Source organism: Amblyraja radiata, chromosome 18, assembly GCF_010909765.2.
Source record: "Amblyraja radiata isolate CabotCenter1 chromosome 18, sAmbRad1.1.pri, whole genome shotgun sequence".
Taxonomy (NCBI): Eukaryota; Metazoa; Chordata; class Chondrichthyes; order Rajiformes; family Rajidae; genus Amblyraja; species Amblyraja radiata.
The window spans coordinates 18,997,168-19,135,005 of record NC_045973.1 but is presented as its reverse complement, the minus strand read 5'-3'; the positions used below and the strand labels follow the sequence as shown (position 1 = coordinate 19,135,005).

The 137,838-nt window shown below is 41.8% G+C and overlaps 2 protein-coding genes and 1 long non-coding RNA gene across 4 annotated transcripts; 2 read left to right on the top strand and 1 right to left on the bottom strand.

Moving 5' to 3' along the window:
• Window positions 1-17,167: 17,167 nt before the first annotated feature.
• On the top strand, window positions 17,168-58,540 carry arl8b (ADP ribosylation factor like GTPase 8B). The gene is made up of 7 exons (XM_033036754.1): window positions 17,168-17,458; window positions 29,161-29,241; window positions 32,892-32,965; window positions 38,735-38,828; window positions 52,502-52,569; window positions 54,999-55,069; window positions 56,368-58,540. The coding sequence occupies exons 1-7, from the start codon at window positions 17,336-17,338 to the stop codon at window positions 56,415-56,417; spliced, it is 561 nt and encodes a 186-aa protein (XP_032892645.1). The 5' UTR covers window positions 17,168-17,335; the 3' UTR covers window positions 56,418-58,540.
• A 2,058-nt stretch (window positions 58,541-60,598) lies between these two features.
• On the top strand, window positions 60,599-94,980 carry edem1 (ER degradation enhancing alpha-mannosidase like protein 1). Of its 2 annotated transcripts, XM_033036753.1 has the most exons (12): window positions 60,599-61,238; window positions 64,945-65,017; window positions 73,996-74,099; window positions 75,675-75,846; window positions 76,573-76,756; window positions 78,184-78,358; window positions 80,248-80,368; window positions 80,462-80,632; window positions 84,786-84,859; window positions 87,817-87,913; window positions 90,300-90,485; window positions 92,048-94,980. In XM_033036753.1, the coding sequence occupies exons 1-12, from the start codon at window positions 60,733-60,735 to the stop codon at window positions 92,135-92,137; spliced, it is 1,953 nt and encodes a 650-aa protein (XP_032892644.1). In that variant the 5' UTR covers window positions 60,599-60,732; the 3' UTR covers window positions 92,138-94,980. The 2 variants fall into 2 exon arrangements, 1 of the variants encoding a protein (XP_032892644.1); XR_004414622.1 differs by lacking the exon at window positions 87,817-87,913 and having other exon boundaries at window positions 60,612-61,238.
• A 10,666-nt stretch (window positions 94,981-105,646) lies between these two features.
• On the bottom strand, window positions 105,647-120,542 carry LOC116983540. Its single transcript, XR_004414729.1, has 3 exons — window positions 120,532-120,542; window positions 116,467-116,470; window positions 105,647-105,683 (listed from the first exon to the last, which is right to left on the bottom strand). It is a non-coding gene; the product is annotated as an uncharacterized LOC116983540 (long non-coding RNA).
• Window positions 120,543-137,838: the final 17,296 nt, after the last annotated feature.

Below are 137,838 nucleotides of genomic sequence, written 5' to 3'. Positions count from 1 at the left end.
GTCCTCTCAATATTGACCCAGGAGGAAATAAATGCTCAACCAGAACTGGATATTGGACAGTGGAGGAGTGAAGGCGACAGTGGAAAGTTGGTGCTGAGGTACAGTTGCTTTCAATTAAATGGTAGAAGTGGCCACCAATAGTTCAGTGCAGATGTCTCCATGGTGGTAACTGGATAGATATAGACAGAACCAGTCAAGGACAATCCCATCCATCTGGATAATGGAGAAGAACCATTGTAGGAGGATAATCGGATCAGTTGGCAATAAACTCTGGCCAGGTTGAGGCGAGAGAGGAGGACAAGAAGGGCTAATTTACCCAATTACATTGAGGTATCAAATGTTGATAAAGCTGCAGTACAAAGGTTACGTGGAGCCCAAACTTGAGGTGTCTAAACAGGAGTTGCAAGAAAGATTCCCATGGATTTGGCTGGGAAAACTAAAAATCCCAGGACTTGAGAGGTGAAAGGGCATTCGCAAAAACAAAGTGATCAAGAAGAAGTAATAAAAAGGAACTGCAGGTGCTGGTTTTTAACCAAAAATAGAGACAAAGTGCTGGAGTAACTCAGCACGTCGGGCAGCATCTCTAGAAATAATGGATAGGTGACTTTTCAGGCCGGGACCCCTCTTCAGATGTCACCTATTCATTTTCTCCAGAGATGCTGCCTGATCCACTGAGTAACTCCAGCATTTTGTGTCTATCTTTGATCAAGGAGAGGGATGTTGACACCAGATTTGAAGAATCGAGGAGAGTATCTGAAGAGAAGGAATTTGAATCATAGAATCATACTGCAGATATACATGCTCTTTGGCTCAAAGTGTCCCTTGCTTAACAAATGGAAGTAGAGATACCTTATGAGGTGGCAAGTCTGAGTGAGTGCTGCTAATAAGGCAACCATGTAGAAAATGGAGGGTGCTGCCTCTAAATCAAACAAAAGGTCCTTTTCTTCCTTTCCTTTTGTTTTAAGACTTTTGGCACTGAATCATGCTAGCCATTAGCTTCTTTAAGAAGACTGAAAAATCTGTGTGTGGAATGGTCAAATCTCCCAGACATTCAGGAATCTGTTCTGGGATCCTTGATCTAGCCACACACCAGTCAAGGCAATGGGGTAAATATCCAAACATCACAAGATGCATATCAGTGAGGACTTAGAAGGCTTGAAACTGACTGAAATCAAAAACAACACTGTGTGATGTAGCTGATTTAAAAAATCACATGAAAGCAATGTGCCAAAGTGAATGTAGGAAGCTAGTATTTATTTTTCACGCGGTATCTCATGTGTCTCTGCTTTCAATATTGCTGGGTGCTCCCATTGTACTGGGTGGTCCAAAGTGCACTCACGCCACCTGGTGACAGCAATGGCAAAACAACCAAGCTCAGAGAAACATTGCGAAAATATTCCTTGGCTATTCTCCTTCAAATCTAAACAAGTTTAGCTCATAGGTTTAAGCCAAGGTCTGTCACATATCATTTTGCTCTTCAGAAAATCGGTCAGCATATCAAGAATTTACAGCTCAGTTGAATTATTGTTGAAAGAACCAACTTGAAGTAAATTTTATGTACGAATGTGCAGATCAAAGATCCTATACGGGGCTCCGCTATAAGATCTTTGGTGCAGATGCTGTTTTGGGCTTCAGGAATGTCAACGGACAGCTTTATCTACACTAAGCTATGCTGGAAAGGATTCAATCACCACCAGTACTGGTAGGATATAAACTGATGAAAGATCAAGGGAGTGTAGGAAGGAACTTTATGACTCCATAACTATGACTTTATGACTCCATAACTATCATATGCATGTATAACAAGAACAATTGCCGCCATAACATGTGTAGGAAGGAACTACAGATGCCGGTGTATACTGAAGATAGACACAAAATGCTGGAGTAACTCAGCAGGTCAGGCAACATCTCTGGAAAAAAAATAATTTGGGTCGAGACTGGAGGTATGAAAAACCTCTAGTTTCCCACTCTCATGACTCTCAGTCTCTGTCTCAACCTAAAGCGTCACCTATTCCTTTCCTTCAGAGATGCTATCTGACCCGTTGAGTTACTCCAGCATTTTGTATCTATCTTCAAGTAAAATATGTTAGATTTGTGAAAATGCTTATGCATTTCCTCAGCTTTGATAATAATCAGCTCCCATAATGGTTTATCATTTTAAACCGTGGCCTTTCATGTCTGATTCATGCCACATCTAAAACCCGATGATTAAAATAATTTGCTAATATTCTTAGCAGAGAATTAAAACAGATTAAGAAGGGGCCCGACACGAAATAGCGGAGTCAGGGGATATGGGGAGAAGCCAGGAACGGGGTACTGATTGGGGATGATCAGCCATGATCACATTGAATGGCGGCGCTGGCTCGAAGGGCCGAATGACCTACTCCTGCACCTATTGTCTATTGAAATGTCCTCTGTCCATTCCCTTCACAGAAGTTGACTCACCTGCTGAGTCACTCTAGTGCTTTGTGTTTTGCTCAAGATTCCAGCATCTGCAGTTTGTAGTGTTGCCATTAAAACAGCATTATGAGAAAATCATTTTTTACACAGAGAGTGGTGAATCTGTGGAATTATCTGCCACAGAAGGTAGTTGAGGCCAGTTCATTGGCTATATTTAAGAGGGAGTTAGATGTGGCCTTTGTGGCTAAAGGGATCAGGGGGTATGGAGAGAAGGCAGGTACAGGATACTGAGTTGGATGATCAACCATGATCATATTGAATGGCGGTGCAGGCTCGAAGGGCCTAATGGCCTACTCCTGCACCTATTTTCTATGTTTCTATTATTGCTAGAAGGTGAAGTGTGCTGCTAGGATGGTACTTTGTTGTACATTTTAATCAGATTTCAAGATTCCCAACACCACCTTCTTCTTGATTTCAAACTGCTCTATATCATTGGTATTCTCCGCACTGATCTCACTGTCCCCCATATCCTTCTCATTTGTGAAACCAGATGCCAAGTGACTCACCTACATCCTCCATCACCAAGCACACATTCCTAATGACTCCCAATCAAAGATGATTGACGTCACTGGATGAGCATGGAATATAAATACTTATCATTTAATTCTAATTATTTTTCCTCAATATCAAGTTCAATTAGCACTATAACTACAACAAATAAAGAATAAGAGACGGTTGAAAATGTGATTGATTTATTCTTATCAACGTGTACCTAGATGCAGTGAAAAACCTACAACCCCATAAGAGCCGTAACAGGTTAGATTGGGAGATTAGTTTAGAAATACAGCATGAAAACAGGCCCTTTGGCCCACTGAGTCCATGTTGACCAACAATCACCCCGTACACTAGTTCTGTCCTACACTCTGGGGACAATTTACAGAAGACAATTAACCTACAAACTTGCATTTCTTTGGAATGTGGGAAGAAATTGGCGCAACTGAAGGAAACCCACGAGGTCACAGTGAGAACGTGCAAACTCCATACAGACAGCACCTGTACTCAGGATCGAACCCAGGTCTTTGGTGCGGTAAGTCAGCAAATCTACAGAGCACCACAGTGCAGCCCTCTATTCTGGAATACATCTTCATCATATGGGAGGTCTGTTCATGATTCTAACAGCAGGGAAGAAGCTTTTGTTGAATCTGGTAGTATGTACTTTCAAGCTTTTGTGTCTTCTGGCCATCAAGTTGATACATATTACCAGGTCAACCTTTTAACCTGGGCTGCATGAATAGTGAACTATTTTATTAATGGGAATGATAAAAATGTTAACATTTTAAATTCAAATTACAATATAAACATACGGAGATCATCGGAGAGTTATATATGAGGAAGAATTAAGCCCTGAGAGAGGTCTTCACATCACCCAGTTCCTCCAGTTCTCAGACACCAAAATTTGTTCTACCCTCTGAGAAGAATATTCTGAAATCATGTTAAACACAGGGGATGCACAAATCTACTTCTTCTTCTATGTGGTGTTTTTTGGCGGTTGGCAAACAACTTTTTTGGTGCATTACCGCCACCAACTGGCATGGAGTGTGGATCAAACAACACCATTACATATACTAATAACCTATATCCTTCCGAACAAATTGGTTACCCTAAGAAAATGCAACAGGATTTGATAGCACTTATATGAACTTCCTTGCAAAATATCTACCAAATCAAATTGTATTCTTTCTTTTCTGAACTGCTCACTCATCCGTTCTCTCTCCTCCTCATACCTCTCACAATGTACAATGACATGCTCTATTGTCTCTTCTTGCCCACAGTATTCACATCTACCTGTATTATGCTTGCCTATTATAAAAAGTGTACTGTTCAGACCAGTGTGTCCAAATCTAATTCTTGAGATTACTGTCTCCTCTTTTCTGTTTTTTCCTGCACATCTCATTTCTCCCACTTTCCTCTGGACTCTGTAGAACCACCGTCCTTTCCGCTCTTCATCCCATTGCTTTTGCCATCTTTCCTTCAGTCTTTGCTTAATAATGTCTTTGATTTCAGTTTTACCTATGTTAATACTTAAATCAATTTTACTTCTTTTTGCTACCTCTTTTGCTACCTTATCTGCCATTTCGTTTCCTCTAATGCCAATGTGTGCTGGTACCCATAAAAATATGACTGTAAGCCCCATCAGGGATGCACAAATAAATGTTGCCTTGCAAAATAAGTGGCCACTAATGAAGGAAATAGGCAATTGAGATTAGATTTGTTTGGCTAGGAAGTGGTTTACATTTACGAGATAGCAATTTACAGGGAGCAGTTAAAGTGAAAAAACATAAATGCAACTCAGAAGGAAGGAGGAAAAGTGTTTCTTCACGTTAATTCCCGGTGAGAACAAGTTTTTATTGCCAACCTCTATTTTCAGAAGTGGAGGCGAACTGTTTTTTTGTGTATGGTGAAGGTACTAACACAGTCCAGTTGAAGGGAAATTTTAGGATCATAACCAATCTGTAACAGTGAATGGAAAATGGCGAACAAGATCTTTCAGGGAACTTCCAGGTGATGGTGTATGCGTGTCTGTGGCCATTGTTCTGATGAATGATTAATGTCATGGGTTTGGTAGGTAGAAGAAGCAGTTGGCTGTGATAGAGGGAGTGACCATTTATGGTGGTGATACAAATGCAAGCAAGCGGCTGTTTCCCTCTGTATGTAGAGTTGGGCTGAATATCTGTTGTTGGAGCAACATTTATCCAGGCCATGGAGAGTATTCTAACTCTCCTGATTTCTACATAGATGCTGGAAAGACCCTTGGCCTTGAGACATTCACCATTAGAAACCCAGCCACTGGCCTGATTTTATATGACTGTTTTGTAAAATGTAAATGTAGTGCTCACAATGAAGACTTCTCTGCATTGCAGATACCAGATATATATTGGGTTTGAACAAAGGTTCAGACCTGAAACGTCACCCATCCACGTTCTCCAAAGATGCTGCCTGACCCACTGAGTTACTCAAGCACTTTGTGTCTTTTTTTGTAAACCAGCATCTGCAGTTCCTTGGACCTTGGATTTCACTTGGACCATCTCTGACACCTCCCTACCCTTTCTTGATCTCACAGTCTCCATCACAGGAGAGAGACCATCGACTGACATCTATTACAAACCCACTGTCTCCCACAACTATCTCGGCTACACTTCTTCCCACCCTGCTTCCTGCAAAGACTCTATTCCTTGCTCCCAATTCCTCTGTCTACCCCGCATCAGTGCCCAAGATGATGTTCCATACCAGGATATCCAATATGTCCTTTTTCTTTAGGAAACAGGAGTTCCCCTCTCCCATAATAGATGAGGCCCTCACATGTGTCTCCTTGGTACCCTACATCATCGCCCTTGCTCCTCCTCCCCCTAATCGCAACAGAGACAGAGTCCCCCTAGTCCTTACCTTTAACCCCATCAGCCATCGCATACAACACATAATCCTCCGACATTTTCGCCACCTCCAACAGGATCTCACTACTGGTCACATCTTCCCAACTATACCCCTTTCTACCTTCCGCAGAGACCGTTCCCTCCGTAACTCCGTTTACCTCATCCCTTTCCACCCAAACTACTCCCTCTCCAGATACCTTCCGCTGCAACCACAGGAGATGCAACACTCTGTCCAGGGACCCTGACAGTCCTTTCAGGTTAGGCATAGGTTTACTTGCACCTCCTCTACTGTATCCGTTGTTCAAGATTTGGACTCTTATACATCAGCAAGACCAAACATAGACTGGGCGATCATTTCGCTGAATACCTTCGCTCAGTCTGCCTAGACATACCCGATCTCCCAGTTGCTAAATACTTTAATCCTCCTTCCCATTCCCACACAGACCTTTCTGTCCTAGGTCTCCTCCATTGTCAGAGTGAGGCTAAACGCAAATTGGAGGAACAGATCTATTTTTCGCTTGGGCAGCTTACAGCCCAGTGGTATTGATTTCTCTAACATCAAGTAACCCCAGCATTCCCTCTCTCTTCATCCCTTCCCCCACCCAAGTCGTTCCAGCTTCTCGTTTTCACCTTACAAACAGCCTGTTTCCTTTATCATCATAACCTTTTTGCATATCTTTCATTCATTATTCTATATCTCTACATCATTGGCTATATCTCTCGTTACCCTTTCCCGTGACTTTCAGTCTGAAGAAAGGTCTCGACCCAAAACATCACCCATTCCTTCTCTCGAGAGATGCTGCCTGTCCGGCTGAGTTACTCCAGCTTTTTGTGTCAATCTGCAGTTCCTTCCTACAGATATTGGTTTTTGTTTATATTCCCCTTGATTCACATTGACATCAATTGAGTGCATGGGGTAAGAAAGAATAGTAGGAATTGCTGATAAGATTGATTAAAATAGGATGGAAGCTTATGTAATCCATATACAAGTGGATCAAGTGTCCCGTTTCTGTGCTGTACATTCTCCATGACAAAGTACACTAGTGTACTGCATGCAATGTGATCAATGCCAGTATTATCATCTATAGTGGATATTACAATCCCATTCACCAAATAACACCTGTATATTTTACAGTTCTATTTAAAATGAGTTTTGGTGAAATGTTTTAGATGTGATTATAAAAATTCTAGAAGAGCTTACAGCATAAAGTCTCTCAAATTGTGGCTACTACTGAGGAAAGGCCAAGAGTTGGACCATAGAAGGAGTTTGTGCATCTTATTACAAAGTAAGGGTCAGATTATTGTTTAGAAATAATTTAATTGCAATCCTTGGAAAGATGCCCAAACCATCTGGCTCAAAACCAACGGTCAGAATTATGTAGACCACAAACTACATTGTGTCAGTATCAACGAGAGAGATGCCATGAATTTCATTCTAATTCAGCAGAAATATGAGTGAATCTACAGTGACGTGTGTTCATAAATTCGAGGAGCAGAATTAGGCCATTTGGCCCATCAAGTCTACCCTGCCATTTCACCATGGCTGATCTAACTTTCCCTCTGAACTCTTCCCCTGCCTTCTCCTCATAACCCCTGACACCCGTACTAATCATGAATGTGTCAATCTCCACTGTAAATATATCCATTGACTTGGCCTCCACAACCTTCTATGGCAATGAATTCCACAGATTCACCACCGACTGACTCAGGAAATTCCTCCTCATCTCCTGTCTAAGGAGATTTTATTCTGAGGCCATGGCCTCTGGTCGAGAGAATATATGTCACATACTTTAATCATCTTTGGACCAACACATTTAGGATAAGTCCTAGCAAACTATGATCAGAGTTTCAATATTTTTATCTAATAATATTTTTATTATTACTTCTTCTTCTTGTGCACTCCTTCAGGATCGAAAATGACTTACTTCCACTCTGGTTTTCTGGACTCTAGGGTGAGGGCAATGTGGGAGACAGACTTCTCCGTAGATGGCACAGGCAGTGGCTGATAGGCTTGGTGTACAGGGAGAGTCACAATAAGTAGGGGGCGCTGTCCTGTGCGCGGGTGCCCTGCCAGCAGTTGTCTGTCTTTTCACCGTTTTATTTTTATTTTTAGTTAGTTAAAGTGTTTTGTTTGAAGGTCTAGACTTTTTTGTGTGGGGAGTGGGGGTGGGGGTGGGGAGGGGGGAAACTGCCTTTCAGGGTCCCTACCTGGTCGGAGAGGCAGCTTTTCTCCGGGCTGCAGCTTCGACCCGTCCTTGCGGCCTACCAGTGGGCCTAGGAGCGGCGTTTCCTGTCGCGGACCGCCCAGAACCTCGGCTTCGGCGGCGGCACAGCGCTGGAGCGCTATCGTGGAGCTCCGGTGAGCTGAGACCACCGGGAACAACATCGCGGAGCTGCGGGACTGTGGAGCGGCCAGCTGCGGGCGGCGGCGCCGAACTTTACACCAGGAGCCTGGGATCTCGCGACGAGATCGCCAGTTGTGGAGCTCCATCCGGCGCGGCCTTGTCGGCTTCGGAAGCCGCGGCCTCCAGTACGGAGGCGGCCGTTCCAGGGTTCCCATGCCGCTGTGAGGACTCTCCCGACACCGGAGCACCACCACCCGGCGAGAACGGCCAGGAACATCGGGCCTCCGTAGAGGCAACTGTGGAGGCCTCAATAGGCCCGACTATGGGTGAACTGGGGTTGGGGACTGGACTTTGTGCCTTCCCTCATGGTGGGAGCCATTGTGGGGGGATGTTCTTTGTGTTTAAGACTCTCATTGGTGTTATGTCTGTATTCTTTCTTTGTGTGCTGCAAAATGGCAAAAAGCATTTCACTTCATTACACCTCGGTGTATGTGAATGTGACTAATAAAAACCTTTGAATACTTTGAATAAGTTTTTGCTTATGCTGGATGTATACTGTTATACAAGGTGTGTTTCTGAGGGACCGCAGTTTTGGGGCATCAGCACAATGACAGCCACGCAAGAATCAGAAGAGTGGAGAACATCACTGGGCGACTAACAATGAGATTCACATGGTACACAAAAATGCTGGAGAAACTCAGCGGGTGCAGCAGCATCTATGGAGCGAAGGAAATAGGTAACGTTTCGGGCCGAAACCCTTCTTCAGACTGCAGTTCCTTCTTGAACATTGAGATTCACATGCCCAGAGTTTAACTGTCTGCTGCACAATACTGCCGCCCAGAGGCAGCAGCAGATTATGCGACGCTACTCTCCTTCTGACACTGAAACAGGGCTCCTGTGTATTCCCAATGCATGGATTTAAGGTCGGTATAAACGAGTTCGGTATTCCGACTGCGCATGCCCAGGTCATAGGGCACAAGCGAAAACACTCTTGGCATAGACACAGACCTGCGCCTCATCCGCAGCCAGGATCGATCCCGGGTCTCCAGCGCCGCAATCGCTGCTGAACTGCCACTGGATCATCCCCCCCCCCATACAGATAATGGAGGCAGCACCCTCTATTTTCTACATGGGTGGCCAGAGACGTCGGGAGTTAGACAGGAGCGGCACCCCCAGGCCCACAGCCAGCACAGAGAAGCAGCGCTAAATCCAGCTCAACTCTGCCTGTCTCGCCAGGTTAACCTACCAGCCCTGCCTGGACATACGGGAACAACCACCCAGACTTACAGCCAGCGCAGAGAAGCAGCACTAACTCCACGGCTCCGGGCTGGTGTCTTGTCAGTCCAAGCAGGGCTGTGGCCAGTTCCTACCCTGGGAACCTGACCACAGGTTGCTTGGCCACAAGTTCATAGCTCACTAAAGGTAGCAGCACAAGTGGATAAGGTGGTAGAGAGGGCGTATAGTATGCTTGCCTTCATTGCTAGGGGCAACAGTTGACCATTTCAGGTGGCACACTGGGTGTGAGGTGTGACATTTCACTGGAGACTCTCTGCCATTCACTCAGTTCTTAGTACTGCTATCTGGTTGGCCTCGTGCAACACTTCCCTGCAAAGCGCAACACTTTATACTTACGGATTCTCACCTCATTTTTAATTCCCTGAGGGATGGAGGTTGAGTGTACTATACAAGGGGCAGAGTGGAGCTGAACATTCATCTCAACCTACCACCTCTTTCTATGCCTCTCTTCAGATATATATATATACACACACACACACACATATATATATGTGTGTGTGTGTGTGTGTGTATATATATACAAGAAAAATATAGTTCAGTATATATATATGTTTAGTATTATATATATATGTTTAGTATTATATATATGTTTGGTATATAAGTTTAGTATATATATATTAACCTTTATATATATATACTCAACTTTCTTTTCTTGTTTATTATGGATTTTACATAATACTATGTTCACCTATCTGTTGTGCAGGTGCAAATAAGAATTTCATTGCTCTCCTCCAGGACATATGGCATTAAAACACTCTTGACTCTTGAAGTATCATCCACAGGGTGGGGTCAAGGAAAGAGCATTCACGTCACGGCCCTGTTTCCACCAATCTTTCCACCACCACCGAGAAGTGTGTTCAGTTCTGGCTGAACAACTTCTAATCTTCAGAGTTTATTCCTCAGCAAAGAACAATGTGATTCGCATCAACTTTTCATTGAGGGCCATGTATAGGCAAGGCCCCATGACTTGTTTTGAAATCACAAAATGTATATTGACTAGTTGCATCACCGCAACCCAGAAATGAAGAAGATGGCAAAAAGTGGTGAGGTCCATCACGGGTACAGATCTCCCAGGCACCCAGCATGATCAGAGACCCACACCACCCTGGCCACACTCTCACTTCACTCCTACCATCGGGAAGAAGGCATACGAGCATGAATACCGTAACATCCAGGTTCAGGAGCAACTTCTTCCCTACAACCATCAGGCTATTAAACACCACAAAGTCCAACTAATCTCCGAACTATATAGACTTGGGGGGATTATTTGTTGTCTTTGCACTACTATTGTTTGTGTATTTGTTTCTTTATACATATATATATTTACATACACACACACACATATATATATATATACACACACATATATATATATATATATGTGTGTGTGTGTGTGTATATATTATTATATATATACAAGAAAAATATAGTTCAGTATATATATATGTTTAGTATTATATATATATGTTTAGTATTATATATATGTTTGGTATATAAGTTTAGTATATATATATTAACCTTTATATATATACTCAACTTTCTTTTCTTGTTTATTATGGATTTTACATCATACTATGTTCACCTATCTGTTGTGCAGGTGCAAATAAGAATTTCATTGCTCTCCTCCAGAACATATGGCATTAAAACACTCTTGACTCTTGAAGTATCATCCACAGGGTGGGGTCAAGGAAAGAGCATTCACGTCGCGGCCCTGTTTCCACCAATCTTTCCACCACCACCGAGAAGTGTGTTCAGTTCTGGCTGAACAACTTCTAATCTTCTGTGTGGACCCGATAAGAAGAAGATCCATAAGGTGAAAACAATTTAATCTCCTTTCAGGCAGTTATCTGGGATTGAGGATGACTTGCTTCCACTCCAGTGCTGAGGGGCCTGAAGTGCCGATCGGCGCTGACTGAATTAGAGCATCATTTTGGGACGTTGGCCCAGAAGTTGTTGGTTCACTTTCCATTCCAACTGTCCGGGCCCTGCCATCTTCACTCTTCTCATAGTTAACCCTCTCTATAACGACCATGATGCTGCTTGTGACACAGAAGCAGGACTGGTGGGGACAGGGTTTGTTGCTGCTTCTTTAGATAAGTCATAGTTTTTCTGTATTCTCAACTGCTCGTTCCTGGCATAGTTCGTTCCTGGAAAGCCCTAGCTGGTCCCGGATGGCATCTCTTTGTATTTTGAGAGCAGGGATCTGCTCACATGGGACATCTCTCTGTTCCACAATATTGTGGGCTGCTTTCTGGGGAGATGTTGCTACTCCCTTGGATGAGTCTGGCAAAAAAAGACTTCAACTACATATGTGCTTCTATAGCTGCTGTCAACTTACCTGATTTAATATCAGATTCTTGCAAGGTATAAAATTCTTAAGGGATTCTTAAGAAATTGGACAGGCTAGGTCTGGAACCAGGGGTTGCTGTTTAAGTATAAGGGGCTGGCCATTTAGGACTGAGATGAGGAAAAACATTTTCACCCAGAGAATTGTGAATCTGTGGAATTCTCTGCCACAATTCTCTATCAAGAGTTAGATATAGCTTGTATGGCTAACGGAATCAAAGGATACGGGGAGAAAGCAGGAACGAGGTACTGATTTTGGATGATCAGCCAAGATCATATTGAATGGCGGTGCTGGCTCGAAGGGTAGAATGGCCTACTCCTGTGCCTATTTTCTATGTTTCTATGTCTTCGGAGAAGAGAATTTGAGATGGACTTTTTGATATTGTCAACTTCTGCAATCAGTTTGAAGGACTGTGCACAAGAACAAAAACAATAGGGGCAGGAGTTAACCATTCGGTTCTTCAGGTCTTGTCCCAAGAGTGTTTTATTGTCATCTGTCCCAGATAGTACAATGTAATTCTTACCTGCAGCAACACATATGTAGAATATGTAAACATAGTACACTGTAAACAGTAAAATAAATGACAAAATAAAGTTCAGTGTGTGTGTGCGCATATACACACACACACACACATACACATAAAAAACAAACAATAATAGTGCCATTCAATATAGTTATGGTCAATCCACCCAGAATTCAATCGCACCACTGCTCCAGATCCACGTCCCTTAATCCCCTGACTTTTTTCAGAAATGTATCTGCCTCTGCTTAAACTAATTTTAATATTCTGCCCTCCACAACTCTCGGGGCTAGAGAATTCCAGGGAGTATCTGCAAAACAACATTTCTTTGAACCTTGTTCTTAAATCAGGCCAATATTCTGGCCTCTGTAAATTGTACCCAGTGTGTAGGGATTGGATGAGAAAGTGGGATGACATACACTTAATGTGATCGGGAGATTGATTGTCAGTGTGGACTCGGTGCGCCAAAGATCCTGTTTCCATCGTGTTTCTCTAAACTAAACTAATCAATCCAGTTAAGTCCCCTTAGTGTATTGAATGCATTCACCTGCATCAAGGAACCATCCCTGTTGCAGCTCTCACCAGAGTCCATTGGGACAGTGTGGATATACGATACGATACAACTAAACAAAATTATGTGGACCTTCCTACCCTCTTACAAGCTGCCGTGAGCCCCCACATCTGGTCAACTGAATTAGAAGCTGGCTGGTACCTGGTGTATCTCTCTGTGACGTGCATCCCTCTGACCTTATCTTCTAGGTATCTTATTTCTTTTTTCCTCCTTGGTATCCCGTTTGAGGTGTGCAATGGTACACTGCTTTGCATGTTGCTTTCTTCACTTCATGCTCTTCCTCCATTCTCTCCAATACGCTCCTTCATGCCTCCACTAACAAATGTATTCCTTCCATTGAATTGATTTTAAAAGATTTTAAATATGTTTGAACATAAGTGGCATTTCGTAGAGTTGCTGCCGAACAGTGCCGGTGACCCGGGTTCGATCCTGATTACGGGTGCTGTCTGTACAGAGTTTGTACATTCTCCCTGTGACCGCATGGGTTTTTCACTGGGTGCTCCAGTTTCCTGCCACACTCCAAAGATGTGTAGGTTTGCAGGTAAATTGCCTCTAGTGTGTAGGATTGTGCTAGTGTACGGGTGACCGCTAGTTGGTGCGGCCTCAGTGGGCCGAAGGGCCTGTTTCCACACTGTATCTCTAAAGTTTAAAAGACTCCCAAAATATTGGGATGGTAGGTTAATTGTTCATCCATAAATTCAACAGATTTATCACGCTCTTTTGTTACAGGGAAGGTGTAATCTGTTGAATTCATTGCCACGGACAGTGGTGGAGGCGAAAACATTGGGTATTTTTAAAGTGGTGATTGACTAGTTTTTGATTAGTCAAAGTCAAATTTATTCATCACATGCACCAAAGAAATGAATTTGCCATGCACCGATACACTTAAAAAAAACCACACAATACACAATAGAGTTCGACACAAACATCCACCACAGCATTCCTCACTGCGGAGGAAGGCAACAAAGTTCAGCCAGTCCTCCTCCCCCGTTCATCCGTGGTCGGGGCCATAAAACCTCCGTATTCACCGCTACGGATGGCCAGATGTCCAGGCCCTCTCGTCGGGATGATCAAAACTCCGACGTCGGGACGGTCGAACACACTCTTGGAGTGCCTGAATCGGCCACTTTCCTACCAGCAAGGGATCCCAGACTCCGGATGGTAAGTCCATGCCACACCCATGGCTAGAAGCTCCGCAGACCACAGCTCCATGATGCCAAAGTTACCAGGCCAGCCATCGGAGCACTCCTTTCTGGCGACCCACGGCAAGGGTTTGCCCCCGCTCCGCGATGGAAAAGTCCACGATACGCCCGCTGCTGAAGCTCTGAGCCCGACCCCCGGAAAGGCCGCTCCAATCCAACATGTTAGGCCAGCGAGGAAGGCGGAGAAGCGACATGGAAAAAAAATCGCCTCTCTGTCGAGGAAGTGAACAGTTTCCCCTCCTCCCCCCCCCCCCCCCCACACAAGACACAAAACATACCGAGAGACACTCGGAATAACGAGTCAAAATTACGACAAAAGTCGAAATAATGAACACGCTGCTGGTAGGGCAGACGACTCGCAGCACCCCCAACAGTAAGTGGGTCAAAGGTTACAGGGAAAAGGCAGGAGAATGGGGTTGAGAGGGAAAAATAGATCAGCCACGACTGAATGTCAGAGGAGACTGTCCCTGAATCTGGAGGTGTGCATTTTCGCACTTCTACACCATTTGCCCGATGAGAGAGGAGAAGGAGGAGTGGCCAGGGTGCGACACGTCCTTGATTATACTGCTGACCTTGCCGAGGCAGCGTGAGGTGCAGATGGAGTCAATGGAAGGGAGGTATAGATATGAAAGTATAGACTAGGAATGTGAAGATGTCATGCACGGTTTTAATTCTAATTTTAAAGTTTATTTTACAAAAAAAAAAGGCAAAGAGGATAAGATTTTAATTTAAGTGTTTTTCTTATTATAAATAAAGTAATTAAAAAAAAAAAAAAATAATGAAGATGAAAAAGCAACAGGTTTCATTTAGAGATGCAATGCAGAAATTGGGCCCTTCGACCCACCGAGTCCTCACCGACCAGCTATCTCCATACACTAACCCTATCCGACACACACCAGGGACTTTACAATTTTACAGCTGCCAATTAGCCTACAAACCTGTATGTCTTTGGAATGTGTGAGGAAACCGGATAAAAACCCACACGATTAAAAGGGAGAATATACAAACTCCGTGCAGACGGCAACCCGTAGTCAGGATCGAATAGTTGTCAGGATCAGGATCGATTTGTTACTAACACCTATGAGAGAGAAGCGAGTGTTACCAAACTTCTGAATTCTCTGGGGTGGAACCGTCTCCAAGACAAGCGTGAAACTCACCGTTTGACCTGTTTTGTTTTTTACAAAATATTAAATGGTCAGTTCGACATAGATTACAAGACCTACACTAAACCCAAACCAATTAGGTGCAGACGAGGGCATTCGATCCAATTTGTGATTCCAGCTACAAAGACAGATGTATACAGCAATTCGTTCTTCCCCAGAAAAATTAAAGCATGGAATACACCCTACTATAGTTACCCAACCAGATGCAACTAAACTGGAGGTGGCTCTTTCTTCCCAATAACCCTTTCTGGCTTAAGTCCTCCCTTCACCACCTCCAGTTTAAATTCCATTTGGAATATTTTGGAGGACCAAGAACCCAGGTCGCTGGCACTGCGCCCCCTGGTCATTGGGGAGCGCTGGCGACCAAAGATACTAGAGGAGCTCCTCTATAATCTTTGCTGGCGACCAAAGCTCCTACATGACGTCACCTGTATGTGCACTACAGGTGGAAACTGGGGAGATGCCGTTGAGACTGCGCCGCAGACAACTAATGGCTAATTACTGGCTAAGCCTTAAGGTTCATGGAGAGAACCACCCAACAAAACAGGTAGTACAGGAGTGCTGGGAGAGAGGGGTGGCTCAGTTTGGAAGCTTCGGCTGGGTTGGAGGAGTTGTGGCAAGGGACATGGGAGTAGAGGACAAAGAGTTCTGCCCTGCAGTATTGTGGCCATCTGTGCCAATATGGTTACTGAACATCCCAAAAGTTGATCTGGAGATATGGGAGGCAAAAAGGAGGAACAAAAATTCAGATCTAAAGACAGAATATCATAGCCATATAGATAATAGATACAGGGAACACCTCTTAATTTTCACAGATGGATCAAAGGATCCAGTAGCTGAAACAACAGGGGCGGCTGTGGTAGTCCAGGGGATGAATGTTGAGCTTTACAAAAGAACAAACAACTATTTGACAGTATATACAGTGGAACTGTACGCTATTTTGATGGCAGTTCGGTGGATGGAACGGGTGCAACCATGTAAAGTAGTAATATGTAGCGACTCATTATCTGCAATCCAGAGTATTGGGTCTGGTGCATCCCATAGGCGGCCTGACTTAGTTTATGAAATCCTGCTACTATTAAGCCAAGTGACAAGGGGGGGCAGTGACGTGACTTTGTTGTGGGTCCCAGCACACATTGGTGTTCTAGGGAATGAAAAGATGGATAAATTGGCAAAGGAGGCTGTAAAAAAAAGAAACATAGAGGTAAACTTACAACTATCCAAATCTGAAGGAAAACACATTGTGTGGAAGAAAATAAATCAGGAATGGCAACAATACTGGGAACAGGAGACAAAGGGGAGACACCTCTATTCGCTACAAAACAGAGTGGGCATTACAGCAAGAAGAGGGGGGAAACATGTAGTATTAACAAGATTGAGGATAGGACACACTCACCTGAACAGCACATTAAAAATATTGGGAAAACACCCTGTGTGAGGAATGCCATCAACCACAAACAGTTCAGCATGCCCTAGTTGCATGTAGGAGATATGAGACAGAAAGAGGATTTATGATCATTGAAATGAGGAAAATTGGATTGACAGAAATATCAGTAAAGAACATTCTAGAGTGTGGAGGGAAAGGAAAAGGAATAAAGTTGTTGTTTGATTTCTTGAGGTCCTCTGGGCTTATAAAAAAGGATCTAATATAAAGACATGAGTACTGTGGAATGAAGCCAGAAGGTGGCAGCAATGCAACATTGCGGATGCCGGCTGCCGTAAAACTCCAAAGAAGAAGAAGAAGAAGAAGTAGAAGTAAAAGTAGAAGAAGAAGAAAGCTCCTACATCAAGGATCTACAGCTATAGGACCTTTGCTGAGCATCCTCCCAGGACTCCGGGTCTGGTCTTCCGCTATCCCGGCGCCCCCCGCTCCCCGTCACCTGACTCGCCAGCACTTCCGGCGTTGCGAGCGGCCGCTTGTGGTGGTTGCCGAGGCCCAGCGTTTTCTCTCTCTCTCTCTCGGTCACTCGCTCCCTCCCTCCCTGCCTCCCTCCCTCGCTCCCTGCCTGCCTCTCGGCCCCGTCTCTCCCTCCTCTCCGACCCTCCCCGTCTCACGCACGATGTTCGCGTTTTTCAACCGGCTGCTGGACTGGATCAAGTCGCTGTTCTGGAAGGAGGAGATGGAGCTGACGCTGGTGGGGCTGCAGTATTCGGGCAAGACCACCTTCGTCAACGTTATCGCGGTGAGTGCGGCTGCTCGGGGCTCCGCTTGATCTCCTCTGGCGTCAGCTGTCCCATCCCTGCCCACTTCGTCCCTTGTCCCAGCGCCCTTTTATTACCCCACCCGCAATCCACTCCCCCTCGCCTCCCAATATCTGCTCTGTCTCAATATCTACTTTAGCCACCCTCTTCTGCCCCCAATATCTACTTTGCCTTCTTCTGCCCCTCAATATCGTCCTTACCCCACTCTGCCCCTCAGTATCACCCTTGTGCCCCTCAGTATCACCCTTGTGCCCCTCTGTATCACCCTTGCCCCCCTCTGCCCCATGGTATCTACCTTGCCCCCTTCAAGAAGGCTCCCGACCTTAACAAGGTTGTTAAGGTCTTTTTCCACTTAAAAGCTTATTAATATGCCAAATGTGTCCATATTGTAGGGTTGCTAACACCAATAGAACTGTATTAAAAATAGGATGAAAAGGGTTACCACAGGTATTACAAGAGAATGGACAAGAACATTCTCTATATGGCTGGTTTGTGATCTTGAAAGTTAATTTGCCTTTTTATACGTAACCACCATTAAGTAGAAGTATCTACTCTTGGGTGACATTTTTTCATAATCTACATCTCTGCACATCAAGAGATTGTAAAAATAGGAACAAGAGTCCAACTGACAGGAAGGATCTACAAAGGTTAGCAACACAGTAGTTAGGAGGGAATGGCTTTCTGAGCCCTCATTTGACTGACTCCTTAAAGTCTTGTGAATGCAGGGTACACACTGATAAGAAAACATCTTACTCTTTTGAATTTGCAACCTGATAGCTACATTTTGATAGCAAGCCACGGAGCAAACCCTGTTATACTGAGTACGAAGAATGTTAAGATTAGTGCAGATGGAACTAAAAATTAGAACGGTGAAACTCATGTGCTTGCAACAGAGTAAAAAGTGTCTTGCAAACAATTGCCCTGCGACATTCAGTTCATAGACAAGAAATCTCTGACAGAAAGAGCCATCTCCACGAGTTTCTGCACTCACTGATGCCCAATTGAGTGTAAATCCCCTGCAATCGCAGAAGACGCAACACCTGTCGCTATACCTCCTCCCTCGACTCTGTCCAGGGACCCCGACAATCATTTTAGGTTAGGCAGAGGTTCACTTGCACCTCCTCCGACCTCATCTACTGTATCTGTTGTTCAAGATGTGGACTCTTATACATTGGCGAGACCAAACGCAGACTGGGCAATCGTTTCGTGGAACACCTTTACTCAGTCCGCCTGAATCCACCTGATCTCCCAGTTGCTGGACACTTTAATTCTCCTTCCCATTCCTGCACAGACCTTTCTGTCCTAAGTCTCCTCCATTGTCAGAGTGAGACTAAACGCGAATTGAAGGAACGGCATCTCATATTTCGCTTGGGCAGCTTACAGCTGTGGTATCAATTTTGATTTCTCTCACTTCAGGTAGCCCTGGCATTCCCTCTCTCTCTATCCCTCCCCCACCCAAGTCACACTAGCTTCTCATTTTCACCCTACAAACAGCTAACAATGGCCTGTTTCCTTTATCATTGTTACTTTTTTGAATATCTTTCATTCATTGTTCTTTACCTCTCCGCATCACTATCTATATCTCTCGTTTCCCTTATCCCTAACCAGTCTGAAGAAGGATCTCGACCCAAAACATCATACATTCCTTCTCTCCAGAGATGCTACCTGTCCTGTTGAGTTACTAATTGACTGACTAATTGACTGACAAAAATGCTCTGAAAGGATTATCTTCAGCCAAGCTGCTCAAGGACAGTTGGAGCACCGCTGCCCAACAATGTATAAAAGCAAAGGTACACAAAATTGCTGGGGAAACTCAGCGGGTGCAGCAGCATCTATGGAGCGAAGGAAATAGGCGACGTTTCGGGCCGAAACCCTTCTTCAGACCCAATGTATAAAAGCATCAACTTATGTCCCTGTCCACAAAAAGCAAGGGACATCCAAATAGGCTAACCTGTGCCATATCAGTATGCTATGAATTATAAGGAAAATACCTGATGTTGTCATTGCTTTCAGGAGGCATTTAATTATTGGTAACCTACTCACTACTTAGTTATAGTTTTGCCACAACTATTCTGGACTAGTCAGATTAGAAGTGGGCCAACAAGCTGAGTTTGAGAGGTGACCGTAGAATTGTACCTGTGGAGGGAATTGTTGCTGCCTGACCAACTGAGTTCCTCCAGAAATTTGCTTTATGCTTAAGATTCCAGCATCTGCAGGCTCTTGTCCCTAACAACATACCTCTTTTTCACGAAAAATATGTGGATGTCTGCCACAGGCTCCAGGAAGTGACTATAGGAATTCCAAGGGACAATGTTCTTATCCCAGCCAACTTCAGCTGCTCCATCAATGTTTTGTTTTAATATTGGTGTGAATATTCAATGCGATAGTCAATTTCGTTTATAACACCTTATGATGAAGCAGTCTTTAGGTGCATTCAGGAAGACCTGTAAAATGTTCGGACATGTACCTACAAAAAACATTTGTGGTGCACAGAAATGCTAGGAAATGAATATTTGTCATATGATGGTCTGTAATTATTTAATGGCATAAACATTATCTTGTTACCCACCAAGTGATTTGAGATTGCTATCAGTTTGAAGCTGATCAGAGAAAAGCAGGTACAGGCTATTCTGTGTAGGAAGAAACTGCAGATGCTGCTTTACACTGAAGATAGACACAAAATACTGGAGTAACTCAGTGGGACAGGCAGCATCCCTGACTCTTGCTTCACGACCCGAAACATCACCCATTCCTTCTCTCCAGAGATGCTGCCTGTCCCGCTGAGTTACTCCAGCATTTTGTGTCTATCTACAGGGTATTCTCACTTATTGATTCTCTTGCCTTTATACATCAGGAATGAAGTGGTATTCTTATCTATACTTGTTTAAGTGTAGCACCAAGAACTTCAACAGCAAGTAGTCAGTTTGATGGGTGCTCTATCCACCACATTTAAGGTTATTTTGCTCCTTCATTGGCCAATAATTACCACAGTTTACAAGATACAAGTAAGATTCAGTTTACAAAATGCAATTCGGCAACTTGCCAAGGCTGCTTTGGCAGACCTTCTTAGTCCCGTCACCTATACTGCCCAAAGGGACTAAAGCAGCAGAAGCTTTGGAGCTCCCCCAGCTGCAGTTCTCCATCCATGTCATTATATAGTGCTTTTACATTGTGTTTAAGTGCTAGAAGTTCTGTACTTAATAACACTGTGGGTAAAAGGACTGTAGATGTTCAGACTGTTTGTGGACAGTTAAGTCGGGCCTTGCTAGTCAAGCCCACACCCAGTAAATTAATTTAAGAAAATGATTATAGGTTAATTCAGAAGATCATGGCAGAACATTTGTAAAGTCCATTTATACTACCCAACATGTCATTTGATATCCAAAGCACCAAAACTCTTGGTCTTAAAATACTTGATAACTTGCAGGTAGGAATTGGCTAATTCAAGAGATTCATAATCCTCTGACCTATTTTTTTCACTCCCTGGCTGACTTTTTGTTCCGAGTCTGGCTTTATTCTGGAATTTCTAGTTGGCCTAAAGTGTCTTGGCACCTGTCATATCAAGCTTCTTAGAATTAAGTATTTTTCAGTTATGTGATTTGGTTTAGTTAATGGGAAATCACAATGTACAAGTTCAATTTGTAGAACAACATCTAAATATTCATGGGCTACTGAATTAAGGATGCTGGGTTTTAATTTTCATCCTTGATATTTTCTAAGCATAGCCGTTCTATGTAATGACCAATTCTGTCAATTGAATTTCCTATCTTGGTTTTGTTTCGAGCTTTTTCAGCGACAGCAATTTCAGCTGATATAATGATAGTGCTAGATTATGCCACATGGGAAATAGATATGTTGCAGTTTTAAATAACCTTCCTACTAACTATTACACTGGATGTTTACTGCTGAGTTAAAATTTGGTTTCTATTGTACCAAATGCAGTAATGGGTAGATACACATGCTGTTTCATGTTATGAGTGTCACATAATGCAATACAGATGCTTCAAATGTTTGCTGAGACTCACTGCCCTTCTCGTCCACACCTCTCTCAAATCAGCACTTCCTAACTTCGTGACAAGTGTGCTGAAAGGGTTCTGGGTTTTTGTTGTTGTGATGCTGCAGTGATAACGATTCTGTTAGAATCTTATTGTTGCTAGAGATTTCCTAGTTGGGATAAAGTTAGAATAGAATACTGACATTGTCTTCAAGGTAATATACGTAAATGCATTACCTATAATAATTCCACATGTTTCAGCAACAAGGTATGATTTTAATTTGTAAGAGTGCAAGTTCTATGTATGTTAAACTATTTTGGGTGCTTGGGGAGCCCACAAGCTAGAAATAAGGTCCACTCACAAGATATTAGGTGAGTTTGGAGATGCAGATGAAATGTAATTGTGCTATTCCACTTGGTATGGGGAAAGTGACGTTTTGCAGTTTGTTTTCTTCGTGTCTGACAGTTTTAGGACCCATGTACTTCAAGATTTACCACCACTGTAATGTGCTGCTTCAGAAAGTGTGGGCTGAAAAATGGCTTTGGTGCAATTAACTAGCATTACAATATGGTATTCATTAACTGTGTCATCTGATTAAACAATCGGCTTAATTAATACATTAATGAATTTTGAAAGTGTTTTGTAATTGATTCAGGCCAAGACCATTCTCATAATGACCACAATCCTGTCTCTGTTGACCATTATTGTTGACTCATTAATTTAACGTTTGATTATATGTTCACTCTGCTTCTGATCTGGGAAACTGCCAGTATATATCGAAGGTTTGTGTTCATGCAAGTGTTCTGAATGAAGATGCTATTTCTCAAAGCAATGATTTACAAGCTTTTTCAAATCCCTCATAGGCAATTCATTGCAAATAATGAGATTTTAAGACTAATAGATTAGTTGACAAACTGACCGTCAGGTTTTGCAGAGGAATGTTAGTTGTTAAGTCTGTAACTGCCTATTAACTGACAGCAGTTTTTGAGAGCCTGCATAAAGGTGGAAAGCCTAAAGTTGTTGTCACCTGTTGTATTTTACAAGGATGCAGCAGCAGTGCACATTTACACTGGGAATTCTGTTTGAACAATGTACTCTGAGGAATAACCCCTATTCATTCTGTTAAAAAAAAAAAAAGGCTAAGGGCAAAAGGCTAAATTACATCTTAAAATTTTTTTTAACTTTGAATTATTATTTGATTTTTTAATGTTCTGAATGTTGCATTCAATAACGTGCATCTTGCCAATGACTACAAAATTGGGACTATTAGCTGAAGTCAAATCAAAGACACCAAGGTGGCACAAGTGGGAAACAATTAGCAATGTTACAAAATTTTGAGATTTTAAAAATCAAGTCTGTAATTTATCCCATCAGATAATGCATAAAAATAAGTTTAATTTGACATCTAATTCACTTTCATATCTCAAGTATTTAAAAAGTTATGGCCATTTTCATACTCGGAAATGAGCATCTTGTTCCCTATTGATTTTCTATGGACATAACAAAAAGGTTGTGATCGTGAACAGTCAAAAGCCCATAACTTTCTTAAAAATTAAGAGAACTGAATGAAATTTTCAGTTATCATAGATTGAAGCATTCTGAAACAAATATAAAATAATCTTACTTGGATGAGCTGAAATTAAAGCATATAATTAGTTAGTTACCTAATTGTAGCTAATTTCAGACTTCAATTACTAGATCTAAACATCTATCCATTTCTTAATAAATGATTAACATTTTTAAATAGCCTAAATGTCCAAATAATATTCACAAATAATTCACAATAAAACATGATTTTTAAATCTCATTTACATTAATTTATAGGCCAAATGGAAGGAATTCAGTGTTCAATTGCTGTAAATAAATGCCCATTTAAATCAGCTTTCCAGTGGATCCCTGTGGAACGCGCTGGTTTAGAACGTTCACATTGCGGTAGATTTGTGCCTCAAATGCCGAGAAAAATACTGCGCGATATAATGGGCCCAAATTGAGCTTCTCGCAATATTAAATTTTGTATAAAAGGATCTTTAGAGGCCCTTTTGAATGTAAAAATATACAGCCTACCTTCTGCTATTTTCTTTATGAGACCCTGCGGTTGCTGACGGTCGCGGGTTTAAAGATTGATTTTTAAACTACTATAACTATTATTCAAGGCCTTTAAACCTAATAATAGCTTTTGCGACGGGGTCTTCCAGCGATTTTTCGTTAATAATTAACTAGGCTGAACATTTTCGATTGGAACAGCTTAGAGAAAATCGCGTTTTAAACCCGCCCCCTCTAAACGGCGCCAAAATCGCGCACACCCTCAGCAGCAGATCTTCAACGACGCTTCAGGTAGGCTTTGCAACATACCTAAAACAATCATCTTAAACTGCTCAAAATTATTATCTTGCAAAACTCACGAGGGAATAGTGCCAAATAAGTATAACTGACCAGTATAATACTGTAGCCTCCGGAAATTGATTCGTACCTTCAAACTTTTGTTCTAAGTCTTGCTCCAAGTATCTCCCTGCCTTCTCTTGCTCCTTACTATTCTTGAAAATTCACATTTCTTTCCTGCCTTCCTTACCCAAACTCACACCTCTTGAATTTTCATGTTTTGGAAATCATTTTATGGAAACAGACCCTTCGGCCCAACTTGTTCTGCAGACCAAGATGCCCTATCTAAGCTAGCCCCATTTAACCTTTCCTATTCATGTACATGTTGAAAAGTTTTTTTGAATTCTGTTATAGTACATGCTTCAACTACTTCCTCTTTGAGCGAAAAAGTTGCCCTTCAAGTCCCTTTTTAAATCTTGCCCCTCTTACCTTAAACTCTTACCGTCCTCTGTTTGTTGTCGCCTACCTTGGGTAAATGACTCTGTGCATTTAAGGTCATCTTAAAGTATTGATCATATGTTGAATATCTTGTAAAGCTATTATGGTAATAATGTAGGAAGTAGCAGGAATCAGCCATTCAACTGTTCAGACATTTAATTGTTCAATAAAATCTTGTCTTGTTTCCTAATTGTGCTTCACAATTTCCATCGTATATAGTTTCTGTAAATTGAAAGGCTTTAGATGCTCTCCCCTACTCTCATTCTTAAATAGATGAACTGTATTTCACTTCTGTCCCTTAGAATTCTGTCTCAAAGTGATCACCTGAATTCTAAAATGCAAGAAGTATGACTGATGTATATGATCACTTTGAAGGCCAGTTCACAGAAGTGAAAAAAAAAAAAAACGCAGATACTGAAAATCTAAAATAAAACAGGAAATGCCAGGCACACTCAGCAGGTTAGATTGCATCTGAGGGAGCAGAAGCAATTGATGTTTTACGTCAACGACCCTTCATCCCGGGTCCACAGGATTCTAATCATAGAATCTATAGAAGCTTCATCCTGCAACACAGATACCGCCTCCTATGGATAAGGAAGCCCAAATCTATGCACACTGTTGCAATTGTTTCACCAGGGTCTTGTATAAGTGCAGTAAGGAACTGTTATCCAGTCCCACTGGTAAAGACTAACAATATTTATAATTATTAATTTCAATCAAATATTTTTCTTTCACCTATAAAGTTACCACATATTTCTAGTTGCTGCACATTGATGGTCTTGCAACAGGGGGCTGGTGAGTGACAGGGATAATGACGTTGCTGAGTCCAAAATTCTAAGTCCACGTTATCTGAAATGGTTCCATCAATTATTTTGAAAGAAAACGAATTGCTCTTTTTAGAGGTAACATTTCCAAAGTTGGGAGAGAGCAGGTGTGTGCTATATTGGATGGCAATTCAGCCAAGACAGGTGAATGTCTCTCTATAGTGAGATAGCGTTAGAGTTACGGCCTTGCAATACCAGAGAGTACAGTATCAGTCTGATGAAGGGCCTCAACCTGAAACGTCACCCATTCTTTCTCTTCAGAGATGCTGCCTGTCCTGCTGAGTTACTCCAGCATTTTATGTCTACCTGCAGTACCAGAGACCCAGGTTCGTTCTCCCTATGACCAGATGAATTTTATCCGGGTGCTCTGGTATCTTTCCACACTCCAAAGATGTAAAGATTTGAAGGTCAATTGACTTTGGTAAAATTGTTGCGAGTGTGTAGGATGGTGCTAGTGTATGGGGCGATCGCTGGTCGCCACGGACTCGGTGGGCCGAAGGGCCTGTTTCCGTGCTGTGTCTCTATAGTAAAGCTCTGATTCTATCTTATTTATAAAGATGAAATGCAAGTAGATAATATAAAGATGAAATGCAAGTAGATAATATATTGTAATACTTTGATGTAGATCGTTCAGTTTCTCAAACTTCTCCTGCAAGATGATATGATCTCATTTAAGTTTTGCAACTTCCCTGAAGATTGGTACACGTGTTGCAAGAGGAACTTCCTCTAGCTTTTAGTGTCTACTGACAGTCCATATTCATATTTGGGGGCAATCATCAGGTACTGCAAGTCAAATTCTAATTCTGTCAAATTCTAATTCTACCATGGCCAGGTGAAATACCACTGCAATTATAACATGGAACTTGAAAATTGTGCCAAAACCTGGTGAATCTTGTATACTGTCTCAGTGTACTATTCCTATACACTTGTACTGAATGTAAGATGTGCTTATGTAAAGTAATACTTATACTGAATTGTATGCAAAAAAGAGTTCCACTGTACCTCAGTACATATAAGTACCAATGAAAAGGTAGTTGTCACTGTGCACCCCTGAAACGTGGGCTTCATTGCAAAACTTGACAACAAAACCTCTCTCCAATAGTCTGGAAAATGCATCCGTTTGGTAACACAAGTCCCAAGTATGCTGCACTATTGGAGTTTTACTATATTTATTTCTGGAAGTTCCACCACCATTTTGAGGAAGTACTTTTTGGCTCAAAGGAATTTGCTGCGCTGTTTTGTCATCTACATTAAACCTCCACCTAAAGTCTGTTCCAAAGAGAATACTCTACTCTACCAAGTCTCTTGCTCTAATCCATTCTCTCCCAAGAAACATTAGTCTTTCCATTTATTTGGCTGACCACCCCTGCACTTTGAGCACTGCCTTTTTAAGTTTTTAGTTTATTAACATTGTCACATGTACAGAGATATTATGAAAAACTTATTGTGCATGCTATCCAGTCGAATAATATACATAAGTACAATAGATCCCCTCTTCTTGAGGCATGCAGAGAGGTGCCACATCCCAGTATCATCTTGCACCTTCCAAGTCTCTGAAAAGTCCGATCTTTGGTTAAGGAGATAGGCAAATACTGATATTCTTACTTTAAATCTAGGTGTTCTGGCGGCATTGGATAGATGTCGTTCGGGCTTAGTCCAGCCTTCCCTAATGCTGTTTCTGTGTGCTGAGGCTGCATGGCCCTCTTCCTGAGCCTACCATGGAACATTAGGGCACAACTTTAATCAGAGGGTGGTGAATCTGTGGAATTGCCTCCGAAAGCTGTGGAGGCCAAGTCAGTGGATATTTTTAAGGTGGAGATAGATAGATTCTTGATTAGTACAGGTGTCAGAGGTTATGGGGAGAGGGAGAATGGGGTTAGGAGGGAGAGATAGATCAGCAATGATTGAATAGCGTAGACTTTATGGGCCGAATGGCCTAATTCTACTGCCATCACATATGACCATATGAGCAGGGAAAATCACAGGCTGTTCACAGTCACTGACTTTCTTCTTCACTTTCTACTGCCGCCATCTTGATGTACCTTGGGAACTGTTGTAATGCTACTTGGTGAACATTTTCTTTGCTGTGAAGTCAGGTCTTAACAACATGAATCACTAGATTTCATTAGTATTATAGAGAAGATAGACACAAAATGCTGAGTATTTCAGCGGGACAGGCAGCATTTCTGGAGAGAAGGAATGAGTGACACTTCGGGTCGAGACCCTTCTTCAGACCTGTCTGATACTCGTCTGAAGAAGGGTCTCGACCGGAAACGTCACCCATTCCTTCTATCCAGAGATGCTGCTTGTCCCGCTAAGTTACTCTAGCATTTTGTGTCGATCTGCAGTGTACACCAGCATTTGCAGTTCTTTCTTATACATTCAGAAATAGTATGTTCCATAATGCGTTGTTAAAATTAAATTTGATTGATTCTCAAAAGCTTTACAAATCTTTATTTTGCGTTGTTAAACGTATCTTGATGCTCAAACTGCTCCTGTTCTGTGTAGCCACAGCATTCAAATTGCATATTCATTTCATGTTAACTTGGTCAGATGAGAGTCATGTGTTTGTGAATTTGACCTCATTCCATGACTAACATATTTTCAGCTCAAATTCACTTAGTTAATTATGACTTCTACATTTTTGCAATCTCTGCTTTTTTGGTAATTCTGACCTACAGAGAAATTATGGTCTTAGATTAATTTCCAAAGCTGATGTTACCTTGCTCATTTCATGAAACTGCTTTCACTAAATTGTACATCCTCCCCTCTCTACCGGCCCAGCCCCCCTTAACCCACCCCACTCACACCTATTTAAAAACCTTTAAATGGAATGTCAGTTTATATTAGCTTGTCCTTTTCTGTTCTTTTAATTTGAAATTTTGTGCATTTTCTTCGTCTTTCACTTGCCATCAAACAAATTGTCAGCAGGATTGACACAACGTCCTCCTTTCGGTTGTTACTGTGAAGTGAAAGTCCTCAGCACAACCATTTCAACGGATATCAAGCTGAAATGGGAAAGAAATATTGAGATTTAATCTCTTCTTTAATCAGCCATGCCACCCCACCACCTCTTCCTTTCTGTCGATCATTCCTGAATATCAAATACCCCTGAATGTTTAGCTCCCAGCCTTGGTCACCCTGGAGCCATGTCTCCATAATCCAACTATATCATGTCCCCTAACTACTAACTGCTCATTCAATTCATCCACCTTATTTCGAATGATCCTCGCATTAAGGTACAAAGCTTTCAGGCTAGTTTTTCTTATCTCCCTTCTACCTTTTGCTTCTGTCCTCCTTTTAGGGCCCTCCGTCTCCTTGCATTGGGTCCCATCCTCCTGCCCTGTTAGTTTAAACATGACCTTTCCGACACTCTCCCTTTAGCTGCATGGATATGTGTCCATGTTATTGACTCCACCCCCCCCCCCCCCCCCCACTTACTACTGTACTCACATGGTTGTTTGAAAATGTACTGTGTAAGTTCGACCGTACAGAATTCACAAATCACAACACAAAAATTTGAGGTATACAATAATATTTGCTCTTGCAGAATTTGTGGGCAAAAAAATGAACACCATTTATTTGTTCTTGACGCATGTGTAGAATATGTGGCTTTGCAATATAAAATTGCGATACATGCAGTTTTCTAGGAATGCAACCCCCTTCCATGCCCCCATAACTTGGGTTGCCTGTAGTCAAATTTACTGTTATCTGAAGTATTTTATCATATCAAAGCCAGATATGGTTTTCATAATTCCTGCTCAGACTAACAAAAGATTATCTTGGGCAACTTTATTGACCATTATGTTGACTGCAATCTGACCATCCTAGCTAAACCAATAGCATCCAATTCCATGCCACATCAATTATTTCTGATGCTGAAATAGTTTTGCTTGTGAAATTGTTTAATTAACTTTGCAAGTGGAAACTATAATTGTTAATCACATGGAGAAAATACTGAATTTAGTCACATTCACTATTTTCAGAGGGGTTTGAAAAGATGTCTCTTCAAAATAATAAATTGTAATAATTTATTTTTATTTCTAGTCTGGTCAGTTCAGTGAAGATATGATTCCAACTGTTGGTTTCAACATGAGAAAGGTCACCAAAGGCAACGTAACAATAAAGGTATGTGATGAAAATGGCAGAACCAATGTACAGTCATCCTGTGTTCAGTATGTTTCAGTTGAAACAATCATTTGCAAAAGACTGCCTTTCTTGGGGCGAAGAGGCTAAATCTGTTTAATTTGTTTCTGTTGTTTTTAATGATATTTCTTAAATGTATGTTAGTCATAGAGTGATACAGCATGGAAACAGGCCCTTCGGCCCAACTTGCCCACCCAGATACACTCGTCCCATCTGTGTTAGGTCCATATCCCTCCAAACCTATCCTATCCATGTACCTGAAGAAGGGTTTCGGCCCGAAACGTCACCTATTTCCTTCGCTCCATAGATGCTGCTGCACCCGCTGAGTTTCTCCAGCATTTTTGTGTACCTATCCATGTACCTGTCCAACTGTTTCTTAAACATTAGGATAATCCCTGCCTCAATAATTTTCCTGTGGCAGGCACAAAATGCTGGAGTAACTCAGCGGGACAGGCAGCATCTCTGGAGACTGATCAGCCTGAAGAAGGGTCTCCACCTGAAACGTCACCCATTCCCTCTCTACAGCGATGCTGCACGTCCCGCTGAGTTACTCCAGCATTTTGTGTCGACCTTTGATTTAAACCAGCATCTGCAGTTTTTGCCTATACCTCCTATGGCAGCTTATTCCATACACCCACCACCCTTTGTGTGAAAATGTTACCCCTCAGATTCCTATTAAATTGTCCCTCTTCACCTTAAACCTATTTCCTCAGGTCCTCAATTCACCTGGGCAAGAGAATCTGTGCATCTACCCGATCTATGTCTCTCATGATTTTATACACCTAAAGTATATAACCTAAAGATATAACATAAAGTATGTTACTTTTGTTTTACTCTGGTACACCACACATTTAATTTAAACAAGGATTAAAACTTCTATTGATACTCCATCTCTCTTGGGAATTTAAGTAGTTATGCTTATGGAAATATATATGGAAATAATGCAACTTTCTTGCTTTGGAATGTGATGCAATCATGAGAATGATGCTGGATGGTTGGATCCTTCTGCTCATCTCAATTAGTTTGGTTGAATATTTAAGACATACTATAAGAGTCTGGGAAACCAAAATGTGAATTTTTGATCTGAATATATAATTTATATACTTCTATCTGTTTAACAGAATTTTGCTCTAACTTGTTAAATCATGGCATTTCTATACAGTCATTGCTTAATCTTAGTGAAATATTTGATTATATTGTCAGTTGATGGAAATTGATGGTTATAAAATGTATTCAACCAAAGAGGTGAATGGAATTAAGAAACAGTCAATGGTGCAAGAGACTTTATGGTGAATGGGCTATGCTTTCAATATTCAAAGCAATACAGATGGAAGCAGAAACAACAAGATTTAAGAGGAAAACTGACGTATTTGATTTGTAGGACATGGTAGTGATTCTGTGAATCGGGTAACAGATACTTGTAAATCCCAAGTTTTTCTCTATCATTTCTAGCTTTAATGTGTGGGAACGAACTGCAGATGCTGGTTCAGCTATAACTTTAAAATGTCAATATAATTGATTACTCATATTTTACTTGTACTGTTTGGAAGCCAAGGTAACCACCGTGCATTTAATCGGTTCCTCATAGGTTTGAGTAGGGTTTTCCAGTCTGAATTTATGCAGGTTGGAATTTTCCCTGGGGTGTTTCCAAAAAACATAATTAAATTTACCTATGATTTTATTGTTTAGCTTGGAAATGGTATTAGCTTCCTAAATATGTTGTTCATTTCCCTATTTAAGATAAGAAGCTCTCACTTCATTGAGTGTTACTCAGCAAGTGAGTCATAAAATATGAGCCCCTCACTAATCCCACTTCTGGTAACTGGAATATACCTTGAATTCTGTGGCAAAGGAAATATCATGTTGTTGTTGGAAACTTGCATGATATTGGTGCAGTGATGACAATCAGCATCAATATCTTTCCAGATTAGATTTTTTTTTCATTTTGAGGAAGAATGGAGGTATTTGTATAACTGTGCCATCCATCACACCCTTCTAGGAGTAGAAGATGCTCGTTTTCAAAATCCTTCAACAGTCTGGCAGGTTAATGAATAAATCTTGTTGAAGATGGCATTGTGATCGCTATGGTGGATGATCCCTCTGTTGTGTGCATTTTATCTGTAATCTTGTCTTTATGTGCCTGGAATAAGATTTGGAGGGAGGTTGGGATAAAATGAGGGAGGCAGGCCAAACAGGAAGATACCAGTAGAGAAAGTGATCAATGTAGTAGTCAATCTCTAATGTATGACCTCTAAGTTCTTCAGTGCCATAGGACAGGAAATAAGAAAGATGGAACCTCTTTGTCACTGCAAAAGCATACCTGTGAAGGATGAGGCTTTGAAATGACCATGCATGTCTTGAGAGGAATCTTTGGGGCAGGCTACTTCAGACTCTGCTGTGTTGGTGTCAGAGAGGCAGTGTGTGTTGTTGCTGCTCCTCGTGGTGGCCATCTCGGCCTCGTGGTGGTCGGGCAGGCGGCGCCGCGGTCCAGCGGTAAAGTTCTGGGCCTGCAGGTGGGCAGTGGAGTCTAGTAGAATCGGTGGAGGACCGGCCTGGAGGCGGGCAAGTTTGTGTCCAGGTAGGTGAAGAAGCGTTTGTTGATGGCGTGGATCTGGCATTGAATAAAGTAGAGTTGTTGTCCATTGCAGGTGTGAATGGGTTAGTGGGTGGGTGAGTGAGTGAGCCCAAAGCTGCGGGAGAGTCGGGGCAAGTTGGTGCCGGGCCGGCACCTCTGTAAAAATACATGATTACCGTTGTTTCTTTACTTGCTTGATAATTATATTTCATGATAATTAGTGAGTGCATCCATGCAATATTTTGTCATATTATTAAATTAAGTATTATAATTTTTATTGTACTATGAAATACAAATTGTTTTTAACGAGGCGTGCAAGATGCTTATGAAAATTTACGTATGGGGACACGGATAACAAAACTAGGGAATCGCTGCCCTAAGCCTACCGTACCGAGGTTGGGGCGGGGAGCACAGAGTTACGTACATTTGAAAAATAAAAGCATTCAGGAGTCCGTATGTCATAGACACTGCAATGTTCTTTTTACCTGATTCAAACAGGTAACATGTGTTATTGAAAGGTATAATAAAAAAAGAAAAATTACAGTATAAATTAAGGGTAAACAAACAAGGAAATTGTGTCATTTCAAGGTATAATTATCAAAAAATTATCAACAATTTCCTGTGTAAAGGATACTTCTCTCTAATTAGAGTAAGCAAGCAAGGAACAGATATCATGTTACAAGTAGGTGTAGGTGTAATATAAAATATTTTCAATATGACTTAACTGTAAACAAGCAAGGAGTTGGTGTCATTTTAAGGTATGATTAAATGGTCAAGAAAGCGGTGTTATTTCAAGGTACAATTATCAAAAAGTTTCTGCATAAAATGTTACCCCCGCCAGGGGTGTTGTCCCTTGGAACCCTCCCAGGGGGCAATTACCCCTAAATCACAGTCTCTCTTTCTCTTTTTTCATTTTTTTCCTGTCTCATGCCTGCAGGGTTCAGTAAGTCCCTATGTAAGACAACTGGACATGTCCACATGTAAGCATTAAATTTTAAATGTTCATAGCAATATTCATATTTCAATCTTTAATTTTCATTTATTTTATATTTTGAAGATCTGGGACATTGGTGGACAGCCCAGGTTTCGGAGTATGTGGGAACGTTATTGCAGAGGAGTAAATGCAGTTGTGTAAGTATCTTGCATCTTTGCTCCATCATCTCTGGGTCCAGGTGTATAGTGATAGAGAAATCATTTAGTTCCTGTCAGGAAAATGGTGCAAGTAATTGAACATAAAAGGTTTTATTAAAACCTTGCCACCTTTTCTGCACCATAAGTAAATTAAACCACGATCCTGCCAGTCCCGGATTACCAGTGTTCTTTGAAATGGCTATAGATAAATGTAATGACCCCTTTCAGTACTTGCATGAATGCTTTTTACCAGGCACTCAAACTTTTCTGTAAAATATGCTTAAAGTTTCCAAGGAAACCCGTTTTCATCATGATTCACTATAAGTTAGTGGTGTGAAATGTTTGTTTAGTTTTTGTTGGAAGGTCAATATTTCATTGGATGGTCAATATTTTGTTGACTACAACTTGATGTATCACCAAAAAAAGGTTTTTCCCCCCCATCTTAACTATGACAAAATGCTGTTCAATGGGTACATTAACTTACATGCCTTCTTCCATGTTACCTAAAGTTGAGAAATTATTGAATATCCTTTGCCAGCTACCTGCATCAGATTATGCAAGTGATTCTGCGTTAAGGCCGTTTGGATCAAGGAAATTTGCGCTTGAGTAAAATAATGAAAAATCTGCTCTGACAGAATTTGTATGGGGGGGGGGGAATAAATAGATATTTTTCCGACTCTTGTTTCTCGACACATTCACTGGTGATCTAATTTCACCTGGAAAGTAGCAATATGGAGGGTTTTTCTAGGAATACCACCCACAGGCATGACCTGTGGTGCTTGAATTGCAACATTTAGAAATCCATAATTGGTTGCATCAACAGAATACTGAGGAAATTGTTATTTTACCTCAACCATTTTGTTAATTAGTAACTAGTTTTATCAGGGATACAAATCAGGCGATCATATGAGATCAGTTAAAATTTGAAAAAGATAACCACTGGATGAAATGGATGAAACAGCCAGTCAAACTTTGCTGACAAAAATTCTAGGTTTGAATCATTTACATACACCTTTTTGAAGAATCCAGAAAAAAAGAGGGAGGTGTTACTAATTTGACAATTTGTTAGAAATTAATGTAATGGAGAAGGCATTGTTATACATATTTAAATTGTCTATTTGAACATATCTAAAGCTTCAAAGGGCTTAAGAGTGATTGGATATCTAATAGAATTATTAAAGGAGAAAACTAAGTACATCTAGCAAAATGTATTATGAGGAAGTTCAAAAGGGATTGTAGATTGATTAACCCCATGGAATCCTTAGAAGATGTAATGTAAAATTATGTGCAAGTCAAATTTCCAAACTGCCTCCCATGAAGTATCAAATTAATAGGTCATAGCTTGTGGAGCAGAGGATAAATGGCAGAATGGAAAGCTAATTGGCTTTGAGGCCATAGGATAAGAGGGTAGATAGCTCTGAAGTGTTAGAGGATGAGGATAAGAGTCTCGCATGCATAGGAGCTACTCTTTAGCTAATCTTATTTTATACTTGGGCCTAATTTATTAATGTTCATGTAAACTGATGCTCCTGTCTGTTGTGATGCAATGCTCTCTATTTTCATCATCGCTAAATTTGGAAATTTGGCTTTCTATTCTGTTGTTGAAGTAGTAAATATGTGAATGGGGTTGTGACCCAGCCTGGATGTTTTGAGCAAACTGTTCATTATTATATTCAGTCTCTATTACTCGGCTCATTTTAAGCAGTTTTAAATCTAGGAGCTTCAACCTTAGTTTTATGGTTTCCTGGGACTTAACCAAAAGTATTAATGATATCCTTGGGCAGTACCCAACAGGATTCGCAAAGTGTAACTTGCCCTTTACAAATATGTGGTGGTTCTCTGATCAGATGACAATCATTGCCTGCCTCATTTTTAATAATAGATCTGATTTCCCAACACCCGTTGAGCCTAACCTGTCTACAATTACTTAGCTTCCCTGTCCTACCTTTATAATATTGCTTAATATACACTTTGCCAATGCTCGAATAAAGAAATTACATTTCCTAAATTATTTGCAGTAGTGTCTTGTGAATTTAATTTTAAATCTTTCATTTATTTAAGCATCCGCATGTTGGAGACTTGTAGTCATCTATAGCTCCCGAACATTAGCTGCACTGTAGGGCAAAGTATAAATCGTTAACTAATGGGGGGAAGGTGGTGCACCACAAAGAGGATATTGTATGAATTGTGGGCATTTGCAATCTTCATATGGGTTGGATCAACTACATTGGTAATAATAACTTCCTGTTCAAGCTGATAGATTGAATTCAGGGCAGTTTTATAAATTCATTAGACTAAGTTGGGCCGGTTGGGTCCCAGTCACACGGGAGGCCGGGTCCCCCAACGCAACCCATCCCTCTGAAAAAGTTGCCCTTCCTGTTCCCATTATCTTGTCCCTCTGATCTTAAATCCACAGTTCTAGATTCCCCTATCCACAGTAAAAGATTCTGTCCTTCTAATATCCTCGTGATTTTATACACCTCCATAAAATGACCCCTCAGCCCCCTTAATCTATATAGATTGAGGAAACTGTCAATAAATTTGAAATGGCTTCTCTGAATTCATAAAAATAATTGAGTTGCTCAAGTAAACTTTGGTTCCTAGGACGATGAGATGGAGAATTATCACTGGAATATGTGGAAAAGGCAGAGACTTTGCACAAGTATTTTGTATTTCTCTATGGCAGGAGGCACTAGAAACATCCCTTTTAATTAGAAAACTGAGGGCAAAAGAGGAAGAAACCTGAAACAATCAGTCATAAGAAGAAAGACACTAGGGAAACAAATGTCATTATTAGCATTGTTAGATTATTCTGGTGAAGGGATTATAATTCGATTGGAAAACTGTAATTAGTACATTGGCACAAGGATCAGTGCTGGAGCATTGGCCATTTGTGATCTGTGTTAGCAGACTTGGACGAAGGAACAGTGTTGTGTCCAACGGGTAGGAAAGTAAACTGAGAATAATCCTTATTGAATGCTGAAATTGTCAGCTAGTCACAATTGGGGTAATGGAACCATTTAAATACCTAATTTAAAATAAAGCTCTCATTTGTAAGAGTGCATGATTGCGCTTTGTGTATTCACTATATAAACATTCAGTGAAGATCAATAGTCAAGGATATCATGTACTTGTAATGAAAATTCCATTGCTTACTGTGGTTTGTCTTAACTCTAGTGTAGATGGTTAGTTTTTTTTCAGGGTGGAAATATCAAAAAGATAGACACAAAAATCTGAAGTAACTCAACGGGGCAGGCAGCAAGTCTGGAGAGAGGGAATGGGTGACGTTTCGGGTCGAGACCCTTCAGCCTTAATATCAAATATCAGAGACCATAGATTTATGTTAGGGGGTAAGTTTAAAGGAGATTTGTGCATCACATCATTTTACATAGTGGTAGGTTCTTGGAGGAGAAGCTTGGAGGAGGTGGAAGAAACCAATACGATAGATAGCTATTTTTAAGAGCCATGCAGATATATGAAGAGGCAGAGGATAGAGGGATATGGCCCATGTGCAGGCAGATGGGATTGGTTTAGATTGACATGCTCAGTGCAGATGTGGTGGACCGAAAGGCTTGTTCTTGTGCTGCTCTAGGATCTTGCAATCAGTGTACAACAGGCACGTGCCATGAGTAATAACTCAGGGTAGGCAGTCAGTCGGCTTTTTAAAAATCTTAAAGCGCGCATGCGTAGATTGTTCTCCTCTGTCAGTCGACTTTTATGAAGTAATTTGTATTCAAAAGCCGTATCTCTTAATAAAGTACCGTATTTCCCGGCAATGAAGACGCACCTCCATTTTGAGTTGCTAAATTTTGAAAAAAGGCTGGCGGGACATAGAATTCCTCACGCTCAAAAAATAAAATAAAAATAAAGAAAGTTAACAATTCAATTTGCCCAAGGCTTCCAAATCTCCTGCAATCTGAATTACTGAATGGGTGGGGGTGAGGAGGGTGACGGTAGGTGGAGAGGTGGGAAAAACAGGAGCACACCAGGACAAGTTGAATCAGTTGTGATCTTATTGAATGACAATACTAGTTCAAGGGACCAATTAGGGGGAGAGTTCCTTTCACAGCGTCTGGCCCAGGTCAGCACGGGTAGGAGCGTTCAGAAGGAGGGGGTCGGGGATCATGCCAGCAACTCACTCACTCACCGCTACCGTGGCCAGGGAGGGAAGTAGCTCGGGTGGCTGCGAGTGGCCGCCGGGACCTCAGCACCTTCTGCTGGCCCACTCACCTCTGGCAGTGCTCTCCGTCTGAACAGCTCTCTCCTGCCGCTCGCCGGCCTCACTCATGTCAGTCGCTTCCCGCAAATCCTTAAATGCCAACTGCAGCCGGGAGCAGGACATAGCCTCACTTGCTGCGCTGGGTTGCACTGCATGGCATTCACTGCCCAGTCCGTGTCTTTCAATGCACATCGGACAGTGAGGGGACAAGCTCAAGAGCGGGTCAGCGGGCGATGGATGACAGGAGAGCAGGCGGTGGAGCTCACTCCTGTGTCGGCGCGAGTAACCTAAAATTGGTCCTCTGGTCGCGCTGACACAGGAGTGTGCTCCACCGCCTGCTCTCCTGTTATCCATCGCCCGCTGACCCGCTCCGCTCTATGACCTTTGCTCTTGAGCCGGTCCCCTCACTGAACAGTGAGTGAGTTGCTGGCATGATCCCCGACCCCCTCCTTCGCAACGCTCCTGCCCTCCCTGCAACTTTACCCCCGGCCAGACTCCCCACATGCTGTGAAAGGAACTCCCCTGCCCGTCCCAGCGACGCTGTCCTTTTACAGCCGCTTCCCACTCTACAGCCGCTTCCCATCAGCTGCCAGCAATGAGGGATAGTCAAGTTTACCTTTCTTGGCTAACAACCTAACCTTCGGCCTCCAAGACGCAGGTAAATTTTCATGCCTTATTTTTGGGTAACAAATAGCGTCTTCATTGCTGGGAAATACGGTATTTAAAAACATATAGCTCAAAGAAATTTACTTACCACATTTTATACACGAACTCCATTCTTCTCTCTTTTTTTCTTAAAATATTCTTAAGATAATGACAATCCATGTTTGTAAAACCCGCCAAGAAACTTGTGCCACGCATGCGCAGTAAGCTGCTGCACATGCGCAGTACGCAGTCCATGGTGCAAAGGCAGAATTTCAGCTGCCTTCAGCACCACTTGTCATTGAAGGCTTGAAGCAGCGTCAACGGCACGTGAGCTGCACATACTTTCACGTATTACATGTACTGCGGATGAAAGGCACGGGAGAATTATGCCTACCTAAGTGATCGATCTCTTAGGTCGGCATAATTCTCCCTTACCTTTACTATTTATATTTAATACCATTTCATAATTTTAGTCAGGGTAGGCACTGCCTACCTTGCCTACCCTGACGGCACGTGCCTGGTGTACAAGCTACTGATGCACGAACGTCAGCTGAATATAGTGTATGTATACTATTGCCAATAATCATTTACATTTAAAAATGGGAGAAATTATTTCCATTTAGATTTCCAGCTATCCATAGGAGACTGATAACTAATTTATTAGACAAAACCATGGTAAGTTGCCATCGAGCCTAGCATTACAACTACACAGTTTAAAAATAACCAGCTATCTAAGGTGACTTCCACTGCAGCTCCATAACTTGAATGCTTTGTGCCGATTGATTGCAAAATTGCAGGCTGCAAATATATGAGTTATGGCATTGAATTGTATATGATTTAATCAAAATATGGTTTATTACTTGTGTAGAATAAATACTCAGTGTGTGCTGTCTTTCCTTTTAAAGTTACATGGTAGATGCTGCAGACCGTGATAAAATAGAGGCTTCCAGAAATGAACTTCACAATCTGCTAGATAAACCACAGCTGCAAGGAATCCCTGTGAGTACTTGAATATATGACTACATTAAACTGATTAGCAGTCTTTGTTTACATATTTTTGTTTCATTAGATTTACTTAATGCATTTTTATTAATATAAACATGTATTGTGGCAAGAGCATACATACTTTTAAATCTGGCAAGTGTATTTGACTTGTTAAAGGTGCCTACAATAAACTAGACAGATTTTCATTCAACTCTGCAAATTAGAAATTAAACGAGATTCCTTGGTTCTTAAATTTGAAGAACTTTTTCACTGAGTCAGGTGAACGTGGGAGTTTGTTACATTTTTCTTATGGATTTGGTAGTAAATACACTATGATATTATAAAACTTTATTTTTAAGAAAGAACTGCAGATGCTGGAAAAATCGAAGGTAACAAAAATGCTGGAGAAACTCAGCGGGTGAGGCAGCATCTACAGAGTAAAGGAATAGGTGACGTTTTGGGTCGAGACCCTTCTTCAGACTGATGTGGAGGTGGGGGGGAAGAAAGGAAGAGGCGGAGACAGTAGGTTGTAGGAGAGCTGGGAAGGGGAGGGGAAGGAGGGAGAAAGCAAGGACTACCTGAAATTGGAGTAGTCAATGTTCATACCGCTGGGGTGTAAACTACCCAAGCGAAATATGAGGTGCTGCTCCTCCAATTTGCGGTGGGCCTCACTCGGGCCATGGAGGAGACCCATGACAGTAAGGTCGGATTCGAAATGGGAGGAGGAGTTGAAGTGCTGGGCCACCAGGAGATCAGGTTGGTTAGTGCGAACCGAGCAGAGGTGCTGGGCGAAGCGATCACCAAGCCTACGCTTGGTCTCACCGATGTAGAGCAGCTGACACCCAGAGCAGCGGATGCAATAGATGGGGTTGGAGGAGGTGCAGGTGAACCTCTGCCTCACCTGGAAAGACTGCTTGGGTCCTTGGATGGAATCAAGGGGGGAGGTAAAGTGACAAGTGTAGCATTTCCTGCGGTTGCAAGGGAAAGTACCAGGGAGGGGGTGATTGGGTGGGCCCCACCTCCAAATCAGTCTGAAGAAGGGTCTCGACCCGAAACGTCACCTATTCCTTCGCTCTATAGATGCTGCCTCATCCGCTGAGTTTCCAGCATTTTTGTCTACCTTCGATAGAACTTTATTTATCCCCGGAGGGAAATGAGTCTGCCAACAGTCATAAAACACAACAAGATACATGTAACATGAAATTAAAGTTAAATCTAAATGACGAGTGGAAAGTCCAGGTTTCGGGATGTGCAAAAATTGGGGAGGGGGTAGGGGAGTCAGTCTATGCCACGACAGAAGGGGGAGGAGTTGTAAAGGGGTCAAAACAGCCACCCCAGAGCTGAATAATGTTTTCTGAACGAACAATTGGTGGTTGAGTACAAGAATGGTTAATGATTTGCAACTTCCCTGAGAATGTAATGACAATGTAACCAAGGAGAAAGGAAGGAATGAACCTCTGGCATTGAGTAATCATGGAATAACTAGTTCAGCGTATGATAAGAAACAACAGCTCACTATAAGCAGCAGCCTGAAATTGGAAAATTTGCTTGCTTTGGTCAAAAGTCTCGAATACCTATCTAATTGGGACATGGTCATTAAGTTGCAGTGAGATAAGAAATAATGGGTTTAATCTAAGACACCCCAGCAGCATCCATGGCATTGATGACAGTCTGAAGGCTGGTACTTTGGTAATAGGAGATAACTATAACCATATAACCATATAACAATTACAGCACGGAAACAGGCCATCTCGACCCTTCTAGTCCGTGCCGAACACATAATCTCCCCTAGTCCCATATACCTGCGCTCAGACCATAACCCTCCATTCCTTTCCCATCCATATAACTATCCAATTTATTTTTAAATGATAAAAACGAACCTGCCTCCACCACCTTCACTGGAAGCTCATTCCACACAGCTACCACTCTCTGAGTAAAGAAGTTCCCCCTCATGTTACCCCTAAACTTCAGTCCCTTAATTCTCAAGTCATGTCCCCTTGTTTGAATCTTCCCTACTCTCAGTGGGAAAAGCTTTTCCACGTCAACTCTGTCTATCCCTCTCATCATTTTAAAAACCTCTATCAAGTCCCCCCTTAACCTTCTGCGCTCCAAAGAATAAAGCCCTAACTTGTTCAACCTTTCTCTGTAACTTAGTTGCTGAAACCCAGGCAACATTCTAGTAAATCTCCTCTGTACTCTCTCTATTTTGTTGACATCCTTCCTATAATTAGGCGACCAAAATTGTACACCATACTCCAGAATTGGCCTCACCAATGCCTTGTACAATTTTAACATTACATCCCAACTTCTATACTCAATGCTCTGATTTATAAAGGCCAGCACACCAAAAGCTTTCTTTACCACCCTATCTACATGAGATTCCACTTTCAGGGAACTGTGCACAGTTATTCCCAGATCCCTCTGTTCACCTACATTCTTCAATTCCCTACCATTTACCATGTACGTCCTATTTTGATTTGTCCTGCCAAGATGTAGCACCTCACACTTATCAGCATTAAACTCCATCTGCCATCTTTCAGCCCACTCTTCCAACTGGCATAAATCTCTCTGTAGACTTTGAAACTCTACTTCATTACCCGCAACCCCACCATCCACCATTACTCTCTGGCATCTCCCATTCAGCCACTGTTGAATCCATCTTGCTACTCCACCATTAATACCCAACCATTGAACCTTCTTAACCAACCTTCCATGAGGAACCTTGTCAAAGGCCTTACTGAAGTCCATATACACAACATCCACTGCTTTACCCTCATCAATTTCCCAAGTAACATCTTCAAAAAATTCAAGAAGATTAGTTAAACATGACCTTCCAGGCACAAATCCATGTTGACTGTTCCTAATCAGACCCTGTTTATCCAGATGCTTATATATATTATCTCTAAGTATTCTTTCCATTAATTTGCCCACCACTGACGTCAAACTAACAGGTCTATAATTGCTAGGTTTACTCTTAGACCCCTTTTTAAACAATGGAACAACATGCGCAGTACGCCAATCCTCCGGCACTATTCCCGTTTCTAATGACATTTGAAATATTTCTGCCATAGCCCCTGCTATTTCTACACTAACTTCCCTCAATGTCCTAGGGAATATCCTGTCCGGACCTGGAGACTTATCCACTTTTATATTTCTCAAAAGTGTCAGTACTTCCTCTTCTTTGATCCTCATAGTTTCCATAGCTACTCTACTTGTTTCCCTTACTCACATAATTCAATATCCTTCTCCTTGGTGAATACCGAAGAAAAGAAACTGTTCAATATCTCCGCCATCTCTTTTGGCTCTGCAGATAGTTGGCCACTCTGACTCTCTAATGGACCAATTTTATCCCTCGTTATCCTTTTGCTATTAATATAGCGGTAGAAACCCTTCGGATTTACTTTTACCTTACTTGCCAAAGCAACCTCATATCTTCTTTTAGCTTTTCTAATTTCTTTCTTAAGATTCTTTTTACATTCTTTATACTCCTCAAGCACCTCATTTACTCCATGTTGCCTATAACTATTGTAGATCTCCCTCTTTTTCCGAACCAAGTGTCCAATTTCCCTTGAAAACCATGGCTCTTTACAATTTTTACGATTTCCTTTCAACCGAACAGGGACATAAAGATTCTGTACTCTTAAAATTTCACCTTTAAATGTACTCCATTTCTCTTCCACATCTTTCCCATAAAACAAACTGTCCCAATTTACTCCTTTTAAATCCTTTCGCTTCTCCTCAAAGTTAGCCTTTCTCCAATCAAAAATCTCAACCCTAGGTCCAGTTTTGTCCCTCTCCATAATTATATTGAAACTAATGGTATTGTGATCACTGGACCCGAACTGTTCCCCAACGCATACCTCTGCCACCTGACCCATCTCATTTCCTAACAGGAGGTCCAGTACCGCCCCTTCTCTAGTAGGTACTTCTATGTATTGTTGCAAAAAACTATCCTGCACACATTTTACAAACTCCAACCCATCCAGCCCATTTACAGAATGTGTTTCCCAGTCTATGTGTGGAAAATTGAAATCTACCACAATCACTACCTTGTGCTTACTACTAATATCTGCAATCTCCTTACATATTTGCTCTTCCAATTCTCGCTCCCCATTTGGCGGTCTATAATACACCCCTATAAGTGTTGCTACCCCTTTCCCATTTCTCAGTTCCACCCAAATAGCCTCCCTAGACGAGCCCTCTAATCTATCCTGCCAAAGCACTGCTGTAATATCTTCTCTGATAAGCAATGCAACACCTCCACCTCTTGCCCCTCCAATTCTATCACACCTGAAGCAACGAAATCCTGGAATATTTAGTTTCCAATCACAGCCCTCCTGCAACCATGTTTCACTGATCGCCACAACATCATACTTCCAGGTGTCAATCCAGGCTCCAAGTTCATCCACTTTTCTTACAATGCTCCTAGCATTAAAATATACACATTTAAGAAACCCACCCTCTCTTAATCTGTGATTATTTTCTTTTTCTTCTCTCTCCCCTACATTTTGGGTCAGAGTGCTAACATTCTCTGCCCCCTGCTTCACACTCTGACTGCTAGCTTTCCCAATTTGAGTCCCTCCCCCCAACCATACTAGTTTAAAGTCTCCCCAGTAGCCTTTGCAAATCTCCCCGCCAGGATATTGGTCCCCCTTGAGTTCAAGTGCAACCCGTCCTTTCTGTACAGGTCGCACCTTCCCCAAAAGAGGTCCCAATGATCCAGAAACTTGAATCCATACCCACTGCAGCAGTCCCTCATCCACGCATTTATCCTCCACCTCGCTCCATTCATACTCTCACTGTCGCGTGGCACAGGCAGTAATCCTGAGATTGTTACCTTTCCAGTCCTTCTCCTTAACTCTCTACCTAACTCCCTAAATTCTTCTTTCAGGACCTCTTCTCTTTTTTTACCTATGTCGTTGGTACCTATATGCACCACAACCTCAGGCTCCTCTCCCTCCCATTTCAGGATTTCTTGGACACGTTCAGACACATCCCTGACCCTGGCACCAGGGAGGCAAACTACCATCCGGGACTCCTGTCTGCGTCCACAGAATCGCCTATCCGACCCCCTGACTATAGAGTCCCCTATTACAATTGCCCTCCCCTTCTTTTCCTTACCCTTCTGAGCAACCGGACCGGTCTTTGTGTCAGAGGCCCGGCCGCTGTCGCTGCCCCCAGGTAGGCTGTCTCCCCCACCCTTACTCAAGCATGAGTACTTATTTTCAAGGTGTACAGCCACCGGGGTACTCACCAGTCCCTGCCTCTGCCCGTTGCCCTTCCTAACTGTGACCCAGTTTTCTGTCTCCCGTGGTCTTGGAGTGACCACCTCCCTGTAACTCCTTTCTATGACCTCCTCGCTCTCCCTGAGCAGACAGAGGTCATCGAGTTGCTGTTCCAGGTTCCTGACACGGTCCCTTAGGAGCCCCATCTCGACGCACCTTGCGCAGATGTGGACGTCTGGAGGGCACTCCGACTCCATGACCTCCCACATTGACATCCAGAACAGTAAACTGCCCTGGCCTTCATTCTCCCCCTTATCCAAATACAATAAAGCCTTACAATTACAATACAAATACAATACAAGCCAAGCCAATAAGCTTCAGTTAAGATAACAAAATGCCTATGTGATGAGACTGCTTGATACACAATTGAAGTAGAAAATTGAGATTATATTGGTATTGGATTATTGATATCACATGTACCGAGATGTCAGTTGAGTGTCATGACTCTGCAACTTTATATCTGCTTGTGCATCTGCAGTGCTATATAAAACTTTGTGGGCTATGGTTGGACAGGAGTGATGATGCTGCAATACAATGCTGGATCATCTGACTTTACATCCATCTATCAGTCATCCAGCATCTGTGACTAACTGCACCAGCTGGTGTGTGGCTGTAATTGCATCAGTGGGTTGGGGACATAATTATTTTTTTCCCACATGATTGACATTGGCAATTCTCTGCTGTACTGGGTTTTGAGACTGGGCGTCACTTTTCTCTCTCCACCAGCCCCACCCTCTGTTTGGAAAGGACGTGCCTGAGAAATGTCACTATCTACCAGGGGAGCAGAAACTAACAATTATGGGATCATAATTGTTAGTTTCTAGCACTTATTTTCATTTCCAGTTGGGTGTTGGCAAGTTCACAACTAGCCAGGTTCCAACTACTTGCTCACCAGCAAACACCAGGCCCTGAATACTGTGCAACTGGGCCTATATTATGTGGGGAGCCCTGCCATTTTGGGGATCTCGGCCTGTCCTGCAAAGCCCAACAGCTGTTGTGTTGATTGGCATGGTGAACAAGCAATTTATATGGATATATCTGTTTACCACTGTTTACCAAATTCAGTGATTTTTTTCCCTCCCGTTCAACCCACAGCACATGGCTTCTTCCTATTCAATTGTAGGGCTGTGTGAGGGGAAAAAAATCTCAGGCAAGGTCCCTGAATGGTGGGATAATGCTTAAATTCTATATGCTGGCAGCATGGTTATTGAGGGGCTGGTGAAATTGCATTCAGAGGGTAGTTGGGTCTGTAACCGTGCAAACCACTCTAATCTTGCCGTTTTACAAATGTGTTGGCAAAAAGACCCCAGGTTGTTGGTCAATAGATCAGATTAATGAATTCATATGTAGGCTTGTTTAGGCAAGAACTGCAGATGCTGGTTTAAATCAAAGGTGGACACAAAATGTTGGAGTAACTCAGTGGGACAGGCAGCATCTCTGGAGAGAAGGAATGGGTGACGTTTTGGGTCGAGATTGAAGAAGGGTCTCGACCCAAAACGTCACCCATTCCTTCTCTCCTGAGATGCTGCCTGTCGTTGTTGAGTTACTCCAGCATTTTGTGTCTAGGCTTGTTTAGTTTGAAATGAGTGTTGTATGCCTTATGGAACAGCAGAGGATGCTATGTCTATGCTATGTCTCATGTTCTTTGTAAAGTAAATGATTGCAGTTTCCATTTTGAATATTTAGCACTTAGACATTTTCTATGCTGATATATTACAGTTGCACTATTGAAATGTCCCAATGTATTCCATGGATCTTATAAAATAGCTTGTAGACACAAAATGCTGGAGTAACTCAGCAGTACAGGCAGCATCTCTGGAGGGAAGGAATGGGTGATGTTTCGAGTCGAGACCCTTCTTCAGACTATAAAATAGCTTGTTCCCTTTGAGTACATACTTCTATTTAACATCAGTGTTTTTGCATGTTAGTTTCTTTAATCTTTAGTTGTCACAATTTATGCTCTGGCCATTACATTGTGTTCCATTGAAACAGTAGTTAAAGGTGGCATAATGGCACAGCAGTACAGCTAGAGCCTCACAGCTCTGGAGACCAGGGTTCGATCCTGACCTCGGGTGTAGTCTGTGTGAAGTTGGTACATTTTTCTTGTGACCGCGTGGGTTTTTGCTGGTGCTCCAGTTTCCGTCTTTATTCCAAGGCGTGTAGGTTAATTGGCTTCTGTAAATTGCCTCTAGTGTGCAGGATGCGAAAATGCAATAATTTGGAATAATACGGGTAATTGATGGCTGGTGTGGGCCAAAGTAACTGTTTCCGCACTGTACCTCTAAATGCAAGTAACAAATCCCAAAGGTTACAATTAAGGGCTGGATCTATTGCCAAATGGTCAGTTAAAGTACAGAAAATCCCAAGAGTTCAGTGTATAGTCAATTGCAGAAACATTTTGTAGCTTGAAACAGTTTAAAAATTGGTTGGGGGTTTTAATGTAACATGCTCAACAACCAATGGTAAATAGACCCAAAAATTGGAGTAACAGCGGGTCAGGCAGCATCTCTGGAGAGAAGGAATGCGTGACCAAGATGCCCCATCTGCATTAGTTTCAGGTCGAGACCCTTCTTAACCAATGGTAAATGGTCAGATATTATTGCTGTTTTTGAGTGCAGAGTTGACATTAGTCTGTCGCAGGGTGTGGCTCCGTATAGAAAAAGTGCCCACGGGGGCTTTTTGTATGCAAGAGGGAAAGCTGAATTGAACATTTCATCTGAAAGGTAGCCTCTTTCAGCAGTGCAGCACTCTGTCAGGACTAAACCAGTGTCAACTTAATTTATTTTTGTTCTTAAATCTTGGAGTTCTACTTGATCTTAGAAGTTGACAAGTGAGTACAACCATTTGAGCTATGACTGATCTTCAACTGCATGTAACCTTCCGCTACAGGAAAGATGCACCTAAAGGGCACCTTTGTTTAACTTTGGGACTAATGAAAACATCTCTCAGCTACACGCAAGTTTAAAGCATAAATCACTAGGCAAACATCAGGCTCAACCTGTGTGACCTAATCCAAAGATTTAAAAAGAGTTTATTTAGTTACTCATATGGTGTATGATAATAAGGTACAAAAGCAACCAGTCACAACTGTACATGTGGCAGCACATCTGTTTTACTGAATGATGTCACTGTATTTTATACAGTACTTAAAAGAGGATTGACATCAGAATAGTTATCCCTTGCAAATGAATCCCTATTTCAAAAGAACTCTAGTTAAGCTGATGCATACCTGTACTTATGTTTGAACATGTTACGATACTTTATTGGCTGAGCTGAGACTGTATGAAACTCAGTTGAGGCTCCTTGTAAAAAAATTAGCTGAACTCCTTACTGCACTGAAAGGTGTCCTGCATACACAAACCAATTCCGTCAAATGAAGTCATTTTGCATGGCTTTGTACTTGTCCCCAAGAGATCCTGCACTCTTCAATGTGATCGTGTTGATTAACAAAAGCACTAGAAAAATGACCTTATACATTTATGTGTTGGATTCTGGTCACATTTTGCTAAATTAAATCCTCTTGCCTTCAGGTATTTCTGAAGATAGCTGGAACCATGTGCTCTGCCTTGTAAATGAGATTTATCTATATCTCTGCAGGTTTGTTAGTTTTAATTTCAACCACAAAACTAATAACCAACTAAAACCCCTGCTGGCGGATGACAGCCAGTGGTGTGTCCTTCAGTAATGGATTAATTAGTTTTAATTAATCCAGCCCCGACGGGCTGGATCTCCCAGCAACAACGGAGCTGCAGTTGCCGACTTTGAGGGAAACCCCGTTCGTTACGGAGCTGGAGCTGCCGTCTGTGAGGGAATCCCCGTTCCAGCGCAGGTCCGCAGAAACAGCAGGTACAGCAAGTACAGTACCTGGAAACAAAGGGGAAGCCTCCATTGTGTCCGGAAACGTGGCCGTCGGGCAGGACTTCAGGTCAGAATGAAGCGCAGGGGCCTCCGGCCCCCTCTCCCAACTATCCTACTGGCTAATGTACAGTCCCTTGAAAACAAAGTGGAGGACTTAAGGGCAAGACTGCTTTATCAAAGGGAGCTGAGGGAATGCTCTGTGTTCTGTTTCACAGAGACATGGCTCACCCCCAGCTCCCCAGACTCAGCGGTCCAGCCTGAAGGGTTCTCCATCCACCGCATGGACCGTACCCTGGCATCTGGGAAAGGGAGAGGAGGGGGCGTCTGCCTCATGGTCAACTCTGCGTGGTGTTCCGACGTGGCAGTCCTGTCCAACTCCTGCTCTCCACACCTTGAACATCTGGCGGTGAAGTGCCGTCCCTTCTACCTCCCGAGAGAATTCACCTCCGTTATCCTGACCGCGGTCTACATCCCACCCCAGGCAGACGTCCATCTGGCACTGGAGGAGCTGCAGGCCGTGGTCAACAAACACCAGACGTCTTACCCCGAGGCATTTACCACCATTGCTGGGGACTTCAATAAGGCGAACCTCAAGAAATCACTCCCCAACTTCCACCAACATGTCTCCTGCTGCACCAGAGGACCTAACACCCTCGACCACTGCTACACCACCATCAAGAATGCCTATCGTTCTATCCCTCGCCCTCACTTCGGTAAATCCGACCATACCGCGGTGCTGCTTCTGCCTGCCTACAAGCAGCAATTAAAGAGCGCACCCCCAGAAGTGAGGACAGCACAGAGCTGGTCGGGGGGGGCAGAAGAACAACTCCAGGACTGTTTGGAGTCTGTAGACTGGGCAATGTTCAAGGACTCGGCAACGGACTTGAACGAATATGCCACAGTCGTTACAGACTTCATAAAGAAATGTGTGGAGGACTGCATCCCTACAAAAACCTTCCGAGTGTTTCCCAATCAGAAACCTTGGATGAACTTTGAGATCCGCACTCTCCTGAAGTCCAGACACAGGGCATTCACCTCCGATGATACAGTGGCCTACATGAAGACCAGATACGACCTTGGTAAGGCCATCAAAAAGGCCAAAAGGGACTTCTGCTCCAAACTGGAGGACGAGACAGATGTTCGGCAGCTGTGGCAGGGTCTGAATGCAATCACCTCCTACAAGGCAAAACCAGGAGGCAGCTCGAATGCCGGTGTAACATCACTCCCTGACGAGCTCAATGCGTTTTACGCACGCTTTGACAGGGAAAATACTGATGTGCCTTCCCGATCCCCCATTCGCTGCGATGGCATTTCAGTCTCAGTCACAGAGGCCGATGTCAGGAAATCCTTCAGAGGGGTGAACCCCCGAAAAGCACCTGGTCCTGATGGTATACCCGGTCGTGTTCTAAAAACCTGTGTGGACCAACTGGCGGGAGTTTTTACGGACATTTTCAACCTCTCACTTCTGAGGTCTGAGGTCCCCACCTGCTTTAAAAGGGCATCAATTATACCGGTGCCCAAGAAGAGTAAGGTGACATGCCTCAATGACTATCGACCAGTGGCACTAACGCCGGTGGTGATGAAGTGCTTTGAGAGGTTGATCATGGAGCAAATCAACTCCTACATCGACAAAAACCTGGACCCACTGCAGTTCGCGTACCGCCACAACAGATCAACGGTGGATGCGATTTCGCTGGCCCTCCACTCCGCACTGGACCACTTGGACAACAAAAACTCATATGTCAGGCTGTTATTCATTGATTACAGCTCGGCATTTAACACAATCATCCCCTCCAAACTGGTTACCAAACTCGCAGAACTGGGTCTCTGCGCATCCCTCTGCAACTGGATCCTTGACTTCCTCGTCCACAGACCACAGTCTGTTCGTATTGGTGGAAATGTGTCAGCCTCAATAACAATCAGCACGGGAGCACCTCAAGGCTGCGTGCTCAGCCCCCTGCTGTACTCACTCTATACCCATGACTGCGTAGCGAACCACAGTGCGAACTCCATCATCAAGTTCGCTGACGACACCACTATTGTGGGGCGTATCACTGATGGGGATGAGTCAGAGTACAGAAGAGAGATCGAGCAACTGTCCATATGGTGCCAGCGCAATAACCTGGCCCTCAACACCAGCAAAACCAAGGAACTGATTGTGGACTTTGGAAGGAGTAGGAGGGGGACCCACAGCCCCATTTATATCAACGGGTCGATGGTTGAAAGGGTCAAGAGCTTCAAATTCCTGGGCGTGCACATCTCTGAAGATCTTTCCTGGTCCGAGAACACTAATGCAATCATCAAAAAAGCACATCAGCGCCTCTACATTCCTGAGAAGATTACGGAGAGTCGGATTGTCAAGGAAGACTCTCTCTAACTTCTACAGGTGCACAGTCGAGAGCATGCTGACCGGTTGCATCGTGGCTTGGTTCGGCAATTTGAGCGCCCTGGAAAGGAAAAGACTACAAAAAGTAGTAAACACTGCCCAGTCCATCATCGGCTCTGACCTTCCTTCCATCGAGGGGATTTATCGCAGTCGCTGCCTCAAAAAGGCTGGCAGTATCATCAAAGACCCACACCATCCTGGCCACACACTCATCTCCCTGCTACCTTCAGGTAGAAGGTACAGGAGCCTGAAGACTGCAACAACCAGGTTCAGGAATAGTTACTTCCCCTCAGCCATCAGGCTATTAAACCTGGCTCGGACAAAACTCTGATTATTACCAACCACTTTCTTATTTGCACTATCAGTTTATTTATTCATGTGTGTATATATTTATATCATGGTATATGGACACATTTATCTGTTTTGTAGTAAATGCCTACTATTTTCTGTGTGCTTAAGCAAAGCAAGAATTTCATTGTCCTATACAGGGACACATGACAATAAACTAACTTGAACTTGAACTTGAACGTGTACTTGGCTTATGTGAGAAAAACTTCCTAATTTTTAACTTTATTTTCATGGTCAGGAAGGGAAGTGGTTTCAAGAGTGAAATGTGTTTAATTGTCATACAACAACAACATTCTTATTTACTGCAGCTTAACTGGCCTGTAAATGTAATACATGCAAATAAAACAAAAAAGAGTTCAATAAATTAATAACCCTAATGTGCAGAAATAAACAGTCTGTAGTGCAACCACAGACAGTCCATAGAGGTTCATAGTTGCTGAGGTTACTGCGGAGTAGTGTTCAAGAGCCTGATGGTTGCTGGGAAGAATCTATTCATGAACCTGATTGGAGCCAAATGATTGTGTGGACAGGGTGCTTTGGGCCTGCAATATTGGCTGCCTTTTTGAAGCAGCATCTCCTATAGAATCCTTTGATGATGCGGATGTCAGTACCTATGATTGGGCAGTGTCTACCATTCGCTGTAATCGCTTTTCCTGGGTGTTTGAGATGCTGAAACAGACCTTGATTCAATCAGACTGTGCCCTTTCTGCCATGCATATGTCGAAGTTCAATGTTCATTGATACACCAAAGGTCCTCAGTCTTGTAAGGTAGTAGAGGTGTTGATAAGCTTACTTTGTAATTGCATTAACGTGCTGGGTCCAGGACAGACTTCAGAGATATCCAAGCCCAGGAACGACGTTCTTGACTCTCCACCACCAACCTGTCGATGAAGACAGGTTCATGGATATTTGTGCCAAGAGGTTTCATGCCAATGTCATTCAATGTCATGAGTTATATTGGTTCCTTCCAGTCTCTAATGCACATTGCTAAACTGTTTCAGTGCAAACACTTGTGCACTATTCGGAATCCACAAGCATAATTTGGAAGTTGGTAATGCTGAGGTTATGTTGGGAGTATTTTGAGGTAGCTGAAATCCACTGTATAGAAGGCACTGACAGCAGTTCAGGATATAGATACAAGGTGCATCATTTTCTGTGGTTAACAAAATGTCAACTAGGTCAAAGTAACAAAACATAATTTTCAAACATTTGACATTTTTCATCCTTTGTACTGTATCAAGTGGTGTCTTATGTCAGATGCAACCTAATGCTGGTATTGCATCTAATGTTAATAGTTGAGAGGTGCAATTACTGTTACTGGGGGAAAAACCAACAGTACAGGTGCTGTTTACAATGTAAGCATAATGTTGAGTACTATCTATAGATGCAATGTTTGGAGTTGCTCTTCAGTAAGTTGTTCTTGTAGGCAATTTTAACTTAATTTCACTTGTGTGTCTATAGGAGAAATCATTAAATTATTTAAACTAACTGATAGTCATATAAAATGAGGAAACAAGCCCTTTGGCCAACTTGCCAAAGTGATTTTGAATGATCAACTTGATTAAAAACAGGATAACAAATACAAGAATGATGACCCCCCCCCCCCCCCTAGAACCAGTACAATATCACCAATATGAGTGACAGAAATACCAATGAGTGGAAATGAAAATGAAAATGAGTGGAAAGAAACACCAATACCAGTGGAAAGAAATTGAAGTTATTTTTACCCTGTAGTTAAAGGTAAAATTTGAGATGTTAGTGACGAACATATCTTATAAGCACAATATGAGTTGTTAATTTTACCTTTTCAGGTCCTAGTTCTTGGAAATAAGAGAGATCTACAAAATGCTTTGGATGAAAAACAGCTAATTGAAAAAATGTAAGGCATTGTTTTGAATGGTGGCATGCTTTTTCTTTGGTTTTTTACAGAATTTCAAATTTGTGGTAAGAATAATAATGCTGGGAAATGAAAGCCTAATGTAAATAATTATTATTTATCTGATTAAAATACTTTCAAGGATCCAAGGTTATGCCAGAAATGTTATTACGATCATCAATCATTAGCAGAAATCAGTGAAGTGCCTTTAAAGAAAGGAGTAGGGGAGCAACTTTATAATTGTGGTTAAGAAAGAACTGCAGATGCTGGAAAAATCAAATGTAGACAAAAATGCTGGATAAACTCAGTGGGTGAGGTAGCATCTATGGAGCGAAGGAATAGGTGACGTTTCGGGTCAAAACCCTTTTTATAATTGTGGCTGCTCATTTCTCAAGGGGGCTTCGAAATCTTTCTTATTTTCATATTATTACATGGCCAATTTCATTATTTTGAAGATTCAGGAAAAAAAATCAGAAGGGTTTTAAATATGACAGGTTAATTTATATTCACTTTATTCTGAAGTAGTCTAATCTCTGAGTATCAGATCTCTTGGATTTAGCATTTCCTGCTTTGTATCAAGCCTTAATTGTTACATTAACACACATTTTTGAGTAGTCTCAATTCCTCCGTTTACATTGCATCACATTTTATTTTGCTTCAATGAAAACTCATGCACTGTGCTTTAGTGAGTCCTTCCTCAATGCGTCTTCTCGGAAGCTAATTGGGTATTGAGCTCTTGCCACCTGGATTGTAACACTAAATTTGTCAGCCAGCGCAGTGTTTGAGCCATGTCTTTTTCAGTTGAGCCAGCAATCCTGGTTATTGTATGGAAACTGTTTGTATGGTATGCACCAAGCCACCTTGATAAAATAACTTATTCATCTTATGATCTTTTAGAAAAGTTATACACATGGTTCACATTAGCTGTGTCTGCTGGCAGTATAATCATTATTTGCCCAGACATTACTGTCAAACTCAAGTGATCATTTTGTCATATTACAGAAGCCATTTTAGTGCTGTTCCTAAGAATCTAAGACCAATGTATTATTCGTGCCTTGATTTTGCTTAATAAAAAAAACATTTGATTACAATTTAATGGGCAATAAAAGAGTGACCAAGTAGTGCGGATTTTCCGTGTTTTGTGCGGAAATGCGATTAGAATACGAATGTACTATTTTGTGTTAAATACGGATTTCAAATACGGAGTTCAGTTCAGTCTGAAGAAGGGCCTCGATCAGAAACGTCACCCATTCCTTCTCTCCAGTCGCTGCCTGTCCGGCTCCAGGTTTAAACGGAGCGCTGTCAGTTTAACGCGTGGGAATATAAATGAAGAGCTGTCGGCTACAGCGCTATGGGTTCTAAAAATAGCGCTACCAGCTGGAGCGCTATGGGCTTTAAACATAGCGCTATGGGCTTTAAACATAGCGCTATGGGCTTTACACATAGCGCTATGTCCACAGCGCTATGGGTCCCACACTGTTCAGGAGAATTCTCATATAACAATGAGTCTTTGGAAGTCTCTCAGTGGTAGTTGAGCCTTTGATTATTTTTCAGCTAGTGGTAGAATTCTGGTTAAGCCTAGTGGTGAAAGGTTACCAGTGGGATTGCAGTTACATTGGGATTGGCCTTGATTTTACAAAACGGTGGGTGGGCTCAAGGGGGAGAGGGAGAGGATGGAGACTGGAGAGTAGAGGGAGAAGGAGGGAGGGAGGAAGGGAAGAAGGGAATGAGGGAGGGAGAAAAAAGGAAGATGATAGGGAGGGTGGGAGGGAAAGGGGGAGGGAGAGAGCCAGGGATGGAGAGAGGGAGGGCAAGAGGAAGGGGGTGGGGGGAGAGAGAGGGAGCAAGGGAGGGAGAGGGAGGCTTCTAAAATGACTTCTACATCATAATCTGGTGCTAAAAGCAGGAAGCAGCCATTCAAACAGCAGTATACAAAGAGATGACAGTGAATGCACTGTCAAGAAAGGTGCTTAGAAGACGTCAATTGGTAGCAAAGTTGTGTATTCTTGTACTCTTACATGGGTATGACTGCACATAAACATTTTTTCCAGCAAAATGGCACCGTGTAAAAATACTGATTTCCTCAGCAAAATACTGATTCTCAGGTACTTGAATACAGAAATGCTCTGACAAAACTTGGCAGCTCTGCAATAATGCTAATTGGATATTAACATAGGAAACATTTTTTGACCAATCTGATGGAGAAGCTGGATGTTAGTGATCTATTTTTCAAATTAGTTTTAACTGTGTTGGTAGATTATTCATTTATTTTATCATATGTTTTGGTTCTTGGGAAGCATTGGTAAAGTGAATTGTTACTATCTGGCCACATGTGACTGAAGTATTTTAATGGTCAGTCCCAAAACTTAATTACAAATTCTATAAATTTGTATCAATGTGTTTTGAGAATTAAATTGATTATTTCATTGTAGGAATCTGGCTGCTATTCAGGACCGAGAAATCTGCTGCTATTCAATTTCATGCAAAGAGAAGGATAACATAGGTAAGAAAGTTTGCACTAATTCCCCTCTATCAATTAAGTTTGAGGCTATTTGGAAATATGGGCCAAAGTAAAGTAAAGAGTATTGTGAATTGGAACTTGGGTTCATTCAGTAAGCTTGGGATTTGAATCAAAGAGTTGGCATGGATTTGCAAAGAGTGGGTCATCCATGTCTACTTCTGTAAGATCCAAACTCATGGGATCTTATTTAAATGTGTGGGATTGGGGTAGAGATCCAACTAAAATACCAAATTAAGTTGGGTCAGCTGTAAAAATGTGAGGCTAATTATGCCAAAGTAGTTCATTTACATTCTTGAATTTTACTCTGGGTGTCTTCAGTGAAAATCTGCAGAGGTTTTAATCTTTTTGAAGACTGGTTCTCTTTTGTATTAATGCTTAACATATAAAGGCAACTATGGCAGGGCTTGCATGCCATCACTTCTTACAAACTAAAACCAAGTAACTCAAGTGACAGACTCATCACTCCCTGATGAGCTCAATGCTTTCTATATTTGCTTTGATGTACCTTCATGAGCCACCACAACCACAAAACAGGTCTCAAATGGAGACATAAAATGCTGGAGTAACTCAGTGAGTCAAGCAGCATCTCTGGAGAAAATGGTTAGGTGACGTTTTGGATTGGCACCCTTCTTCAGACTCTGAAACGTCACCTATCAATTTTCTACAGAGATGTTGTTTATTAATTTACTAACTGGGTGCTTGATTAAAGTTTTTTTTTCCTGACTCTTATCACTAAACTAAAGTAAGACTAAGACTGGAACTGTGAATGATATAAAATAATTTTTGTTTTATGCCTGTTGTGAATTGCTTTCTGCTGGCTTGGTAAAATATAATGCCCGTTGATGTCAATTTTGTTGGCCAACTGACGTAATGAACTGGATGATGTAATATTTAATATCAATTTGAATATTAACCTAAAACTAATGCCACATAAACTGTTGTAGATGTGGCATGGCCAACCCAGATTTGAAGTTTTGCAGGTGGTTTGAAATATAAACTAATTGTGGCATTTGCTGTATCTGTGAGGCTATTGAAATCATACATTTCCTGTAAGTAATGTTCAAAATAAATGTGTCAATACAAGTTTGGCTCAATTTCATTTACTTTGCTTGTAACCTGAGGTGTTTTATGCATGTTCCTTTTTAGTGCGTAGATCTAGTTGCTTTATTGACTAAATATTAAAAGTTTCAATTGATCTTGATATTATCTGACATAGAGCTAATTATTACCAAAAAAAACAATTATTCAAGTTAATAATTTGCATTTTTGTTTTGTCTTAGATATCACTCTGCAATGGCTAATTCAGCATTCAAAATCTAGAAGAAGCTGAGATTTAATGGTGAAAATCTGTGTGTGAGCAGCCACTGTCCTTTCTTCACTCACAATTCATTCTTCATGGGATAAAGAGCAGAAATACACTATTCTGAATATATGGAAATATTTCCAATGCCCTGTGACGCATACCGCTGAAAAGTATGTTCTCAATGTGAGACAAACTCGCTTTACAAATGCTGTTAGATACAAATCATGATTGAAACAAATGTTGAAGTCAGTGATATAAAAGCACAAGGAAGAGCCAATGAAAATAATCATGCTTAATTCTCAGCCTCGTGTTTGGAGTCAGCAGTATCACAAGTAATTTTTTTTTATAGCTTTTATTGATCTCACCATTAATGTCCTTACAGATAGGGATATGGAGCATGTTGTATTGCATCCCTTTGTGTTGGTGCTGTAGATATTTCAGTATCACTAAGATTTTTTAAATGTGTACTGTCTCTGTATTTAAGACATTAACTTTTTGCATTTAAGTGGCATATGTATGTTGTAGTTTGGGGCCATCACTTGCATTTACTTAAGCTTTAACTGAAATTTATACGTGGGTGTGCTGGTTGAATACACTGCTTCAACATTTAAAGTCTTGGCACTATTGGGCAACGTGAACTTCCTGCAAACATGCATGCAAAACTTCCAATTATAAGATTGTAAATACTATGTGGAATTAGTTTACTTTTCTATTTAGTTGACTTGTGAATAATTGTGCTCTCCTCTCACTTCTGTTGAAATAAATGGAGTTAACGAGGGCATATTGTCATGTTATATTTGTTGTTGTGCAGGTATTTCAGCTATATGCAAAGAAAATCTGTTCAAGGCAAAACATTTAAAGTGAACACTTCTGTTTCAAAGGTGCCTACTGTATAACAATTCCCTGAATTGAGTTGGGCAAAATTAATTTATTTTTGAGACTTGAATTTGCCCTTCCAGCTCATAGATATTTGTGAATAATCTGGAACAACTTAATGCCCAGTGATGACCACTAACACTGGTGGAAATTGAAGACTGAGCCTTGAGTTTCTGCTAGGAATACAATCGGGAAACTGCACTGGAAATTGCCCTAGTTTTACGGAGATTGTTAGATCAAGTTCATTACTTTAATTTAACACGGTCTGAGTGCAGATCTCCCTCAAACTGATGGAATTGAGCAGTGTTATTGTTCACTTGTCTGATGAGTTATTAGTTTAAGAATGAAACTGAAATCAGTTTGGTTCTTCAGCTACCATCTATGGTTTCACAGGTCTTATTTAGGAAAGGCAGATCAGTTGCCTAAATTTGAACTGATTTCAAATGATTGTAGCATGAGTTTTAAAAATGGAATGCGAAGATTGGATAATCTGTAGGTCAAAAATAAGGGGCTTGCTGGAGGAACTCAACAAGCCAGGCAGCAAATGTGGAGGGATATGTACAGTCGACATTTTGGGTCCAAACCTTTCACGTGGCAGTCCAGTTGAAGGGTCTCAACCCGAAACATTGTTCATTTCCCTCCACAGATGCTGCATGACTTGAACTCCTCCAGCAGCTCTCCTTTTTGCTCCAGATTCCAGCATCGACAGTCCCTTGTGCCTTCATTATCTGTAGGTCACTCTAGCTGAAGGTCATTAACACTGGATTAACATGATCACATGCCAGTACAATGGAAATTATGGACATAATATGACCAACACAACACGAGATAGATGAATGTATCATGTCAACTTGCAGGCCTCTTGATGTTATTTAGAGCGATTGTAAAAGGTAACTAGACTTAGTATACGTTGTTTGGGCATAACAAACATTTTAAATTCTGAAAAGATTTTGCACTATTTAATTTTGCCCTTGATATCTGGGTGAAATTTTCAGACATGATTCCTGTGAAGTTCTTGATATTTTGACACCTTGGAGGATGCTGACGAGATCAATTGTCACCAGAATTTTTTGAATTTACTGTCTAATTTAGCTGTGTGTTTGCAATTATGTGCATTGTATTTTGGGGGGGCACGACTGATTCAAATAAAAAATAAGTGGTTTATTAAGCAATCAGAAACAAAGGTATCATGAGGATTTAGGTCAAGTCAGTGTCAAATTCACGTTAAAAATTTGAACTGTATTAAAAAAATAAAGTGATTTTCTGCTTTCAAACAGGGTTGTCTGAACAAAGTGTTTTAATCTCAAAGTGGGTGAAGTTATTGTCGGTCATTGAGAGATTTAAATAATTATATTGAAGTTGAAACCTGAATTATGAATCTTGGATTCTGAAAAAAACACCTTGAGATTGATTACAAAAAGGTAGTGCACCTGGTCATTGGAAAATATTGAAATCTATTCCTGATCTTTGAATCCCAATTCTGTAAGGAGGCATGTTTTAAATTGGTGCATAGTGTTGAACATCAGACCCAAACATCCCATGAAGCTGGTGCATCTGCTTTATGATATTTTGAACAATGGAGAAGATGGGGAAAGAGTTTTTTTGCAGGCACTAATTATAAATGTTTTTCTATATTCCATAGGTTTAATCATTGGTGTGTATCTCCAGATTAAATAGTCACATGATCAGTTTTTCTTTAAAAATACACAGGAAATCTAAGTCATATCAATTGAGGTCTCAAGACGAGACAGAATAATTCATTTGAAATGCAATCCTTTAAATTTACCAATAGTTCAGACTTCTGTTCAAAGTATTATCTATATCCAAAGTGGTACTTTAGTGTCAGCCTGCATTTCACGCCTAAGTTATTGCTGAGTGCCCCACAGGCTAACTGAGAATATGATTGGAGCTGCAATTGGACTATATTCATTCAACTTTTCTTGTGTATGATACCAATTGGTTCACGTGCTGAAGAGTAAATGTTAAGCTAACAAATTTGTGCATGTGAAGGATGGCTACAATATTCTGCCAAAACTAAATACAGGTTCTCTGAACAAGTTCACTGAAACCAGTTTGGAAATGGAAGTTGGAGATCCTTGGACTTTGAGTTTGAGAATGTGAAAGATATGGCATTGGCCATGTGTATAATCGATTATAGGTTAGTAAGACGTCATAGCTGTACAGGAAGGAAGCAGGCGCCTCGGCACACCTTGTACTTGTTGACCAAATTGTCATTCTGTGATAGTCTAATTTGCCTGAAACTATCCAGATAATGTGGCTGGAGATGAGGCTGGCAAGATCCTTGAAAATTAGAACTTTTAATTCTTATTTTTATCACTGATCAGATGTTTTTGTAAAAAACACCTTTCTGAAAATTCATTCCATACACCAACCACCCTTGTCCCAACGCACGCTGCCCTACCCTTTGTGTAACCTATTCCAAATAACGGGTGGTGGATGTATGGAACAAGCTGCCGGACGAGACAGTTGAGGCCGGTACTATTGGAATGATTAAGAAACATTTAGACAGGTACATGGATAGGACAGGTTTAGAGGGATAGGGGCCAAACATAGGCGGGTAGGACCCGTATAGATAGTGTGTAAGAAGGAACTGCAGATGCTGGTTTAAACTGAAGATAGACACACAAAAAGCTGAAGTAACTCAGTGGGACAGGCTGCAGGGAAGGAATGGGTGACGCTTTGGGTTGAGATGTCTTGACCCAAAACGTCACACATTCCTTCTCTCCAGAGGTGCTGCCTGTCCCGCTGAGTTACTCCAGCTTTTTTAGTGTCGATACTCGTATAGACGTGTTTGCATGCTCTATGATTTATGTTTTACATCACCAAAGGATTATTTGGTCTGCAGGACGTGAGGTGAAAACTAGGGCGAAGAGTTTAATATATTTAAATAAATGCGTTTGAAATATGTTAAGTAACCTTAACTGCCCTCCAACCTTTGTTTTGCTTGATGGACTTTTCCACTTCTTCAAACACACGTTAGCATTGGGAAGTTGCCACGTGCAGTGCAGAGTTCAGAGAACAAGTAAGTGGGTGCACAATGGAGATAGGCGCAACATGCCCGAGCAATTCAGCGGGACAGGCAGTATCTGTGGAGAGAAGGAGCGGGTGACGTTTAAGGATCAGCAGGGGGCGGATGGGCCGAAGGGTGTGGTGGCGAGCGGCAGCTCTGCATGACGACGGGGACGTGTTGACTTCACATTGGTGGGAAGTTGCCGGGAGAGGGGGGTTAGATTGACGGGGTGACGGGCCAATCGGCGGGGGTTTGGCACAATCATTGTGGGGGCGGGACGTGAGGAGGGGGCGGGGCCAGGGGACAGGGCGGGACTGGTCGGCGACGCGGGACGAGCTGGAGCTGGAGCTGGGACTCGGCGTCCGTCCGCCCGCCTCCCCGTCGGCTCGGGTCTAGCCCTCCCAGCGATGCCGTTGTCTACCCGCTGATCCGATAATGCAATGGCGCTCGATAGTGCTGGGCCTCCTGCTCTTGAGGCTGGGCCTCCACCTCACGCTATGGCTCCTCTTCGGCTTTGGACCCAGCATGGGCTTCTACCGGAGCTTCGTGCCCTTTCGTTTCGGCTTCAGTGTGGTCCGGCAGGCCGAGGCTCAGACCCAGCCCCAGGCCCAGGCCGCCAAGCAGCCGTCATGGTTCGACCAGACTTGGGTGCGGGGCCAGGTCGCGGAAGGCCACTCCCTGACCATTGGGGACCCGGTGGTGTGTAAGAGGCGCCCGCCCCCCGCTACCAGGCCCGCTGGCACCGGCTACAATTTCTTGGACAGTTTCGGGGAGTACAGCCGCAAGTACAGCGCCTTCCCCGAACCGCAGCGCCGCCGCATGAAGGAGGCCGCCCTTCGCATGTTCTACTTCGGCTACGAGAACTACATGGAGCACGCTTTCCCTGAGGACGAACTCAATCCCATCGACTGTCGGGGCCGGGGACCTGACCGGGATAACCCGTGAGTGGAGAGGAGAGGGTGGGGTGGGGGGGATGAGGGTCGAGAAAAAGAGGGAGGGAGACTGGGTGGTTGGATAGTGGAGGGAGGGAAGGAAGGAGTTTGGGTAGAGCAGTGAAGGGAGGGAGGATGGGTGGTTGGATTGAGCAGAGTGGAGAGAGTGAGGGAGATTGGTCAGAGGAGTGAGAGAAGGGTGGGTGATTGGATAGAGTGGAGAGGGAGGGAAAGCTGGTGGTTAGGTAGAAAGTGTGTGAGTGGTGGGATAGAGAGTGGTTGGATTGACTGGAGAGAGAGGATGTATGGAGTGAGAGGGAGACAGGAAGAAAGTTGGTTGGGTGGAGCGAGAGGAATAAAGGGTGATTAGGTGGGGTGGGAGAGAGGGAGGGTGGTTGGACAGGGGTGATGTGATTAGCAAGGATGAGGAAGATATGTTGGGTAGGTGGGTTATGTTGGTGGATGATTTAGGTCAGTGTGAAAAAAGGATTGGTTTGGTAAGTGGGCTTCAGTAGGGGGTGGAAAGTTGTGGAGTGAGAAAGAGATCAGTGAGGTGGGCTGAATTCTGGGGATGAGTTGGCTAATAGCCTACAGGGAGTTGAGGATGACGATTGACGTGAATAGCATCTTAGGAGCATGGGTGGAGTGGGCCTATGGCTGGAAAAAGATAGAAGGTAGAGGAATTAAGAGTCTGAGGTGGACTGTGACGAGATTGCGAAGATCTGAAGAGGTGGTGAGGGGCTACCTTGGCATAGGAGGGTGAGAATCGAGTAAGGTGGCTGAAAAATTGGGAGGCGGGTATTTGCAGAAGCAGGGTTGGCTGAATTGCAATTGACTGGGAATGATCAGTAGACTAGGTAGGGATAAGGGTGGGTAAATGGCATGGATCTGGATGTAGTATGCTGAAAAGCTCTACGTAGAGCATCACTCAGCACTGGACAATTTTTACATTTTATCAAGCCAATTATCCTACAAACCTGTCCGTCTTTGGAGTGTGGGAGGAAACCGAAGATCTTGGAGAAAACCTACGCAGATCACGGGGAGAATGTACAAGCACCATACAGACAGCACCTGTAGTTGGGATCGAACCTGGGTCTCTGGCACAGCATTTTGCTGTAAGGCAGCAATACCACAGCGCCACCATGACTGGTCGTACATTAATGGTTGTGATGTGACTAATGAATGCTTCTCAATGATTAAAATACTCCTGAATAGGACAGTAGTGCCCTTTCCTTGGGCAAAGCTGGATTTGATGCTGCGTGTATGGAATTAGGGGTTTTCTCCGGGTACTATGGTTTCTTCCCATATTCCAAAGACGTGCGGGTTTGTAGGTTAATTGACTTCTGTACATTATCCCTCGTGTGTTTGGTAGAACTAGTGTACGGGTGAACTCTGGTCGGCGTGGACTTGTTGGGCTGAAGGACCTGGCCTACTGAGTTACTCCAGCACTTTATGTCTAGCTTTGCTATTTAGTTGACACTGATACTGTTTCTTTTGTGGTTAGTAAAACTCAATGTTCAGTTTAGTTTTCATGGCCACTTCATTGATTACATACAACATCATTTGAAAAATGAAAATGCAAATTTGTTCATATATTCAAATGAAATCCAAAAGCTAAATGTAAATTGACTGTGCTAGGAGCATTGTGAGAACAAATATTTACAGCACAGATTTTGTGCAGTACACGGTGAAATGATTTTTAATATACACACGCAAAAATGGAAAATAATTCACCTGTTGTCGTAAAAATCGGAATTTTATTCAACATCGTGAATGCCGAAATGTCTTCCAATGCAGTTTTTTGCTGTGTTGATCTATTTTAAAGTTGAGCAAGTGGAAATACAAATCATCAAATGTCATTTTGCAGTGTATTATCTGAAATAATATCTGTAATAAATATATTCTAGTACGCTGGAGGCTGTCCGCACGTTATGAAAGTCCGAATAATGGACACCTGCACATAGGAATGAGCTGTCATAAATATTATTCAATCAATACCAATCTTGAAAAATAACGGTTCACGTGTTACCTTCCTACTGTAACCAGACACCACTATCACCTGAGAACCAATGTCTACCAGTTTCACTGACATATCCTACATAAGATAGTTGCTTTGGTCATTTAAAAGCACTTGAAACTTGTGCAACAATATTCTTAAAAATAACATTTCATCGACTGACTCCTGAAACCCATTAATACCAGCTGCTGAATGGGAAATTCTACTTGGTAACTAGGCAGGATGACAAATGTTCATGTTAATTGACCCTTTTTAACCCATTCATTACAATACCGTGGCTGTATGGTTACCATATTTAATGTTTGTGATTTTCTGATTTATGAACAAAAGTGACTTTTGGATGTCTAAAATCAGAACCCATTCATAATCGGCGATGTGGAGGCTGTAGTTTAACTGTGAATGGCATTCTTTCTTATTTTCTCCTCTCCCCACAAAGTTCCAATAGATATGTTTTAAGGTTTAAGTTAACTAAAAGGCCATATGATCAAAATAAATCATAATTATAAGGGATCGTTATGGAATGTCACAGGATAAATGAGAGTACACTGAGTTAGGTGAAGTGATGTAGGAGCATGCTCTTGTTGGGCATAAACGCTGACATTAGTTTATAGTTCAATTCTGTGCTTGGTATTCAGCATAAAATTCAGGGTCGGAGCACCAGGAAAAAAACTCTTTATTTACTGTTAAAATTTTACGTTATTATCCTGAGCTATAAATACATCTCCATTAGAAGGTTTTGCTCAATTATATAATTACTGCAGCAATAAATATATATTGATAGCCAAATTAATATTTGGCGTGCATGGGGTGAATGTAGAATGTTTAACTGTTTAAAGTACGTTCATGAACTATAGAATGCTATTTCTTTCCTTGAGCAGATACTCATTTTTGTTGTGGGGGGAATTACAATCATTACTTCATAAGTTATTGGATGGCAATAATGCTTCATGGACAAGAAAACAATGAGAATGATTTACAAATGCAGCTGCCAGTATGAAGTGTAACAACAGGAGATGATGGAAACATTAAATAAGTTAGTCAGCATCTGTAGAATGATTATGTGAGTTAACGTCTCCTGTGTGGACGATTCACATCTGAATTGATAATTTGCTTGAACTCTAGCATGATTTTATGTTTTTCAATATTTTCTATTTTGGTTCTTGCGTTACTGATTGAATTCTGTAAAGGCCTCAACTGGAATGTTACCACAGAGCAAAAATAATTATTGTGACCTTGTATCACAACTTGAAAACCAAATTTCAGGCTGCCATATATTTCTGTAAAGCAATTGTGTCAGACAGCTACAGTGAAAAGCTCTGCCAATTCTTCAGCAGTTGTGCTGCAGAAAAGAAGGAAGCATTTGAGCTTTTGTTCCGCTCCCTTACCTCACGAACCATGTTCCCAACTCCCCCTCCCACCCCAATCTGTGAAGTATCTGCCAATGCATTTGTGTAGCTAGATGAAAAAAATTGAATTAATGCAATTATTTAAACCTTTCTAATTTATAAATGGTTCTGTAAACAAACGGAATAGAATGGAGACTGCAAGATCTTCATCACAAAAATTCAAGCAGGGAGGTGTGATTATGATTTTGTTATCTCCCTTAATCAACATTTGATATAATATGTAGTTCTCTTCTGATCCCAATTTGAGTTAATTTGGTTTTGGAATTTGTAATTGATTTTGATTTCCTTCTAGTTCAAACATAAACATTAATGATGTCCTTGGGAACTATTCTTTAACACTGATCGATGCACTTGATACATTAGCGGTGAGTGAAAGATGTTTGATTTAATAATTATTTTGCTCTGGGGCTTTCTATTATGTTCACCATTGTGCATGTTTTTCAAAAATATTTCGTACATAATTTTGAAAATGTATTTGTATGGAAATCCCTTTTCATACAATATCAGTAAATAGGGAAAAAAATATAAAAAACATGCTGGAAATCTATAAAAATATATAATAGAAACACTGAGCAGTTCAGGCAGCATTTGTAGAGAGGAAAACAATGTTTCATCTGGTAAAATGTGCTCAGTCTGAAATATTTGTTGTTGCTCTCTCCAAAGGCTCCAAGTACTCAACTTGACCAGTTGAGTACTTGGAGCCTTTTCTGTTTTTGCCTTGTATTGGAAAGTTAATTTGGATGCAGATCTATATGAATCATCATCATCATGTTTTTTTGCATGACAGTTGACTTTGCCAATTCTATGAAGGTGATTGAATTAAAAGGCATTTATTGTTTGAATAAAAAAAATAAAATTGCAGAATCCTGCTTTGTTTCTCTGTGACGAAGTTCCACATATGTAAAATATGTTTTCAGTAGCTTAAATACTCGTAGGCTCGTAATATTTCCAATTGGAGTTAGCAATGGCTAAAATAATGCTGGAAACATAACATAACAGGGGCGCCGGGGGAGATGGCAGCCCTGCCAGCAGTTCATTTTTTCTTTCTTTTTGTTATTTTTAGTTTGTTAAAAGTTTTGTTTTAATGTTCTTTGGTATGTTTTATGTGGGGGGAGGGGATCATGGGAAACCTTTTTTCAAGTTTCTTACCTTCCCGGAGATGTGATCAATTTTCGGATCACATTCTCCGGGCTCTGCGGCCTAATATCGCTGGAGCTGGAAGCCTCCTCGGACTGTTGTGAGCCCCACGCAGGGCGTGGACTTTAACATCGGAGCTGATCCCTTGCCTGGGATCACCGTGGACTTACCAACAAGGGCTTGGAGTCTCGGGAGAGGCTAATTGGAAACTCCAATGCTGCGGAAGGTTCGACCAGCCCCGACGCGAGGTCCGATCGCCCGGCGCAGGGGGGCTGACAATCCCCCCCGAAGCGGGAGCTTGATCGCCTTGACGCGGAGGGCCCGAACACCGCCGGCTACGGGAGTCAAGATCGTCCTGTCAACAGAGGGCTCGAGGCCCCCGACCGAGGAAGAACAAAAGGAAGAGATTTGAACTTTATTTCGCCTTTCATCACAGTGAGGAATGTGTAGGAGTCACTGTGGTGGATGTTCATGTTAAAATGTGTTTTTGAGTGATCTGTTGCTTTTAATTGTATGACTGACCTGGCCAGTGAAATTCCTCGTATGTTGCAAAACGTACTTGGTGAATAAAGTGTGATTCTGATTCTGATAAGTACATGGTGCAAGCCATAATGGTTGGGTGGAGCAAAAACGCACCAGTTTAGGTCTTACAGAAAGGAAAAATCGCAGAGTTGACCTTTATCTGTTCATTTAAATTAATTTAACTTCTTAGAATTTCTAGGTTTGTATCAATATGTGAGTTAATCTCAATACGGCCATTTAGTACTGGTAATTAATGTTAAAAAGACTATAATTTCATATTTTGTTCTGCCACGGTACTGATTATTTGATGCCAAGAAATGGAATGATTGCAAATCTGGTGCATTTTGCAGGAGCTATTGATTATTGTAAGGGTTCTAAATATTTTCTTTACCAGTAGTTATAATGGTAGTAATTTTGCTATGACTGTCATTCATATTCCTGTTGAACTTGTAGATGTTGAATATTTAGGGTTATTACAAAATATTATAAGATTAGGAGCAACTTCAGTAAATTAACCATATGTAAGAATGGATATGCATGGATATTTATCAGTTGGAAATTGACTATGAAACTGGTGTATATGTTTAGCTCTATTTTATGATAGACTCTTTATCCGACTGCAGTAACTAATTTTTGTCATCCTATGTTGTACTTCCGGTGGCGCTGGTGCCAGCTGCCTCCACCTTCAGCCCGGTATCTTTTTGTTTTTTTTGTTATGTTGAAGTGTGTTTTTTATGTTTTTTTAAATGTTTTAATGTGGGGAAGAGGGTACGGTAAGGGGGATACTGTCCTTCAGTCATTCCTGGAGAGGACGCGACTATTATTCGAGTCGCGTCCTGGCCCCCCCCCCCCCCCCCCCCCCAGCGGCCTACCTACTGGATTGGCGCGGCCTTTCCTGCCTGGACCGACCAGAGCTCCAGCAGCGGCGGGACAGCGCTGATACATCGCGGGGCTGGCGATGCCTTACCGGGGATCGCCGTCTGGAGCCCGGAGTGCTGGGCCTGCGGCACCGACATCCTGGAGCTGTGGTTCGCGGAGCTCCCAACGCGGGCGGCGCTGACAAACATCGTGGGGTCCTGCGACTCTGCCCGGCTCGGCCTGCGGACTCGGGAGCTGCGGACTCCGGTGGGAGGCGGCTGATCGGGAGGTCCGGGCCGCTGAGGAGGATTTTCACAGTCGGGGTTCGGCGTCGGAGTTCCATCAGCCCGGCGAGAGGGCCTGAGCATCGGGCCGCCCGGGGTGGCGACTGCGGGTGCTCGGAAGGCCCCGACCACGGGTGAACATCTGGGAAGATCGGAGGGGAGGCTGGCTGGACTATGGTGCCTTCCTCACCAACTTTCTGTGTTTGTGCTTTTTTTTAAATTCTATTTTATTTTTAATATGTTGTATTATTTATTATTTATTTATTTTTATGATACTGACTGTAAAGGGAAAATCATTTCGTTGTCTCTAATTGAGACAATGACAATAAATTTGAATACAATACAATACAATACTATCCTCCCAGTTTCGGCTGCAATGCAAGTGGTTTATATTTCTGACTTCAGCTGCTTTACAGTGCAGATCTGAGAATTGACATCATAGTCTTGAATCAGCACGGTTGTAATGTCTGGTATGAACAACTGAGCAACTTTCAACTGTCTCAGACAGTATGTGGGAAGATGCACCTGGAAATTGACATGGCGACTATTAAAAGCAGTTTTTCTGGATCTGTTTTATTTTCAAATCTTTCACATAGAAATCCCCAATAAAAATATATTTGCCTAGATGGAATTTTTCTCCAGTCAATAACCCAGCTAACCTTTTTTTTAACTTGTAATATTTAGACCTGTCTGCAATGTTATACAATGTTTCCTGAAAACATGGACGATTCCATAATTGTTTGTATTCAATCTATGATCATCTGTTGATACATTAATTGCAAGCATAAAGTGCTTTCTGAAATGTGAACAAATTATGGAACACGTTGGAAGCGTACAAATCAGATAATATCTGTGAAGAGAGAAGCAGAGGTAATGTTTTGGGCTGACGATCTTTCATCACGTTTGATGCTCTTGTTATGTGATACAGGTGCACAACCTTTTATCTGAAAGCCTTGGGACCAGACACTTTTCGTAATTCAGAATTTGTCGGCCTTCGGAATGGAAATTTTTTAGCGTAGATTTTAATGGCTGGCTCAATGGTAGAGTGCTCGGCTCATATCCGCAAGGTCGCGAGTTTGCGCCTTGATCCCGGCAGTTACTCGGTCGCGAGTTTGAGTCTTCATTGTCGTTTTTTCTTGCAGAATAAATGTCTGTATGAAATGCAGTGTGTTGAATGAATTCCTGAATTTGTAAATGTGCCCGCAGGATTGAATTACCTCTCGCACTCATGTCACCCTAGCGGGACTACATGCCCTTAGGCGGTCTAGCTCGGGGATTCTTGAATCCCCGAGCTAGGTCGCGAGTTTGCGCCTCGATCCCGGCAGTTACTCGGTCGCGAGTTTGAGTCTTCAATGTAGTTTTTTCTTGCAGAATAAATGTTTGTATGAAATGCAGTTTAGGAGTGGTGTACTGACTGTAGGCAGAACTTTGGAAGTGATTGCCCACCAGTCTAAAAAGCCGCTGTGTCTCCCTGTCCCTGGGATAGCAGGGGGCGATCAAACAGCACAATACCCCCCTCCCCCTCCAACTCCAGAGGAATCCGCTCCCCGATGGGCCGCTATGGCGACAAGTGGCAGTTTGCCCACAGCCCGAGCTGCGCCCCCTTATCCGCCACCCCAAGAACAAGACGTACCTTGCACACCATCAGCTTCTGCCCCTACGTGTTCCTCTGGAGTTGGAGCAGGGCTGGGCTGGAGTTGCTGCTGGCTGTGGGTCTCTGGGATCTCCGTGCTTGCAGTGGGCCTGGGGGTCGGTGTCCCGTTGGTCCTGACGTCTCCGGCCACCCCCCTGGACTGGAGCTGAGACTGGGAACTGTACCGCCCTTGCCCCCTCCCTCTGCAACTGCAAACAACCCCACTCTCCTGGTACAGTTCCCGGAGGATGGCAGGTGGCCGGAGACGTCAGGACCAACAGGAACCCGCTCCCCGATGGGCCCCTACGACGCCCCGAGCTGCGCCCCGTCATCCGCAACCCAGGTTCCTCTGTAGTTGGAGCGGGGCTGGGCTCGGCTGCTGTTGGCTGTGGGTCTCTGGGATCTTCGTGCTTGCAGTGGGCCTGGGGGTCGGTGTCCCGTTGAGGGGGCGCAGCTCGGGGAACGGCTTCTGGTGGTCCTGACGTCTCCGGCCAGTTGGCAGTTTTCCTCTCGAGTTGGAACGGGGCTGGGCTGCTGCTGGCTGTGGGTCTCTGGGATCTCCGTGCTTGCAGTGGGCCTGGGGGTCGGTGTCCCGTTGGTCGTGACGTCTCCGGTGACTGGCACTGACCTGCTGGTATCGCCGACATGAAGACAGTGCAAAGCCCCCGCGCCGGTGCAATGAGCGGGGAGCTGGAGAGGGGAGGGAAGGGGTCACACACATGGCCGGGAAGCAGAGGGGTGTAGGTGAGGTGAAACTTAAGGGAGCGACAATCTGCTGCTGCCTGCGCGCTGAGTTAAAAAGTTCCCACGCAAGACTCACGATACACTGTATATCGTGAGTCTACCGTGGGAACTTTTTAACTCAGCGGGCAGGCAGCAGAATATTGTCAATTATTAACCCTCCCGCGCAATATACCCTCACCTTCTCTTTTATGAATGGGGATTTGGTTCCCCTTTCTTCGAGGACCGACCGGAGGTTCCGCTGTCACCTCTGCGGGCCGCCCTCGGTGAACGTTTTCAAGGACCTTTCTTCAAGGACCGAAAAAATGTCCGCTATTCGGAGGTTTTCGTTATTTGGATCTTCGGATAAAAGGTTGTGCACCTGTAGCAACACCACCAGGTGTACAATAGTTTAAAAAAAGATCAAAGGTGGGAAAGAGAAGTTAATCCATGACATCTGCCACATTGGCAATTGGAAACTGCCCATTTCAGGTGGCAGTGGGTGATTGATTTTAAACTGCTTTGGAATTGTGCAGATAAACAATTGTGATCTATTAAACTAATTACATAGAGTACACTTTCATTTAAGTATAATCGGATTTTTCTATCACCATGGGTTCTTTATTCTGTATCTCTGTTAGCTGAAACTGCATTGCTTAAGTAATACCCTGATATTTGTTCAATGATTTAATTCTTACACCCATAAAATAAGTTTGTGGCATTCTCAATGTCTAACGACTGAAGTGTTTGCTGAGTCTGTACTCAGTGCCGCACCCGTTGTGATGCGATTGGTTCTTTTTGGGATCAACAATATTCTTTCATTATACTAAACTCCTGCAACTGATCATTAATTATTTTTTTTAATATGTTTTTTTTGTCATTTATCTTATCGGGGATACATAAGAATAAAGAGCCTTTAATTTTTGTCTTTTTTAACTTAAATTTTGATAGCTTTGGTTATGATTTCATGATGAAGTTGAAATGTAAATTTTCATGGAACTACCGTCAATTTTTTCAATAGAAACATCATAGGTGAAACTCATTAATCTACATTTGTATACAAAGAAAAAAATTGCCAGGGCTACCTACCATGCTTCTTCAATGATGTGACACCAATGTCTTGGATTTTTTTTTCCTTTTTGTGTCTTTCTTGGATTGTAGGATTGCTTTCAAATTGGTGCAGTGACCATCAGATTGGAGAGCCAAAGGGGGGAATAACTGACCACGATAGTTATATTGTGATGCCTGGTAATCCAGCTTACTGGAGAGGCAGGGCTCCAACCTGAGCATTAGAAGCAGCCGGTTAGTGAGCAGCAGCGGTTGAGGGTAAGTGTCTACCTGAGGCCTCGGCAAATTACTGGTGATTAGTGTGAAGGGAGATTTACTATATAAAGATTTGTTGGGATTCTAATCTGCAATATGTGTAGAATAAATCGCTTTATTTATTGGATGTAGTTTTTTAGTGGGGTAAATTTACCTAGAACCATTGTCGGGAAACAAATAAAATGTCATCACATTTTATTTCAGCAGTCCTATGCCAGAGTATGTGCAGTGTTATGGAGAAATGCTAGTTCGAAAAGGCCTAAACGGTTTCAACAGATGGTTTGAGCTGCAACAGAACTTGAATTTGGAATATGCAAATAGGCATTGTTTCAACTGTTTTGTGTTTTTCACAACCTAAGAATTAATTATACAGTTGAAGTACAATCACCGTTGAACATGGCCTGTTTGTGCACAGCCAACTACTACAAACGACATTGGACCCATTTATTAATGTAAAGTTGCCCAAGGATTACCTTTACTTATTATAATAAATGGTCTAATGTCGTTTGTAGTAGTTTGCTGTGCACCGGCTGCAGGATATGCAGGATCTCAGTTGGCCTTCCAAAGTGCCATGTGATCTTTTTTTCTCCACCTGAAAGACCAAAGGGGGACTTTTTTGCCATATCTACCAGATTTAGGATCGGCTTCCTCCCTGCTGTTATCAGATTCTTGAATGGACCTCTCAATGCTAATTCTTGGTTTTTGGATCTACCTTGTTATGCCCTTGCCCCCTTTTTCCTATTCGCAATTCCTCTGTAGCTATGACACAAATCTTCCGCACTGTTAATTTTCTCTTTTACACCACCTGTACATATATAGGTGTGATTGCCGGAATAGCTGTCAAAACAAAGTTTTTCACAAAGTATCTCAGTACACATGCTAATAAATCAATACCATCTGATGGTGGTAATCTCGAGTGGACCCTAGATTTAGGTGAAGAGGTTATGACTTAGAAGTGAATCAGCAGCCATCTGATTCAGTGATTCAGAAGTTTGTATGTCACTCTGGTGGTGGAATTTGGCGGGGAGGGGGATATGGTGTGGTCAAGCCTTACATTTTGGTAAGTAAAGGTGCTGATGGCAACTAATCTCCAAACACTTTCTATTTACTTCCTGATCTGTTTCTCAAATGTGAGGCAGTCACCTGAGAGATAGGTTTGTGTCAGGCAAATAACTGCAAAGGAACCAAGATAGAAAATTGCATCTTTTATAACTGAAGATGACAGTTCTGAAATCTGGTTCTACTATTTTAAAATTTAATGTGAAAGAGAAACTTGTGAAAGAGTAATATGTTGTGTCTCAACATAATTGACCAGAAATCCTCCACAGGTAAAATGGTTAACATTTAACTAATGTGTCAAAGTATGTCTTGCTTTTTAAATGTTTATGTTTAGATGTTGATCACACACCTGAGGTTTGCTTTTTAAGTTTATAAAATTTGTACTTGCTTATTACAATCATAACTCTTCCTAAGTGGTGGTTGTCATTAACATAGCTTATTTTCATATCACAGCTGAACATGCAAAGTTTATGGCTTTGGTGATTTTGAGCTATTGAAAATATTCATCCTTAGTTGGGACTCCCCCATAGAGTTGGATTGTTTTGGATTACGTATGACATTGATGTGACAGGGCTGCCTAGGTTAAATTTCTCCACATTTCATCTGATATTAAAGCCACCTGCAAGAAAATATGGCAATTAGATTTTTCATCGTTTTTTTTAATTTATGAATTTCACAATGTGAATTTGTCATCTGCAGAGCTGAGAAGTCTGCGACAGAAAGCAAAATAGACAAGTTAATTTGCGTTAGGTTAATTTGAAACTTCATTTTGGTGCAGCAATGGTGAAAATTGCAGAAGTGGTTAATGTAATGCTCATAGCAATGTCTGTATAATGACTCAAAGTATATTTTTTATTTATTGATAAATTGATATAAAATAACCTTAATCTCTGCACTTAAGGTATCCGTTTACTGTTTATGCAAAGTCCTGTAACTAACTATTTCTGTTTTGTTCCCACCTACCAGTGTGCATTTGAACCATATAAATTCTCTGATATTTATAATATTGAAATTTGAAACTGGATGTCTGCAGTACCACTCTGATAATTGGAAGATGTTTGAGTGGCTTCCCTTTTTTATTTATCTAGTTTTTCTTTGACAGCATGTTTAGGATGGCCATCTCACGGTGGGGATTGAAAACAAAAGCAAACCTATATCTTTCTATCCCAGGATGTGTTAACATTTATGAAGTCCACTGACTCCAAAACAAGCATTTGTGTATTCTTCATTTAATGTTTTTGCTTTCATATCCTCACCTGTGGGCTTAGAGGTTAAAGCTGTATTTATTATACTTTGTGAATTCAGAATTTGATTAGTTTTATACTTTCTCCTGGAAATGCCAAGCACAATGTTAAATTGGATTTAAATCCAAGGAAACGAGTTGATCAATGGAAATTTGTGGCTGCGATAAATTGCTGGCATAATCAGCAGGGAGCTGGCAGCATCCCTGGAGAACATGGATAGGCAACATTTTGGGTCGGAATCCTTCTTCAGACTGAAATGTCCTCCCCAAAACAGTCTATCCATGTTCTCTGGGGTTGCAGCTTGACCCGCTGAGTTACTCCAGCATTGTGTATCCTCTCTCTTTGGTGAACCAGCATCTGCAGTTTTTTGTAACTACTGTTGAAATTTATGGCTATATCTTTTGAATTGTCCTGAAAATTCTTGGTAATAGAAAAGGTTGTTTTGGTGCACATTTTCAATTCCTGGTTGTATAGGGCAAACTCATTGGATACAATTTTTATTTAAGACTTCCTTAGTTAAGAATGCATTTTTTTAACATCAAACTTTTATTTTCACTTTGCAGGTTTTGGGCAATGCTTCAGAGTTCAAAAGAGCAGTGAAGCTTGTAATTACCACAGTCTCCTTTAATAAAGATTCAACCGTGCAAGTCTTTGAAGCAACGATCAGGTGAGCCACAAATCTTTTAATCCCTACATTTTAAATCTTAACATTTCAATTGACCAAACATCTGTTTGGAGAGCAAGTTCCAGTTCAATGTAAATTTAAAAACCTTTTTTATGATTTCATTATAAAGTTTCAATTTATGCCCTCTAATTCTAGTTTCCCCAACATAGGGAGTAGATTTGCTATCTTATGCAGTGAATTAAATTGAGTTATTTTAAAAGATCTATTAGGTTACTGCTGAATCACTGCTTATTGTTGAATGCAAACCAAATTGGTATTCCCTATTTTGAGAATTTGCCATAATGTAATTTCTGATGAATCTTCTCCCAAGTTCAACATCATATCTATTAACTATTAAAACTTTGATCTTGGATGTGTGTTTATCTGTTTGTGTATAATCACCTCTTCTCAAAAAAACGACGCGCCAAACGGTAACATCTTTACATATTCCGGTACAGATTTTTTCCCGTGCAGTCCAAAATCGCCTTATCTGAAAATGTCATGCTTAATTTCTCGAGTTATTAATGAAAATGTTCAAAATTCAGGGGAAAAAATGAAAAATCTGCTGTTTTCTTGTGATGTCATTTCCACCCCCGTACTCGGGCCCTGCCTGGAGTCAGGAGCCACCAGCCGGGAGCGAGGGAGTATTGCGTTCGGGAACCAGTCCTCCCCTGTGACGACGTGCGCCCCCCCCCGACCTGTTAAACTCTACCCCCTCCCTCTCTGCCCCCCCAGCTCCCACTTTGCCCCCCTCCCGCTCCCTCTCTGCCAGAAGCGAGGGAGTATTGCTTTCGGGAATGCATGCAGGTACAGCAGGCAATGAAGAAAGCGAATGGCATGTTGGCCTTTATAACAAGAGGAGTCGAGTATAGGAGCAAAGAGGCCCTTCTGCAGTTGTACAGGGCACTAGTGAGACCACACCTGGAGTATTGTGTGCAGTTTTGGTCCCCTAATTTGTGGAAGAACATTCTTGCTATTGAGGGAGTGCAGCTTAGGTTACAAGGTTAATTCCCGGGATGGCAGGACTGTCATATGCTGAGAGAATGGAGCGGCTGGGCTTGTACACTCTGGAGTTTAGAAGGATGAGAGGGCATCTTATTGAAACATATAAGATTGTTAAGGGTTTGGACACGCTAGAGGCAGGAAACATGTTCCCGATGTTGGGTGAGTCCAGAACCAGGGGCCACAGTTTAAGAATAAGGGGTTAGACATTTAAAACGGAGACGAAGAAACACTTTTTCTCACAGAGAGTGGTGAGTCTGTGGAATTCTCTGCCTCAGAGGGCGGTGGAGGCTGGTTCTCTGGATACATTCAAGAGAGAGCTAGATAGGACTCTTAAAGATAGCGGAGTCAGTGGATATGGGGAGAAGGCAGGAACAGGGTATTGATTGGGGATGATCAGCCAATTGTTGGAAGGGAATTTCCCTCATCAAACATCCTTCTGTAATGATAAATATTCATAATTTTTTGTTTAAATTTTAATCTTGATTACAAGCACAAGGTAACATTGACCTATCTCCCCATTTCCTCATAACTCTTATTTTTGACATTGTTTTAACAATATGGTTGTTAAACTAGGATTTTAGGAAGCCTGCTTTCTGCTCACATGATCATAATGGATCCTGCTCAGCCATTTGGAAACATGGCTCCAGAGGGTTACGATGATGAGTTGCTTCACCTAGCTCGTGATTTGGCTGTGAGATTGTTGCCAGCGTTTGAAAACACCAAAACTGGCATTCCTCATCCAAGGGTATGTGACATGCTTCATTTATAAATGGTGTGTTTGTTAGAACTGTTAAAAGCTGTAAAACTAAAGGGTTTATGGATTTATTGAGTACAAGTATGTTGAGATGCTGTATTGGTTGCACTTGGAATATGAGCTTTTTTTTTCAATATTAGATGCCACCGAGGTCAGATTGACAAAACCACAACTTGACAAGCTTGATTTTTGTTTGTTGGTTGGTGAAAATAGTTGGATGAGAGAACAGAAATGAAGACAAGTTATAGAGAGCTTGTAAATGACTAGAACAACCCTTCAAAGAACTGACGTGGCTTTTGGACATCATTATCGTTTTTTAGATTGACTCAAGAAAGATGCTTAAAGTTACTATTTCACAAAATGAGGCGATCCTGCGTTTAATATAAGTATAATACAGGATGAAGAGAACAAAAATATCTGTAATGTTTAGAACTGTGCTGATTGTGACAGTGAAGTGAAGGCTCTACCTTCAGATATTAAAAAAAGCAGGTTGATGGTCGAAGTTTGGAGCGAGAGAGAGAAAAAAAACAGACAGTAAAATTAAAACATTATCTACTGCGGATAATAACTAACTAACATTTTCAGTCTTTGTTTTCATTTCCAATTTTACCCAGATGCAGATTAAAACGTTTTTTTTCATTTTGTTGATTTAATTTATGTTTCATCTTGGTAAAGAGTAATTTAGTGTTTTTTTTCCTTTAAAAAAAAATGATTTAGGTGAATCTAAAGAAGGGAGTGCCTTCTACTTGTCTTAATGAAACATGCACTGCTGGAGCTGGTTCTCTGCTTGTGGAGTTTGGAATCCTCAGTCGCCTCATTGGGGATTCTACATTTGAGTGGGTAGCTCGCCAAGCAGTGAGAGCTCTCTGGAAGCTGAGAAGTGATGAGACGGGACTCCTAGGTATGTAATGCATTACCTGCAAAACTGCAATATCTTCATTATTATATAAATCAAAATAAATGCTAATCTAATACAACATTTTTGTCAATCTTTCTAAATCTGGAACTGTTTTAGAATCAAATTGCTGTTTGTGCAGGGGATTAAAGGACTGTTGCCTGGCATCTTTTCATTGTTTGAATACCAGAAGTGACTGAAGCAATTTTTAAGGATAACCTTTTTTAATGTGTCAGTTGCATTGTTGACTTTCGCAACAAATTAAGGCTGGTGGATGCTAATAACTACATTTAAGAATAAACTATAGTATTAATAAAAAGTGATAACCATTTTATGTTACAGTATCAATTATCAATATTTTTTGCTTATGCATTTGTGATGCGCTAAAGATTATTTTTTTTAAACCTTCTTTAATTGGAAATTATTCTACAGAATGCAAGTTTCAGTCTGGAGAGCTCTTTTTGTTTAAACCCTTTTCAGGCCTCTTTTCCACCATTTGCTACTGCTGTTGCCACCCAAAACTGGCTAGAAATCTAATTGCGTGCTTCCTACATTTTTGTCATGTTTATTTGTGTTGTACTGCCTTGCTGCCATCCAGGTCTTTTTCACTCCTGTTCATATAGGATCTTCTGCAGTAAGTAGGTCACCGTCTACCTTAGCCAAGGTCTGTTTGATTACCGGTTGGTAATCCATATCCAAACAAAATAGATTGACTCTGTGTCCCCTTAGTGTTCCACTGCTTGGCAGAACGGAGCTGTTTTTGAGAATATGCACAGCCTAAGAGAGAGGCAGAGAATCATCGTAAAATACTATTTACGTTGGCGAGACCAAGCACGGACTTGGCAACCGTTTCATTGAATACTTGAGCTATGTCCACCAAGACCTGTTGGAGTTCCAGGTTTCTAACCATTTTAATTTCCCTTCCCATACCAATCTTTCTGTCCTTGCCCTCCACCATTGCCAGAGTTAAGCCACAAGCAAACTGGAAGAATAGCACCTCCTATTCCACTTAATATATTTCACTAAGGATAGTTTGCTAAACAATACACTAAAAATGAGAATAATAAACAAGCATACCTTGGGAAGGATGAGACCAGCATTGTATAAGGATTATTGCGCTCATTTCTCAGAGACCTTGAAACTGACTGAGTACATATAACAGAAAGAGGAATAAGACAATACATAAATCCTTACGACATTCAGTCGCGTCATTTGATTGAATTGTTTTTGGCTATTTCTGTAGTTTACTTTTGTCTAAGGCTCTATTTCATAACCAAGTTGGTGTTAGCTCTACAAAGGTCATGTAGCATGGCCAGTAATCTTTTAAGATCTCAGGTGCGCCATCCTGTGGAATTGTTATATATTTTTTGTATCTATTTAGATATGTATACTTGAATACCTTGACATTCAGTTTACTGTCATCTTTTACACAGGGAATGTGGTAAATATTCAGACTGGACAATGGGTTGGGAAACAGAGTGGCTTGGGAGCAGGAATGGACTCTTTCTATGAGTATCTTCTGAAATCCTACATATTGTTTGGAGAAAGCGAAGACCTGGAGATGTTTAATGCTGCATATGAGAGCATTCAAAATCATCTGAGAAGAGGGTAGGATATCCCATGTGTTCTGAGCATTTTGGGGACAATTACTGTTTTGCTGCAAGAAATCTTGATTTGAATATTTTTAATTTTATGCATAAAATGTGATACCTTGTTCATAACAGATTTCACTGCAGTAGTAATTCATGTTATAATAATTCATGCTAATTCATGTTATATCTGAAAATTTTCTTGAATTTTATTGGTTCACTAGACCAAGTGGGACCCGCTGGGTCCCTGTCACATAGGAGGCCTGGTCCCCCAACGCAACCCGTTCCCCAACGCAATGTTCCACCACTCACCCATTCCCCCAAAGCAACCCGTTCCCCCAAAGCAGTATTGCACCACTCACCCATAGCCCCCAACCATGCGCGCACACACACACACACACACACACACACACACACACACACACACACACACACACACACACACACACACACAGGATGAGAGTTTTAGTAATATTGGTTCATTATGAGAACAGTGATGAAAGCAGAATCAGTATAAAAACTTCACTGATCTACCCATGTTCCATACATCGTGGAATGGCACTCCTGGATCCCTTTGTACTACAACCTTTACTAGTCCCTTAAGTAACTTTAAATGTTTTTTTCCTGTTCATTCTGCATATAATCATTCTCCCATGTTACTCTGGATTCATGCCAATCTGCTTAACGTGATGAGGCATGGTTTCCTTTTCACAGTCTGCAGGCTTTGTAGCATCTGCGATGGCTTGCACTACCTTTTAATACATTTTGTTGAAAGGACCTGAGGACCTATTTCTGATCATTAGTCACTCCACTGTTAACAGTCTGCTAATCTATTCCTGCTGTCTAATTTGTGTCCTTTCCCTAATCCTCTATCTCTGCGAATTGTGTAAATCCTCCTGTGTAAACTTGTCATTCACCTCTTCAAATGAAAGCAAGTCCTGGACTGTATGTGAGATGGAGCCATATCAATGACAGATAATAACAGTTCTTGTTATTGGACTCCCAAGTGAGGCCCCATCTTGCTAGAATCTCTTAGCATTACACTGAGACAGGTATTTAAAAAGTGCTAGTCATTTTCAATAAACATTCATCCCCAGTTTTTCCTGATGTTGAAGCCTGTCAGGATCTCTGCACAACAATATCTGAGACCTGGCTTCCTGATTTGTATGTGGTTTCTTAGGGCAACACAGTGGCGCAGCTGGTAGAGCTGCTGTTTCCCATCACCAGAAACCTGGGCTTGGTTTTGATGGGTTCTCCCTGTGACCGTGACGGTTTCCGCCCACATTCCAAAGACGTGTGGGTTTGTAGGTTAATTGGTCAGTATGTGTGCAGGGAGTGGATGAGAAAATGGAATAATATAGAACTAGTGTGAATGCATGATTGATGGTCAGTGTGGATTGATCTGTGGGCCATGCTTTCTCTTTCAATCAATCAATTCTTAAACATTAACATGATCCATTAGCAGTATTTTCAGGGACCAGTTGTGACTTCAGATGGAATAATAAATTAGCAATTTATTTGAATCCCAAATGTTACCGTTCATTCGCCTAGAATGGACTAGGCTGAGGGGGGCCTAAACAGGTATGCAAAAATTATGAGGAACAAAGATGGGATTGATAGTAGATTTAGACTACCTCGTGATTTTGCTGTTCAATGCATGCTATATTTACAACTTTGGTCTTAAGATCAGAATGTGCCAATCCGCCATTTTTGTCTCCGTTTTTCAAAGTATACAAGAAATTACTGATCTACCCATGTGATGAGCTAATGTAGCTGCCTGTGCTAATATTTGATGAAGTGGTCATATTTATTTGCACAATGAAACATTTGAAACAAAATGCTCCAGCTTTAGTTTGACAACTGATAGATTGCAGTTTTAAATTTGTATCAATATTTCTGAACATACAGGCGTGAAGCGTGTAATGAGGGAGAGGGAGATCCTCCGCTTTATGTTAATGTGAATATGCTGAACGGCCAACTAATGAATACATGGATTGATTCACTACAGGCCTTTTTCCCCGGTCTTCAGGTATATGTATTACTTATAAAATGTCCATTCTTCTAGACATTTTATAATTTTTCAAAGTATGGATTTTTAAATCTAAAGATTTTTTTATTTTAGGTTTTGACAGGTGATGTAGAAGATGCTATTTGCCTTCATGCATTCTATTATGCCATATGGAAACGGTACGGGGCTCTTCCAGAACGATATAACTGGCAGCTTCAAGCACCTGATATAATGTTTTACCCACTGAGGCCTGAATTAGTTGAGTCGACTTATCTACTGTATCAGGTACGATACCAGTAATGTAATATTACTTCATAGTGATTAACCAGAATTCCTTTGGTCTGTTCAAAATCCCTTTTATGATCGCCGGTTATGCCATGTCAAATCTCACCTCGCTCCTTAGAACTTTCTGTTTGACTGAGTATAATAAAATTGCTCCTATACAGAGCAGTATTTGGGCTTAATTTTAACGTTAGCCCAATAGTGTTGAATGTACTCCAGCACGGGAGATCTTTAACAACAAGTGGACCCGCTGAAATCCTGGGCAATCAAGTTTTCTCTCATTGTCTCAAAGTAGTTTCCTATGAAACTCATCCTTCTCTCATCTTCAGAAGAAGAGAACAATAACAATGGCCCGCACTTGAAAAACTACTTTTACTGACCTGTACAAGCTATACCAACAAAATCACATTTGACACCAAGCCATTTCAGGACAAGAAGCTAGATCAGAGGTAGGTTTGAAAGAGTGTATTAAAGGAGGAGCAATGAGTTTAATAGAGTGGTTTAGGAAGGGAATTGCAGCCTTTCGAGCTGAGAGTTAAAATCAATGCTTTTTTGTAGACACAAGGATGCCAGTATGCATATCATTCATTGATGCCTATGGTGGATCGTCATCCTTATACAGTGGCTTGCAAAAGTATTCATACCCCTTGAACTTTTCCACATTTTGTCACGTTACAACCACAAACGTAAATGTATTTTATTGGGATTTTATGTGATAGACCAACACAAAGTGGTGCATAATTGTGAAGTGGAAGGAAAATGATACATGGTTTTCAAATTGTTTTACAAATAAAAAACTGAAAAGTGTGGCGTGCAAAAGTATTCAGACCCCCTGAGTCAATACTTTGTAGAACCACCTTTCGCTGCAATTACAGCTGCGTCTTGGGGTATGTCTCTACCAGCTTTGCACATCTAGATACTGAAATTTTTGTCCATTCTTCTTTGCAAAATAGCTCAAGCTCAGTCAGATTGGATGGAGAGCGTCTGTGAACAGCAATTTTCAAGTCTTGCCAGAGATTCTCAATAGGATTTAGGTCTGGACTTTGACTGGGCCATTCTAACACATGAATATGCTTTGATCTAAACCATTCCATTGTAGCTCTGGCTGTATGTTTAGGGTCGTTGTCCTGCTGGAAGGTGAACCTCCGCCCCAGTCTCAAGTCTTTTGCAGACTCTAACAGGTTTTCTTCCAAGATTGCCCTGTATTTGGCTCCATCCATCTTCCCATCAACTCTGACCAGCTTCCCTGTCCCTGCTGAAGAAAAGCATCCCCACAGCATGATGCTGCCACCACCATGTTTCACAGTGGGGATGGTGTGTTCAGGGTGATGTGCAGTGTTAGTTTTCCGCCACACAGCGTTTTGCATTTAGGCCAAAAACTTCAATTTTGGTCTCATCTGACCAGAGCACCTTCCTCCACATGTTTGCTGTGTCCCCCACATGGCTTGTGGCAAACTGCAAACGGGACTTCTTATGGCTTTTTTTCAACAATGGCTTTCTTCTTGCCACTCTTCCATAAAGGCCCGATTTGTGGAGTGCACGACTAATAGTTGTCCTGTGGACAGATTCTCCCAAATGAGCTGTGGATCTCTGCAGCTCCTCCAGAGTTACCATGGGCCTCTTGGCTGCTTCTCTGATCAATGCTCTCCATGCCCGGCCTGTCAGTTTAGGTGGACGGCCATGTCTTGGTAGGTTTGCAGTTGTGCCATACTCTTTCCATTTTCGGATGATGGATTGAACAGTGCTCCGTGAGATGTTCAAAGCTTGGGATATTTTTTTATAACCTAACCCTGCTTTAAACTTCTCCACAACTTTATCCCTGACCTGTCTGATGTGTTCCTTGGGCTTCATGATGCTGTTTGTTCACTAATGTTCTCTTAACAAACCTCTGAGGCCTTCACAGAACAGCTGTATTTATACTGAGATTAGATTACACACAAGTGGACTCTATTTACTAATTAGGTGACTTCTGAAGGCAATTGGTTGCACTGGATTTTATTTAAAGGTATCAGTAAAGGGGGCTGAATACTTTTGCACGCCACACTTTTCAGTTTTTTATTTGTAAAAAAATTTGAAAACCATGTATCATTTTCCTTCCACTTCACAATTATGCGCCACTTTGTGTTGGTCTATCACATAAAATCCCAATAAAATACATTTACGTTTGTGGTTGTAACGTGACAAAATGTGGAAAAGTTCAAGGGGCATGAATACTTTTGCAAGCCACTGTAGCTGTTTAAGGAGCTGACAGCCAAATTTACTTCAGAAATATTTTGTGAACTATATTAATTTTTATATAATATTAACAATTTGACTTTTTAGAGGGGCTGGTCCACCATACGGACACATAACGTCAAAATAAAAGCACTGGTTAAAGTTATGCCCCCCCCCCCCCCCCCAGTAATGAGCAAATAAGATTAGTGATCAGAGTTTTTTTTATAAGTTGAGATATTTATGCATGGTGATAAATGTCAGGCCTTCCTGGAAAGAGTTGGAGTAGTGTGTTTGGGGGACTGATGAATTAGCTGCATTTGGAGCTCATAAAAATACTATCAATGTCATTTTAATGACAGAGTTATTATGTAGATGGATTTCTTCATGTGAAAGTGCAACATCCATAATATGATATCCTTGCCTGGCGGTCTTTTCATGTGCTTTAATTTTGTTCTAGATTGTCTAACGATGATTCAACTACCGTGGAACTTTGAGCAGGGCAAATTCCATGTATTAAAGTTAAACATGTTTCATTTGGAATCTGGATCTTCAGCATCACTATCATATCTGCTTCACTACCTCCCCCATAGCTAGGCATTCAGGCACTTGCCACTCCCAGTAAGACAAAACCTAACTTATCCCGCACATCTCTGAACATTCCCCCTCTCACCTTAAATCTTTGCTCTCTAGTATTTGACATTTCCACCCTAAGAAGAACCATTCTCACTGTCTACCATCTATGCCTCTCATTCTGTAAACTATTCTCCCTTCAGTCTCAATACTCCAGCAAAAACCATTCTCCCTTCAGTCTCAATAATCCAGCGAAAACAATTCAAGTTGTCCAATCTTTCCTTGTAGCTAATACTCTCAAATCCAGGCAGCATCCTGATAAACCTCTTCCACACACTCTACAAAGCATCTACATCCTTCCTGTAATGGGATGACCAGAACTGCACACAATACGCCAAATGTGGCCCAACCAATTTTTTGTAAAGCTGCTTTGTGTCTTCTTGACTCTTATACTTAATGCCCCGACTGATGAATCCAAGTATATCATGCATTCTTAATCACTATTAGTGTTGCTACACTAAGGGAGCTATGTACTTGCGCCTCCAAAATCCCTCTGTACATCAATATTGTTAAGAGCTCTGTCATTAACTGTATAGTTTTCCTTTACATTTAACCTTTCAAAGTGTAATACTTCTCATCTGCCCGGATTAAATTCCATCTGCCATTTCTCCTGTCTACATCTATAACTGATAGTAGACCTTGCTGTGTGCTTTGACAGCTTTCTTCACTGTCTGCAACTTTTATTTTGTATTATCTGCAATATTATTAGCCATTCCGCCTACATTTTTGTCCAAGTGAAAATGGACAACCAAAAGGACACTCTTCCCTCTGTTTTCTATGGGTTAGCCAATACGTGGATCCCACCTATACAATGCCACCTATAGAGTACAGTACCTCTACCTAGCTCAAGACTATCTGCACTCATTGAATACATGGTGAATTAAGATCCCACTTGAACTTAATTTGCTTACATTGATCCCATGTAACTGAACGTTGGAAAATTTATTTGACTTTTATTCACTGCAAACATTTGGAAATGGCTTTTACAAATTTCATATTTTCTCACTTGTGGTTTGCAAGACTTGTCTTCACATTGCGAGACCATTCTGGGTGCTTTCCTTGGTCTGAATTACTTGATTGAAGTATCCAAATACCATATTACGAACACTCAGCACAACGCAAACTGGTATCCATTATAAATTGTCTCCTTAGAACTTTGAAGTGTTTTTGTTTGACAATGATCTGTATGTTATATACAAAACAGACTTGTTGAATTAAACATTATGTAGTTGAATTTGTACTATTGCTAATCACTGTTAATTGATTTGATGCCCTTGATTGACATGCAGTTTGTTTTTTCTTTTGATATCAGGCAACAAAAAACCCTTTCTACTTGCATGTGGGAATGGATATCCTTCAGAGTCTGGAGAAGTACACCAAAGTCAGGTCAGTATTGGAATATAATTTATGAATTGTTTCCAAGTTATTGTTCATTTGTGTTATTTTCTAAGAGTTTAAACGTCGACTTTTCCCCACAGAGATGCAAGAAACTGCAGATGCTGGAATCTTGAGCAAAAAACAAATGTTGGAGAAACTCAGCAGATCAGCCAGTATCTATAGAGGGAATGGACACACAACATTTCGGGTCAAGGCCCTTTGAGATTTATAGTCTCGATCCAAAATGTTATCTGTCCATTCTCTCCTCAGATGCTGCCTGACATGCTGAGTTCTTTCAGCACGTTGTCTCTTGCTTAATAATCCTATAGATGATTGTAAAAACTCCATGAGATTTCTGGATTAATATTGTTAACTTTTAGATTAATTATCAGAGTGACAGTTTTCTGAATGAACTGCTAAACAAGTTAACAGTTAATATGGCGAATGCCATCCACTCCCATATAATGTCTCATAAGTCCTGGCTGTATGTTCAAGTTTCAATAGACAATAGGTGCAGGAGTAGGCCATTTGTGTTCAATGTGATCATGGCTGATCATCCCCAATCAGTACCCCGTTCCTGCCTTCTCCCCATATCCCCTGACTCCGCTATTTTTAAGAGCCCTATCAACCTCTCTCTTGAAAGCATCCAGAGAACCTGCCCCCACCGCCCTCTGAGGCAGAGAATTCCACAGACTCACCACTCTCTGTGAGAAAAAGTGTTTCCTCGTCTCCGTTCTAAATGGCTTACTCCTTATTCTTAAACTGTGGCCCCTGGTTCTCGACTCCCCTAACATCGGGAACATGTTTCCTGCCTCTAGCGTGTCCAAGCCCTTAACAATCTTATATGTTTCAATGAGATACCTCTCATCCTTCTAAACTCCAGAGTGTACAAGCCCAGCTGCTCCATACTCTCAGCATATGACAGTCCCGCCATCCTGGGAATTAACCTTGTAAACCTACGCTGCACTCCCTCAATAGCAAGAATGTCACTTCCTCAAATTAGGGGACCAAAACTGCACACATTACTCCAGGTGTGGTCTCACTAGGGCTCTGTTCAACTGCAGAAGGTTTCAAATTGTCATTTTCTTGTGCCTTGTATTAGGCATGCTCTCCCTCCAACCAGCTGTCTCAGTAGGTAACTAGTAAAAGGCGAGCAGGTAATAAGCCCATTTAAGCAAAATATGAAATGTATCTCAAGTGATATAAGAATGGTTATTTTCTTTTATTGTTTCATGGACCCTTCAACGACAGAAGTGGCATCTCCCAACCCCGAATAAGTATTGCTGCTGGTTTCCCATTTACCATCATATTTATTGACGCCTTTCATTTTTTAAATTTGCACCCTTAACTTGGAGCTTTTTGGATGTTTTACATTTCATGAGAGAATTGGCATTTATTAAAGAAAACATTCTTTAAAAAAACGAGTAAATTACATTTGACCATTAATTTTTTTTCATTTTTATTTCCCTTTCACTATTAAATGGCCTGTGTTTCGTTCCTTGCAGTGCATTGTAGCTGCAAGCTTTCCTGTTTTGTTAATGGAAAATGTGTGCACTGCAGCCAGTTTAATTAATTTTTAACATCAATTTCTCAATATTTCTAAAGATTTAAAATATTTTTTGACATACTGATTATTTGGCAATTATTATTATTTAGTTCACTGCTCTCCAGAGATTTGGTTGATTTTGATTATTCCCACTCAACCATCTCCCTTTCTTTACCAATGTTGAATATTTGCCAGAGTCTGCAGATGCTGGAATCTTGAGCAAAAAAACAAAGGGCTGGAGGAACCAGTAGGTCAGGCAGCATCTATGGAGGGAAATTGACAGACGACGATTAGGTTAGAGATATGGCATGGAAACTGGTCAAGTCCACGCCAACCATTGATTATCATTCATACTAGTTCCATGTTATCCCACTTTCTCATCTACTCCCTACACTAGCAAATTTACAGGCAAATTAATCTACAAACCCACACGTCTATGGGATGTGGGAGGAAATCGAACCACCCAGAGGAAACCTATGAGGTCACAGGGAAAAGGTGCAAAGTCCACATTGACCCAAAGTCAGGATCAAACCCGTGTTCATGACATTGGAGCAAAATTAGGCCATTCGGCCCATTGGGTTTACTCCATTCAATCATGGCTGATCTATCTTTCCCTCTCAATCCCATTCTCCTGCCTTCTCCCTGTCACCTTTGACACTCTTACTAATCAAGAACCTATCAATCTCCGCTTTAAAAATAACAAAACGCTTGGTGCTGTGAGGCAGCACCTCTACCAACCGGGCCACTGAGCTGCCATGACGTTTCAGATCAGGGCAGTTATTCATCCGTCCATAGATGTGTCTCATCTCGAAACATCATCTGTCCAGTTCCCTCCACTGATGCTGCCTGGCCTGCTGAATTCCTCCAGCATTTTGTGTTTTTTTAAAAGAATTTTTATCACTCCTTGACTAATCTTTCCACAAAAACTGCTAGTCTCAGTCTGTTTCAGGATTTGTTTTTATTGGGGGCTGTGTATCAATGTGTTATCTGTCCTCAGTAGGACCTCATGCTTTCTCTTATCTGCAGTGTTTCTCATGATCATCTTTTACCATTACTTCTTCAAACTTTTCTCCAGCCACAAGATATCCTACATTCTTTCATTGGATAGGCAGCACATCAGTATTGACTTGGTATTACATCTCAGGATTTCATTGTCCTGAAACATTAACTTTATTTCCCCCCACCGGTAATCCCCGAAGTATTGTGTGATTCCAGCAACTTATGCTTTTGTTTTAAATTTGCAGCATCTGCAGTTATTTTTAAAATTGATTTGCCAACTCTTAATTCATGATTGCAGAGGATAATAAAACAGACCAAGAATCGGTTAGCTCTGATTCTCTGCAATTTGCTTATCGTTAGAACCTATTCTATGACATTTTGTGGTACTTAAGTTACTGTTGGCTGTTTTATTTGGAAACAGATGTGGTTATGCTACACTTCATCATGTAATAGACAAGTCAAAGGAAGATCGAATGGAGAGCTTCTTTCTCAGTGAGACCTGTAAATATTTGTATTTGGTATGTTACTCCTGTAAACATTTCTATTTTTTTTAAGTAGTTGGTTATCACAGTAACATATTTAATGCAGTCTGTTGTTAACTGGAATCCAGTGGTGAAAGCTAATTTAGTAATAACTGATAAATAATCACCAAGGCCTACTAATGTGTTGCATTATTCAATAATTTTATTGTTTACAAAACCATCAAGGGCCATTGTCTGAATTATAGCTTGTAACTAGTGAAACCGCTGTAAGACTAAGAGATGAAACTAAGCCTGACGTTGCTATTAATGGTGGGACATTGTAACTGATATCACAAGTTTGCAATGAAAATGTGTACTGTGAAAGAGGACAATGTAATTTCTGAGATATAAATTTGGCATGTGTATCAAAGACATGGTATGTACAGATGAAATACTTTGAAGATTTTTGAGTGAGTCCAAAAAAAGAATCATGTGTTTGTGGAGATAATTATTTAGTTGCGTGATGACAAAACCTTGGTTTGGGTGCATGCCAATTAAGAAACTCACCAACTTTGGATTTATACAGAATTTTCTAACAAGATTGTTATTGGGATGAGAATTATCTTTGTATGAAACAACTTACTGACATCAACTAAGAGTAATATAAATACTGATGTTGCAATGATTATGTATTGTGGGGTGTGGGGATTTTGTCATTAGTCTTTTATGGTTTCTGAGTTGAGTGGCTTGCTTGGTAATTTCATTGGGCATTCAGGAGTTAACCACATTGCCTAGTTTTTAAGTCACATGGAACAAATCAATTGAAGGAAAATGTCCTTCATTGAGGGATATCAGCAAACCAGCTGAATTTTACAGCAATCTGCTAGTGTCATCATATCCTTTCAATTTATCTGTTAACGTCCATATTTATTTATTTTCTTTGGTTTAATTCCTCAGCTGCCTGGTGAGATTGAACCATTGATTAGTAGTCTGGATATCTGGTTACTATTCCAGTAATGTTGCTGCCTTATCACAGTTCCCTGCTTTCCTTTCTCTTCAGAGAGAATAATTTCTCACTTTATGTTCTCTATTTCATGCAGACATGTCTAGCATACTCTTGCCTCCTTTTCATGGTTGCACGTATGTATAGTTGGTGTAACCTTTAATTATAATCCAACTTTCTATCCTACTCATCATGCTGGTGCATCTTCCTTACAACTTTTCCAAAGCTTATGTAACGTGCCTGAAATCTGATCAGAAATAAATACAATGCCTCAGATTGTATTCAATTACTTTACACAGTTGTAGTGTACAGTGCTGTTGATAAAACTACTTATTAAGGTTTTTTTTTGTTGCAATTCTGCATTAACTTTAAAAACTGAGACTCGTAAATTTCTGCTTATCCTGCAATCTGGTTTCATACCATTTAGAAAATGCTATGTTTATGTATCCAAACCGAGTATTCTGGTACTTGCTCCACTTTGAATTCTATTTGTCACAATCTGGGGCTTCATTTTACCAGCCCATTGTCGCTGTGCATTCTCTTTCCCCCATCTATGGTTCCCTAACTTATGTATAAGGAAGCGTCAGATATGCAGATCTCACTTCCATTTAACAAGTCGTTCTGCAGTGCAACATAAGAAATAGGAACAAAAAGATGGCCAATCAGTCCTTCATGTCTGCTCTGCCATTCAATAAGGTTTGGGTGACATTTATCTCAGTGCCACCTCTGTAAACTAATAGGTTGTTTCCAATTCATTTCTCATTAATAATTTCCTATGTGCAGCATTTGAATAGCTTTCATTGATGCCATTAATGTACAACAATTGTGATCCTTCAAAGCAAAAAGCATTTTTGTTAGCATTGTTTACCCGTTGCATATCCACAATAATTCTTTGTAATCAATTCATTCTTGTCAAAATGCCAAGTCATTCTAGCATATAACAGATAAAAATACATTTCCTGCAAACAGCAATGGTTTAGTTCTCATACACAATCCCCTTATTGAGAGTGTCCTTTTTACTTCATCATTCCCATCTGTGATCTCTTGCTAAGAGCTTTTGTAAAGGCACTAGAGGCTTTCATTTGAAGATTTAAATGTTAGACAACAGTCTAAACATGGGACAGTGCAAAGATGCCAAACTGGTCATTTGATTCATCAAAGTCAATTTCTTTGGCTTTCATCAATGTACCATCTCCTTTCCTTCCTCATAGCAAAATCTATTTCATGCATGGGAACTTTAATTTGAAAGTTCTTCATTCTTGCAGTGAGGGGTGCAGTTTAATAATTTTACTTTTGGTGCCCATTAATAATGTATGGTTAAATATTTGAGAGGGTTACATGCTAATTCTAAATATATCTGTTTAAATCGGATGCCTTTGCCACTGTGATGCTAATTGAAATTAACTTTTAATATTTTCTTTGTTTTGAATGAATGAATAGCTATTTGATGAAGATAACCCATTGCACAGATCAGGGAGCAAATATCTTTTTACAACAGAAGGCCATATTTTGCCAATAGATAAGATTTTCAGAGAAAAGTCATGGGAAGATACCACCTCAAAAGAAGAGGGTTTTGTAGATAACTCTGGTGAGCTGGACCACAGACCTGCTAATTCCAGCATTAATGTAAGTAAGTCCTGTTTTTTGCACAACTTTTGTGCCTTGAAGTCAGCTTTTCACATGCTGTTTCCATATATTTGAATTGCAATGGGATCATGGCAAATGGATAATTTACCTGAACCATTTAATGAAACTTCCCAATTCCTGTAGATGGGTTATTTAGTAAGTTTGGAGATGACGCCAAATTGGTGAAGTTGTGGACAGCGAGAAAGGCTGTCAAAGGTTGTAAATCAGTTGGTACACAAAATTGCTGGGGAATTGCTGGGGAAACTCAGCGGGTGCAGCAGCATCTATATCAGTTATCTGACATGGGCAGAGAAATAGCAGATGGAGCATATGGAGTTGTTCATATGGAGGTTGAATGTTAGCGGAAAGTGTACAAGACTCTTAACAATGTTGATGTACTGAGCAGTCTTGGGATGCAAGTACGTAGTTCATTGAAAGTGACTACACATGTAGTTAGAGAGGTAAAGAAGGCGTATAGTATGTTTGCTTTCAGCAGTCAGGGTATTGAGTATACGAGTCAGGAAATCAAGTTGTTGCTTTATAAAACTTCTGTTAGGTCACTATCATCAAGGATCCCCACTAAAGGCTGTGTTTCCTTTAAGTTGCTACCATTATGCAAGAGATACAAGATTGACAAGAGCATGGGAGGTGGGTTCTAGTAGTATATCCATTTCATTGATGATGCTTCTACACGGGTTGAGGGCAATCTGCATTTTTGCTCTTCTATTTGCAACATTGTTGTTGTGATCCAAGTCCACAGTCTCTGAAAGTGACATCACAAATTGATACAGTGGTGAAGAAAGCATATGGTGTGCTTGCTTTCATAGGTTGGGGCATTGAGTACAATGCAGATGAAGTCATGATGCACATTTATAGAAGTTTGGTTTGGCTGCATTTGGAGTATTCCGTGCAGTTCTGGGCGCACCATTGCTGGAATGGTGTGGAGGGTTTGGAAAGGGTGCAGAGGTGGTTTTCCAGAATGATGCCTGGATTAGGGCATGTTAGCTGCGGGGAGAGGTTGGACAAACTTAGATTGTTTTCTCATGAGTGCCAGAGGTTGTGGGAAGTCCTGATAAAAGTACATAAAATTATGAGGCATAGATAGGATAGACAGTCATATTATTTTTCCCAGGATGGAATAATCAAATATTATAGCTTTAAGGCGAGAGGGGCAAATTTTAAAGATGATGTGCTTGACAATTTTTTCACGCAGTTAAGATAGTTGTTGTAAGAGACTTTTGGATGGGCACATGGATATGGAGGGATCTGGATTACGTGGTCTTGGCATCATGTTCGGCACAGACATTATGGCCTGTTCTTGTGCTGTACTGTTCTATGTTCCAGTTTGTGTGCGTGTGACATAAAGCTGCTGTGGTATCATGTACACTGTGTTTGATCTGTCTTTTTAACATAATAATGATCTTCATGAGAATGTACAGCTATTTACATATTTGTGAGTCACTTTGTTACAATATTAATTCATATTCCAAATGATTTTGGAGGGTGATCTTTTTTGCAATTTGCTATAATGAAAATTAATTGCTTTGAAAATGTCTCCACAGTGTAGCAGGGTCCCCAGTGAGCGGAGATATGCACTGCCTTTGAAAGGAGTTTACATGCAGCAGATTGACCAGATGGTGGGACTTCTTTAATCCAACCTCATCTCTTATGCACAAATGTACAGGGACTTACTTCAGCTATGCAATTTTTATTTTTTTGTATATAAATGTGTTAGCATTTATTTATTGATTTTTACAACATCTCTGAAAATATTTCTAGGACTTGTAATATCAAAGCAGAGATGAAAATACATCTGCACCTTGCTTCTATGCAAGGGGGAAAAAGGCTTTGTTAAAATAGATTGTTTTTGATGCAAGGTGTCTTCTATGAAGACATAAAATTAATATTTTGTCTACAGTGCTTATCTAGAAAAAGATAAAATGTAAAAGACTTGTGCTAGACATTTGTTTAAATCCACTTCTGTTAGTGTGCCCTATCTTAAATATGCAGCAGTGTGAAATAGGAAAGATTCAATGAAAATTGATATCCATTTTTTTTTACTGATGCGTTTGCTTTGCATTGTTGTAAGAATCAAGCAATGCTCTAAAGAACTGGACTGGAAATATCATTAATACAGCCTTGAGTCTAATGGTCTAATGTTGGGTGCCTTGTGTCTATAGCAAAAGAAAATTTAATCAACTTTGGTTTTGGTTAATGTGCCTTCAAACTATCAGTGTATTTAACAAAAATATCTGGTGTCATGTCTGTCTGGGCATCAAACTACATTGTTTTATGTTAGCGCTTTAATGTGTGTTCCATGTACATTAATTAGATTGTTTGGTTCCAGGCTAATTGAAGACTGTTTATAACATAGTTTGCCATAATCACACTCATTAACTTCATTATGATTTATTTTTATGGATGATTTTATGTGATCTGTGTTCAGAAAGTAAAGCTCGTTTGCATCTTGTTGATACATATGTAAAAACAGCTGAGGTGTCACTGAGTGCTATAACGTGGCACAAAGCATCCATAACTTTGATTGTTTGAAGGGAATTTTGGAATTCTGTTCATTACTTCACTCACGTTGATGCAAATATGTTTGAGTGCGATGAAATTTGCATCAAATCAACATGCTTACAATTCCTTCAGAAGGCCATCTTAAAATAGTTGGATTTCATTTTGCTAGCATTTGCTTCCCATAACTTCTATCAAATTATAAATGCTAACTGTGAACTCCACTACTCACTCTGCTCTTCTGCAACAATAATCAACCTGTCAAGCGTCATGATGAAAATTAACTTTCCACAAATAGGCAATTACTTCATTACAATCCCCATTTTGTGTCTTGGTTTGACCTTGGATGGGGATGGTTTAAGTGGAATTGATCAGGCTATTGCAGTGGAATATTTATTAACCTCTTCACAAAGCAGAATTTTTACATTTCCCGCACTCTTAATTGGTAATTTCCCAATATATATTGTATTTGAACAACTGTCTTTAAAATTGCACACTCATATTAAACTAAACCACATTTCTTCTTGTGAGGTTGTGTGAGCATGCGTTTGTGCACACTTTTTTTGCTCTGTTCTGTCATTATAAAGTCCATGTGCGAAATTATGAATACTTAAGGACCCCTAGCCTGTGTTCAACCACACTACTATTTAGTTTTTCTAAGTTGTAGGATGAAGAGAGTGGAGGAAGTTAACTTATCCCAAGTGTGACTAGATGAGTCCATAAGCTAAAGTTTAATATTTTAAGAACAAACATTTGTGTAGTTTGTGGTGGTGATGGTGTGCCTTAGTGTGGAAGTTAACTCGGGGTATCCAGATTAGCCAAAGGAAATTAGGGTGAACATTGATAATGCCACGTGGCAACACCTTGTTACTTCCAGTCTGTGATTACCTCTAACTGAGCTTCAGCAGCTATCTCTTGCCATCATCGCTTACATTAGTAATGCTCCATTGCTCAGTCATCGTATTTCCAAATGTAGGAGGCCTGTATTCTTGTATTCAACAGCATTCTCAGTTTGCCGTTGTTGCTCTGACCCCACCCCTCTGCTCTCCCCTCCCATTCACTTTTTAAACTTGGCTTTCCTCTCACCATCCTGTCTTTCATTAACAGCCCTGCCCATCTCTCTCACCCCCTGGCCCACGCTCCACCAAACTGACTCCCCCTATTCCCCACATTCTTTCCTTGTTCATTTCTCACCTTCTGTGCATTCCCTCTCTCTGTTCCCTACTCCATCGTGGCCCATATCCGTTCTTCTCCCCAAAGATAAATAATTTGGTTTCTGTTCAGTCTTTCCCAGAGATTGGGAAATCATGGCCCAGCCCTGTTCCCTCCCTCCAGGAGTGAGCTGCAGTCTTCACTAAAGAACGTCATTTATTCTTTGCAGATCAATTAATATTACTTTAATATATTTTTACTTAATATATTTGAATAAGTTTACCTGTTTTTTTCCCAACCCACAATTTACCTGCTGTTTTAATGTTATCAGTGGCTTTATGTTAACCATTGTGCAATCAGCAGAAACCTCCAGATCCCCATACTTATGTGAGAGTAAAAAAATGTCAGATTAGGGCATGATCATATAAGACTCTCCTTTCTGTAATGTGTGCAATGATGATGCCAAATTTTTAGGTATGATGGCCAAAATTATGATTTATATTCCTATTGGTCCTTTTACATAATTGACCAATTGCAGCGGTAGAGGTGACAAAGTGCAAAAGATCTGCCTCATTTTTAACTTGTAAGTAAAGGTTTCTTGTCAAACATTGTTTTCTTACAGATAATAGTATTTACTCGAAAGCAGGATGTTTAATATAAAGAACAATGCTAAACTATCAATGTTTACCAAAATCAATGTGCAATACACTGTTGTATAGAAGGAAAAGTTTAAAATAAAATAAATTTTATTTTCCCAGAAATGAGCAATGGTATTAAAATTGTCAAAGGACCAAACAAATGTCAATAAAAATACAATGCCATTGTTTTTTTTTTGTTGCTGCTATTTTTTTCCTTTCCATTGTCTGAGTCAAGACATGCACTCTGTATCTTCTAATCTCACTAATAGTTTTGCATAGAAATTGCAGGCTTTTCCACAGCTGAATGGTCTATTTCCAAAGCTTGCTACGATATCTAAAGCAAAGGATTAAACTCATTTTTTTCTCACCAGATTCTTGTTTTCTGCACAAAAACAAGAATCCCCTAAAACCATGCCAGCTTCATTAATTATTGATCTAATATAGTCTCCCATGTTGTCCATTGTCAATATTTGACATCCAACCTTCTCTCCAAATTTCATCCATTGCTAATTTTAAAAAATCAGTTCCCGCTATCCAGTACTTCAAAATACATTTTATATGCTTATCTTGCAGACCATTCTAATGTGACAAGCTTATGGTTTGCAATCTTAATATTCAGCCAATTATATGACATGCAGTGTCCCTTTACAACAGACTTGGAGAAATAAACGCACACACCTTGTAACTTTTTAGAATAACATCAAGTAGCTCTACATAAAGAAATCCCAGTCTATCCATTCTCCCTGTAACTTAAGCCCACAAGCCAAAGTAACATCCCTGTGAATCTCTTCTGCATCCTTTCCAGTTTAATTGCATCCTTCCTATAGCTGGGAGAGCAGAACTGCACACATTATTCCAAATGTGGGCTTGCCAATTACCTGTAAGGCTGCATCATGATGTCCCAACTTTTGTACTCGACAACCTTCACAATGAAGGCAAGTGTGCCAAACACCTATTCACCACATTCTCCACCTGACTTGCCACTTTCGGGGAATTTCCTAGATTGCTCTACACTCTGCAACACTCTAGGGCTCTACCATTTATTGTGCACGTCCAGTCTTGGTTTGACATTCCAAAGTGTTAACATGTCACACTGAAATTCCCAAGTGATCTAGATCATGTTGTAAACTTTGAGCTGGTTGTCCACTGTACCACCAATCTTGATGTCACCTGCAAATTTATTAACAATGTTATTTACATTGTCACCCAATCGTTAATGTAGTAACCACTGATTTGTTGCTATCCTTCAGCAATTTCCTATTCACTTTGTTACTGATCTTGTTTCAGGGCCTCATTTTGCAACCAGCCTTTTTTTAAATGTTTCAGACATAATCTGAAAATACATTTTGGCCATATCTGTTGCATTCCCCTGACCCACCTTCTGTGCTGTGTAATCAAAAGTCTTCGTCAGATTGGTGAAATGTAATTTGCAATGAGCAAATCTAAGCTGTCTTGTAGCTCCAGCAACGCAGTCCTGACTGTGACCTTAGTCAATGTCTGTGTGGAGTTGGTCAATAGTCTTTCAATTACAGCACTCTTCTGCGCGCTCCAGTTCCTTCCACGCCAGTCTGAGAATGCATTCAGATGTGCAGGCAAATGATGAATGGGACTCATGGGATTGTTGACCATAGAGTGTGGTGGTCAGGATGGTGTGGGTGGGATGGATTGATAGATACAGCATGGCAACAGGCTCACTGCTACCATTGTGAAGAAGGTACAGGAGCCTGGGAACTATTACCTTCAATTTCAAGAAAACTCTTGCAACAACTTAGGCACAAGGAACTGAAGACGCTGGTTTATCCAAAAAAATACGCAACGTGCTCGAGTAACTCAGTGAGTCAGGCAGCAATTTTAAATAACATGAATAGGTGATGTCTCGGGGTGGGATTGAAACAATCAGTCTGAAGAAGGGTCCTGGCCCAAAGCACTACCTATCCAGGTTCTCCCAGTCTATCTCCTTCCCTCCATAGATGCTTCCTGATTTGCTGAATTCCCCTGGTAGTTTGTTTTTTGTTCAAGATTTCAGCATCTGCAATCTGTTTTGTCTTCAGTGCTTCTTTCCTCTTTGTCAACAATGCATCCTGTTAGCTTTTTAAAAAGCATTTAAGCCTCTGGTGAGAAGGAAAGTTTTTTATTTGAATGGCTCAATCAAACATCAGCAGTACTGGGCTGTTCCATGGGCTTCACAGTCTCCTCCTGACTTTGCTGTTCAAATGAGAAGCCAGTCACTAAACACTCAAGCCTGGTATGTGAATAACGCTGGAATGGAGTATGCACCGGAGGTAAACTTTGCATCAACCCAGGCAGTGCAAATAGGTCAGTGAGATAGAAACATAGAAATTAGGTGCAGGAGTAGGCCATTCGGCCCTTCGAGCCTGCACCGCCATTCAATATGATCATGGCTGATCATCCAACTCAGTATCCCGTACCTGCCTTCTCTCCATACCTTCTGATCCCCTTAGCCACAAGGGCCACATCTAACTCCCTCTTAAATATAGCCAATGAACTGGCCTCGACTACCCTCTGTGGCAGAGAGTTCCAGAGATTCACCACTCTGTGTGAAAAAAGTTTTTCTCATCTCGGTTTTAAAGGATTTCCCCCTTATCCTTAAGCTGTGACCCCTTGTCCTGGACTTCCCCAACATCGGGAGCAATCTTCCTGCATCTAGCCTGTCCAACCCCTTAAGAATTTTGTAAGTTTCTATAAGATCCCCTCTCAATCTCCTAAATTCTAGAGAGTATAAACCAAGTCTATCCAGTCTTTCTTCATAAGACAAGTCCTGACATCCCAGGAATCAGTCTAGGTGAACCTTCTCTGCACTCCCTCTATGGCAATAATGTCCTTCCTCAGATTTGGAGATCCAAAACTGTACGCAATACTCCAGGTGTGGTCTCACCAAGACCCTGTACAACTGCAGTAGAACCTCCCTGCTCCTATACTCAAATCCTTTTGCTATGAAAGCTAACATACCATTCGCTTTCTTCACTGCCTGCTGCACCTGCATACCTACTTTCAATGACTGGTGTACCATGACACCCAGATCTCGCTGCATCTCCCCTTTTCCTAGTCGTCCACCATTTAGATAATAGTCTGCTTTCTTGTTTTTGCCACCAAAATGGATAACCTCACATTTATCCACATTATACTGCATCAGCCAAACATTTGCCCACTCACCCAGCCTATCCAAGTCACCTTGCAGTCTCCTAGCATCCTCCTCACAGCTAACCCTGCCCCCCAGCTTAGTGTCATCCGCAAACTTGGAGATATTGCCTTCAATTCCCTCATCCAGATCATTAATATATATTGTAAATAGCTGGGGTCCCAGCACTGAGCCTTGCGGTACCCCACTAGTCACTGCCTGCCATTGTGAAAAGGACCCGTTTACTCCTACTCTTTGCTTCCTGTTTATGGTGCTTTGGAGATGACGAGTGGGACAATAATGATCCTATAGCGAGCAAGATAGACCACTCCTGCTAAATCCAATGGGCTGACATGTAGTAACCCCGGCACCAAGAGCGAGTGAACGCGTGGACAGACGGACGAAAGCAACGATCATAGAGCAGCATAGGTGGACATTTCGGGCAGAGACCCTTCCTCAGACACAGTCAAGGAAAACGGGAGATATTGGCATATCTTCCATTAATTTGTCCTTAGTACCGTCTATATCTCTTGCTCCTCTTTCCCCTGAAGAAGGGTCTCGACCCGAAATGTCACCTACAAAGGTCTTTGGTCACCTATGCCGCTCTATGATCGTTGCTTTCACACACACACACACACAGCATGTCCGACAGATCATTGCAGGCCGAGAGCAGGAGCAGGGTGAAGGATGACATCAAATGGGTCATGGCAGCTATCGAAAAAGTACGGAAATGGTAAGGGGGAAATTAAAAAAAAATAGATGCTTAACAAAAAAAAGAGGGGCCTTTATTTAGCAATTTTACAACATTTTGAGATTTTAAAAATCAAGTCTACAATTTATCCCATCAGATAAAGCATAAAAAGAAGTTTAATTTGACACCTAATTCACTTTCATATCTTCAGTATTAAAAAGGTTATGGCCATTTTCATACTCTGAAATTAGCATCTTGTTCCCTATTGATTTTCCATTGACTTAACACAAAAGTTGTGATCGAGGACAGTCTAAAGCCCATAACTTTATTAAAAATTAAGAGAACTGAAAGAAATTTTCAGTTATTATAGATTGAAGCATTCTGAAACAAATATTAAACAATCTTACTTGGATGACCTGAAATTAAAGCATATAATTAGTTAGTTAGCCAATTGTAGCTAATTCCAAAATTCAATTACTAGATCTAAACATCTATCCATTTCTTAAGGAAAGATTAACATTTTTAAATAGCCTAAGTGTCCAAAGAACATTCACACAAGAATTCACAATAAAACATGATTTTTAAATCTCATTGACATTAATTTATAGGCAAATGGAAGGGATTTAGTGTTCAATTGCTGTAAATTAATGGCCATTTAAATCAGCCATTAAATGGAATTCTGTGGAGCGCGCTGGTTTAGAACGTTGCCATTGCGGTGAATTTGTACCCCATGTCGGCATGAAAGATACTGCCTGTTCAGATGGGCCCCCAAGTCAGCTACTCGCAACATAACATTTTGTATAAAGGGATCTTAAGAAGCCCTTTTTAATGTAAAAATAAACAACCTACCTTGCTTTGTCCCCTACATGAGATCCGTCCCGTTGTCGGGGTTTAGAGGATGATTTTTAATCTACTATAACAATTAAATAACCCAATTTAGTTTAAAAATAGCTGCAGCGAACGAACCTCGCAGCAATTTTTCATCAGCAACTAAGCTGGCTGAACAACATCGATTTCAACAGCCTAGAGAAAATCGCGTTTTAAACCCGCCCCCCTCTCAAAGGCGCCAAAGTCGCGCACACGGGCAGCGACAGAACTGCAGCGCCGCTGAAGGTAAGTTTTGCAACATACCTACTTTATTCAAACCATCCATATTGGATAAAGGTTTCACACAATGGAAAAATTACGGAATTAAAAAGATTGGACATCTTTATAGGAAAGGCATTTTTCTTTCATTTCATTTCTTTCATTTCAAGAGTTACAACAGATCTATGGACTACACTCAAATAATTTATTCAGATATCTACAAATTAGAGATTATGTTAAATCTAATACACTAGTTTATAGGACTAGGGAACCAGAAATTCTTGATGAATGTTCGGGACGACCGATGGCACAATGGGCTAAGTGTTCGGCTGGCAACCGGAAGGTAGCCAGTTCGAATCCCGCTTGGAGTGCATACTGTCGTTGTGTCCTTGGGCAAGACACTTCACCCACCTTTGCCTGTGTGTGAATGTGTGTGAGTGATTGGTGGTGGTCGGAGGGGCCGTAGGCGCAGATTGGCAGCCACGCTTCCGTCAGTCTGCCCCAGGGCAGCTGTGGCTACAGAAGTAGCTTACCACCACCGAGTGTGACTGAGGAGTGAATGAATAATGCGATGTATAGCGCCTTGAGTATTAGAAAGGCGCTATATAAATCCCATCCATTATTATTATTATAATGTTTGAATAAGCATCCTAACTGAAAAATTAATAACATATTTATAACACCCTCTTAGACAGCGAGGTACCATTGATGGAATTATATAGATACACATGGGAAAATGAATTAGGTCAACCTATAACGAAAGATATTTGGGACGAAAGTCTACAACATATACATCAATGTTCGTTAAATGCCAGACATGCTTTAATACAATTTAAAGTCTTACACAGAGTACATTACTCCAAAATAAAACTAAATAGAATCTTCCCACATATTTCTCCTATTTGTGATAAATGTATGCACCTAGAGGCCAATTTAACACATACTTTTGCAAATTGTACAAAAATTAAAAATTTCTGGACTGATATTTTTGGAATAATTTCTGAAGTTAATACTAAATTGGATCCAGACTCAAAACTAATAATACTTGGAATATCAGAACAAGGTTTAACACTCACAACAAGCCAAAGAAACTTCCTTGACTACAGTATAATAACTGGGAAAAAATTAATTTTAACATTTTGGAAAGCCCCTATAACCCCCACAATTAAAATGTGGATTGTGGAAATGTCGGAGACCCTACATCTAGAAAGAATTAGACTTGTCTTAATGGACAAACTAAGAACCTTTTGTTAAAATATGGTCTCCATTCATTAATTATTTGAAGGGATAGATTGGCCCGGCACCGAAACCCAACTGAAGCTTGAAGTGGAGTAGAGCTTGAACTCAGGATTAGATGAAAAGTTATACTTTATAATCTACGAACCTATCTCCAATGACGTATTATCAGTAATTCATCCCACTTTTTTTCTTTTTTGACATTTGTAATTTTTTTTTCTCCCTCTTTCTATCTATATAAAAAAAAACACTAGAAGCAGAATTAATCGACAATTGAAAATTTTAATTATGTATGATTGATGTACATGAAAAGTTTTTTACTATAATATGTAACTATACTTTACCATAATATGTTTGCTTCCAATAAAAATATTTTTAAAAAAAGAAGAAAAAAAGGGGGGACCGGCGATCGCTCCATGTCTGTGTCGGAGAGAGAGAGGGGGGGGGGGGGGGGAGGATGGTTTGACTGAAGAAGGGTCTTGACCTGAAATGTCACCTATTCTTTTTGTCCAGAAATGCCGCCTGACCCGCTGCATTTTGCGTCTATCCTTTAATCTCTCAGCCTGTTATAGCAGAATCTCCCTGAATTAGCTTGACGCCATGACGGAAGCCGGTTACGCAAATGGCGCTGAGGATTACCCATGACCCTACTACGGCTTTTTAGCGGAGTGGACCATCTTGCTCTCTAGGATCTTTGGGCAGGCCTGTTATTCCCATCCTATGTGCCAGACCCAGCCAGTCATACCTTGCACACCTCCCTACCTTCCTTCAACACTGACTAACCTGCAGTTACAAACCGTTTCCAGCAGAGGTCAGAGGAGCCTTGCCCACTGAAGAAAAATATTGGTGAAGGAAATGTATCAAAATCAGTGCCCAGGCCACCACCAGACAGCTTGTTCCTGCTTTTAAAAGGATCTATATATTTTTAATTGTAAACCTGGGACCAGTATTTTCAGTTGATGCAAAATGAGTGAATATTATAAATATAACATGAAATGAGTGCCTAAATCCACTTCTCACATTGTAATTTCACACTGACGTTTTTGATGGTTTGGAGGCGCACCTCCTACACTTGAATCTGTTGTATGACACTGAACTTTTCAGTCCATTTATTGATGCGTGGAGATGAACAATGTGCCAGACCAATGCGTAGATTTACTGCTTTTAATGCTCTTGTTTTTTTGCTTCTCTATTTGAATCAAAGGAATTTACAACTGTTTTCCCCCTCATAAATCTACAATACAACAATAATACAATACGATTTTACTCATTGAGGTTCAAATGAAATGTTGTTTCTGCAGTCATACACACAAGAAATAGACCCAATGCACAACACAATTTACACAGACATCCATCACAGCGCATCTCCTCCTCGCTGTGATGGAAGGCAAAAACTTATCCCTCCCCTGCACTCCCCATTCCCCTCCCGATGTCAGAGTCAAAGCTCCCGGCGGGCGATGGTAATTGTCCCGCGGCCATTAACGCCGCGCCGGGTGATGCAAGGCCGCGCTCCGGGTCTTGTTGGAACCCCCGGCGGGCGCTAGCAAAGTCCCACAGCCATTCCAAGCCGTGCGGGGCGATGATGCCAGGCACTCTTCAACCTGGAGCGGGGCCTCTAGATGTAGAATCTAACTGTTAGTGAACTTGCTCATTGCTGAAGTGTATGTTTTGATAATCCAACTTACCTCACCCCTTCATTATATCCCATTCCATCTTGCCTTCTGTCCTGCCCTTAGCGCATCTGTGTTAATATCCTGCACCATATCCTGTGGCGGTCAGTACCATTCTCCAACTCTCTGCATAAAGAAATTTCAATGGGGCTTTGTTGTCACATGTGTGAAGTGCAAATGCACAGTGAAATAATTTTCTTACAATCAGTCCAGTAGAGTATCACCAAACTAATAATAATAATAATAATATATTTTATTGTCATTGCACATCAGTGCAACGAGATTTGGTATGCAACTTCCAACCAATGTCAAAAAAATAAAAAATAAATAAACTGCGACGTTTATAAACCACCTCTAATTAGCAGTTGTACAGAAATATATCTTGTGTTTTATGACTTGGCAGATTAATTTCTCTCCTGGGATAAATAAAGTTCTATTGTATCATATTGTATCACATAAGTTAGGAGACAGACATGGATAGGAGAAATTTGGAGGGATATATGGCCTGTAAATCTTTTTTGCCCTTTCTCCAGTGCTGATGTGGATTGTCGAACTCTGCACTGCACAATAAGAGTGAGCTAATCGTGCTCTAAATGATTTTTACATAATTCCCTGACTTTTGAATTCTGTTTCGGTGGAGAGTAACCACATTGCTTGTTTTTACCTGTAATAGCTTTGCTCACTTATGCTGCGACATTTAATAACTTCTGTATCTGAGCCCTTTGCATCTACACTCTTCTAGCTTACTGGAACTTTAGTTTTCAATTGCAAAGCCTCCTATACTTTCAATCACTGTTCTGCGAACTTAGTTCTGACTTTTGATGAAAGGTCATTGATTTGAAATGTTCAAAACACGAAGTGCGGGAGTGACTCAGCGGGTCAGACAGCATCTGAGGAGGGAATGGATAGGTGATGTTTCAGGTTGGGATCTTTCTTCAGACAATGGATAGCGACGTTTCAGGTTGGGATCCTTCTTCAGCATCTGCAGTTCCTTTAGTCTCCATGTAAACTCTGTTTTTCCACACATGCTGCATGACTTCTTGAGTATTCTCGGCATTTTATCCTATTATTTACTATTTATGCATGCCTATATGTTGTTGCTGCCCTCTGAATATCAGGTAGACCTTAATGATCTTGTTAAATGACAGAACAGATTTGAAGAGCTGAGTGGTTTGCAATTTGCAAGCTCTTCTGCAGATATTTATGGCAGGGGTGACTTTAATATCTAATGCTCTTAAAGCAATGATGTTTGAAATAGCACAGACCCTGTTCAGGTGTATGATTCTGTCACTAAATTTAATTGCTATGTTTACGATGCATCTTTTCCCAATTTCTTGATTTATTTCCCCCCAGGGAAATAAATCAAGAAATTGATTATTTCCCCCCAGGGATCCCAATGAGGGTTAACACATGTTTAGTTCACCAAGAGATGATGCAATTCAGTTTCTAGCATGATTTTGTTTAGTTGTAAGAAAAACACTACTAATCTGTATTTTTAATTGTTTAATTAGAATAATTTATTAACACATTAATTAGGGATTATCGCAATGTAGGAGTATTTGAGTAATTTATATATGCAAATTACAGGCATAATTGTCTATTACATTAATAGAAAGCATAATTGTACCTTCCAGGTACCTTCAGAGCAGAAATATTACAAATCTTATTCAGATCAGAAAAATTCTCAGCCATGAATTTAATACCCCAATAGTCTGATAATTTGCTGGGAATTTACACACATTTTATTTTTTACCTGAAAATGCAACTCTTCGTAGATTTAACAATCTATATGAAGTATTCTAACAACAAAGATAAAAAAAAGTAGAAATTAAACTTCAACATATTTTGTTCTTTAAAAGCGTAATTTTATTTCTGCAATCTTCTAATTATCGGCTGGCAATATGAAGCTATCCATGTTGCTTTCTTTGGCCTGATAAATCACCAAATCACCAAATGCCAAATGCAGGATAATTATATATTGGGTGCTTGTTTTCTTTGTGCTGTTATGGACAATAAGCCAATAAGACCTGTAAAAGAGTGTCAAGGGTCTTGGCATATGTAGAAAGACTATTTCTTCATTTCACATAGCTTCTACTAAGACAGGTTTAGATGTGCAGGAAGGAACTGCAGAAGCTGGTTTATACCAAAGATGGAAACAAAGTGCTGGAGTAAAGGTTCAAGACCCTTCTTCAGACTCAGTCTAAAGAAGAGTTCCGACCCGAAACGTCACCTATTCCTTTTCTTCAGAGATGCTCAGAGTTACTACAGCACTTTGTGATCTATCTTAGGTTTAATGTGCCTATCTGTAACATGTATCTTTAGCCTAAGGTGTGTCCCTTTATGACAAACATGATCCAAATGTTTACCAGTTTACATGACGAGGTAGGTTTGAGCAAGGATGCTGACCTTCATTGTGAGATTTCCTGCTGTTTAAGAAAATTGCTAATTTGATTCACAGTACTTTCCAGTATCTTTGGGAGGGATACAGAAATACAGGAGACATGTACGCAGATGTGGCACACACCAAGCTTGCCAGTCTTTCTCTACTGGCTGTATTCGTACAACAGGATCAGAAATGTGTGCATTTAACACCCTTGTGGGAATTTAATACATAAACTAACTTAATATATTCTGAAAATCCACTCTCCGACTATTTAGCATGACTAAAAGAAAGGAAAGAGGCAAAAGGACATTTGCAATGGCCTAAACCGGTGCTTTTTATGAGGCATCAATGGTTTCCAAAGTTTCCCTGGGGATGTTTTCCATTCACTGGTGTACCTGTTTCAATGCTCCCCATCAATTCACTGGAGGTCCCATTCTCATGCTTCCTTTAATCTGATTCTATTAACTATTAACATTGTTTAATTATTCTGTATTTTTGATCATTCTGTATCCTCTTTTTTTTTTTTTTTAATTTCTATATTGCACTACTACTACGGACTGACGCTAAACTGCATTTCGTTGTACCCATACTCAGTATTTGTGCAATGACATTAAAGTTGAATTGAATTGAATTGCACTCATTTGAAATGTATCAGGTTCTGTTTCCGACATGCTCTTTAAACTTGCCTTGGGCTTGTTCCCATATCATCTTTGAACATAGGCTTTACATTAAAATATAATGTACATAACATTTAAAGAAAAAGCAAATTACATGTTTGAAGGAACAATAATGGAATAACAGGGTGACGCCGCGGTAGAGTTGCTGCCTTATAGCGCCAGAGACCCGGGTTCGATCCTGGCTATGAGTGATGTCTGTACAGAATTGGTATGTTCTCCCTTTAACTGCATGGGTTTTCTCCGGGTGCTCTGGTTTCCTCACACATTCCAAAGACTTACAGGTTAATTGGCTTCAGTAAAATTGTAAATTGTTCCTAATGTGCAGGATAGTGTTAGTGTACTGGGAAATTGCTGGTCGGCATGGACTCGGTGGGCCGAAAGTCTAAATCTAATAGTCCAGAATATCTGCCAAAGTTCTGAGTGTGCAGGATTAAAGGAGGTTTACTGAATGACCGGCCCAGCATTAAATAACTTCCAAATGAGATGTAAAATCAAGATACTATGAGTTAGCTCAGATAATGTTCATTAGTATTTGACGTCACTTTAAAAGCAAGAATTTCTGGTCTCCCAACCAAATTTTTCCTTTAATAAAAACCATCACAAAGAAACGGACTATATTCCACTTCATTGCTAAATAAAGAGCTTTGAGAACTTTGAAGGTAAAACATGGTTACTTTGCATTTAAAAAGCTCTCTGGTCTGGACAGTTTTACTGTTGTCTGCTATCTAAATGAACAAAAGACAATCTGCTGGATGAGCTCAGCAGGCCAGGCCATCTGTGGATGGAAATGGACAGATGATGTTTTGGGTCAGTCTTCCTTTTTTCTTAGGCCCCCTTCGGTCATGGCTGACCATGGGTGTCTCCAGGGTTGGAGGACGCTAGTGCGTGACTTTATTTAACGTGGGGAGACTGGTGCACAGGCAGTCCTTGACAGATCTGGGTCAGGATCCAGTGGCATGGAGTCCAAGATGACCGGAGACCCTATTCTGCTGCAGCCTTCATCCGCCTTCCCAGCGTTGTGACGCTCCACTAAGGTCAGCCATCATCCTCCGCCTGTTCCACCGTTGAGGTCGTGGTTGGATTGCTCTTTGTCAGTGTTCTTCCCTTTGACCTTACCGCCATTGGTGACCATACCAGGAGCATAGCTCAAGACGGCATAGCTTTCGGGATCTCAGGACCACACAAACTTCTCCACCACGACAAGGTGACAATCCACGGAGAAGTACCCTTCTTAATTTCAGCTGCACTGATATTTTCATGCAAATAAGAAAAACAAATATTTGCATGTGAAAGTGTTAAGCATAAAGATGCCAATATTATAGCGTGAGGATTTTGCAGAATGCTTTCAGTCAACCTGAGCCTATATTATTGAAATCACAAATTTAATGCAATATTTATAATTGGGTTTCGATGCTTCATGATTCTATCCATAAAGGTCAATGAAAAGACGACAATGCTTTCTAATCTGATTCCATTTCCACAGTTTAATTACGCAGCGGTTTATTTATATTGCTTGTAGCTTGAGCTGCATGCATGTCCTGTGCACTAAATAGGCTAGGAATATCGTCAATTTGAAGCTGGCACAAAATGTATTCTGCTACTTATTACAAACTGGTGTTTGTATAAATCAAAGCAAGACAGGTACCAACAGCAGACATTATCAATTGAGTTTTATAAATATTTTATAAATATGTTAACTCTTTATCTGCTGATAATCTCAAGTGAGTTATTTGTGATTAATTATAAGAAACAAACATCAAACAGGCTGCCTGTTACCTCATTTAAGTGATTGTTCTTTATGGATATAAGATATTTTGTAAAAATGACAGTTTGTTCGGCACAGTGGCACAGCAATGGAACGGCTGCCTTACAGCACCAGAGACTCGGGTTCTATCCTCACTACAGGTGCTTTGTGTGGAATTTGTATATTCTCCCTGTGACCGCGTGGACTTTCTCCGGGTGCTACAATTTCCTCCCACTTTCCAAAGACGAGCAACTTTGTAGGTTAATTGGCCTCTGCAAATTGTCCCCACTGTGTCCAATAGAATTAGTGCACAGGGTGATCGCTGATCGGGTGCGGACTCGGTGGGCCGAAGGGCCTGTCTCCATGCTGTAACTCTAAACTAAATTAAACATAAGAAAATGTAACTGGAATCCACAATCTGGATGTGTTTTGGAAGCATTCAACAAGATATTTGATGGATACTTGAAGGAAATTAACCTGTTGTGCTACATGGAAATAAGGGCAGGATTGATTAAATTGCAACACAATTTGGTGGCTTGAACTTGATGGATCAAATAGACTGCTTTTGTGCCACGACGTTTTGATAAATCTGTTGTCTTATGGAAATCCATTTTGCATCCATGCACAGACATCTAACCACTGTTTTTTGGATAATCTAATATCCAGGCTGGTTATACCTTTCTGAAAGTTCAGTTGGCATCACCACAAAAATCAACTGAGCACATGAACCAAATCTGACATATATCTTTCAAATAGCTCAATATTAATCTCAATACATGCACCCATTGAGAGTTTGGGAAGATCAGTTTACTTTATTTCATTAATTATAATAACTTTATGAAGTTTGGAAACATAACAGTGTCTGTTTTGTCTTTAAAATGTCTTCATAAATAGCAGACCTGTCATTAAGAAATTGATATAATGTTTTTGCTTGTAGCTGTGTGAATGAGTATAACACATAAGGGTTTAATGCAAAAGGGTCTTATTCAGAGCACAAAATAATTATATATTAATACAAACCAGTAATGTCATTATTAATATTTTACAAACATTAGCCTCAGGAGAGGTGACTATTGTGAACATAAATGTATTTTTGTAATAGTGTATGCTACTGTGTGGCCTTTACATCTCTAATTGATATTGGAATCAGTATGTTGTACCTTGTTCCAATTAACAGATACAGATCTGGAAAGTATGTCTCAAGCAGATTTTTGGAATGACATTTTCTGGTGGTCAGTTTTTGCCAGATACGACATGGAAACAGATCCTTCAGCCCACTGAGACCACGTTGAGCAATCATCACCCATTCACACAAGTGAAATACTGGTTTAAACCAAAGATAGACACAATATGCTGGAGTAACTCAGTGGGACATGCGGCAGCTCTGGAGAGAAAGAATGGATGATGTTTCGGGTCGAAACCTTAAGACTAATGTTTCAATCCTGACTTAGAAATGGCAACTGGTCCAGTCAATGGCTGAACTCCTGGACCTTCCTGCAACACTATGGGTGTTGTAACACTATGGGTGTTGTAGTGTCAAAACTAGACTGGATCAACATTTTCTGAAGGGAATTAGAGATAGAAATTGTGTTGCCAGCAACTTCCACATCCCATGATAACATTTGAATAAAATCAAGGCTGCTGGGCCATTGACAGTAAACCTTACAAGTTTGCTGGATGTTTATGTTGGAACAGGTTTTTCCTTAATCTCTATCAGGTAATACACTTGGAGGTCAAGTCGTCAATTTTATTTCTATAGCACATTTAAAAACAACTCTCATTGACCAAAGTGCTTTACATTAGAGCAGGTACTAACTTGCGACAAACTGTGGTACATAGATCAACAATACATGTATAAATGCATACAGCGCTCCCTCAGAGGACCTCAAGAAAGGCTTGAGGGTAGAAATAAGTTTTAAGTCTGGACTTAAAAGAGTTGATGAATGAAGAAGGGTCTCATTGTTGCAAAGATGAAAAGTGCATATTCTGGTGGGTAACCACTGGATTAAAAAGTGCTTCAGTCTTTCATTCTCTTTGACAAATGTTTTGCACGCTTTCTAAAGTGACACGCTGGTAAAGGAACACGTTGTCATTTCTCAATGCATCGAGGAATATTTATTAATGTGAAGAAAAACTATTTTTTTTTACATTGGCTGAGCTTGTTGGTTTTTGGAGATTTTACATTTGCTATCATGCAGACAATTGGATAGAAGTCTGAAGTATGACTTCACTTTACACTCTGTATCCCAAGTCAGAAACCTAACTCCTGGGTTTCAAATATATAACTATAGTGGGCTATTTTTAACCAGCTTGGATACTTATAGAGAGGAACAACTATCATTTATATTGTGACTTTAGCAAGCCCGGGTTGTTAATTAAAAAACACTAAGTGCTGGAGTAACTCAGCGGGTCAGACAGCATCTCTGGAGAAAAGGAATAGGTGACGTTTCGGGTCGAGTGCCTTCTTCCTCCATATTATATCACTCTACATAAACCTGATGTAATTTTATTTCATTGAATAATTACCCTAACACTACCCATAATTAAACTAATTGAATAATTACTGTATCCAGTCGATAATGAATATCAAGAAATATTTTATCATCATTATTACTAGTTTAATTACTTTGAAAATGTATGGGAGAATTTGCGTGAAGCCAGATTTACAGTGCATTCGGAAAGTATTCAGACCCCTTCACTTTTTCCCCATTTTGTTACGTTACAGCCTTATTTTAAAATGGATTAAATTATTTTTTTTAATCATCATTCTACACACAATACCCCAGAATGAAATAACGAAAACAGGTGTTTAGAATTTTTTGAAAAGTAATTAAAAAGATATAACTGAAATATCACATTTGCATAAATATTCAGACCCTTTGCTATGACGCTCAAAATTGACCTTAGGGACCTTAGTTAGTCACCAGGGACTAACTTTACTGAACGTTTTTCCTTCCAATATTTAATATGTAAAAGAATATGTGTGTGTTTATGATTGTGTTTATAGTTTGTTTGTTTGTTTGTTTGTCTTTTTGCACAAAGTCCGCGAGCATTGCCACTTTCATTTCACTGCACATCTCGTATGTGTATGTGACGAATAAACTTGACTTGACTTGACTATCCAGTTTTCATTGATTATCCTTGAGATGTTTCTACAACTTGATTGGAGTCCACCAGTGGTAAATTAAATTGATTGGACATGATTTGGAAAGGCGCATACCTGTCTATATAAGGTCTCACAGTTGACAGTGCATGTCAGAGCAAAAACCAAGCGATGAAGACAAAGGAATTGTCGGTAGACCTCCGAGACAGGATGTGTCGAGACACAGATCTGGGGAAGGGTATAAAACAATTTCTGCAGCATTGCAGGTGCCAAAGAGCACAGTGGCATTCCGTCATTCTTAAATGGAAGAACTTTAGAACCACCAGGACTCTTCATAGAGCTGGCCGCCCGGCCAAACTGAGCAATCGGGAGAGAAGGGCCTTGGTCAGGGAGGTGACCAAGAACCCGATGGTCACTGACAGAGCTCCAGAGTTCCTCTGTGGAGATGGGAGAACCTTCCAGAAGGACAACTATATCTGCAGCACTCCACCAATCAGGCCTTTATGGTAGAGTAGGCAGACGGAAGCCACTCCTCAGTAAAAGGCACATGACAGCCCGCTTGGAGTTTGCCAAAAGGCATGAGAAATAAGATTCTCTGGTCTGATGAAACCAAGATTGAACTCTTTGGCCTGAATGCCAAGTGTCACGTCTGGAGGAAACCAGGCAGCGCTCATCACCTGGCCAATACCATACCTACGGTGAAGCATGGTGGTGGTAGCATCATGCTGTGGGGATGTTTTTCTGTGGCGGGATCGAGGGAAAGTCAGGATCGAGGGAAAGATGAACGGAGCAAAGTACAGAGAGATCCTTGATGAAAACCTGCTCTAGAGCGTTCTGGACCTCAGACTGGGGCAGAGGTTCACCTTCCAACAGGACAACGACCCTAAGCACACAGCCAAGACAACGCAGGAGTGGCTTCGTGACAAGTCTGTGAATGTCCTTGAGTGGCCCAGCCTTGAACCCGATCGAAGATCTCTGGAGGGACCTGAAAATAGCTGTGCATCGACGCTCCCCATTCAACCTGACAGAGCTTGAGAGGATCTGCAGAGAAGAATGGGAGAAATTACCCAAATAGAGGTGTGCCAAGCTTGCAGCATCATTCCCAAGAAGCCTTGAGGCTGTTATCGCTGCCAATGGTGTCTTAGCAAAGTTCAGTTACTTCTTTTTAATTATCTTGCAAAAATTTCTAAACGCCTGTTTTCACTTTTTTATTATGGGGTGTTTGTAGATTGATGATAAAAAAGAAAAAAATTTGAATAAGGCTGTAACGTAACAAAATGTGGAAAAGGTGAAGGGGTCTGAATACTTTCTGAATGCACTGTATATGACAGATCATTCATATCCCTGGAAGCCCCTGTGCTTTGATCGGTCTGCAGCATCAGCTGCTTCATCAGTGACTTTCTTTCCATTAAGGTCAAATGTGGGGATCTTCAATGTTCTATTCCATCTACAAACTCAATTAACCATTCCTCATCCCACCTGCCCAGCTGATCAAGACCTGTTGCAATTTGATAACCATCTTCACTATCTGCCATGCCACCAACTATCATCTGCAAACTTACTTGCCCTGTACACTCACATCCGTATTGTTGACATGAATCACAAACAACAAAGGGCCCAGAACCAATCCCTGAGGCACACCACTTGTCACAAGCTTCCAGTCTGAAAAACAACCTTCCACGATCAACCTCTGCTTCCTTCCATGAGGCCAATTCTCTATCCAGTTGTAGGTAGACAAAAGTGCTGGAGAAACTCAGCGGGTGAGGCAGCATCTATGGAGCGAAGGAAATAGGCAACGTTTCGGCCCGAAACGTTGCCTATTTCCTTCGCTCCATAGATGCTGCTGCACCCGCTGAGTTTCTCCAGCACTTTTGTCTACCTTTGATTTCCCAGCATCTGCAATTCCTTCTTAAACAACTCTCTATCCAGTTGGCTAGCTCTCCCTTGATCACACGCAATCTAACTTTCCAAAGCAGCCTACCATGCGGAATCTTATCAAATTACTTGCTGAAGTTCTTATAGACAATGTCTACGGTTTTGCCCTCATCAATCTTTTTAGTTACTTATTCAAAAAACTCAATCTATTTCCTACGTACAAAGCTGTGTTGACTTTACATAATTAGCCCCCATCTATCCAAATGCATATATATCTTATCCCTCAGAATACTCACCAGTAATTTGCCTATCGCATATATTAGGCTCACCGGGTTATAGTTCCCTGGCTTTTCATTGCAGCCTTACTTAAATAGAGGCACAATATTAATTTAATTCATTAAATCCTCCAGTTCTCCGGCACCTCAGCCATATCTAACAACGATTCGTATACCTTAGTCAGGGTACCTGCAAATTATTCTCTATCTTCCCACAGCGTCTTTGGATATATCTGATCCTCGTGCGCCACCTGCGTGACGTATCCCTTGCGCACACTAACGTACTGATGGCGTACGTGGAGCGCGTGGAGATGCATGGTTACGCACGGTGATGAACAAATATTGCCTATGCTAATATATTATGCGTCACCGTGAGTCAACGTCTGTAACCATGCGCCACCGTACGCCTTCGGCGCGTCATTTGAGCGCCGCACCATGTGGTCACCCAAGTATAAATCGCGCGTAGCTTTAAAACATTTTCACCATAGTATCTTTGATTTTCACTGGGAAAATCCTTGCCACGGAGATCGAACGAAGTATGAACGATATCGCAAATGGCTCCCAAAAGAAGCAGGGCCCTCATGAGCACTTGACGTGCGACTGTCGTAATGCTAGACGACAGTCGCGCGACAGTCACTACCGGCATGTCGCGTAAATGACGCCCAAGTGGGACAGGCCCTTAAGTGTGAGGGTGTGAAGGGGCAAGTGAGGCTTTGTCAAACGGGGTCATTCTCCATGTGTATGGAAAGGTCTTTGGGCGATATCTCAAATTGGATCTCGAATGGAAATACATGTATGCCAAGCATACTCAGATCTCAGGCAGTAACTAGTCAGCCTCTGCGTTTTAATTATGCAGAATAATGAGAAAATAAATATTGTTGGGGGGGAGCACTATTGGGAGATTAGCATTACCTCATTGGCCTGATATTTAGGTTGTGCGATTTGTGCATATAAATTAACATTATTTGCATAAGAAGCATGAGGACCCAACCTACTTCAAAAAAAAACAACTATCATCCCGATGCCAAAGAGATGCAGGGTAGCATGCCTCAATGACCACCGTCCTGTGGCTCAACCTCCACCACCATGATGTGCTTCGAGAGAGACTGGTGATGGTGCACATTAATGCCAGCCTCCCAGCCAGCCTTGATCCATTGCAGTTTGCTTCCCGACACAACAGGTCCACAGCAGATGCCATCTCCCTGGCCCTAAACCCATCTCTGGAACACCTAATAATAATAATAATAAATTTTATTTTTATAGCGCTTTTCTAAGACTCAAAGTCGCTTTACAATAGTAACAGACAATAGCAAACGGAGAAGCGGCGAACAAACAGCGCCAGCGTCCTCTCCGTGCAGCACATAAAGAAAGAATACAGACATAACAATAATAGACATTTAATCGGAATAACATATAATCGGAATATAACAAATAATAAAGACATCACAGAGACACAAATTAAAAACAGAATTCAATCCAAAAACAGAAAATCAAAAACACAGTGTGAAGAGAGAGCAGTGGCAACCAATTCGTGCCAGCGTCCACTCTCCCTTCACGGCAGCCATCTTGGACACAGACTTACAAGACTACAGTTAGACAAAAAAAATCATCCCCCCACAGTGGATAGCACTATGGGGGAAGGCACAATGTCCAGTCCCCACCCCATGTTCACCCCAAAGTCAGGCCTATTGAGGCCACCGCAATTGCCTCTACGGAGGCCCGATGTCCCTGGCCGTTCTCACCGGGTGGTCTTGCCCCGGCGTCGGGAGAGTCCTTTCGGCGGCTGGGCCACTTGGAACGGCCGCTTTCTGGTTGGAGCCCGCAGCTGCCGAAGCCGACAAGGCCGCGCCGGTTTGGAGCTCCCAGGCTCCAGATGACAAAGTCGGCGCCGCCTCTCCGCAGCCCGCAGCCCGGAGTTGTTGCTCTCGGCGGTCCAGCTCGCCAGAGCTCCAGCGCGTCGCTCCAGCGCGGCGACCCAGGCAAGGCATCGCCCGCTCCGCTCCGCACCAGCGCTCCAATGCCGTGCCGCCGCCGAGGCCGAGGTGCTGGGCGGTTCCCGCCAGGAAACGGCGCTCCAAGCCCTCAGGTAGGCCACGAGGACGGATCGACGGGCAGCCCGGAGAAGAAGCTGCCACACCGACCAGGTAGGGACCTAGAAATTAGGTTTACACCTACCCCCCACATTAAAAAGACCATATCCCCTACAAACAAAAAACAGGACTCAGTAAAAACTATAAAAAAAACGGATTTAAAACGGACGGCTGCTGGCTAGCAGCCGTTCACCAAGATGGCTCCTCCTCCTCCTCACCTGAACAAGAAGGACTCCTACATTAGACTCCTATTTATCAACTATAGCTCTGCCTTCAACACCATAATCCCTTCCAAACTTCAGGATCTAGGAATCTGTTCCCTTCGCTGGAATTGTGTCCTCAACTTCCTGACCCACAGATATCAATCAGTGAGGATAGGTGACAACACCTCCTCCACAATGATTCTCAACACCAGTGCTCAGCAAGGATGCATTCTCAGTCCCCTACTATACTCCCTTTACACTCACGATTGTGTGGCCAAATTTGGCTCTAATTCCATCTACTAATTTGTGACACCACTGGTGGGCCAAACCATAAAAAATGACGGGTCAGAGTACGGGAAGGATACAGAGAACTTAATGACATGGTGTCAGGACAATAACCTTTCCCTCAATGTTAGCAAGACGAAGGAGCTAGTTATTGACTTCAGGAAGCATGGTGGAGTACATGCCCCAATTAGCATCAATGGTGCAGATCTGGAAATGTTTGAGAGCTTCAAGTTCCTTGGCGTTAATACTACCAATAATGTGTCGTGGGCCAACCACACTCGTGTGACAGCCAAGAAGGCACACCAGGGAATTCGGCATATCTCCAGTGACTCTTACAAACTTCTACAGATGCAGCACAGAAAACATACTGAGGGGATGCATCACAGCTTGGTTTGTGAACAGCTTTATCTAAGTCCGCACAAAATTGCAGAGTGTTGTAGAGAGTCCTGCAAGATTATAATAACGAGTCAATGTCAGAGACCCGGGCTCTGTCCTGCCCTCGAGTTCTCTCTGTGTGGATTTACACATTCTCAAAGTGACCACCTGGAGCTCCTATGTTTCTCCAACATCCCAAAGATGGGCAGATGGTGGGTTTACTGTCCACTGTAAATTGTTCTTTGTGTGGATGAGTGGTAGAATCTGGGGGAGTAATGTGAATATGGTGAAAACCCAATAAAAAAGAGATTAGCGTAGGATCAGTGTAAACAGGTGTTTGATTGTTGGCATGGATGAGATAGAATAAAAGGGGACATGTCTCAACACAGTATCTGTAACTCATATACAGCATATACAGCCTTCACAAGTATCAATATGTGGTCATTCAAAATACAGTGGAGAGAAGGTTTATGCAAAACACAGGTTTATGGTCTATTATACATTAGCGTTTATTTTTCAATGAAGCAGGCAACAAAATGTCAATGTTTCCCCAATTATACATTAAGAATACATGAATCATTTCTCAGAAATATGGAAGCACTACATGTTGTAAACAGCTTATAATAATTGAAAAGAGTAAAGTGTTCATCTGTCTAGCCAACGTTAGGCAACTGATTATTGCAAGACAACATTAACATTTATGCCTAGTTTATTTGCATCTCATTGCAATGAATTGTGAATGGGATGGATTTGATGTACAATTATTTTAGAAAGCTCTCTTGACAGTAATAAAAAACAATTTCCAAGATTAACTTTGCAAGCAGCAGGTCATTATGTCATACCTGACTGGTGAAAGATTAGCATGTAAGGATATGACTAATGGGTTGGTTTAGCATTCAACTAATATATTTTATAAATGTTGACAGCCATAATATATCAACATGTACACCAGCAATGACCTATACATATACAGTATTTATGTAGTTTATATATAAATATATACCTTCCAATAAATTGATTTAAAAAGATTTTAAATATGTTTGAACATAAGTGGCTCAGTGGTAGAATTGCTGCCATACAGCGCTAGAGACCCGGGTTCAATCCTGACTGCGGGTGCTGTCTGTGCGGACTTTTGTGCGTCCTCCCTGTGACCACGTGGGGTTTACTCCGGGTGCTCCGATTTCTTCCCACACTTCAAAGATGAGCAGGTTTGTAGCTTTTTGTAGAGTTGTAGCAGTAGAGTTGGCTTCTGTAAATTCTCCCTTGTGTGTAGGATAGTGCTAGTGTATGGGATGATAGCTGGTCGGCGGGGACTCGGTGCACCAAAGGATTTGTTTCCACGTTGTATCGCTAAAGTGTTAAGTAAAGTCTGAACAAGATAAGGCATATTTTGATTTATAGGAAGGCCACAAAGTGCTGGAGTAACTCAGTGGGACAGGCAGCATCCTCGGATAACATGGCTAGGTGATGTTTTAGATCGGGACCTTTCTTCAGACTGATTTATAAGCCTGGGTGAAGTCAATATATGCAGGAATTGTTGAGGATTTGTGTGCGCAGTTTTATTGTGAATAACAGCATGTCATCAAATTAACTTGGGTCATTGGAAACAGGATGCAATGCTTATTGTGGAATGTCAAGTAGCATATTTCATACATTATAATACAATGAAGTATGGATTAATGAAAAGGCAATCATGTTGAACACATCTATTGGAGTTCCCAGCTTGTAACAGGCAGAGTAGATAATGAACAATCAATAGTTCAAGTGTATTGAGATATCGAGAATAAATTTGAAAACCTCTTCTGGATCTGCTCCAAAGCATCCTTCCTGTAATGGAGCAACGAGAACTGCACACAATACTCCTAATGAGGGCTAATCAAAGTTTTTGTGGACATCATCCACTGCTCATTACTGAGGTCTGAGATTCCCACCTGCTTTAAAAGAGCATCAATAATACTGGTGCCTAAGAAGAGTAATGTGACATGCCTCAGTGACTATCGACTTGCACTAATGTAATTACTGTGGTAATGAAGTGCTTTGAGAGGTTAGTTGTGGTGCACATCAACTCCTACCTCAGCAAGAACATGAACCCACTACTATTTGCTTACTGCCACAACAGATAAATGAGGGATACAATCTCACTGGAACTCTACTCTGTGCTGGACCATTTATACAATAAAAATACATATGTCAGGCTGTTGTTCATAGACTGTAGATCATCACCCCCTCCAAACATATTACCAAGCTCAGAGAACTTCCCTTTGCAACTGGATTCTCAACTTCCTCATCAACAGAACACAGTTGGTGCGAATTGGCAACAACACCTCCTCCTCCTCCTCCTCCTCCTCCTCCTCCTCCTCCTCCTCCTCCTCCTCCTCCTCCTCCTCCTCCTCCTCCTCCTCCTCCTCCTCCTCCTCCTCCTCCTCCTCCTCCTCCTCCTCCGCACTTCGGGGGTGTATGTTCAGACCCCTGCTCTATACTGATGATTATATAGCAGGACACAGATTTAACTTCATCTTTGAATTCAATGATGACACCAATGTTGTTGGATGAAATACGGATAATGATGATCAGAGTATAGGAGGGAGATCGACGGGTGAGGCAGCATCTATGGAGCGAAGGAATAGGTGACGTTTTGGGCTGAGACCCTTCTTCAGACGGATATGGGGGTGGGGGGCGGGACGAAGAAAGGAAGCGGCGGAGACAGTGGGCTGTGGGAGAGCTGGGAAGGGGAGGGGAAGGAGGGAGAAAGCAAGGACTACCTGAAATTGGAGAAGTCAATGTTCATACCGCTGGGGTGTAAACTACCCAAGCAAAATATGAGGTGCTGCTCCTCCAATTTGCGGTGGGACTCACTCTGGCCATAGAGGAGTCCCAGGATGATGTAGAGCAGTTGACACCTAGAACAGTGGATGCAATAGATGAGGTTGGAGGAGGTGCAGGTGAACCTCTGCCTCACCTGGAAAGACTGCTTGGGTCCTTGGATGGAGTCGAGGGGGGAGGTAAAGTGACAAGTGTAGCATTTCCTGTGGTTGCAAGGGAAAGTACCAGGGGAGGGGGTGGTTTGGGTGGGAAGGGACAAATTGACCAAGGAGTTACAGAGGGAGTGGTCTCTGCACAAAGCCGAAAGGGGAGGAGATGGGAAGATGTGGCCAATGGTGGGATTTCATTGGAGGTGGCGAAAATGTTGGAGGATTATTTGTTGTATGTGATGGCTGGTAGGGTGGAAGGTGAGGACAAGGGGAACTCTGTCCTTGTTACGAGTGGGGGAATGGGGAGTGAAAGCGGAGCTATGGGATAGGGAGGAGACCCTGGTGAGAGCCACCCCCACCACCACATCAGTCTGATGAAGGGTCTCGACCCAAAACGTCACCGTTTCCATCGCTCCATAGATGCTGCCTCACCTGCTGAGTTTCTCCAGCATTTTTGTCTACCTTTGATTTTTCCAGCATCTGCAGTTCTTTCTTAAACATAGGAGGGAGATTGATCGTCTGACTACACAATGCTAGAAATACAACCTTGTTCTCAACATCAGTAAAACCAGGGAACTGATTGTTGAATTTACAAGGCTGAGACTTCACAAACCTGGGTGAATGCACACAGTCCATTTCTCAGGGAAGTGGATTCAAGAAATGGAAGGCATAGATCGGAGGTGAAATGGGCAAGATTTCACAGGAACTTGAGAGGCATTTTGTTCATGCAGAGAGTGGTACATATACAGTAGGGAGGAAACCTGATAACAGAGGGGAAGAAGCTGGTCCTGAGCCTGGTGGCGTTCACAAGCTTCCGTATCTTCTGCCCGATGGGAGCAGAGAGAAGAAGGAATGACCAGGATGGAACAAGTCTTTGATTAGATTAGCTGCTTTCCCGAGGTGGCGTGGAGAATAGATGGAGTCAATGGTGGGAAGTCTGGTCTGTGGGGTGGACTGGGATACATATACAACTCTCTGCAATTTATTTGGGGCAGAGCTGTACCCAAACAAAGCTGTGATATAACCCAACAGTATGGTTGAACAATCTGAAGAAGAGTCTCGATCCGAAAGGTCACCCATTCCTTCTCTCCAGAGATGCTGCCTGTTCCACTGAGATATTCCAGCAATTATCTATAGTATGGTTTCTATGTTGCATTTGTAGAAGTTTGTAAGAGTCGTTGGAGGCATGCAAAATGTCCTCAGTATCCTGAGGAAGTCAAGGCGTTGGTGTGCCTTCTTGATCACGGACAGATCATTGGTAATATTTATGCCAAGGAACTTGAAGCTCTCAACCATTTCCACTTCTATACCATTGATGCTGATTGGGCCATATATCCCGCTACGGTTCCTCAAGGTGACAACAGCTCCTTCATCTTGCTGACATTGAGGTAGAAGTTACTGAAGCTCAACCTGATGAATTTTTTCCAGTATTTTCTGTTTTGGGGACATGGTGTTGAGTGGTGCTGCCCTGAATCAGTAACGACATTGAATATAAAAGTTGGACCATTTTGTTGCAGTTGAACAAGATGTTGGTGAGGCTGAACTTGGTGTATTGTGTTCAGTTTAGGCTATTCAGCAATGAGAAATATGTCATTAAGCTGAAAAGCGTGCACAATAGATTCACAAATATGAGTTCAGGAATATAACTTGATTAGAACAGGTGTCAAGGGTTATGGGGAGAAGGCATGAAATTGGGATTAGAAGGCCGAGATCAGTCATGATTGAATGGCGGAATAGGCTCGATGGGCGGAATGGCTAAATTCTATTCCTATAGCTTGTGAATGTGATCATAAGGGACTGATTTATAAGGAGAGGTTGGGCAGACTAGGACTTCATTCCTTGAAGCATATGAGACTGAAGGTTGATCTTATGAAGATCTATAAAATCATAAGGGGCATATATAGGGTGAATTCACAGGGTTGGAGAACCAAGAACTAGAGACATAGGTTTAAGATGAGAAGGTGAAGATTTAATAGGAACCTGAGAGGCTCACAGAGAGGTTTGTATGTATATGGAACAAGCTGCCAGAGAGAATGGTTGAGGCAGGTATATTAGCAACATTTAAGGAATATCTGGGCAGGTACATGGATGGGAAAGGCTGAGAGGGATATGGGCCAAATGTGGGGAAATGGGATTTAGTTTAGGCGGGATTCTCGGTGGGCCTAGACGCGTTGAGCTGACATGCCGTGACTCTGACTCTAGCATATTAACATGAACCATCTCAAGCAATAAGCTTTAGAATCTCAATCTCGTTTAGGAAACAATTGGACAGGTACATGAATAGGACAGGTTTAGAGGGATACGAGCCAAATGCACAGGGGAGATGAGGCGGAGAGCGGCCATGGCCGTGGGAGAGTGGGGGCTGTCCCGAGGGATGCACTCCTTCAGCCGCTTACAACTTGGTGCTTGGGTTCAGAGTGCCCAGTCACCTATGGTGTGTGGAAATGACCCCCACCCTCCCGTCTCCACCAGCCAGTGATGTGATGGACGCGGGGGTCTGGACCAATCGCTGACAAGTCCCGCCGCCCCGGCGACATCATGTCCGTTATTTGACTTTTCGGCAGAGCAGCCATTCGGTGAGTTGGCTTGTAGGTGATGCAGCCTTTCGGTTAGTTGGCGTTTCAGCAGAGCGGCCTTTCGGTGAGTTTGCTTTTAGGCGTCCCACACTTTCGGTTAGTTCCCTTTTAGACGTCCCACCCTTTTGGTTAGTTGGCGTTTCGGCTTTGTACGCTTTCGGTTATTTGGCGTTTCGGCTTCGTTTCCGTTCGGTTATTTGGCTTCCACTTATTTGCTTCGGCTTCTCGTCCTTCTACGCCACGTCCGGGTACTGGGGAGACTAGTGTAGATGGACATGTTGGTCGGTGTGGGCAAGTTGGGCCGAAGGGCCTGTTTCCACTCTGTATGACCCTATGGCTCCATGACTAAGCACTTGGAGGGAACTATAACTTAACAGGCACCTCATTGCTCCCCCATCACCTCACCCACTCCACTTCTTTAAAAGCTCACATGTGGTCCAAATCCGCAAGACCACCCCACAGCTTAAACATAAACTGCCACAACTCAGCCAGACTTTCATTAGAACAGGAAGAGGTTCCCCCTCCATCCTACTCCAGCGTTCAGTTGGTTCCTGGATTGGCCTGCATCTTATCTTCATCATTCTCCCCCATTGCTTCATATCCATTGATATTTCCAGCTGACAAAAACCTATTGACCTTAATCATGCCAGTTTGAGTTCTTCTCCCGAGGCAATAACAGAGATGCTATCTACTCTGAATATCAATAACTCCTCTGTCCGAGGTTTTGCTAATTTTAGATGGTAATTGCTCTGAATTTAAAAAAAAGGGTTAAGTCTCCCAATCAGGATTCCTTTAAAGTCGAGCACCATTACTTAAAACAGCTCTTTTTGTTGCTATTGGTTGATCAGACTGATTCTAAATACTTTTGTTGAAAGAGTGCTAAGATCATAATTGAGGTGGACTGACTCACAGGAGTTACTGAGGCAAACAGTGCAAATTAATTTCAGTGAAAGCGGAGTCATTAACACAGTGCCTCGGCAGCACGTCAATTCAATTTATATGCTAATTCACCTCCCCTATGCTGTCAAACTCAGCAGTTTCCTCGAGTCCAATCTGATAGCACTGTCATCAGACCTCACTGTTAATCAAAAAGCAGTTCAGCTAGAATGGCACAAGAGGAAACTATATGATTTGAAGCATTTTTTTTCTTTTTCCGCAGGTGCCGAGACTTTTGTTTAAAGCAATATCTGGACCTGAATTGTCCCAAATCTTGGGATTCCGATTAATTCAGTCAGCCAAGGGTTAAGAGAATTTGCAGAAAATGTACTCTTCATGTGGTCCTTAATGTGAACACGGTGTGTTATGCGTTTCAGGGGTGGTTTAGTTTAGTTTATTTAGAGGAACTAAACCAGCCCATCGGCCCACCGAGTCCGCGCCGACCAGCGATCCCCACACATTATCACTATCCTACACACACTAGGGCCAAAGTTTTACATTTATACCAAGTAGCCAACTAATCTACAAAGATGTTTGTCTTTGGAGTGTGGGAGGAAACCAAAGTTCTCGGAGAAACCCCACGCGGTCACAGGGTGAACGTACAAACTCCATACAGACAGCAGCCATAGTCGGGATCAAACCCGGATCTATGGCGCTATAAAGCTCTGTAAGGCGGCAACACAACCGCTGCGCCCAATATTTAAAAAATCCAGGTCACAAATAAACACGTTGCCATACCTTGGATGTGTTTTTGCTTGAATAAAATGATATCAAATCCTTCCCTTGATTTCTAACAGTTCATTAGTGAGATGATCTGTTGCTGGTAAGGACTCACAGGGACTGGCATCCCACTGCAATCTATTCTTGTCTCCCTGTAACAGATTGAAACCATCATCCACTTATTAATTATCATCAATCACCAATCCCTGAACATAAATAGTATTTTTTTAATTTCAGGGCGAATGTTTTCCTCTGAAAGATTTCTCAACGGACCTTCTTTGCAAATACAACTGATTGGAAAATGAGATGATATTTGGTTCAATGGTACTGTGAAGGTAAACATGATATGCCTTGCGGCGAAGTTTCAATGCTAAATTGTTTCAAAGTTTCTTTATATATTTAGATCAACAAAAATACTCTAAACTTCATTTTGTTCCAATGACATTCTTTCCTGTCTCTTTCTCGCATTTCCTCCAAGAAGGATAACTTTCCGAGTATCTCTGGACTGGGCTGATAAGATGAAAATGGGTCAGTGGATTGTGAGCTCCAGTGGAAGAAAATTGTGTAAAGGATTCATAAATTATTAAAGCCCTTTGAAAACAGTGGTGATTGCACAAACTCCTTGGGCAAATTCCATCCAATCCTTGTTTTCTATTTATTTAATACAATAATTTAAAAAAAGCACAGATTAAACGGCCTTCGTTATCTTCAACAGAGCCTTTCGTTAAAGAGGATTGCTGCCAAGATATCTTTCCTTTAAAAGGGAAATGCTACTGATGTCCATGAATGTGCCACAAATTCCCTTGGGACTGAAAATGGTAAAACTAAATCTGGCTGAACCTGACGCATTTAGAATGACTGCCATAGAGTAGGGTGGCATGGTGGCGCAGCGGTAGAGTTGCTGCCAATCACCACCAGAGACTCGGGCTTGTTCCTGACTATGGGTGCTGTCTGTACAGTATTTGTACGTTCTCCCTGTGACCACGTGGATTTTCCTCAGATGCTCCGATTTCCTCCCACACTCCAAAGATGTACAGGTCTGTAAATTAATTGTCTTTGTAGATTAATTGTAAATTGTCCCTAGTGTGCAGGATAGTGTCAATGCACAGGAACTCGGGAACTCGGGCTTGTTCCTGACTATGGGTGCTGTCTGTACAGTATTTGTCGGCTAGTCGGCGCAGACTTGGTGGGCCAAAGTGTCTGTTTCTCCGCTGTATCTCTAAACTAAACTGCTCGGGTAAAGGCCATTCGGCTAATTGCAACCCTTTTTCTCCTGCATCCTTGGATGTTGCCCTGATTCTTCTGCCATCCACCTACACTGGGGACAATAATTAACTCACCACCCAGCAAGTGGTTCGGGATGTGGGTGGAAACTAGAGCAATTCACGCCGTCACAGGGAGAATATTCAAACATTCCTCAGTCAGCACCCAAGATCAGGATTGGACCTGGATCTCTGGAGCTGTGAGGCAGCAGCACTAACTGCTGTCTCATTTATTGCCTGTGGCTTCCATAAAGGGAATTGGGTCACAGCTGGTGAGGACAATTCTCAATTAGTCAAAATTTGCATTCCTGCAGTTGAATTGAATTGAATTGATTTTATTAGGGATAGTGCATATTAATAAAACATTTGCATGTAATATGCAAGATTGTAGCCAGTAGCTAATTTCCATCTTTAGTCCCACACAAGATAAACACATCCCAAACAAGGTAAAAACAAAAGACAAAAACAAAAACAAAACAAACAATATGGTTTAGCCTGCAGTCATAACATAGAATAAATAACAAACACTCAACACAGTTTAAAGTCCCAAAGTCATTGTCTCTTCCCTCCTTGCTTTCCCTCAGCGCTGAGCCAATCCAAGCCTCCGATGTTATGACCCCACCGGGTGATGGTAGGTAAGTCCCGCGGCTGAATCCGAGCTCCACAAACGAGCCGGTTCAAACTCCGCGGCCCGGGGCAGTCGAAGCTGCCGAAGCTGCCGTCCTCCAGTCCAGCGGACGCAGCTGTAGTTGCGGGAGCTCCGGAAAACAGAACTTGAGCTCCCGATGATGTCGTCCACTGGCCCACTGGCCCGCGGCCGAGCCTCCGAGGCTCCAAAGTCGGGTCGGAAGTTGTGCCGCACCGCAACCACAGCCCCGAAGTCAGCCAGGCTCGCGTTGGTAAGTCCTGGCTCTGCTCCACAGCCTCCACAGCCTCGAGGTCGGTCACAGTTGGAGGCCGCCAGCTCCGCGATAGGCCTCAGCGCAGACGGACACGGAGACGGGGGATACGGCAGGAAAAGTCGCATCCCCCCGAAGGAAGAGCCAAAAAACACACCACACCCACCCCCCCCACACACACACAGCCAAACAAACCGAAACAAACCGCAAAAACAGGACAAAAGAAAACAAAAAACAGAAAAGACAAACGGACTGCAGGCGAGCCGCAGCTGCAAGGCAGCGCAGCCACTCCCACATGTTGTCATCGTTCCTTCTGTAGAGGCTTAGAAGATTTCTTCTGGGTGTTGTCTGACTGGTATGGCAGCAGCTTTATGAATGTAATGATAAATCTCTTTGGACATGGATTATTGGTACGGGTTATTGGTAGAGGACGATCAGCCATGATCACAATGAATGGCGGTGCTGGCTTGAAGGGCCGAATGGCCTCCTCCTGCACCTATTTTCTATGTTTCTATGACATGTCCTGGAGTTTGTGGATGAGCACACACTGTGAGGTTGGAGTGTGCAGAATGAACCCTTTGAGTCTTGTCACAATGTACAAGAACGCTGCTGGAGAGTCAGTGCTTACATCCACTGGGAAAACATCTTGTGTTCAGTCAACAATGTGCAGGTGACCTACATATTATTGGTGACTTTAGTTATCCTCAACTGTACCATCCATGCCTCCACTGCCTTAACCTGCCTGGTGAATCCAATTTTGGGGCAAATATGTCTCTGAACTTCTCAGTTAAGCAACATAAAATGTATTTCACAGCTCTATATGTTATACTGTTGGTTTTGATGCCTCTAAATGCCCACATTAATCTATTGACCTGATGGCTACATGCTTACAGTGCCAGAGACCTGGGTTTGATCCTGACTGCGGATGCTGTCTGTATGGAATTTGTATGTTCTCCCCTTGACCGCGTGGGTTTTCTCCGAGATCTTCGGTTTCTTCCCACACTCAACGACGTACAAGTTTGTAGGGCTAAATGACTTGGTATAAATGTAAATTATCCCTAGTGTGTGTAGGAGAGTGTTAAGGTGTGGGGATTGCTGGTCGGTGCAGGCACGGTGAGCTAAAGGTGTATGTATCCGCGCTGTATCTCTAAACTAAACTAAGCTTGTTTTCAGAACAGAAATCCTGCTCCCATCCAATCAGAGAATTTCCCTTTGTCCTGTCCATCCATCTCCAGCAAGGTACAGTGAAGGTAAACATGCATCTCAAGGCGAGGATTCACTGCTAAATTGTTTCAAAGTTTCTTTATATATTTAGATCAACAAAATACTTTAAACTTAAATTTTTTCCAATGTCATTCGTTCCTGTCTCTTTCTCGCATTTCCTCCAGGAATGATAACCTTCCGAGTATCTCTGGACTGGGCTGATAAGATGAAAATGGGCCAGTGGATTGTGAGATCCATGGAAAAAAACACCATAAAGGATTAATGTCTCCCTTTGCAACTTAAAACTAGCCTCTCTCTCAATTCTGATGAAGGGTTATTGATCTGAAACATTAACTCTGTTTCTCTTTCCACATATGTCACTTTGCCTGCTGAGTGCTTCCAGCATTTTCTTTCACTTAAGAGAAATTTCTGATTTTATTTTTCAGGTTTCCTGCAGTTGCAGTATTTCGATTTCTGTTCTACCGGTTGAATAATTCACCATTTACTTTACCATCAATTTTCTTTTCCAATTGGAGAAGAATGTCCTTTTAGTGAACATATTGGTTCCTTCTACACAATTCCTATACTTTTTTAGACATAGTCTTATTATTTCTTAGAACAGTTATTAATAAACTTAATTTATCTACATTATGATTGTCCCCAATCAATGTTCTCTGAAAGCTCCCGCTGAACTTTGCATTGGAAGTAAATCGCTGGGTACAGTAATATCTCATCTATTGCGATTTGATGATGTAATAATTACTATTGCCTAAACACAGCCATAATCATAGTAGTGATATCAAAGCAAATTAAAGTACTCCAGGCTTGGTCCTACATGATTACAACAAGCACTTGTGCCTCAGGTCAATTGTCTTGTATCAGTTCCTTTAACAATCTGGACATTAAATTGCCCTGTACACCCATGTTACCCTGTCCTTCTGAGCATTTAGTGTGGCCACCATTTTCCAGCCTTGTTGTCCTGTGACCCATAAGGATCAACCTGAAACCAAGATTTTGATCCAACTGCCTCTATTTTGTGACAGCCTCTTTCTGCTAATGAATCTCTCCACTCAAACGTGTCCCATTTACTCTGGGAAGCCACAGATCCCATTGTTTAACCTCACATTATCCTTTATGATCTCCTGTAGAGTTTTAATTGAATTTCAGGATTAAAGGTTAGATTAAAAATATATATTTTTGTGTTTAATAATACTGACTGGTACTTCAACTGCAAAGGTGGGCTATAACTTCTAAGGGCCGTTTCAATAGTTCAATAGCTGTCATTTGTAGAAGCAACCTCATGTTCTGTCAATATATGAAAATGGTTATGCATCACAGGAAATTTCCTTGTAAATTGCTGCAGAGAATGGCGTGTAGCACTTTAATTACATCATCCAGGAGACTGTTCATCAGAAGCCGTTGCTCTCATCTTCTTTGTAGTGGTTTGAAGTGGAAACGAGGAAGATGCTGAAAATAGGAACTGAAGTGTAGGAGTCGGCAGAGATGACAAGAAAGCATGAAATTGCACATTGTACATAGGATCAGTCTGCACTCCGAGAGGCAGGGACTGCTCAGGGAATTTTAGCAATGCTTTGTTAAAGAGAGATGTTGCCTGATTAATTTGATAGAGCATTTTGAGGAGGTGACTATCAATGGTTCAATGGTACTTTATTGTCACATGTACAGTGAAATTCCTTTTTTGCAACATGGACAAGTTGGGTGGAAGGATCTGTTTCTATGCCGTATGATTCCATGACGCCATGATAATATTTAGTAAAAATCTTGCTTTGCATAGGCACGATCATATTCAAGTACAAGACTGTAAGAACACTAGATTACAATAAGGCAGTACACAAGGGTCGCCATGTTTCCGGCGCCATCTTGTATCATTCTAATTCAACGTTGTTTAGAGTTTAAACGTGGCCATGAAGGCCCAATGTCCTGTTGGCACCACTAGGTTGGGATTTATGGGGTCGGCCTGGCTAGGCGATGTTGTTGATTCCCTCCACCGCTGCTTTGCCGCTTTGAGCCACTGCAGGCCGCATCCAATCCGCTTGCTCGGCCACTTGGAGCGGCGCCCGATCTAATCGAACTCCAGTCTGCTGCAGGGCCTCCCATGGCCCACATCGTCAGCTTAATAATCCGGGCGTGTCGACCCGCGAGCGTGACATCCCTCGCTTCACACGGCCACCGTTCAGCCTCTGCATCCCAGAGTGCCTCCCACATTCGACGGCAGACTACCCACTAGTGGAAACATCCTCTCCACATCCACTCTATCCAGGCCTTTCACTATTCGGTAAGTCTTAATGAGGACCCCCTCATCCCTCTAAACACCAGAGAATACAAGCCCAGTGCCGTCAAACGTTCATCAATCATTCCCGGGATCGCATGGGATCCAGGGAGAGCTAGCCGACTGGATAGAAAATTGGCTTCACGGAAGGAAACAGGATAATGGTGGAAGATTGTCTTTTAGACTGAAGGCCAATGACTATTGGTGTGCCACAGAGTTGGTTTGGTGCTGAGCCCATTACAGTTTATCATCTATATCAATGATTTGGTTGAGAATGCACAAGGCATGCTTTATTGATATGGAAATACCGAGGTGAGCGTTTGAAGGCCACGGTGTAGTACAGCCTGAGTGTTGGGAAGTATCAGTGGTATCTGATAGCCAGCATTGACACAGTGAGCTGAAGGGCCAGTTTTAATAATGTCAAGTCAAGTCAAGTTTATTCGTCACATACACATACGAGATGTGCAGTGAAATGAACATTATATATAGATGTTATATAATGTATAGTGTGACATTATATATAGATCAGATCTGCTTTGGGATTCATTCCACATATAACACTTTGCCAAATGATTCAAAATGAAAGATGCAGCTTTATAAAGTTGATACTATTGATGTTTTATCATAATTTTCATTGTCATGTTTTGTTATCACTGTCATGTTGTTATCATAATTTTTGAAGGTTACTAGATGATGAGACACCTACAGGTTTATTCTCTTCTCAATCTGCAATAAGTAAACAGATGCGCAGGAAGGAACTGCAGATGCTGGTTAAAACCGAAGATAGACACAAGGTCATGGACATTGAATTCTCCACTTTTAAGTCATACGCCCCACTATTTAAGTAATACCCCCCAAAGGCCCATCTCCCTCAACCCCCCCCCCCTTTCCTTTTCCTTCAGTATACCTCCCTTTAATTTTACATTTCACCCCTCTTCTCTCCTTATCTGACATGCCTTTGTCTCCTTTCCACCTCTAGCCTTTGTCACTTACTCCACCTATCTGCTAAATAACCCCCACCTCCACTCACCTACATCCACCTATTACTTGCCAAGCTTTATCTCACCCCCACCTCTCTTTTACGGCTTTCTACCCCGACCACAATCACTCTAAAGAAGGCTCCCATCCCAAAACGTTGCCTATCCATTTCCTCCAGAGATGCTGCCTGACCCACTGAGTTACCCCAGCAATTTATGTTTTGCTCAATATTCCAGCATCTGTAGTTGCTTGTGTTTCTACAATGATTGTTCAAGGAAGGAGAGAGAGTGGGATTAGTTCCATAACTCATTCAGCGAGTCTGCATTTTGATGATGGGCTAATTGGCCTGTGGTAAATTATTATGAACAATAATTAATAATAATAATACATTTTATTTTCGGGCACCTTTCATAGTCTCAAGGACACCTTACAGAAATTAACAGAAGAGAAAAAAACATATAATCGGAGAAAATAATAAATAATAAGGACATCATCAATACACAAATTAAAGATAGAAATCGCTCCAAAGACAAAAAATCAAAAAACACAATGTGAAGAGGGAGCAGCGGCAGCTAAAGCGCGCCAGCGTCCACTCTCCCTTCCGACAGCCATCTTGGACACAGACTAACATATTAACTTACACACAGAAAAATCATCCCCCCACAATGGATACCACTGTGGGGGAAGGCACAATGTCCAGTCCCCATCCCCAGTTCACCCAAAGTCAGGCCTATTGAGGCCACCGCTATTGCCTCTACGGAGGCCCGATGTTCCTGGCCGTTCTGGCCAGGTGGTGTTGCCCCGGCGTCGGGAGAGTCCTCTCAGCGGCTGGGCCGCCTGGAACGGCCGCTTCCTAACTGGGGACCGCGGCTTCCGAAGACGACAAGGCCGCGCCGGTTTGGAGCTCCCAGGCTCCCGATGTTAGAGTTGGCGCCGCCCGCTCCGCTCCGCAGACCCGCAGCCCGGAGGTGTTGATCTCGGCGGTCACAGCTCACCGGAGCTCCAGCGCGTCGATCCAGCGCGGCGACCCAGGCAAGGCATCGCCCGCTCCGCTCCGCGATAGCGCTCCAGCGCTGTGCCGCCACTGAAGCCGAGGTGCTGGGCGAACAGACGAACAACAAGACTTACTAAAAACTTCAAAAAAAAATGAATTAAACGGACGGCTGCTGGTTAGCAGCCGTTTCCCAAGATGGCTCCCTGGACAAAGGGGAGGCATATCTGATTCAAAGTTGACCCACCCAGTTGGTGCAGCTTTGATCTCAGTGTAAGTGTTAATTGACTGACCTGTTATATGGGGTAGTTATTTTGCCTTTACATGTTGGGTATTGAATTAAAAAGGGAAATCTAATCAGATTCTGTGCCTTTACCAAACCTGCCAGCCATTTAAAGAATGGAAAACGAAATCAGGTGAATCATTTACAAAAGCTGGTTCCTTTCTTTAAAATTGCTCCATCTAGCGAGATTGGTTTACAATTACCTCATAGGATAGGAGGCATTGTTTTTTCTCCCTCTCTCTGCAAAATGTTGGTAGTCCAAGCAAACTGATGCTCATTTTTCATTAGTGGCGCGTTACCTCCAAGAAGAATGGCATTCTGCCAAATGTCTTTAATATTATAGTACGTGTGCAGCACAGAGGGAATGAATGGTGAAGATGCCATTTTCAGCTCGTTGAAATGGCCAGTCAAGTAGCTCTGAATATTACATTGATTATTCTAAGTGATTAAGTTGTGTCTTCCCACCTATAATTTGGCTGTTTGTTGCTGCTCTCTGGAGTTTTCATACAATTTATTGTGAAGGTGAAGCACTGATAAAACCAGCTGAGATTTTATCAAGCACTCGCACACTTGAGTCTGGAAGCCAGTGATCAGGTTTTGGGCTTGATTCGTGCTGTACTGAGGGAATATGATCTTAGAGTCATAGTCACACAGCACAGAAACAGGCCCTTTGACCCAACTTGCCGAAGCCGACAAAGGTGCCCCATTTACACTATTCCCACCTGCCCACGTTTGGCCCATATCTCTCTAAACCTTTCCGATCTACGTATGTACCCGTCCAAATGTGTTTTAAATGCCTCAACTACCTCTACTATCGTTCTATAGCTCGTATAGCTTGTTCTATATAAGACCATAAGATCAAGGAGCAGAATTTGTCCATTAAGCCCACCAAGTCTCAACTCCATTCTCCTGCCATCTCCCCAGTAATGAACGACGCCCTTACCAAGAAACTATCAGTCTCCGCTTTAAAAATACAATGTCTTGGCCTCCACATCCGTTTGAGGCAATGTATTCCACAGATTCAGCATTCTCTGGCTAAAGAAATTCCTACTCATCTCCATTCTAAAGGTAAGTTATTTTATTCTGAGGTTGTGCCCTCTGGGCACAACCTCAGAATGTCTCTCACATTACTGGAAACATCCTTTTCACTTCCACTCTATTTAGGCCTTTCATTATCTGGTAGTTTTTAATAAGATTTGCCCCTCATCCTTCTCAGCTCCAGTGAGTGAAGGCCCAATGCTTTTAAATGTTCCTCATATGTTAACCTAATCATCCTTCTTATAAATCTCCTCTGGACCATCTCCATTGCCAGCGCATCCTTCATCAGATATGTGTCACAAAACTGTTCACAACAGACTTCAGTTTTTGCTAACATCTGCACAATGGTGTCTGTCTTGCCTTTCTTGTGCTTCTTGTGCGTGGTGGTGGAAAGATTGGTGGAAACAGTGCCGCAACGTGAACGCTCTTCCCTTGACCCCAATACAGTACTCAATGGATAGTATAAATAATCAACAAAAAGCTCAGTTAAAAAAAAATGATATGTAGAAAAAACAAACAAAGCCCAAAGTCCCTAATGCAACCAAGGCAGTTTCAAGTTCAGAGTTTAATTGCAGTTTGTTATGTCCAATAGTTGTTAGGAAGAAGCTGCTTCTGAACCTGGATGCTACAGTTTTAAGACTCCTCTACCTTCTTCCTGACGGCATTAATGCACTACCTTGATCAAGTCTCATTGATATTTAATCAAAAGGCTCAACCAGGTATGTTAAACACACTTTTGCTTTGAACAAATCTGTGGAGTCAGGCATTTTAAGGTCGTGCTTTTCCAAATGCCAATTGTTTGAATCTAGGATTACTCCCACGATCACTACAAGGCTGGAAGACATTAGTTGCTGGTTTTATCCATCACTCCCTTTTTGAACAGAAGAGATGTATTAACCTTACAGCCCTTCAACATCACTGGCCATGTTAAAAAAGGATGAAAGATTATGGCTATAGCCACACAATAACTCCGACCAAAGCTGTTGTCACCTTAACTACTACCTTGCTAGGATCCTCATTTTATGGAAGGCAGATGCTATGTACTCTTTTGATAGGGTCAGGGTTCTGCCTTTGCATTAAGATCTTTTATAGGCTGGCCTTCCTTTAACTTTCCTTCATGTCCACAGAACAACTCACATTTCTTCCTTTATTTAATAACACAAAAGAAAATGAATTGTCGATTCATTGATGAGTAAAATCGTTATGAATAAAATGGCTGCTAAATTTGCCTTCCATTCTAAAATAATCCAAAGATAGGCACAACGTGCTGGAGTAATTCACCAGGTCAGGCAGCATCTCAGGAGAAAAAGGATGGGTGATGTTTCAGTCGGGACCCTTCTTCAGAAGATAATCCATTGTAGGTAGACAAAATTGCTGGAGAAACTCTATGGAGCGAAGGAAATAGTCAACGTTTCAGGCTGAAACCTTTCTTCATTGTATACCGTTAATCCCTTAATCCATTGTATCTGATGTTCTATGAGGAATTAACTTAAGTGCTATGTAAATATAATCAAATGTTTACATGTTGAAATGGAAATCGCCTGATTTCCCAACTCCATATTTATACTAGACTAAGTGGGACCCGTTGGGCCCCATGTTCACACGGGAAGGCTGGTCTCCCAACACAATATTCCACCTCTCCACCAATTCCAATATTGGTGGCCAGTGGTGGTGGGGGGGGGGGGTTTCTGGAGCGCTAGAATGAGCGTTGTGGGCCGAAAGGACTGGTTCCCAGAGGGCTAGTATGGACATTGTGGGCAGAATGGATTCTTGGGCTGGCAGCTCAGACACTCAGGCCTGGTGGGCTGGCAGCTCAGTCATTAATTGATGAGTAAAATCGTTATGAATAAAATGGCTGCTAAATTTGCCTTCATACATACATTCCATTCTAAGATAATCCAAAGATAGTCCTTAGTCCTTTTCACAATGGCGGGCAGTGACTAGTGGGGTACCGCAAGGCTCAGTGCTGGGACCCCAGCTATTTACAATATATATTAATGATCTGGATGAGGGAATTGAAGGCAATATCTCCAAGTTTGCGGATGACACTAAGCTGGGGGGCAGTGTTAGCTGTGAGGAGGATGCTAGGAGACTGCAAGGTGACTTTGATAGGCTGGGTGAGTGGGCAAATGTTTGGCAGATGCAGTATAATGTGGATAAATGTGAGGTTATCCATTTTGGTGGCAAAAACAGGAAAGCAGACTATTATCTAAATGGTGGCCGATTAGGAAAAGGGGAGATGCAGCGAGACCTGGGTGTCATGGTACACCAGTCATTGAAAGTAGGCATGCAGGTGCAGCAGGCAGTGAAGAAAGCGAATGGTATGTTAGCTTTCATAGCAAAAGGATTTGAGTATAGGAGCAGGGAGGTTCTACTGCAGTTGTACAGGGTCTTGGTGAGACCACACCTGGAGTATTGCGTACAGTTTTGATCTCCAAATCTGAGGAAGGACATTATTGCCATAGAGGGAGTGCAGAGAAGGTTCACCAGACTGATTCCTGGGATGTCAGGACTGTCTTATGAAGAAAGACTGGATAGACTTGGTTTATACTCTCTAGAATTTAGGAGATTGAGAGGGGATCTTATAGAAACTTACAAAATTCTTAAGGTGTTGGACAGGCTAGATGCAGGAAGATTGTTCCCGATTTTGGGGAAGTCCAGGACAAGGGGTCACAGCTTAAGGATAAGGGGGAAATCCTTTAAAACCGAGATGAGAAAAACTTTTTTCACACAGAGAGTGGTGAATCTCTGGAACTCTGCCACAGAGGGTAGTTGAGGCCAGTTCATTGGCTATATTTAAGAGGGAGTTAGATGTGGCCCTTGTGGCTAAGGGGATCAGAGGGTATGGAGAGAAGGCAGGTACGGGATACTGAGTTGGATGATCAGTCATGATCATATTGAACGGCGGTGCAGGCTCGAAGGGCCGAATGGCCTACTCCTGCACCTAATTTCTATGTTTCTATGTTTCTATTCAGGCCTGGTGGACTGGCAGCTCAGAAACTGTCAGAAATTCTGCCCAAAACAAGTGAGAGGCTTTGTGAGAGAGAGAAGGGGGAGAGGGTGGAGAATCAATTTTTAATCTTTTTCTGCAGATCACAGCAATGAAGGAGGAAAGTCTATCCTGGCCTGGATCTCACAGAGAGCCAATGAAGGAAGGGAGAAAAATACTGGGGTGAGGTTTAATACTTGCAGGGGGAATACTTGATGGGCCAAAGGGACTCCTCCTGGGCTAGTACATGTCTGATGGGCTGAAGGGGCTCTTTTAAAAGAAAAATCGGAGTGAAATCTCAGTGAAAGGCACTTTTTCTGGACTTTTCCTGGCCTGGCACGGGCCCTTTGGGCCAAAATGCTCCTCCTGGGCTAATACAGGCATTTTTGGGCAAAAGGGACTGGTATCTCGGCTACTAGAAGCCTTGCGGGCTGAAATTTATGGGTGCAGGCAGGCCAAACAACTAATTTCATTTCATTTCCATTTCCATTTCCATTTCAATTTCAAGCACAGGGCAGGCCAAACAACTAATTTCATTTCCATTTCCATTTCGATTTCAATCTCAAGCACAGGGCAGGCCAAACAACTCATTTCATTTCATACCCGGTCGTGTTCTAAAAACCTGTGCGGACCAACTGGCTGGAGTTTTTACGGACATTTTCAACATCTCACTTCTGAGGTCTGAGGTCCCCACCTGCTTTAAAAGGGCATCAATTATACCAGTGCCCAAGAAGAGTAAGGTGACGTGCCTCAATGACTATCGACCAGTGGCGCTGACGCCGGTGGTGATGAAGTGCTTTGAGAGGTTGATCATGGAGCAAATCAAATCCTACCTCGACAAAAACCTGGACCCACTGCAGTTCGCTTACCGCTACAACAGATCAACGGTGGATGCGATCTCGCCTGCCCTCCACTCCGCTCTGGACCACTTGGACAACAAAAACTCATATGTCAGGCTGTTATTCATCGATTACAGCTCGGCATTTAACACAATCATCCCCTCCAAGCTGGTTACCAAACTCGCAGAACTGGGTCTCTGCGCATCCCTCTGCAATTGGATCCTCGACTTCCTCCTTCACAGACCACAGTCTGTTCGTATTGGTGGAAATGTGTCAGCCTCGATAACAATCAGCACGGGATCACCTCAAGGCTGCGTGCTCAGCCCCTGCTTTACTCACTCTATACTCATGACTGCGTAGCCAGTCACAGTGCGAACTCCATCATCAAATTCACTGACAATACCACTGTTGTGGGGTGTATCACTGATGGGGATGAGTCAGAGTATAGAAGAGAGATCGAGCAACTGTCCATATGGTGCCAGGGCAATAACCTGGCTCTCAACACCAGCAAAACCAAGGAATTGATTGTGGACTTTGGAAGGAGTAGGAGGGGGACCCACAGCCCCATTTATATCAACGGGTCGATGGTTGAAAGGGTCAAGAGCTTCAAATTCCTGGGCGTGCACATCTCTGAAGATATTTCCTGGTCCGAGAACACTAATACAATTACCAAGAAAGCTCATCAGCGCCTCTACTTCCTGAGAAGATTACGGAGAGTCGGTTTGTCAAGGAAGACTCTCTCTAATTTCTACAGGTGCACAGTAGAGAGCATGCTGACCGGTTGCATCGTGGCTTGGTTCGGCAATTTGAGCGCCCTGGAGAGGAAAAGGCTACAAAAAGTAGTAAACATTGCCCAGTCCATCATCGGCTCTGACCTTCCTTCCATCGAGGGGATTTATCGCAGTCGCTGCCTCAAAATGGCCACACACTCATCTCCCTGCTACCTTCAGGTAGAAGATACAGGAGCCTGAAGACTGCAACAACCAGGTTCAGGAATAGCTACTTCCCCAAAGCCATCAGGCTATTAAACCAGGCTTGGACAAAAATCTGATTATTAATAACCCGTTTTCTGTTATTTGCACTTTATCAGTTTATTTATTCATGTGTGTATATATTTATATTGTGGTATATGGACACACTTATCTGTTTTGTCGTAATATGCCTACTATGTTCTGTGTGCTGAAGCAAAGCAAGAATTTCATTGTCCTATACAGGGACACATGACAATAAACTCACTTGAACTTGAACTTGAACTTGAACTTGAACTTCATTTTCTTTTCGTTTCATTTCAATTTCCATTGCAGTTTCAGTGATTGACAGGCGAGAGGACCAAGCAGCTGATTGAAGATTTTTTAAACAATCATAGCTTTTTTATTTTTCATCGATCGGAAAAATCCTCAGGGCTGCCTCAGCGGAGGAGGACTGTGAGTAAGTTGGCCAAAAATCATACCGATATAGGGTAGCGTTTTTCTAAAATCAATATACAGTTCAGTCAGGAAGTGGTCAAGATGAGACTTTTAGTTATATAGATAATTCTCTGCTGAATTTTATATGCCTTGGTATCAATGCACAAGAGGTAATGTGGATTGTAAAGTGTATTAAAAATCATAAGGAGTTTTACAGCACAGAATTTTCTTCGGCCCATATGAATCTGTGTAAACGATCAAACATTCACCTGCACTAAACCCATTTTATTCTCTTATTTCCATTAATTTGCCTTGGAACTACCTCTAACATAACACTGGCTGACACTCGAGGGGCATTTCATCATGGCCATTTTACCTACCAACTTCTATGTCTTTGGGACATGGACACAGGGAGAACGAGCAAACTCCCTAAGAACAGCAGTGGATGTCAGAATAAAATAGAGTCACTAGTGTGGAACTGCCTTCTGCAATTCTTCAATTATTGCAGCTGCTGTTACAATGAGATAATGAACAAAACTTTCTTTCACAAAGGATGGTTCAGTTGCATAACTCCTTTCCCTTTAATTTCCATAAATTTCCTTTCAAAATTAATGCAACTGAAGTCCCACATAATTAATTGCTAATTCCCCAAGCGACGACTCCAATACTAGTTTCAACGTTTATGTTAACATCTTTAATTTAGATGCATTTCCATTAAAATCTTACTTGGAAACACAAACAAGAACACACAAACTCAAGAAATTAGGAGTAGCCAACACAGTCCCTCAAACCGGCCCAGCTGTTCAATATGGTCATAGATGATAGACACAAA

Coding starts and splice junctions, on each gene's coding strand:
- edem1 (XM_033036753.1), top strand. CDS start 60,733: ATGCAATGGCGCTCGATAGTGCTGGGCCTCCTGCTCTTGAGGCTGGGC. Junction 61,239..64,944: donor GGACCTGACCGGGATAACCC/GTGAGTGGAGAG, acceptor ATTTCCTTCTAG/TTCAAACATAAACATTAATG. Junction 84,860..87,816: donor GAGAAGTACACCAAAGTCAG/GTCAGTATTGGA, acceptor ATTTGGAAACAG/ATGTGGTTATGCTACACTTC.
- arl8b (XM_033036754.1), top strand. CDS start 17,336: ATGTTCGCGTTTTTCAACCGGCTGCTGGACTGGATCAAGTCGCTGTTC. Junction 29,242..32,891: donor AAGGCAACGTAACAATAAAG/GTATGTGATGAA, acceptor TATATTTTGAAG/ATCTGGGACATTGGTGGACA. Junction 38,829..52,501: donor CACAGCTGCAAGGAATCCCT/GTGAGTACTTGA, acceptor TTACCTTTTCAG/GTCCTAGTTCTTGGAAATAA.